The 125,609-nt window shown below is 41.3% G+C and overlaps 1 protein-coding gene across 6 annotated transcripts; it reads left to right on the top strand.

The window, feature by feature from the left end:
• The first annotated feature begins 15,123 nt into the window (after nt 1-15,123).
• Nucleotides 15,124-97,983, top strand: nrg2a (neuregulin 2a). Of its 6 annotated transcripts, none has more exons than XM_060936282.1 (11): nt 15,124-15,954; nt 28,603-28,765; nt 29,172-29,290; nt 62,057-62,177; nt 73,612-73,670; nt 80,048-80,071; nt 86,455-86,557; nt 86,719-86,854; nt 86,934-87,061; nt 90,994-91,215; nt 95,057-97,983. In XM_060936282.1, exons 1-11 carry the CDS (start codon nt 15,849-15,851, stop codon nt 95,703-95,705), a joined length of 1,830 nt encoding a protein of 609 aa, XP_060792265.1. In that variant the 5' UTR covers nt 15,124-15,848; the 3' UTR covers nt 95,706-97,983. The 6 variants fall into 6 exon arrangements, with proteins under 6 accessions (XP_060792265.1, XP_060792269.1, XP_060792267.1 ...); XM_060936284.1 differs by having other exon boundaries at nt 15,125-15,954; nt 86,731-86,854; XM_060936286.1 differs by lacking the exon at nt 80,048-80,071.
• Nucleotides 97,984-125,609: the final 27,626 nt, after the last annotated feature.

Below are 125,609 nucleotides of genomic sequence, written 5' to 3' on the forward strand. Positions count from 1 at the left end.
CAATTCGTGAACATGTCGTGAACTACTCGTGAACTCGACGTGAGCTGTTTGTGAATTATTCGTGGCAGTTCGTGACAGTCGTGGCATGGCGCGCACTTCCACGCACTGGCACGCATCCTCCCGCATCGTCCGGACGAGTTCACGATGAGATCACGAACAGTTTGCGCATAGTTCACGACCCGGTCGCGAAATTTTGTCGTGACCAAAATTTTGAACATTTCAAAATTCTCGTCCCGACATGGCATGCAGTCACGACGGGTTTACGCACACTTCACGCCAGTTTACGACTAGTTTGCGCACTGGCACGACTCGAGTCGTGCCAATGCGTGCCACGGAATCGTGCAAGTGTCAGCCTAGCCTTAAGCTCCATATTTGCATAAGTATAAAGTATGAATGCATGAAAATAAAAACCTGCCCCTCGCAGGTACTATACCAAAGCGCCATGTTGAGAGAGTAAAGACAGTAAAGTGGTGTTTGGCAGCATTAGTCATAATTCTCATTAAACATGATCCCTCTCTGTGAATATTCAGCAGAGTCCGTTCATTAAAGGCTATGTTTACATGCAAGGATTTGCAGCAGTCTGAAAGAATTCATTCCAGTCACAAAGAGACATGCGATCTCACTGCTTTCTCTCCAGCTCTCCCATGCACCATGCCCTGAGAACTGCACTCACATCTAAACAACCAGATGGCTGTTTAAAACCATTATATCTACCAAGATAAACTCTCATCCTTGTAAAATGGCAGCAGTGTGTTGGGGCAGCCTGTGTGATGATATGCAGGTTTAGGAAAATCCGAGGTCGAGGATGAGGAGGAGGGAAATGGAGGGAGAGGACGAGGCACTTATCTTCTTCCATCTGGGAGGAAGTCTTGGGTAGGGGGGTGGGGGTTCCCAGAGCTGGAGATGAGGCCTGGGAGAGTGGCACTCATTCAGAGTATATAAGCCCAGCATTTCTAAGGAAGTGGGTCAACACAGTTTTATCATTATTATTTTTAATTTATTTATTTACAACCCCAATTCCAAAAAAGTTGGGACAAAGTACAAATTGTAAATAAAAACGGAATGCAATAATTTACAAATCTCAAAAACTGACATTGTATTCACAATAGAACATAGACAACATATCAAATGTCGAAAGTGAGACATTTTGAAATTTCATGCCAAATATTGGCTCATTTGAAATTTCATGATAGCAACACATCCCAAAAAAGTTGGGACAGGGGCAATAAGAGGCTGGAAAAGTTAAAGGTACAAAAAAGGAACAGCTGGAGGACCAAATTGCAACTCGTTAGGTCAATTGGCAATAGGTCATTAACATGACTGGGTATAAAAAAGAGCATCTTGGAGTGGCAGCGGCTCTCAGAAGTAAAGATGGGAAGAGGATCACCAATCCCCCTAATTCTGCGCCGACAAATAGTGGAGCAATATCAGAAAGGAGTTCAACAGTGTAAAATTGCAAAGAGTTTGAACATATCATCATCTACAGTGCATAATATCATCAAAAGATTCAGAGAATCTGGAAGAATCCCTGTGCATAAGGGTCAAGGCCGGAAAACCATACTGGGTGCCCGTGATCTTCGGGCCCTTAGACGGCACTGCATCACATACAGGCATGCTTCTGTATTGGAAATCACAAAATGGGCTCAGGAATATTTCCAGAGAACATTATCTGTGAACGCAATTCACCGTGCCATCCGCCGCTGCCAGCTAAAACTCTATAGTTCAAAGAAGAAGCCGTATCTAAACATGATCCAGAAGCGCAGACGTCTTCTCTGGGCCAAGGCTCATTTAAAATGGACTGTGGCAAAGTGGAAAACTGTTCTGTGGTCAGACGAATCAAAATTTGAAGTTCTTTATGGAAATCAGGGACGCCGTGTCATTCAGACTAAAGAGGAGAAGGACGACCCAAGTTGTTATCAGTGCTCAGTTCAGAAGCCTGCATCTCTGATGGTATGGGGTTGCATTAGTGCGTGTGGCATGGGCAGCTTACACATCTGGAAAGACACCATCAATGCTGAAAGGTATATCCAGGTTCTAGAGCAACATATGCTCCCATCCAGACGACGTCTCTTTCAGGGAAGACCTTGCATTTTCCAACATGACAATACCAAACCACATACTGCATCAATTACAGCATCATGGCTGCGTAGAAGAAGGGTCCGGGTACTGAACTGGCCAGCCTGCAGTCCAGATCTTTCACCCATAGAAAACATTTGGCGCATCATAAAACGAAAGATATGACAAAAAAGACCTAAGACAGTTGAGCAACTAGAATCCTACATTAGACAAGAATGGGTTAACATTCCTATCCCTAAACTTGAGCAACTTGTCTCCTCAGTCCCCAGACGTTTACAGACTGTTGTAAAGAGAAAAGGGGATGTCTCACAGTGGTAAACATGGCCTTGTCCCAACTTTTTTGAGATGTGTTGTTGTCATGAAATTTAAAGTCACCTAATTTTTTTCTTTAAATGATACATTTTCTCAGTTTAAACATTTGATATGTCATCTATGTTCTAGATAGATCTATCACTAGAGTGCGGGGACAGGGAACACATGCTATTTTTCAGTGTTTTTGGTAGTTTTTGTTAATCTTTACAATTATATATCTTAAATTTGAAATCAGATCAATGTGCAGGACATTCTGCATAATAAGGAAATGTATTTTAAAGTACATTTTTATATGCATTTATACATATAATTTTCTAGGGACGGAAATGGCACCGATTCAGTGGAATGGCTCGTGTGTTGTTGTCATGAAATTTAAAATCACCTAATTTTTCTCTTTAAATGATACATTTTCTCAGTTTAAACATTTGATTTGTCATCTATGTTCTATTTTGAATAAAATATGGAATTTTGAAACTTCCACCTCATTGCATTCCGTTTTTATTTACAATTTGTACTTTGTCCCAACTTTTTTGGAATCGGGGTTGTATTCATTTTACTCTTAATGTCAAGCATCTTCAGCCTGCTGATCACACGCAACAAGTGCCTATGGTATTAGCTGCTAACATGCAACACATGCTTTTCAATGGAGGACAGGAGGCACCACTGAATACTGTTTTTTATATATATATATATATATATATATATATATATATATATATATATATATATATATAAAACAGTATTCAGTGGTGCCTCCTGTCCTCCATTGAAAAGCATGTGTTGCATGTTAGCAGCTAATACCATACATTTTATATATACAGTATATAAAATACTTTTTCTCTGTTCATCTTTCTTCTGCACTATTGAGTATTTTTCCACTCACCTGTGTTTCCGGCTATTGAGTGCTTCTCCACTCATTTTTCTTCTGTACTCCTTAGTACTGTTCCACTCATCTTTCTTCTGTACTATCTAGTACTGTTCCGCTCATCTTTCTTCTGTACTATTGAGTATTTTTCCACTCACCTTTCCTTCCTACTACTGAGTACTTCTCCACTCATCTTTTTTTCTGTACTATTGACAACTTTTCCACTCATCTTTCTTCTGTACTATTGAGTAATTTTCCACTCATCTTTCTCCTGTACTATTGAGTACTTTTCCATTCATCTTTCTTCCATACTATTTAGTACTTTTCCACTCATCTTTTTTCTGTATTATTTCATACTTTTCTACTCATTTTTCATCTGTACTATTGAGTACTTTTCCACTCATCTTTCTTCTGTATTAGCTAGTACTGTTCCACTCATCTTTCTTCCGTACTATTGAGTACTGTTCCACTCATCTTTGTTCCATACTATTGAGTATTTTCCACTCACCTTTCTTTCCTACTATTGTGTACTTTTCCACTCACTTTTCTTCTGTACTATCTAGTACTGTTCCACTCATCTTTCTTTTCTACTACTGAGTACTGTTCCACTCACCTTTCTTCCATACAATTGCGTATTTTTCCACTCACCTTTTTTTCCTACTTTTGAGTACTTCTCCACTCATCTTTTTTACGTACTATCGAGTACTGTTCCACTCATCTTTCTTCTATACTATTGAGTACTGTTTCACTCATCTTTCTTCCGTACTATTTAATACTGTTTTACTCATCTTTCTTTTGTAGTATTGAGTACTTTTCCACTCCTCTTTCTTCTGTGCTATCTAGTACTATTCCGCTCATCTTTCTTCTGTACTATTGAGTAATTTGCCACTCATCTTTCTTCTGTACTATCTAGTACTGTTCCACTCATCTTTCTTCCATACTATTGAGTATTTTTCCACTCACCTTTCTTTCCTACTATTGAGTACTTCTCCACTCATCTTTTTTCTGAACTATTTAGTACTTTTTCACTCATCTTTCTTCCGTACTATTTAGTACTTTTCCACTCACCTTTCTTTCCTACTACTGAGTACTTCTCCACTCATCTTTCTTCCACACTATTGAGTACTGTTTCACTAATCTTTCTTCCGTACTATTTAATACTGTTTTACTCATCTTTCTTTTGTACTATTGAGTACTTTTCCACTCATCTTTCTTCTGTGCTATCTAGTACTATTCCACTCATCTTGCTTCTGTACTATTAAGTAATTTGCCACTCATCTTTCTTCTGTACTATCTCATACTGTTCCACTCATCTTTCTTTTCTACTATTGAGTAATGTTCCACTCATCTTTCTTCCATACTATTGAGTATTTTTCCACTCACCTTTCTTTCCTGCTATTGAGTACTTTTCCACTCATCTTTTTTCTGAACTATTTAGTACTTTTCCACTCATCTTTCTTCCGTACTATTTAGTACTTTTCCACTCATTATTCTTCCATACTATTGAGTACTGTTCCACTCATCTTTCTTCTGTACTATCTAGTACTGTTCCACTCATCTTTCTTTTCTACTATCGAGTACTATTCCACTCATCTTTCTTCCATACTATTGAGGATTTTTCCACTCACCTTTCTTTCCTACTATTGAGTACTTCTCCATTCATCTTTTTTCTGTACTATTGAGTACTGCTCCACTCATCTTTCTTCCCTACTATTGAGTAATTTTCCACTAATCCTTCTTCTGTACTATGTAGTACTGTTCCACTTATATTTCTTCAGTACTATCTAGTACTGTTCAACTCATCTTTCTTCTGTATTATTTCGTACTTTTACATTCATCTTTCTTCCATACTATGGAGTATTTTTCCACTCACCTTTCTTTCCTACTATTGAGTACTTCTCCACTCATCTTTCTTCCGTACTATTGAGTACTGTTTCACTAATCCTTCTTCTGTACTATTTAATACTGTTTTACTCATCTTTCTTTTGTACTATTGAGTACTTTTCCACTCATCTTTCTTCTGTACTATTGAGTACTGTTCCGCTCATCTTTCTTCTGTACTATTGAGTACTGTTCTGCTCATCTTTCTTCTGTACTTTTGAGTAAATTTCCACTCATCTTTCTCCTGTACTATTGAGTACTTCTCCACTCATCTTTCTTCCGTACTATTTAATACTGTTTTACTCATCTTTCTTTTGTACTATTGAGTAATTTTCCACTCATCTTTCTTCTGTACTATTAAGTACTGTTCCTCTCATCTTTGTTCCATACTATTGAGTGTTTTCCACTCACCTTTCTTTCCTACTATTGTGTACTTTTCCACTCAATTTTCTTCTGTACTATCTAGTACTGTTCCACTCATCTTTCTTTTCTACTATTGAGTACTGTTCCACTCACCTTTCTTCCATACAATTGCGTATTTTTCCACTCCTCTTTCTTTCCTACTTTTGAGTACTTCTCCACTCATCTTTGTTCCATACTATTGAGTACTGTTCCACTCATCTTTGTTCCATACTATTGAGTATTTTCCACTCACCTTTCTTTCCTACTATTGTGTACTTTTCCACTCAATTTTCTTCTGTACTATCTAGTACTGTTCCACTCATCTTTCTTTTCTACTATTGAGTACTGTTCCATTCACCTTTCTTCCATACAATTGCGTATTTTTCCACTCACCTTTCTTTCCTACTTTTGAGTACTTCTCCACTCATCATTTTCTGTACTATTGAGTACTGTTCCACTCATCTTTCTTGCATACTATTGAGTACTATTTCACTCATCTTTCTTCCGTACTTTTTAATACTGTTTTAATCATCTTTCTTTTGTACTATTGAGTACTTTTCCACTCATCTTTTTTCTATACTATCGAGTACTGTTCCACTCATCTTTCTTCCGTACTTTTTAATACTGTTTTAATCATCTTTCTTTTGTACTATTGAGTACTTCTCCACTCATCTTTCTTCTATACTATTGAGTACTGTTTCACTCATCTTTCTTCCGTACTATTTAATACTGTTTTACTCATCTTTCTTTTGTACTATTGAGTACTTTTCCACTCCTCTTTCTTCTGTGCTATCTAGTACTATTCCACTTATCTTTCTTCTGTACTATTAAGTAATTTGCCACTCATCTTTCTTCTGTACTATCTCATACTGTTCCACTCATCTTTCTTTTCTACTATTGAGTAAAGTTCCACTCATCTTTCTTCCATACTATTGAGTATTTTTCCACTCACCTTTCTTTCCTACTATTGTGTACTTTTCCACTCATCTTTTTTCTGAACTATTTAGTACTTTTCCACTCATCTTTCTTCTGTACTATTTAGTACTTTTCCACTCATTATTCTTCCATACCATTGGGTACTGTTCCACTCATCTTTCTTCTGTACTATCTAGTACTGTTCCACTCATCTTTCTTTTCTACTATCGAGTACTATTCCACTCATCTTTCTTCCATACTATTGAGGATTTTTCCACTCACCTTTCTTTCCTACTATTGAGTACTTCTCCATTCATCTTTTTTCTGTACTATTGAGTACTGTTCCACTCATCTTTCTTCCCTACTATTGAGTACTTTTCCACTAATCCTTCTTCTGTACTATGTAGTACTGTTCCACTTATATTTCTTCTGTACTATCTAGTACTGTTCAACTCATCTTTATTCTGTATTATTTCGTACTTTTACATTCATCTTTCTTCCATACTATGGAGTATTTTTCCACTCACCTCTCTTTCCTACTATTGAGTACTTCTCCACTCATCTTTCTTCTGTACTATTGAGTACTGTTTCTCTCATATTTCTTCCGTACTATTTAATACTGTTTTACTCATCTTTCTTTTGTACTATTGAGTACTTTTCCACTCATCTTTCTTCTGTACTATTGAGTACTGTTCCGCTCATCTTTCTTCTGTACTATTGAGTACTGTTCTGCTCATCTTTCTTCTGTACTATGTAGTACTGTTCCACTCACCTTTCTTTCCTACTATTGAGTACTTCTCCACATCTTTTTTCTGTACTATTTATCACTTTTCCACTCACCTTTCTTCCATACAATTGAGTATTTTTCCACTCATCCTTCTTCTGTACTATCTAGTACTGTTCAACTCATTTTTCTTCCGTATTATTTTGTACTTTTACACTCATCTTTCTTCTGTCCTACTGAGTATTTTTCCACTCATCTTTCTTTCCTACTATTGAGTACTTCTCCACTCATCTTTCTTCCATACTATTGAGTACTGTTTCACTAATCTTTCTTCCGTACTATTTAATACTGTTTTACTCATCTTTCTTTTGTACTATTGAGTACTTTTCCACTCATCTTTCTTCTGTACTATTGAATACTGTTCCGCTAATCTTTCTTCTGTACTATTGAGTACTGTTCTGCTCATCTTTCTTCTGTACTATTTAGCACTTTTCCACTCATCTTTCTTCCATACTATTGAGTACTGTTCCACTCATCTTTCTTCTGTACTATGTAGTACTGTTCCACTCACCTTTCTTTCCTACTATTGAGTACTTCTCCACTCATCTTTTTTCTGTACTATTTATCACTTTTCCACTCACCTTTCTTCCATACAATTGAGTATTTTTCCACTCATCCTTCTTCTGTACTATCTAGTACTGTTCAACTCATTTTTCTTCTGTATTATTTCGTACTTTTACACTCATCTTTCTTCTGTCCTACTGAGTATTTTTCCACTCATCTTTCTTTCCTACTATTGAGTACTTCTCCACTCATCTTTTTTCCTGTACTATTTATTAGTTTGTTGTTTCATTGTTTACAATTCCACGCTCCTGCCTCCTCCTGGTGTAGAGAGTGATATAATTCATATAGATACAGAACATACATACATGCCAGAGTTTCAGAGATATCTTTTTCTGTCTTTTTCCTAGAATGGAAGGTGATTACCTTCAGGCAATAGTCCTCTAACATCAGCTTGTTCTGTCATGGCCCTCAGAGCGAGGGAGCTTTTCATCATGGAAAATGAAGCAGGCACGCCCTGTTGTTGCTCCCATGTTATGATTCTGCAATTAAGCATGCCAGCCTATTGCAACACAGCTCTGTTTATCACAACATTTCTCCTTTTTCCCCCTGTGTCCTTGTCTCTGCCAGTTTCCTTCTACATCTTCCAACTTGTTCACACACATCTGTGCACTTCTATAACTGGGACTCCTCAATATGCATGAATGAACTCAGTGACTTTTTTTTTTTTTTAAATCTCACCTACCGTACTACATATAAACGCACGCACGCACGCACACACACACTCGTGCACGCACGTGTGCACTTACACTCGATGGTGCCAAAGCTAAGAGCATAAGCAGATAACAAGCCATGTCTTGCTTGGCAGTGTGGGAATGGTGTTCTCTGACCCACACCCGGAGTTGTGCAGATCTGTCATTACTACTGACAGATTTGCTTACTGCAAGGAAGCTGATGGATACATTTACACTTGCACAGAAATATACTTTCACACACTAAACACCTGCCGCACACAGTTTAGCTACAGCGTGGCCTTTGAAGTTATCAGACTAAAGTATTCTGCTGAGTGTCCTGACCTGCTGGGACATGACCCTCCTCCACACACACATACACACCTTCTAGTGGTAACACTGAAGACTAGACAGAATAGAGCTGGAAAAGGGCCCATGACAGGCACCCGATACCACATAATCATGACTCATAAGAAACTATGGAATCCTGTACTGTTCCTCAACAGCTTTCCTTCCCTCTTTTCATGTTTTTCTTTTCTAGTTTCTGTCTCTGTATAGGTGTTGGTCTGGAACCAGACCATTCTGGTTGCACTTAGATTTACAGAATGACATCATGCTGTTAGATGCTGTTAGAAGAGACACTGTAATCGGCAAATCTTCAGCACACAGGCACATTTTGTTGGAGGTATGTTAAGGAAGCCCTTATGCAGAGACCGTTATGGTCCTCTATCTTGTGTTCTTATCTGAATGGGGATTCTTTGCTTAAGAGTACAGCAATAGTGGGGACAGTCAGAGGGATTTAAGCCTGTGGCCCTCAGGCCAACAGCTATTTTGTGATTATCTGGATCAAGCACTTGCCTCATGGGCTGCAGGTGTGTAAATGAGATGCAGATTCTAATAAGTACAACCCATTTTATATTCAATACAAGGCTTGTGCAAGATCTTGTTTAAAAGACTTCTCTATAATTAATTGTTTTTAAATATTTATAATAATAATAATGTTGGTACGGTGGTGTAGTGGTTAGTGCTGTTGCCTCACAGCAAGAAGGTCCAGGTTCGAGCCCCATGGCCGACGAGGGCCTTTCTGTGTGGAATTTGCATGTTCTCCCCGTGTCCGCGTGGGTTTCCTCCGGGTGCCCCGGTTTCCCCCACAGTCCAAAGACATGCAAGTTAGGTTAACTGGTGACTCTAAATTGACCGTAGGTGTGAATGTGAGTGTGAATGGTTGTCTTTGTCTCTGTGTCAGCCCTGTGATGACCTGGCGACTTGTCCAGGGTGTACCCCGCCTTTCGCCCATAGTCAGCTGGGATAGGCTCCAGCTTGCCTGCGAACCTGTAGAACAGGATAAAGCAGCTAGAGATAATGAGATGTGATGAGATATAATAATAATACTAATAATAATAATATTTCTAAAAGCCAATAAAATATTGGCTTGTTAAAATAAATGTACACAGAACTAGAGTTTGTTTGAGGTTTTAGACAAACTGATTGTGTCGACAATTTGGACAGGCTGAATTATTTCCTTTCTGCTTCTTTCATTCCCTGTATGCTATTTTCTACTTCCTTCCTTTCCTTTCTTCTCCTTACCCGTCCTCTCTTTTCCCTTCCGCTCCTTTCTGCTTATTTCATTCTCTTTATTCTACTTTCTGCTCTTTTCTTTTCCTTTCCTTCACGGTCAGAAATAAGGGTACAGTAGGAGTCCCATTTCTGTCCCCCAAGGTACAATCTACACTAATGTACCACCTAGGGCTCATTATTGGACCTCAAGGTAACTCAGATATATTCCATTCAGCTAGCATGATTATTGAATGAGTCGAAGGCAAGTAGCTGAATGGACTATATCTGATATACCATGAAAAAAACCCAGCCATTATTATTATTATTATTATTATTATTATTATTATTGCAACCCTGATTCCAAAAAAGTTGGGACAAAGTACAAATTGTAAATAAAAACAGAATGCAATAATTTACAAATCTCAAAAACTGATATTGTATTCACAATAGAACATAGACAACATATCAAATGTCGAAAGTGAGAGATTTTGAAATTTCATGCCAAATATTGGCTCATTTGAAATTTCATGACAGCAACACATCTCAAAAAAGTTGGGACAGGGGCAATAAGAGGCTGGAAAAGTTAAAGGTACAAAAAAGGAACAGCTGGAGGACCAAATTGCAACTCATTAGGTCAATTGGCAATAGGTCATTAACATGACTGGGTATAAAAAGAGCATCTTGGAGTGGCAGCGGCTCTCAGAAGTAAAGATGGGAAGAGGATCACCAATCCCCCTAATTCTGCACCGACAAATAGTGGAGCAATATCAGAAAGGAGTTCGACAGTGTAAACTTGGCAAGAGTTTGAACATATCATCATCTACAGTGCATAATATCATCAAAAGATTCAGAGAATCTGGAAGAATCTCTGTGCGTAAGGGTCAAGGCTGGAAAACCATACTGGGTGCCCGTGATCTTCGGGCCCTTAGACGGCACTGCATCACATACAGGCATGCTTCTGTATTGGAAATCACAAAATGGGCTCAGGAATATTTCCAGAGAACATTATCTGTGAACACAATTCACCGTGCCATCCGCCATTGCCAGCTAAAACTTTATAGTTCAAAGAAGAAGCCGTATCTAAACATGATCCAGAAGCACAGACGTTTACAGATAGGCCAAGGCTCATTTAAAATGGACTGTGGCAAAGTGGAAAACTGTTCTGTGGTCAGACGAATCAAAATTTGAAGTTCTTTATGGAAATCAGGGACGCCGTGTCATTCGGACTAAAGAGGAGAAGGACGACCCAAGTTGTTATCAGCGCTCAGTTCAGAAGCCTGCATCTCTGATGGTATGGGGTTGCATTAGTGCATGTGGCATGGGCAGCTTACACATCTGGAAAGACACCATCAATGCTGAAAGGTATATCCAGGTTCTAGAGCAACATATGCTCCCATCCAGACGACATCTCTTTCAGGGAAGACCTTGCATTTTCCAACATAGTAATGCCAAACCACATACTGCATCAATTACAGCATCATGGCTGCGTAGAAGAAGGGTCCGGGTACTGAACTGGCCAGCCTGCAGTCCAGATCTTTCACCCATAGAAAACATTTGGCGCATCATAAAACGGAAGATACGACAAAAAAGACCTAAGACAGTTGAGCAACTAGAATCCTACATTAGACAAGAATGGGTTAACATTCCTATCCCTAAACTTGAGCAACTTGTCTCCTCAGTCCCCAGACGTTTACAGACTGTTGTAAAGAGAAAAGGGGATGTCTCACAGTGGTAAACATGGCCTTGTCCCAACTTTTTTGAGATGTGTTGTCATGAAATTTAAAATCACCTAATTTTTCTCTTTAAATGATACATTTTCTCAGTTTAAACATTTGATATGTCATCTATGTTCTATTCTGAATAAAATATGGAATTTTGAAACTTCCACATCATTGTATTCCATTTTTATTTACAATTTGTACTTTGTCCCAACTTTTTTGGAATCGAGGTTGTATTATTATACATACACATTACTTTCTGGTGTTCAATGCATCTTTCTCTTTCAAAATTCTCTCAAAATCTTCCATATTAACAACGCAAACCTGATGGCCATGTTTGTTTACAAATTGTCACAATCACTTGCTAGTGCAGAAGTTTTACGTCTCTGATGTGTAATGTCATGTTGTCTTGACAACCATGCAGTATTGTAAACCATATTCAATGCCCATTCTGCATTGGGTAGAGTGACGTTATACACACAGGATAAGCAGTGCTTTAAGTGGAAACAAATAAGTGCCAGTACTCCCCATATTCACCTGTTAGCATACAAGTCAGGCGGTCGATATCAGCCGATCATCAATAATACATTCTGAATTTCTACAGTAAATAAAAGATCCGAAGACAATGCCAATTTTCACAAAATTAATTTATTAAACAAACTACTTCAATCAGAGAAGGCATTTTGTTGTCTCTTGCTCTTGAACTGGCACTCAGTATTCCCTGTGGACGCATACAGCAGAGACAGACACGGATAGGAGAGGGGGTCCAACTCCATTTCGACTCTCATTCTCTATGTGCCCTTTTGTAGCCATGCCAACATTACTGTCCTGTTTTTGTTTCTTTGTTTTTCCTGTTTGTTGTTGCCAGTTTCTCTGTGAACAAGAGAGTGAGTGTCATGTAGTCCCGCGAGCGTTGAGAGAGGCGAGCGTCGCGTAGTGCACCCTGGGTAATGTAGTTTAAATGTCATAATGAATTGCCAAGAGACACTCTGATATAGAGAGGACAGGAAAGGATACTGTGAGCTTGTGAGAAGTCCTGGTACGCCGTAAAAAGTCCTGGTACGCCAACGGTTAAAATCTAGAAGTGGTAGTACTGTGTACCGATGTGTTCCGGCCCACTTAAAGCACTGAAGATAAATATGCTTATAATATTGCATGCTTTCAAACCAAATGAACGAAACCCACTAGAAGGGAATAGAACATGTTTTTATTTTATTGAAAAAGTGTCCTGTATGTATAACAATTCATTTTATTTTCTGAGAGTTTCTTTCTTTCTTTCTTTCTTTCTTTCTTTCTTTCTTTCTTTCTTTCTTTCTTTCTTTCTTCTCATCTCATTATCTCTAGCCGCTTTATCCTGTTCTACAGGGTCGCAGGCGAGCTGGAGCCTATCCCAGCTGACTACGGGCGAAAGGCGGGGTACACCCTGGACAAGTCGCCAGGTCATCACAGGGCTGACACATAGACACAGACAACCATTCACACCTACGGTCAATTTAGAGTCACCAGTTAACCTAACCTGCATGTCTTTGGACTGTGGGGGAAACCGGAGCACCCGGAGGAAACCCACGCGGACACGGGGAGAACATGCAAACTCCGCACAGAAAGGCCCTCGCCGGCCACGGGGCTCGAACCCGGACCTTCTTGCTGTGAGGCGATAGCGCTAACCACTGCACCACTGTGCCGCCCTTCTTTCTTTCTTAGTTATTATTATTATTATATTATTATTAATATTATATAGTCCTATGCACTTTATATCCAGTGTTGCCAGTTTATTAGGAGCACCTTCCTGCTCATAGGTCACTCGCTGCTTGTATCATGTCGACACACTTTGCAGGTATACACTTACAGCCATGTAGCCACCAGTGGCTTTTCAGAATTTTGCCAGCCCCCTCTACCTTGTACATTAATGAGAACATGACCATATGTTTGTGTTGGTGATGAACTGCAGTGTTGCTGGAAACATCTCAGTCCCAGTGCTGGGCTGGGAAGAGTCTACCATGTCACAATATCCAGTTAATGAATATCCAGTTTCACGAGATTTTCAAATGCAAATGTCTTCAACAATACTTTTCCTTCGGCATTCTTGTTGTTTCCTGGAACATTAAATCATCAGAAATACACACACACACATACACATTGCTTCAGGTCTGAGATCATATCTTCTGTACATGTGATCACATTGAGACACTTGATCATGAGAATAATGTAATAGTTTCATCCATTTCCATAATTAAAGGGGAACTGGAGTCATTTTTAAACTTGCTTTATTTCTTAATTAACGTGTTATTCAATTACGTTTTCAGTTTTAGTAACCTTATATCGTGAATCGTATTGGCAATTAATTGCAATTAAATATTATACTTATTGGCCTATTCGGTTTTTAGCCATGATAATGTAGTTCGTTTGGTCCACGGCAGGCGTCGCTTATCCGCGCGATCTTGACGAAACTTGTATGAGACTTCAAAACGTGAAGTGTCAGCCAGGTGTCAGTGCTGCCATTTTTAAAACTATTTTCCAAACGAAATATTGCACAAAAACGAGTTTAAATGACGATTACTGCCTACTTTTTTCAAACTTTCCTGATTGCTATCGAAACAAACAAAACTTCCGGCTTGATTACGTCAGCATTCGAAAGAGGGCGCGCGCGGCTTCTGACCACGTTGGCAGATCTTGGTCACTTTGATTTCCGCTGTACGTTTTACTTCCGTCCTACGATGTCTCGCACAGGTCTCAACGAATCTCGTTTACGGCCATTGCTTTGATATGGACTGATATATTACAGAGCATATGTCAAACACTCATAACTTGCTATAGCAGTGACAAAATAGCGATCAAAAATGCACTCCTATATTTAATAAAATGAGAAATAGAATTTATCATAAAAATTTGCCTTCAGTTCTCCTTTAAGTTGGCTATTATTATTATTATTATTATTATTATTATTATTATTATTATTATTATCTATTATGGCTATGGATATCCCATAAATATCAGAGACACTGAAACTTCAAAGTCGTTTGTTTGTTTGTTTGTTTGTTTGTTTGTTTGTTTGTTTGTTTTCAATCTTGGTTAGTCCATCTTTTACGCAATGCATTTTCCTAAAAGGATATCTTTAATTTTTTACTTCAGATTAACACTTCTGTACTTTATACAAACACTGACCTTGACTGTGTGTGTGTGTGTGTGTGTGTGTGTGTGTGTGTGTGTAAGGAAGCAGTCAACTGAACTCAGCTCTGTGCATGTGTAAGATTTCTCTCCAGAGACTGCTCACAACGGGACACGCTGGGACTCGCTTACAGTAGAGGGTGGGAGACAACACAAAGCAAAGCGTGGGGGAAGGAGGAAGGAGAAATAAATTGAAGGAGTGAGGAAGGCGTTCAAAGAAGGAGACGTGGACCTGTCCGGTCACACAGGCTTTTATATTATCGTTGCTTATCTGGACTGGAGATCTAAACAGGCCTCCTAGATGCTCAGTGTGGCTTTGCTAACTGTCATAAAAGGAGAGCTCATTTTCTTCGAAGCTGGTTTGATCAGGGGTGTGAGGGGTGTTTGCTTAGGAAGAAGTACCGGAACATGTACCCAAAATCCAGTGGGCGTTCTGTAGCTCTGTGACCTCTGACCTGAGGCCATGGTGGAGGCCCAGAAGAGCAGGTGAGCAGGAGTAGCAGGAATGGTCTGATCTTTGCAGGGTTCCCTCTCTTCTGAGCGACAGCCCCTGGACTCATCATGCTCATCTGAAGCTTTCAGTCAAGGAACAGTTAATTGTCTGACAGCTATGGGAAATGCCTCCCTTGCTCCCTCCTTCTCCTTCTATCCCTCCCCTTGTCCTTCTCTTTCCTTTATTCATGCTCTCCCGCCCTTTCCCCTCTCTCTCTCTCTCTCTCTCTCTCCCCACTGTCTTCTCTTGCCTGTATTCTCTCTCTCTCTGTCACAAGTAGGTGTTTCCCTGCGTGATGAGACCGAGTGTATATAGGGCACGAGCGCTCAGGCAAGTTCAGAGTCTTAAGCACGCCTGCCACACGCTCCCTCCTTAGGACTATTCCTGGTTCTCATTGCTGCCCAAGTCCCCCACCTCCCGAGTGGATTTACACTTTTTTGACACTATCATGTCAGAAGGAAGAAGGGAAGAAGGAGAAGAAAGGAAGAAGGAGAGGAAAGGGAGGAAAAAGGGGGAAAAGGAGCGCAAGGGAAAAAACAGTGATTTCACTCAAGGTAAAGAAAGACGCAACACGCAAAGGTGTGAGTGTGTGGACGTATGCATGTTCGTACGTGTGCTGCTAGCAAGGGAGGGGTGTGAGACTCAAGGGGAAAATCTCACACCTCATCTTGTCAAAGCTTGCTGCCTGCTTTTGTCACACAGGAGGACTTCCTAAATGGCACCGAGTAGTGGCACATCTGGATTACTTGGCCTACGTTTGTAACTTTGCATGAATGTGTGTTTTCTGTATGAGCTTCAATCTGAGTGCCTTGATATCTGGGACCTCCTTGATCCCCCTCAACTGTGGTGCTTTGCCAAGTTGCTTTATGACTTTCACAGTTGATTCTTGTGCTTGGTATCTTAATTAGCGCTTGTGTTGCTGAGCCTGTGTGAACTTCCTCTTGTGCTTGCAAGCCACTTGGCAAGAGCCACTACTGATTCATTCCCATGCTGTATCTGAAGGAGGCTGCACTGCTGCGTATCTGCAGCTCGTACTGCAGTTAAGCCTTAAACTATAGATATACACTTACAGGGTCACTGCGATTAGTGTTTGAATGAACACTAAAGCTCCTGGACAGCTAATAGATTCCAACGTGCTCGTGCGGTCTCTCTCAACGTCTTTCTGGGGTTGTACAAGCCTCAGCTTGTCACTGCAGTCTGACCTCGGGGTCATGCAGGAAGAGAAATTCTCAACCCTAATTTCCAATCATGTACTCTGTGACACTCACTAAAGGATCTTCTGTGTAGGACAGAATTTTTGGACAGGACCGAGTTGCTACACTGTGAAATGCTCTGATTAAAGATCAGGCTGCATGGATTTGACAAGGAAAAAAAAAGTTTAATCATGTCAATGCCGTAATCTATCAACACACCCACTAGAATGTCGCTGTGATTAGTCAAAATGCTTGCACAAGAAAATTTTGTTTCGAGACAAATCATATACACTGAATCCTTTTATAATTCCAGTATTGCCGTAACGATTAACAAAACAAAATATATCTATTGCGCAACCCCATACCTATATACATCTACTGAGGTGAAGCACACAGCGAGCGAGGCAGCAGGTCCCTCAGGAAGGCATCATTAGCGCTCTGAGCATTTACTTTGATCCGAGATACCAATCAGAAAGACACTACATAGTATTGTCTCCTGCCGTTCCCTTCCTCCCCTACCACCCATTCATCTCCCGGCTCGTTCATGGCTCGACTCTTCTCCCCACATGGGAGGCATCCTTTTGCTCTGTCACCCTGAGGCTGTGCTTCGCGTGACCTCATTGATCAAATGCTTTTATTATTCGGTGCACTTCTCCTGTTATTTCCTCCTTAAATGTTGTTCACTGTATTGCTTTACACGCAACTGTAATTTAACACAAGGGTGTGTGAGGACCCACTTTTAGTAACTGTGCAGCTTTCTCTCCTGGATCTGTCTTCACGCAATGCTAATCTCCTCTGCTTTGTCTACTGGAAACAAAGCAAAGTCAGGAAGAAAAGAATGGCTGGGAGACTCGGCTTTTCCTTGGAGGTTAAGGTTAACCCTGTCACATGCGTTGCTTCTTTGCGTCACATTTTTCCATGCTGCTAAATTTAACTCGCTTGATGTCAAAGTCACAAGTAGGAAATCACGGTGATTGACTGACTCGTTTAGCCCTCAAACCTAGAGACGAAAAAAGGCATGTTGGGAAAAACCTGTGACAGCCATGGCCTAAATAAGAGGTTTGATGTGTGCTGTTGTGATCAGGATCTGCAGCAGACTTGCAGATTGTGGAATTTTGTGATATCTGTCGTAATCTTTTTGTCTCCTTTCCTTCTTAGTTCTTGAAGTGCAGCGCTGAAGTATCATTCGAAATACACTCGATGTGTAATTGCTGTTCTGGTATTCATTACGTATTGCATTCCCAGCTTACCTGGTGAAGGGATCCGTCATTCTGTCGCCCTTCCTGATGCTTCTTTGCTTTTTTTGTTAAATGGTTACACAGATAATTGACATGAATGGTCGAAATTGTAGATGAGCCATAATTGTTAAGGGCCTATAAAGCCTACTGAATCATGACCGTCTTTTTGGATATCATAAATAATCAATGACTTGATGTTAAATACTTGAGTTGATGGGAAATACGTATTACCTGAAAGCAAGAACAGAATCGCAGATGTACAAGATGCTAATAATGGCTAAATAACGAATCTGATCAGCAGTTTGCGACAGTAATATGCCTAATTTGCCTTGGTTTCTTTTATTCACTTAATTTATTGTTTATTCCAGGTTATATTTTATTATTCTATCCACATTCACTGGATATGAGCAATTGCATGCTCTGATTGGCTACTCTACTACTAGGATATCAGCTCATATACCATGAGTAGAGTAAAACAAAATGGTGGAGCGTCTTGCTGAACAAACTAAGGATAAAATAAAAACTCTAGTTGAAAACAAAACCCAAAAAAATGCAAAAAAAGCAACAAAATATAGAATAAAAGTATTTGATGCTAAGAATGTATCTTTTTTAAATTCAAGAATTATTATTATAGCATTTTTCACAAATCACGACTGTCATTTCACCGGTTTGTTTACATTCTAAGCAGAAATGATTTTGTTGGACATTTTGTATAAAGTTGTTATTTACCAAATTTGCAAAAAAAATAAAAAAAATGCCCTTGTTTCTCAAAATCCAGTGAATGTGGATAGAATAAAACAGTTATTCCACTCAATCTCGTCATACATGGCTTACAGCAGCTCATGTACGACTCGATTTCGTGGAATAACTGTTAATTATTTAAATATGATCAAAATACGACATACATTAAAGACTTAACTATGTAAGTACTTTGTCCAAACTTTGCTGGCACATAATTCATAACCCACCAACATTCTTGCTAGTTATATTTAGCTTATTACAGCATTTACAGCTTTTTTTTTCTCTATCGTACCCATCTGGGCGAAATTTAGCAATGTGTGTAAGAATGTGTAAAGAATGCCGACTCAAAAGTAGTTAGAGGTCTCCAAGGTACTGGAAAGCATGAGGGCATTTATTGAATTAACACTATTGAATTATGTGGCTTCCGGTGATTTTCCTCTCATAGCTTTGGAATGCCAACATTACGGCAAGATGGTAAAGGAAGCATGTCTGTGATGGTCTTAATCTGTTGTTGTTTTCAGCGTCTACCCCATTGACACTGACATGCTGTATGTGAAGCAATCCAGGCTAGCTTACGTCACTGAATGAGACTTTGCCATGCCAAAAAAACCAGAACCTCGAACATTTCTAAACAAAAAGTACACTCGTAATATCGTTCTACGAATGAACCAGTACAGCCATGTTATACTGTAAATATTCACACCTATAAACTGATTTGAATCAGGGAGTCTTATTAATTCATGAGTAAAAGCAATAGTGTAAGTGGTATTTTGTAAAATATAAGATATAAAATTTAACATTCAGCACTTTTCTCCCATTGTTTAACGCATGCTGACCAAGTGACACTATTTTTACTTTAAGCATATGCTCACTTTAGTTGAATACACATCTCATCTCATCTCATTATCTCTAGCCGCTTTATCCTTCTACAGGGTCGCAGGCAAGCTGGAGCCTATCCCAGCTGACTACGGGCGAAAGGCGGGGTACACCCTGCACAAGTCGCCAGGTCATCACCAGTGTTGGGCACGCTACTTTTAAAAAGTAATTAGTTATAGTTACTAGTTACTTTTCCCAAAAAGTAACTGAGTTAGTAACGAAGTTACTTTGTCATAAAAGTAACTAATTAGCAGGGAAAGTAATTATTCCGTTACATTTTGTGTTACCCCCCCCCCCCAAAAAAAAATCAAATTCAATTAGTGTAATCATAATAAAAGTGAATGTTAAATGTGTTTAATGACTGAAATGGACACTTAACAGAACCAATTAGTAACGTTATCTACACTATATTAATATTTTTGTGGGACAATGTGAGATAAGACATCTATCAAATTCTACACTATATTAATTCTATATAATACACTATATATATAATAATATATACAGTAATAATAATAATACACTATATTAATTAAATCTACACTATATTAATATTTTTGTGGGACAATGTGAGATAAGACATCTATCAAATTTAATATATTTTTGTAGTTATTAAAATTATGTTACTAATTACTGGCCACTGACGAGGACAAACGCTTTGTTCCTCAACATAATGTGCATTGCACGTAGACATTTTTGCCTTTTATTTCAAGTAATGAAAAGTAATGCTGTATTTCCAGTGTGAAAGCGCAGTGCTGGGCTGACCGCTCGCCATCGCTGTGTCTTCCGATTGAAAGTGTGCACAGTAGTGCAGTAGGCGGAGCCTACCTACGTATGTTGTCCAAATCTACTCTGATTGGCTTACTATGCCGTTGTCTCGCATCTCCCCGCCCCACACTAAAGCAGAGTAAAGAAAGGCTGAACAAGCAGCGTGCCAGATGAGAACAGCTTTAATGAAGTAACGCATAGTATTTTATTGTAAGTAACGGGAACGGCGTTATAACGATGTAAAAAGTAATTAGTTAGATTACTCGTTACTAAAAAAAGTAACGCCGTTAGTAATGCCGTTTATTTCTAACGCCGTTATTCCCATCACTGGTCATCACAGGGCTGACACATAGACACAGACAACCATTCACACTCACATTCACACCTACGGTCAATTGAGGCCAAGTTTACATTAGACCGTATCTGTCTCGTTTTCTTCGCGGATGCACTGTCCGTTTACATTAAAACGCCTGGAAACGCCGGGAAACGGGAATCCGCCAGGGTCCACATATTCAATCCAGATCGTGTCTGGTCCGGTGCTGTGTAAACATTGAGAATACGCAGATATGCGGATACGCTGTGCTGAGCTCTAGCTGGCGTCGTCATTGGACAACGTCACTGTGACATCCACCTTCCTGATTCGCTGGCGTTGGTCATGTGACGCGACTGCTGAAAAACGGCGCGGACTTCCGCCTTGTATCACCTTTCATTAAAGAGTATAAAAGTATGAAAATACTGCAAATACTGATGCAAATACTGCCCATTGTGTAGTTATGATTGTCTTTAGGCTTGCTATCCTTCCACTTGCAAGTGGTAAGTGACTTGCGCACAGCGGCTCAGTCCCGAATCACTGCTCGTGCACTTCACTCGCGCGCTCTGTGAGCTGCGCAGGGCCGGAGTGCGCACCCTCCAGAGGGCACTCGCTGTTCAGGGCGGAGTGATTTGGAGCGCAGCCGCTGAGGAGGAAGCGATGAGCCGCACTGACACATTTCAACTTACGTGCCGAATTAGTCATGTGATTAGCGTATCCGTGTATTGGCGTTGCTGTGTGCACACGAATCGTGTATTGGCGTTGCTGTGTGCACGCTAATCGTTTTTAAAAACGTTAATCTGATGATCCGCTGATACGGTCTAATGTAAACCCCACCTTAGAGTCACCAGTTAACCTAACCTGCATGTCTTTGGACTGTGGGGGAAACTGGAGCACCCGGAGGAAACCCACACGGACAACATGCAAACTCCGCACAGAAAGGCCCTCGCCGGCCACGGGGCTTGAACCCGGACCTTCTTGCTGTGAGGCGACAGCGCTAACCACTACACCACCATGCCGCCTTGAATGCACATATGTAATCTAAAATAAAACTACATATTTGGGGTGCAGATTGCTTATACTGGATTAATACATTTCCCAAATCATATATAAATGTAATGGGAGTTATGATCATGATTCATAGCTATGTATCTTTACTGACAGTAAATAGTTTGAATTATTTGAAAGTATTTTTTGAGAACAATCAATGTACAGCAGACATGATTTTTGGTTTGGTTTGCATTTTTATCCCCTTCGGACATAATGTGGACAATTGTACACATGAAGTTCCATAGCATTTTCCCTCGTGTCCGAAGGGGTTAAGAACCACAGATTGGCCCTAAGTGCATGTCACATTGCAAAATTACAGCGCATCATAATTCTTCAGGCATTCACTGATGACTCGAAGCAGCAAAAGTGATGGGCAGTTGCTTTCTGCAGATCTTATAGCCTCCGTATATTTTTCCTTGTTTGAAAGGAAAAATTGCTTGGTCTGTTTGCTCAAATCTGCAACACTAGAGCGATCTTGTTCTCAGCTTTCACTTGCTTCATTTCTTTTTCTCAGAACGCCTCATCAAAAAGTACATCAGCGCACGTTCTCCAAATGCAACAGCGAGCTTGTTGTAGAAGAGTTCTTGCACACAGCAGAAATTGGCAGCACTTAATGAACATGAAGTGCTGTAAGGCTTTGCATTCCCCCCCGCCATTCCTAAGGTGATTTAGAGAGTTGAGACTGAATCTTGGCACCATCCCTGAGGCTATGCATTTCAGAGTCATTTTTAAATTATGGGCAGGGCCACAGAGAATGTCATGTGTCTGTTGTGTAAAGAGGCTGGTGGATATGTAACCTGTGAGCTGCTTCATCCTGTTGATCTACAGCACACATGTAGGACACACATGTACCAGCGTCAGTGCCTTGGTACACATCGAGGAAGCAGATTCAGGAGTAAAAGCTATTAAGAAACATTTTAGTAATTAGTAGATGTTTATGATCACATTTGAGTCTTTCCTTCCAATCAGTGTTCCTATTTATTTGTTGAGGTTTTATTCTGTACTTACACTATGATTTATTCTATCCACATTCACTGCATATGAGCAATCGCACGCTCTGATTGGCTACTCTACTAATGGGATATCAGCTCATATACCACGAGTAGAGGAAAACAAAACTCAGCATGTTGCTGAACCAACCGAGGACGAAATAAAAACTCTACTCGAAAACAAAACCCGAAAAAATACAAAGCAACAAAATATGGAATAAAAGTATTTGATGGTAATAACATATCTTTTTTATTTTTCAAGAATTATTATTATCGAATTTTTCACAAATTGCTACTGTCATTTCACCAGTTTGTTTACATTCTAAGCAGAAATGATTTTGTCAGATGTTTTGTATAAAGTTTTTATTTATCAAATTTGCAAAAAATAAAAATGCCCTGTTTCTCAAAATCCAGTGAATGTGGATAGAATAAAACATTTATTCCATTCAATTGAGTCGTACATGGCTTATAGCTAACTTGGCACTACGCACCTCGTCGACTATCAGCTCATGTACGACTCGATTTCGTGGAATGACTGCTATATATGTGGTTTCTAGACTCTACCGGTATATAGTGCACTATATGGTCAATAGGAGGCAGTTTATGATTCACCCTATTTCCATAATACCGGTATCTTCTCTGTTTTATCTTCATTGTATCAAGTTGATAGGTTAGTTAGGAAGTTTGGCTGAATTATGACAACTGTATAGTCATATGTAACTCAAGTTGGCCTAGTGGTTAGCGTGTCCGCCTCTCGACCGAAATATTGCGAGTTCCGTTTGCAGTCGGGTCATACCATAGACTATCGTAAAAATGGTACCTACTGCCATCTGGCGAGGCACGCTGCAATACAGATGTGAGTCAGGAGTCAAACTCTCGCGGCTACCAGAGGACTAGTCCCCCCCACTGTAACCCTAACTATGCAACAGGAAATTGTTATAAACAATTTCATTTAATTCCTTCATAACGATTGGGACGGAACTTCATTACAGACTCTCTTCTTCTTAATATTATTATTATATAAAAGGGCTGTGTCTTGCTAAAGACTTCAAACATATTGATAAAACCTATGAAGACAGACAAAACAGGACCACAAGGTTCAGTAAGCAGTAAATCGAACCAATTTCAGGTTCATTGCCAAGAGCAGAGTTAGACTACACCCGCTGACGAATGATTTCACTGAAGGTTTATCGAATCATCGATTGCCGAGCTTAACTAATACATCGTTTCTTACACCAAGCTTACACTCGCTGCTTAATAGCAAAAAAGAAAAGCAGAAATTAAATATCAATAATACAAATGAAATTCCAGCCCAGTTCGTTCTGCATTATCTTTGGTTTTCTAGTATTTCAGTATGTTAGTGGTTAAGGTTCTTTGCAAAGAACTACAATGTTGTGAGTTCAGATCCCAGTGTTGGAGTTTTGTGCATGACCTTTAACCCTCAACTGTTCAGCTGCATACTTAGGTTGTATCTTTACATCGTATCTCAATTCTAAGTCAAAAAAAAGGGGGGGGGTACACCCTGGACAAGTCACCAGATCATCACAGGACTGACACAAACAACAATTCACACTCATGGTCAATTTAGAGCCACCAATTAGCCTAACCTGCATGTCTTTGGGAGAACCAGAGCCCCCAGAGGAAGCCACACAGACAACATGCAAACTCCACACAGAAAGGCCCCCATCGGCCACTGGGCTCGAACCCAGGACCTTCTTGCTGTGAGACGACAGCACCAGAGTTGTGTTAAATTCCGTTAGACAACATTTCTGCTGCTGCTCCTGTGTGTGTGTGTGTGTGTGTGTGTGTGTGTGTGGTGGCAGTAATGCTGAAAGACTCTTTCGATTGTACCTGTAGTGTACAGGTGATAGCAAGAATACTGACATGTTTTCCTGTACTGAGACGAGAACAGAAAGCCTAGTCACTTGAAACTCACTTCAAATGGAAAGGCAGTTGTTGAATCCAGTCAATAAACATGTAACACTTTCATAAACTGTTTAAACATATCTGTAAATGAAGCTCTTTATCTGAAATATTGAAATAAACACAGAAGTGTCTCGGTTTGTTCCTCACTGTCGATGCCACAAAATTTGTAAGTAGAAAAAGAACCATATTGGTAAGATGTTTTCACCTGTCTGTCTGTCTGTCTGTCTGTCTGTCTGTAAAAATAAGCAAGATTTTACATCAGTGACTTTATTGCTCTTTTTCCCATTCAGGGAGACATGTTAAAAATCCCATTCATACTAATTGTACTAGTGATACAGATGTGGTAGTTTGAGATTAGGTTAAAAACATCTGAGTATTCCTTTAAAGCGCACCAGGTATTGATCTATGACTTAACTAAAGCCAGACCCGTTTTACTATCATACTGTATCCGTCTTTCATTATGCTGAAGAAAACCACAAGCCATTGTGCGTCCATCAGATTCTCAGAAGTGTTAAAAAGCTGAGCTGTTAGCTTTGCTTTTGGCTTTTTTCAACAGGCGTAGGCTTTGGAGGTTTAAAATGCCACTGTGAACCTGAGAAGGAATAATACCTTCACCACATTCACAACATTGGCACCAATTAAAAAAAAAAAATCTGACACCACGTTGTATTATAGTATGTCAGGCTTCATTAGATTCAACACAATATCAGGAATGCAATCCTTTCAATGAACAAAATTTAGTAACACAAATTAAAGGCCTGCGTGTACTGGGACGGAGAAATGGGCCAGGCATGCTAAAAATAGGCTGACTGCTGATTGTTTCATACTTCGTTTACACGTAGCCGGGTATTTATGAAAACGGGTATCTTCTCCTCCCCGTACTAGAAAATAATTCCGTTTATTTATATATCCGTGCTCAAAAACAGCCAGGGAAGGCTGTCAAAAACATGTCAAACAAATAGAAAGCCAACCGGAGATCTGAAAGCCAAGGATGAGGGACCGTCAGATCACAATGCTAAAACTCCGTTTCCCCCATAACACGGAGAAAACTCCGTTTTCCACTATTTACATGCAGGCATGAAAACGGAGTTTTCACAAATCTCCACTTTGCCCGGAGTTTTCGAAAACAGCCGTTTTCAGTGACTGAAACCTCCGTTTACGTATAAATGATGGGTGCAACCGCATAAATAAATATGGGCAATTCCATGTAAATGTCAACCTCACCATGCAAAAATAAAGCAACATGTAATACATCAAAACCACTCCCAGAGATATCACCTAGGCCTGTATTTTACAGATGTGAATAAGTTGAACCAATTTGTAACCAACCTAATATGTCACTGTCAGTCTTTCTTTCTTATAATGTAAAACCCAAGCTAAAATCAACTTTGATCATGTACAATTCTGTATTATTGCCACAAGCCACAGAAATGTATGCTAAAATCCACAAAACAGCAAAACAATAGCCATCCTAAATATCATTTAAGAACTTTGATAGTTTTAGCTGATATTTAGAGAGTTTTTCAAAGGGTTATGGTGGTTAAATTGCTGATTTTCTAAACATATGCCATGTCTATTTCAGACGCGTCACATCCATAACGGAATTTCGTCACATCCATAACGCTGACTTTTCCTTCCGAAACTCTGCATGAAATACAAAATATTTTAAACAAAGGTTTTTTAATATTCACCTTGGACCCCTCTATCAAATGGATATCTCCATTTCGACATTAGGTTTACGATTTCACAGAGTTTGATAAAAATGTACAGTCACCCAAGAAAAGTGATACTTTTTCTGTCACATCCATAACGCATCTTTTATTGGCATTTTCTGGCATGCCCTAGATGTACTATGGGAATTGTTCTTGTTCTATCACTTCTCCAGTATGGTACAGCCTTAAAATATGCAACACCTGTTTAAATACTGGGAGACAATAAAACATGCACTGGGTCATTTGTTGCCATTTTGAGTTCAAGTGTCACGTCCATAATGCTGGAATTGCCCATATCCGTTTTTATAGATACCCGGCTACGTGTAAACGGGGTCTCAGTGTTTCAGATCTAGCATCTAAATTGAAGTCATTACTAAGGGACACTATGTTGTTTATTTTCTGTGCTATGTTTGCTTTGAAGCCTTCAACTGTGAGTGGACACGGGTTTATATGATAGTTACAAATGACAGAGGATTTTTCTTTTTGAATCGCCTGGCGGAAAAGTTAGCAAGTTTTTCTCCTTCAAATTAGCTAGATTGCTAGCTTAGTCATATAACTAACTTTAATTACAGTCAACTGATATTACACTTAATCCAAAGAACATAAATCCAAAGGAAGGAATTTCCACAGCCACTTTACTGCCTTCTAATCCTGAGGGAGTGATTAGCATTTTCTGCTGTTAGCAACGTCAATACTGCTGGTCTTCCTCTGCTTTTTCCGTATTAGCCTGCTCTTCATCTGTCCTGTTACACAGTCATTCACTGACTGGACAGGTCCCATCTGAATGTCCCGTGTGGATGCCGAACTGACTGATGTTCTGTCCTCGCCCTACTTTGTGTCTGACCACTGGTTAGCCTCCTCTTTTTGGCTTGTGTATGTGCGTATTATCACCAAGCTGTAATGTTTGGTGTTGGTTTGAGTTCTCCCAGCTGCCTTACTGTTTCTCTTTCATGTAATAGCTTCAGACATGTTGAAGGCCAGAGTCTACTCCCTGTTTACAATTAATGTGAAAAGTATTAGTATAATCAATCAGGATTTTCTTCTCCCTTAGACTGGGCAGTGTGGTTCTTATCACTGAGTCTTTTAAGTGTTTAGTTTCAGTGATGGGGAGTGCGGGTCCTTGCTTGCTGTAATCAGCAAATTCATTTAGACAAGAAAAATAAGAAAAATTAACCATCATGATATTTAATATAGTCATTGCTTGGGAAAATGATATTTAGGAAATTGGACACTGTGTCTGAAGGATCCGCCCTTTTCTTACCACCTACTCTACTCAGCTCCTGGTCCAAGTGCTGGTCCTCTCCTGCTTGGACTACTGTAACACTCTCTTTGCTGTCCTTCCAGCTTCTACCATCAGATCTCTGTAGCTCATCCAGAACGCTGCAGCTCGCCTGGTCTACAACCTCCCTCGTTCTTACCATGTTACCCCTCTGCTTGCCGACCTGCACTGGCGACCTATTGCAGCTTGCATCAAATTTAAGACATTGGTACTAGCTTACCAGGGTCTCAAAGGGTTAGGGTCAGCATACCTCCAGAGTCTATTCCGTCCCTATACATAACCAGATCCCTACACTCTGCTACTACTGGTCGCCTGGACCCTCCTCCTTTCTGCTTCTGCACATCCCGCTCAAGACTGCTGTCTGTCCTGGCTCCCTGTTGGTGGAATGACCTTCCCATTGAGGTCAGAACTGTCGACTCCTTGACCACCTTCAAGCACAGACTGAAGACTCACCTCTTCAGGCTGCACCTCTCCCCTTCTTCCCTGCCCACTGTGTAACTGCATTTTGGTCTTGACCAACCCAGGCTGTGTATGGTCTAGCCTGGGGTTAGCTGTTTTGAGTTCTTCAGTTATACTTTATATGGTTGGTTTGTTTCCTTGGCTGTTTGAGTATTGGGATTTCAACAGCATATTACACTAGGTATTGCTGTCATTTGTTCAGTTGGCACTAGAACTTTCTTGTCTAGAAGTTCAGCACTTTGTGTACCTGACTTTTGCACTCGCTGTATGTCCCTCTGGATAAGAGCGTATGCTAAATGCCATGTAATGTAATGTAATATATATATTCTAATGTATGGTCTTTACCTTGTATATGCCTTTTGTTATGTACATTTTAATGCCCTCTATAACCAAAATCATAGGAAGTGCTGCATAGGAATTCATGGACTACTGTTGAATGTAATGATTGTAGTGGGAGAAAAAAATACAAGCTAAAACAAAAACAGCTGCATGCTGACAGTTTGTCTGGTGAAATCTTCTGGCCAAACGAGAAGTCTGGCTCACCTGACGTCAACGTTTCCGTGTTGCCATATGTAATAAATGATCCATGGAAGAACATGCTTGTACGAATATCAAACAAAAAAAGTGTAATCTGACACATTTACCTTCGTTCTCTTTCTAGGAGCTCCTACAATAAAGCCTTTGAGGAGGCAAGTGCTGGTGGCAGAAGGAGCCCGGATAACAGTGAAGTGTGAGGCGTCGGGAAAACCTCCCCTGTCCTATAAGTGGTACAAAGACGGCACCATTCTGAAAAAGAGCAAACAAGTCAGGATCAGAGCCAGGAAGTAAGTGTATAATTAAGTGTGTGATCAGATTTCAAAATTTACACAGGAATCACAGAGCGAAAGTACCTTGATTCGTTTGGGGGTATGGAACAAGAAACCCCCTTTTATTTGTAAGAACATAAACCATATCTCAGGTTACAAAGCAAAGAGCTGGGGTTCTTCCTTATAAAGCATTTCACATCATAACACATTATGGGTCATGTTTGCTGCTAAATTTACTGTTGGCTGGCTTGCAGCCATATAGGAGCCATGTGTAATATAATGCTGCACATTATAATCCTTTTGAATCTCTGTTTAACAGCATCCAATCTGCTGTTGCTAGGTTTGAATTGACGTCTGTGTTGTTTGGTTTAGCCGATCCTGAGTCATAGTAAAGTCCCATGACTCTTCTATCTCTATGTCACAGGAAAAACTCCAAGGTCCAGATTGCTAGTGCTCGGCTGGAGGACTCTGGGAATTACATGTGTGTAGTGGAGAACGACAGCGGCAGTAGCAACAGCACAAGCACCGTTCATGTCCAAAGCAGTAAGTAACAAGTTAAGCCATGGCTTGCTTTAATTAAATGATCCAATTCTGTCATTTTTTTTCAATCAGTTCGTTGAGTGCTGCAGAGTTCCTAAGGGCAATGGGTTTCACTGCTGTTACAGAAACACTGATAATGCATCCCCAATCCAGCTGCTGATATCATCAGTTATGTGTTTTAATACTTTGTACTCCCAAACTTTGCACTGTCAAAGAAACAGTATCATTGTTTTCGACTTTCTCTGTGTGAATGGGCTTTTAAGGGATTTATTTTTAAAAATGTCTTTTTCAGCCTCTTGAGCTAAAATTTTGAAAGGCATTTCTCCAAAGAGAAAGCTTCACAAATGCCACATCACCAGAGCTTTGCTAACATGCCAAGACGCTGGCCTCAGGGTACCATTCAGCTGACCACTTCACTTTGATAAAGCAACTCGCTAGCCATTGAGTTGAGCATCTAGATAGGTACTGGACAGTTTTCAGTAGTTCTTTTATCCACAGAATACCAAACAAGCAGATTTCAAATCTTGTCAAGAGGGACAATATTTTCTTAATAGTAGGCCAGGCTAAAATCTTGGAAATAACCGACCATCCAAAAGAGTTATAGTTATAAATTCTTCACTTATCACCTTCTGTCTGTGGACTTGATTATGTGGTCAGCGTGGTCTTTGCTCTATTTCCTACATTTCCACCGTATGCTCTGTTGCAATGTTGCAACAAAAGGTGTGCAAATTCTGCAACATTGCCTGGAGCAGGACACTTTGATTTATTGATGGAGATTTCCATAATTCTGATTAGCAATGGAATGCTTTGATTCCTCCTATTCTGTGGTTAGATCAACGATAGGGTGAAAACTTTGAAAGGCAGGTATAAACAGAATTTTTTATTTTACAGACCTGGTTTTTGGTCAAGAGTATACCACCTTTTACTTTTAATCTAGTCCATTTTTTATGCTGTCTGGCTTTTTTATGTTCTGCTTTTCCCTTACTCTTGCTGGACTACTTTATTCACCTGGACTTGCTGCTTTGTCGCATTGGATATATTTACAAATGAATACTCTTTTTCTGGATTACTTTTCTGATTATTTTTGTTTTTCACTATACTTTTCTTCTGGATTATTTTTTTTCGCCTGGGCTTGTTGTTACCCCATCCTCCTGGACTATTTGATGGGTTTCATAATAAATGCTCTGACTGATGTATCCTGAAACTAACTCTTCTACCTGTCAGCTATGAGCGCTCTCCTGTGAACCTGGCGCCATGTCGGTCTATGTGCTGGTGAGTAATTGTGTACTCTCTCATTAGTTGTGCACTGTCAGTATTGCTAAGCCTTTCATCCTAACCCTGATTTTACTGGTTGGGCTGCTAACGTTGGCTAACACATTTGCACTATGAGGGTTTGACGTAAATCTCCTACTGAGCTTATGGAGGGTGTACTGTCTTTTTTTTTTTTTTGGACAAGGCTACCTGGTAATCACATTCTCTCGTTGTAGTTCTAAGATTGGCTGTAATATGTGTATTTCTGTGTCTGTGAGTGACTGTATTTCAGCAAATCAATTGTGGCCACCATTTTCACCCAAAGCTCTTAAAGTATTCCTCTTTCCAACTTCATAATTACAACACCCATGCTTAGTTTTCCCAACTTATGGCTGGTGTCAGTTCCTCTGTATTGCCCTTTGTCTTTGGTATGTGTCTTGCTCTACCAGATGCCGCCTGACTGTTTATTGCTTTGCCAGCAGTGTTACCCCTATAGTCTGGTCAGGCAAGCAGTCCAAAAATCAGTGGCGACAACCCAAGTTATTGATTTCTCTATCCCTTTAGGAAGATGGACATTCATAATCATGTCAGAAATCATATGTCAGTGCAGAATGGCAAACTTTACATTGGGGGAAACCATGGTCAAATGGTTAGAGAAACCAAAAGGTTGCTGGTTTGATTCCCTGGACTAGTAGGAATGGCTGAAGTGCTCTTGAGCAAGGCACCTACCCTGCTCCCCAGGCTGTGCTGGATATGTTGTACATCGCTCTGGATAAGAACGTCTGATAAATACCTGTAATGTAAATTGCTATTTCATAACTGACAGTGTTCTCTTGTTTATTGAGGGGACTAAAACATCGAAGTTTGATTCTTACTTTTCTACACACTCAATGACCCACTTTGTATCCAGTTATTCAGCCTGATCCCTGATCCCTAATCTCTTCAGCAGTAAGTCCCTTGAATTTGATACATTGAACCTGGTAGACTTGAACTCTGTAATTAAGGGCTTATTTCCAATTTCATTTATATCCAAACTACTCCAAATATCTAAACAACCAATTAGCCACTCAACTACTGTTCTGCTCTGCCACAAGCAGGCTTTCCAGAGATTCCTGTCCATGCCATGGAACTGTAGCAGCTCTACAAAGAGTGACTAATGGACCACTTGTCTTCCCTGATTATGGTGTCCTCAATAATCATATTTTGTTAGACTTTAGTACAACTCTTTTATATAACAAGTCATGGCATTCTTCTGCCTTGTCTCTTCTTATTAGCATTTATATTCCATCTCTGAAGTAGATTCCATGTTCCGTAGATTCACATCTATCTACAAATGCTCTTTGTCCCATAAGGCTCAGCTCTTTTACTGGTGTACTGGTGGATTGATGGTTTGCAATAGGAGCATTAGGAAATTAAATGTGCATTAGAACTGGGATCCTGAGGAACCAAGGGACTCAACAAAAAGTCATGGGAGCCGACATTGAGTACTGTCAGACGCAGGCAGCCAGATATGAAGCTTGTGTGCAAAGAAATGCTGTGTTCATTAACATGAAAGTACATAGAGTGCTCATGTGGCACTGCATGATATATTTTCTGACATTAATTCATCAGTAATGTCTTTATCCTGGTCAGTGTCATGGTGGTTTCAGTTACAAATGTGTTTATATTTTGACATGAACACATGTTAGGGTGGCAAGTTGGTGTAGTGGTTAGCACTGTCGCCTCACAGCAAGAAGGTCCTGGGTTCGAGCCCAGCAACCGATGAGGGCCTTTCTGTGCGGAGTTTGCATGTTCTCCCCGTGTCCGCGTGGGTTTCCTCCAGGTGCTCCGGTTTCCCCCACAGTCCAAAGACATGCAGGTTAGGCTAACTGGTGACTCTAAATTGACTGTAGGTGTGAATGTGAGTGTGAATGGTTGTTTGTCTCTATGTGTCAGTCCTGCGATGATCTGGCGACTTGTCCAGGGTGTACCCCGCCTCTCGCCCATAGTCAGCTGGGATAGGCTCCAGCTTTCCTGAGACCCTGTAGAACAGGATAAGTGGCTACAGATAATGGATGGATGGATTAAAGGGGAACTGAAGGCAAATTTTTTATTATCAAAATTCTATTTATCTCATTTTATGAACTGTAGGAATACATTTTTGATAGCTATTTTGTCACTGCTATAGCAAGTTATGAGTGTTTGAAATATGCTATGTAATATCAGCCCATATGTCAAACCAATGGCCGTAAACGAGAGTCGCTGAGACCTGTGCGAGGCTTTGTAGGACGGAAGTAAAATGTACAGTGGAAATCAAAGTGACCGACATCTGCCAATGTTGTCAAAAGACACGCGCGCCCTCTTTCGAATGCTGACGTAATCAAGCCGGAAGTTTTCCCTGTGTCTGAAATCGCTCCCTACTCACTATATAGGGCACTATATAGTGGGGATGCCATTTTGTAGTGCTGCTCGAAACCTTAGTGAGGATTATTTACACCCTATATAGTGCACTCAAAGTATCCCACAATGCATTATGAAAAGTAGTGTACAACCGATGGTCACTTACCAAAGCAATATATTCCATCATGCATTGCGGTCACACTGAAAGAAATCAAATTAAAAGTCTCAAATATGAATTAATAAAAGAAGAAAGTATTCAGCCTTGATTTAAAAAAAACTGAAAGACGCAGGTACTTTGTATTGATTAATGTGGGACATACACTCAGTATAATATGTATTTATCACAAAAATACATGCATGTATTGATTATTTTGAAAACCCACCAGTTGCCTGAAAGTGCTTTTTTTTTTTATTTCACCAATAGTTTGAAGTCGTATGGAATAATCTCCATCACTGACGAAGCTGGAAAATCTCGAACTTAATCTAAATTGGAATGATATGGCGATCTGGCCGCTGTGTAAACAGTTTTCAAAATGGAGGCGCTGACACTTCATGTTTGAAGTCTCGCACAAGTCTCGTGAAGATCACGCAGATAAGCGACGCCTGCCGTGGACCAAATGAACTACATTCAGCATGGCTAAAAACCAAAAAGGCTGATAAGTGTAATATAATATGCCAATACGAGTCACGATATAAGGTTAATAAAACCGAAAACGTAATTGAATAACACGTTAATTAAGAAATAAAGTAAGTTTAAAAATGACTTCAGTTTCCCTTTTAACATATGTTTGTGGGAGCGGATGGGATTAGTCAGGAGTGTCTACAGGATTGATTGAAATTCTTTCAGAAGCGGGTGGGAATGGAATTAAAAAAACGTTTCACGGAAATCTTCTTTTCCACAAGACAAAAGTGGATTCTATGGAATCCACTTTTGATTATTCAGTGCCATCGTTCTCATAATGGGCTATTTGATCAAGCTGAGAGATTTCCTTTTTTCCCCCCAACACTGCAACATCTTTTTCTTCGAGCTTGTTTTCTTCTAGCCTTTGTTTTTGGTGCTTTTTTGTGTTCATTCATTCATTCATTCATTCATTCATTCATTTATTTATTTATTGGGGGGGTTGTTTGTCGTTGTTTTTTTTTGGGGGGGGGGGTTGTATGTAAAGTGACGTTGAGTGTGGGAAAGATGTGACACTAGTTACTGTAAAATTATGTTTATTAGGACCCATAGGGTTTTGTCTGCTGCTTTTCACTGTTTTTGTGCAGGAGCTCTTTGAACAAGACAGAACTTATTTCTGTTTGAAAATAACAGTTTAGCTGCCACATTGATTTTGATGGAGTCATCCATTGGGCGCACCCACTGATAAATTATTTCCTCAAGGATGAATTAGTCTTGTATTAGTTTTTATTAAGCTCTCTAAATTGTGAGGCCTGGTTCCTCTGGGGCTGCCAATAGCACCTGATGCATCTTGTGCTGCTTTTCTACTGGAGACAGGTTTAAAGAGACATGCTGTCAGATTTTTGCTATCTAGGAGTTGCTGCAAATTATGTTGTAAATTGGTGCATATCAGTGGCAAACTGTTACTATTAGAGCTGGAACTTCAGCTCAGCCAAAACTTATTAAAAAAATTATTTTAAAAAAATATACTGTATTAATGAATATTACCCATGCAGGATTCACAAGGCCAGCTTACCCCTTTCCAGACATCCCAAGCATGATAATGTCCACAGGTGTGTTACACTAATTCATGCCCCATCAGAAACAATAGTGGAACCATTAACAGAACCCAACAAATTAACATATTTTACAATAGTAGGATTTGGGGAAGTTCACAAAAAAAAAACCTTTCTTCATATGAAATTATGACATTGCTACATATGTGTGGAAGAAGAGTCTGGAGATAGAAATCTTAGTTTCTTGGTTGTTAACCTGTGCTACTTGCTCTCAATAGCACTGGTTTGACTGCTTTATTAGTATTCGCTAACATTACTGATGAACGCTACACCAGCTGGAAGGTGAGTTCACTGCTGCTCTGACGGCACCAACTCGCGGTTAAGCCTTCGAGGAGACTTAGGGCGATGCATTTTTAGTCCCTCCCACTCATCTCATCGAAAGGCGGGGTACACCCTGGGCAAGTCGCCAGTTCATCACAGGGCTGACACATAGACACAGACAACCATTCACACTCACATTCACACCTACGGTCAATTTAGAGGCTGTCCACACGGCAACGGATTCAGGTGAATCTGATAAAATTGTTTATCATTTCGGCCTGGCGTCCACACGGCATCGGCGTTTTGGGTGCCCCAAAACGAGAACGGGTTCCAGAATGGAAAAATCTGGCAACGGCGCTGTTGCGAAGTCATCTGGATGAGTAGAACGGATTTGTTTACGATGACATCACAACCACATGACTAGAACAAGCAGCACTCTTGCTGTTTTGTATGAACCACTGCATTGCATTCACTTTTGTATACAGCTTTTCTTTTAAATAAACAAGTAACTGAACCATTTCTTGAATTTCTTTTTTTTATTGGATAAGACTGCTTTTCAAAATGTTCACACACACAATATAAAAAGTTATATAAATTATATAAAAATGCTTTTCAAAATGTTCACACACAATAAGAAAATTAAGTTATATAAAACTATGCACACTAATAAAACTAATTTGTACACACAGAAGGCACGATTTCCTCGCGTAGCCGCAGCCATCTTCTTCTTGTTGTTGTGTGCTTGTTCCTGTGAGTGCTTCACGCCGGGTAGAAGAAGGGGTTTATGCGCATGCGTCCTACTTCTTCTATTGTTCTGGTGTCTCCGATGGGACCGTCTTACAGCACACGTAGAGGTGTGGCATGTGTATTGCATCGTTTTCAGCAAGCGTTGCGTTGCCATATGTACCTGATATTTTACTGATCCGTTGCCCATATGGACGCGATATTTTTTTTAATAAAATCTCGTTGCCGTTGTCGTGTGGATGTAGCCTTAGAGTCACCAGTTAACCTAACCTGCATGTCTTTGGACTGTGGGGGAAACCGGAGCACCCAGAGGAAACCCACGCGGACCCACAGCGCTAACCACTACACCACCGTGCTGCCTCGTCCCTCCCACTGTAAATCAAAATCTGATTGGTTAATTCATCTGTCACTTTCTACATAAACATACACTACCATGGCCTTCTGTCCCGGCAATGAAGTCCTAACCAATGAGTGAGCAGCTCTAAACTCTTCTCAGCCTAGAGCAGGGGTCACCAAACTTTTTTCTCTGGGGGCCACATTGTCATTCCTGACTGTGATGGGGGGCCGGGGTCGGGTCAGCTATGTCACATAGAATTGTATGACCCAGACAAATATGACCACCAGCAGGCCTCATTGTGTAGTAGAGATTACTAGCCTGGCACGGCCATCCCCACTACTATATCCATACTACTATATCCACACTTGATTCCTGGCACATATTTGTTTATCTTTACTAGTGGTTTGCAAAAGTAGTAATCAAGTCTTCACACTTTGTTTTAATTTGAAATACCACTGATATTCCATTTATTTATTTTCTAATAAAAATAATATCAAAGCTGTCAAGGTAAGAAACATCTGCCTATTTGAGGTGATTGACACTGGCAAAGGTGAGTGGAAAATTATAAATTGTAGGTAGGCCTGTTGATATTATTAATAATATAAATAATAATTGTATGCAGCACTTAATAAAGGTCAAATAAATAGGCCTATAAAATAAATACATTTAAAAAAAACAGTGAAATTATAATAATATGAGCAATAGATCAATAGATCACAGCAGTTGTGCTGTGTCCTGCACGTCATTGCTCTCATCCATGGCCAAAGCAAAAAACTCGAATTCTGACGCTTTCTCATTCAGCTGGTCATACACGCTGTCCCCCAAATCTTCGGTTCGCCTGGTCATAGTAGGTGCGGAGAGACTCGCTGCGTTGAGCGCATCCTTCTTGTTGGGACACACCTCCTCGGCCACAGCAAGCATGCATACTTTAACAAAGTCCCCATCAGTAAACGGCTTTCCATGGGTAGCTAGTAGGTGAGCTGCCTTATAGCTAGCTCGGACAGCAGCCTGGTTGATCTGGGTTTGGCGAAGGAATACATTCTGTTGTGCAGCCAGTCCGCATTTCATCCTCCGAATCCTGTCTTCTCTTGTTTGCCCTCACAAACTAGCATACTCTTTGTGGCGGGTTTCGTAGTGACGACGCAGATTATATTCTTTGAAAACCAACACACTTTCTTTACATGCAAGATAAACTGCACGGTCCTTACACTGAACGAAAAAATAATCGGTGTTCCACTGTTCTTTAAAAACTCTGCACTCTCTGTCAGCTTTTCGCTGACCGCTAGCCATTTTGCTGTCCTGAACACTGACAGTTCTCTGCGCGTGCGCTGCCTGTCACTGCTTGATCGCGAGCATATGACGAAAATTCGGAAAATATGAATAGTTCATTTTATAACTAAATATCAATTTTAATTGATAAAATCAACAAAATACAAGATGCAGACATGTTATTATTTGCCAAAAAGCAATTTAAAAAAATAGGCCATGACCACTTTTGGGGATTGCCTCATAGGGCCGGTTCAGGTGATGGGGGGCAGAGGGGCTGGGGGGCCGGTCAAAGGGGGGTGGCGGGCCGGATCTGGCCCGCGGGCCGTAGTTTGGTGACCCCTGGCCTAGAGACAACAAACAAAAAAAAAATCTCATTGGATAACTCTATTTTAATGTTTTCAGGACAGTAACCCTTTCATTTCTGAAGCAAATTTGATAGAAAATGAGGCCGAATTAGAAGAGAATAATTGTAACGAAATTATGAAAGAAATTGAAGAATGAAAGAAATTAAATATAACATTTGAAATGCTGATATGTTTGGGCCTTTTCTCAAGGCCTATAGTAGAAAGCCCTGACGGTTCCCCTCTGATGCATATGTTATGAGGTTACATTTTTTGCAGTGGCCTAATAGTAAAATGCCAGCTCTATAGTTTTCACAGTAGATATACTATTCCAGCAGTTATACCAACTAACAAATGTTACTAACATGATTAAAAGCGACTCTATACTAATACTTATACTACTTGTCCAAATACATTGTTCAATTTATTCTTATTTTACCACTCAGCCACAAGTCATACCCTGACTAAACAGTCTTTTCCCACCTAGTTACAGGTTGTATAATGGAAATAGATGAAGAGACCAGGTGCATATGTAGGTGGACAACCACTTGGGTGTTATTTTCAGGCATCCCTTTCAAAAAACATATTGTGACAACTGTTGCCTTTGCAGCTTCTCTCACCATTCTAAAGATTCATTGCTCTTTGTTTCCATCTCATGCCTTGCATGTGTGTTTCCACATGAATGTAAGACCAGCTCAAGGCCATTCTTTATGCACCATTGTTTCTAAATAGATGATATCAGTGGCTGGAGTGGGGCATTTGTTTCCTGTGTGGTATCAGGATACTTCTAGGTCATGCTAAAGCCAAAAGTCTTGATGGAGAACGAATCAAGGTAATGAGCTGAAACTTGTATTTCAGTTAAAGCAGTACTTGAGCCTCCATGATGATTGCAAATTTAAAAAAAAATGTCACTGAATAATCATTAACTAAAGGTAACATATAATATACACCGATCAGCCATAACATTATGAAAACTGACAGGTGAAGTGAATGATATTGATTATCTCATTACAATGGCACTTAATGCTGGCTAAAACAGAAGGGTGTCAACATTAACTTTTTCAGCTACAGTAGCTCTTCTGTGGGATTGGACCATATGGGCTAGCCTTCTGCCCCATGTGAATCAATGAGCCTTTGACACCCATGACCCTGTCACCAGTTCACCGGTTGTCCTTCCTTGGACCACTTTTGGTAGGTACGAACCACTGTATACCGGGAACACCCCACAAGATGTGCCATTTTGGAGATGTTCAGACCCAGTCATCTCACCATCACAATTTGGCTTTTGTCAAAGTTGCTCAGATCCTTTTTTCAAAGTTGCCCATTTTTCCTGCTTCCAACACATCAACTTTGAGAACTAACTGTTCTCTTGCTGCCTAATATATCCCATCCCTGACAGGTGCCATTGTAATGAGATAATCAATATTATTCACTTCACCTGTCAGTGGTCATAATGTTGTTATGGCTGATCAGTGTATAGTGTTAAATGTTGATGAATGTTACAAAAAAAAAAGCTAATTGTTTGCTTGATCAAAACTGTTCATGGATAAGATGGAGTGCTGAAATTTCTAGAGCCATTTATGAGCTGGGTTGATTTTGTATAACAAAGTACATGTGGTGTTTATTATGTTATTATGTCTTATCGTAGAAGCCTGGATGGTTGCCCTCACAGTGAGATTTAATAGGCTGGGAAGTGTTGAAGGCCATGCTTCTTGCCATAACAGAGGCAGAAAATCCAAAGTGGTGAAGATATTCACGAATGAGCGATTTTCAACACGAGAAGATAAACTTCATATCTTCACGCCACCATATAATGTTCCTTATATTATATGGACACATCCAAAAAAAAAAAAAAACCCACACAAATCAATCAGAAGAATTTTGATTTTGAACTGGTTCACCATTTTGACAACGCAAGTCAAGTCAGCGGAAAAACACTGGGAGTGACGTCATCGGAGTGAAATATCGGGAATTATTATACATACAGGACACTTTTTCGATGGAATAAAAACGTGTTGTATTCCCTTCTAGCGGGTTTCATTCATTCGGTTTGATAGCATGCAATATTGTTAGCATGTCGCTTATCCTATGTGTATTACATCACTCTACACAATGGAGAACAGGCATTGAATATGGTTTACGATATTGCATGGTTGTCAAGACAACATGACATCACACATCGGAGTTGATGTGAATATTTAATGAGAGAGTTTTCTGCTGCGCATGTGCAGACGTATGTCTTTGTTCGCCGGTGGCGCCCGCAGTAAACTATCACGATGAATTGAAAATGCCATAAGATATGTATTGCACATAAAACTTCTGCACTAGAACGTGACTGTGACAATTTGTAAGCAAACATGGCTGCCAGGTTTACTTCGTTAAATATGGAAGATTTTGAGAATTTTGAAAGAGAAAGACGTGAATGTATAATAATAATAATATTGGCTGCCTGTATTTCATGGTATATCAGATATAGTCCCTTCAGCTAGCATGATATTCAACTCGTCTTTGACTCATTCAATATCATGCTAGCTCAATGGAAGATATCTAATATACCACTCAACACCAGCCAATATTATTTAAATGTAACTCTGATCCATGATGCATTTTGTACAAGAAGTGTATGAGTTTTTCAACACAGTGTATTTTCTATAAGTTTTTCAACACGAGAAGATAAACTTCATATCTTGAAGCGAATGTGTGATGTTCTTTTTATTATATAGACACATTCACAAACAAAAAAAATACCCAAATTTATCAAAACAATTCATCGATTTCCTCGTGAGTGACATATAGAGATTTATGTCACAGTTTTGGTTCTCCATGTCCCGGATGTAGCTCGTATGAAAAATACGAGTGGTGTATTTCCCAGTAAATATATATCTCATCTCATCTCATTATCTCTAGCCACTTTATCCTGTTCTACAGGGTCGCAGGCAAGCTGGAGCCTATCCCAGCCGACTATGGGAGAGAGGTGGGGTACACCCTGGACAAGTCGCCAGGTCATCACAGGGATGACACATAGAGGCTGTCCACACGGCAACGGATTCGGGTGAATCTGATAAAATTGTTTATCGTTTCGGCCTGGCGTCCACACAGCACCGGCGTTTTGGGTGCCCCAAAACGAGAACGGGTTCCAGAGTGGAAAAATCTGGCAACGGCGCCGTTGCAAATTCGTCTGGATGAGTACAACAGATTTGTTTACGATGATGTCACAACCACATGACTAGAACAAGCAGCACTCTCGCTGTTTTGTATGAACCACTGCATTGCATTCACTTTTGTATACAGCTTTTCTTTTAAATAAACAAGTAACTGAACCATTTCTTGAATTTCTTTTTTTTATTGGATAAGACTGCTTTTCAAAATGTTCACACACAATATAAAAAGTTATATAAATTATATAAAAATGCTTTTCAAAATGTTCACACACAATAAGAAAATTAAGTTATATAAAACTATGCACACTAATAAAACTAATTTGTACACACAGAAGGCACGATTTCCTCGCGTAGTCGCAGCCATCTTCTTGTTGTTGTTGTGTGCTTGTTCCTGTGAGTGCTTCACGCCGGGTAGAAGAAGGGGTTTATGCGCATGCGTCCTACTTCTTCTATTGTTCTGGTGTCTCCGATGGGACCGTCTTACAGCGCACGTAGAGGTGTGGCATGTGTATTGCATCGTTTTCAGCAAGCGTTGCATTGCCATATGTACCTGATATTTTACTGATCCGTTGCCCGTGTGGACGCGATATTTTTTTTAATAAAATCTCGTTGCCGTTGTCGTGTGGATGTAGCCATAGACACAGACAACCATTCACACTCACATTCACACCTACGGTCAATTTAGAATCACCAGTTAACCTAACCTGCATGTCTTTGGACTGTGGAGGAATCTGGAGCACCCGGAGGAAACCCACGCGGACACGGGGAGAACATGCAAACTCCGCACAGAAAGGCCCTCGTCAGCCATGGGGCTCAAACCCGGACCTTCTTGCTGTGAGGCGACAGCGCTAACCACTACACCACCGTGCCGCCCATATATATAAGTGCATAGTTGGCTGCTTTTCACCACTGAGGTTACCGCAGGTATCTTTTTCCCTATTGCTGGGTTTCACATGACATCACATCCACCTCATTAGTTATTCAAAACTTTAGCTGGTGGTCGCCCAAAGCTCAGTTGACAAAGCGTTTGTACAGAGAAGGTGCATTGCTCGCATGAAAAATGCCTTACGCTTGCGTTGTTTTAGGTTCTTTGAATCGATCAAACCGTGAAACTGATAAAAGTTTCTTCAGGGTTCCCTGTGAACTAATAAAAAAGGGTGAACAAACACAGGATTTCACAAAAAGACGTTGAGAAAGGTGGCTTTTGAACCTCTCAGTGAAATCGAAGGGAGGCGGGTCGAAGCATGCTCGAGTTTGCAGTGATCACTTGGTGAAAGGTTTGTATTTCCCTCTCAGCTATGTCCTTAGTGTTTTCCAAGTACTTTTCTTGCTGTGTGTCGTTATTTTATGGTACTTTTTTTTTTAGTTATGAAGCACTAAAGTCCCCAGCTGCTTCTTTGTTTACTCCTCACAAAATCCATATGCATGAAAGTCGCGACAAAATTCTTACCCAGCCATACAGTTACAATGCGCCATGATCACTTCCTCGTCTTGTTTAACTAAGATCCAGGTCCTTAAGGCTACGTTTACATTAGACCGTATCTGTCTCGTTTTCTTCGCGGATGCACTGTCCGTTTACATTAAACCGCCTGGAAACGCCGGGAAACGGGAATCCGCCAGCGTCCACGTATTCAATCCAGATCGTGTCAGCTCCGGTGCTGTGTAAACATTCAGAATATGCGGATACGCTGTGCTGAGCTCTAGCTGGCGTCTCATTGGACAACGTCACTGTGACATCCACCTTCCTTATTCGCTGGCGTTGGTCATGTGACGCGACTGCTGAAAAACGGCGCGGACTTCGGCCTTGTATCACCTTTCATTAAAGAGTATAAAAGTATGAAAATACTGCAAATACTGATGCAAATACTGCCCATTGTGTAGTTATGATTGTCTTTAGGCTTGCCATCCTTCCACTTGCAAGTAGTAAGTGATATGCGCTGGGATCACACACACACAGCGGCTCAGTCCTGAATCGTGGCTTGTGCACTTCACTCGCGCGCTCTGTGAGCTGCGCAAGGCCGGAGTGCGCACCCTCCAGAGGGCACTCGCTGTTCAGGGCGGAGTGATTTGGAGCGCAGGATGCCTGCGGAGCCGAGCGTATCCGTGTATTGGCGTTGCTGTGTGCACGCAAATCGTGTATTGGTGTTGCTGTGTGCACACTAATCGTTTTAAAAACGTTAATCTGATGATCCGCTGATACGGTCTAATGTAAACATGGGCTAAAGGGGTTTCTGATGATCTTTGTGAATGATTTACCTGAGAGATAAGAGCCAACACAATTGAGAATCAAGCGAACTGTTTATTAACACTTCAACTTGCAGCGCTTCATTGTAAAGACGCGAATGAAAAGCTTTAAAAAAATCCCATATTTACACGGGCAAAAGCAATATAGGATTCATTCGGACGCAACTTGATACCGAGGCCCTTTACCCAGCCACATACAAAAAAGTTGTTAACCTCCATACTCTTCCACACTTTCATCTGTTTTGCGGTGTAGAGGGATGTCCGCAACACCAGATAGTTCGAGATGTCGGGGAACTCGACTGAAGGGTCGTTTTCGAGATCGTATGACAAATCCTTCTTTCCCAGACTGTACAGTAGGGGTCGATTCCATTGCACATAGCAATCTTCTGAATATATCTAAAGCGAGCAGTGGCTTCTACCATAGATTACAAGCATACTCTGATAAGTTATCGCTAGTTGTTTGCACTACGGCAGCCATTTAGACCACCAGCTATTTCACTTCCGGTAAAACCGCTAAGAAAAGTCACATGACTGAAATCCAGCAATACCAAGTTGACAGTGTGTAAGCGGCACCCTTCCTGATTCTCTTAAGGCCAATTTATGCTGACAATGCAGTCCTCGCAGATAGCGTCGCAGATGGCGTCTGCGTAGCCCCCCCTTCGCAGATGCTCTGCGTGAACCTCCCAAAAATTGTGACCACCGCAGAAGCCTCGCAGACAGCGTCGCAGACAAGAGGGCTCTGATTGGTCCACTCTACATCCGCTGTACACGCACTTCCGCTTCCCTACTTTCCCGGTTTGGTTTGTTTTCACTACCGCCATTTTTAAAAACATGAGCGAAGATGGAGCAGCACGAAGAGCGGTTGATTGAGGAAGTGAGGAAGTACGTACATCTATACGACTCCAGTTCTAGTCATTATAAGTAACCGGAGGATAAACACTCCACTAACCACACCCACCAACTACTCCTAGCGATTTCGCGACTTCGTGCCCCCTTGCGTTGTGGCGGTGAATAACATCGCACACGCCTATTACTCCCCGCTCAACAATAAATTACAACTGTCTGCGAAAAGCTGTCTGCGAAAGCTTTGTTGCAAGAGCATGCAGAGGCCCTTAGAAGTCTTGTGCATGGAATTGCTCCACAGTTACTCCAAGCATGTGCGTGTGAACAAACAGGAATATATGTCTGTGTAGGTGCACTTAAGTAATTTGAACCAAGACCAGAATTCCTAGAATGCCTGTGGTGTGTTGATGAAGGAGTGTGATGCCTTCAGGCTTGGATACACCCACATATACACTACCGTTCAAAAGTTTGGGGTCACCCAGACAATTTTGTGTTTTCCATGAAAAGTCACACTTTTATTTACCACCATTAGTTGTAAAATGAATAGAAAATATAGTCAAGACATTTTTCTGGCCATTTTGAGCATTTAATCGACCCCACAAATGTGATGCTCCAGAAACTCAATCTGCTCAAAGGAAGGTCAGTTTTATAGCTTCTCTAAAGAGCTCAACTGTTTTCAGCTGTGCTAACATGATTGTACAAGGGTTTTCTAATCATCCATTAGCCTTCTGAGGCAATGAGCAAACACATTGTACCATTAGAACACTGGAGTGATAGTTGCTGGAAATGGGCCTCTATACACCTATGGAGATATTGCACCAAAAACCAGACATTTGCAGCTAGAATAGTCATTTAGCACATTAGCAATGTATAGAGTGGATTTCTGATTAGTTTAAATTGATCTTCATTGAAAAGAACAGTGCTTTTCTTTCAAAAATAAGGACATTTCAAAGTGACCCCAAACTTTTGAACGGTAGTGTACATGAACATATAGCAATCGAAATGAGATCCACCATCAAGGCAGTCAAACACTCCCAGCCTTCTCCTTAGGTGACATTAGATCACTGTAATACAACAGTCCAGGAAATACCTTGAACTTGACAGTGTTTCATAAAATGTATAAAATGTTATTCCCAGCCTGGTGAAGCGTGAGGAGGGTGCCGAAGCTGAGGAACTCTCTTATCGTTTCCATCGCTGTGCTGTTCTGCAACACAGCAGGAGGAGAGAGACCTTAATTTATTCGGCGTGCTGACTCGGTTGATTTCCATCCTAAGGTCATCAGTGAAATGGCTACTGCTGTGAAAGGCTGCAGTGCTGCGAGGCTGCTGCAGCAGCATGGAGCCGCAGTGCTATCTGTGTATATGTGCGCACGCCTGCCCAACAGGGGAGTGGGCAAAACAACAAAGACGAAGAGAGGGAAATACAGAGGATGAGACCCAGCTGCTTTGCAGAGTAACTTGCCCCAAACTTATTTTGTAATGCAACGGTAGATTCTTGGCTTGAGCCAATCAGATAGACAGTTGCATGCAGCCTTGAGACAATCACCTGGCTGAATTTTTGTCAGCGTTTGCGCTGGTAGTAACAGGAAATCGATCACTATCTTTAAAGAGAACATTCGTGATTGTTCATGTTCAGGAGACACGAATGTTAAAATTATATTAAGCGAAATCCTGCAAAGTGGATTTTGTAAACGTGAAATGAAAGTATGATAAAGGCCAGCATGAGTATCTTCTCATTCATTTGCTCATTCATTCACTGGGTGTTTGAGTCCTTTCACTTGAATTAGTCAACGTTTCTCCAGAATCCAGAACCTTAACCGTTTCTTACTTACTAGACTGGTATAATCTTACACATGAACTCAGTGTATGATGTATTTGTGTAGGCTGTAGGCATGTTCATTCTTGTGTCACACCCTTTACTAATAAAGTTTTTCATAGAAGTGGCTTCATCTGGTGGATTGCGAGTCACCCTTACTGATTTTCAGTTTTGCACGTGCACACACACACACACCTTAAGGGTTTTTCCAAAAGATAAAGGTGATTACACTCATTAATAACAATGGTCAATGCTAACCGTGTGAACGTCTGAGTAAAGGTTGGCTAAAGCTATCCAGGGAAAGAAAGACAGAGAGAGATCTCGGGGCTACAGTTAATGAAGACAAGCAGCCACCATTGTCTTGCTTCCCCCCAGGGGCAGTCTGGCCTCATGGCTGCCTCTGAATACTGGTCGGAGTCATCGAGGAGTCATTGCTCATTACCATAACCATCCACCCCCTGCTGCATGGTGGTCCTGCACGTGTGTGTTTAAGGTGATTTCAAGATGTGTTCAGAGCATAGGTCACTAAAAGAATGAAATCTGACAATGGGTGAGGTCTCAGGGGAATGTGCACTCCAGTAGAGAGCAAACATGGGTCAGTCAAGACGTAGCCTGGAAAGACATCCATATTTGTAGGTATGCCTTCATATTTAGCTTGATCCCCAACATCGCTCCATACCATACTCCTGCAATGCTTATTTAAAGCTAGACGGCCTTTTGATTTCATAAAATCGGTGAAATTTAGTTCCCTCTGAAATTTGGTCATTGTGATATATGTTTATTTCTGTAATATCTCACAAAATATCAGGCCATTCTGTGGCTGGAAAGTTATTTAATTTGAGGGGATTAAAGCAAATAATGTGCATGAAATCACTCACTTCGTGCAGTCAGGCAGACACAGGAAGTCTGTGTGCACATGCGCAGGTTTATCTTCTTTTTCTTCTTCTTTTGGGTTTTATGGCAGCTGGCATCCACAATGTTGCATTACTGCCATCTACAGGTTTACCTTGACCGTGCACTGACAGTTACATCATTCTGTCGCTAAACGAACAGCTGATCACACCGAGGTGCTCGCTGACCGCCAATATTTATTAGTTTGGTCCTGCGTTTCCTTTCCTTCATATATAACATAACGTCTTTTCTTCTCACTTTCCATTACTGTAGTCGGTCTTTCACGTTTCATTCGCACACTCACATCCTCCATTTTTCTCTACTGTTTCAAATTTGTATCCCATAATGCCTTGCACGGACAGGGAAAGCCCACCACGTGATGCATGACGTAGTATCTTGAATCGGGTCATGGTGAAGCAGGAAAAAATAGCAAAGAATTTAGGGTCACATGGCCTTAAACTCATTAATTGTTCTATTTAAAAAAAAAAAACTAATAAAATTGGAAGTCAGCCCTGTGATGATCTGGCGACTTGTCCAGGGTGTACCCTACCTCTCACCCATAGTCAGCTGAGATAGACTCCAGCTTGCCCACAACTCTGCACAGGATAAGCGGTTATGGATAATGAATGGATGGATGGATGGAAAATTGGAAGTCTGTGATTCAAATTCAGTAGCTTTTGGTCCACTAAACAAAAATAACTGGGTGTTGGGGAAAAATCTTTTTATGACCTACACTTGAAAAATCTGAAAGGCAGTCTACCTTTAAAATGAATGGTAGCGCAATGTGAAACCGGACCTTTGTCAGCATTTTATAGTCATAAGTTCACATTCCAGCAGCAAAATCATCCTCCATAAACATATTATCACTGACCCTGTTCAAAATTTGCCTCCAAGGCCATCACATTGTATTGTAGGGTATGCAAAGACATGAGGTTTCAAAATACCCGCATCAAATGAATGCAACCTGTTCTAAGTTGTCTGATGGAATATTGAGGCCATGATGCTGCCCTTAGAAAAACAGATCAGAATGTATATTATAACCTATTTAATCCCGAATGTAATTGATCAGTATAGTCATGGTTGGTTCTTCTGTTTTGCATTGGAGCTATGATGCTTAATGCTGCTAACATGTAAGGGAGGTTTGTCGCCTTCAAGCAAACTGCATGCCAAAACCATACCAGATGGTTCAAACCAAGTTGGATGGCTTATGTGGGTTCTGACATAGCTACCAAAATAAAATAAAATAAAACCAAGTTTCAAAGCTAAAAATAGTGGTAGTGTGTGGCTGGAATTAGTTTGGTGTAAGCATCAGATTTGTAAATTCAACATAATTCAGATTATAACATGGTCCAATTTTTTTTGAATTTTAATACAGTCTACGTACATATATTCTTGCCATTATTTCGATATTCAATCTGTATGATCCTGAAGACTAGAAGATTCCATCACTTGTTAGTTAGATTGGTCTTGGAATTCTAGTACAACTAAATCAGCAAACTTCAAACATCCAATGAGTACATAAGGGGGAAAATGTGTAAATATATAATCAGCTATAAACCACTTCCTAATGCAGCGTTTAGAGAGTGCTTTGGCATGAGCTCCATGCTGCAGGGAAATGACATTATGGTACGTGTGATGTACTTTTAATTTTGCCGTAGGATGGGTCATGTGTTGTAATAGAGAGCAGCGAGCACATAGCTGCCTTTGCAGCACAGTACTCGTTTGAAATTAGTTTTGGTCAAAAGTCTTGTCCCTAGGGGGCGCTGCCCCACTCAGAAAGCAAGAGAGTGAGAGCGTGACATGAGAGGAATGTGTTGATGGAAAATGCAGCTGGGTGGCTGATTGTTCCAACCTCATCAGTCATGCTGGGGCCCACCAGCAGCTCTCTCTCTCTCTCATGCACTCGTTCAGATACTTGCACTCCTGTGAAGTAGCTCACAAATGCTTCTCTGCACACAACACCTGGCTGTATGATGAAAGGTAATCCATTTCTGTGAACTTCCCAAGCCCAAACCATTACTTGGCTTTAATGCAGGTTTTAACCTCAGAGTCACAAACCAAGTGCCAAACGTTTAGGCTCTTTCTCTTGTGCCAGTCATCTTTGCCACATCTTTTCTTCAAGCCCTTGTCTTTTATCTTGTAGAATAACAACACCTCATTTCTGTTAAAATGTCTTCTTTATCTGGGATCAAACTCGTAATGCTAGAAATGTTCTTGGGTGATTTGCTGTGGTTAGGTGGCATGTGGTTAGGCCCTAAAGAAGCAAATCAGATCAAATGTGAATAAAAATTGCCTGGCAAAAATCCAAGTCATTGGACGCGAGACTGCAAAAAAAAAATTAATTAGCTTCTGGTAGTGGTTAATTTGCTTTGCAGTGAGTTAATGTAGGTGAACTTTAACCTTTACTTTGTGAACCTTGAAAGCGACAAGTGGGTGGACTGTGGTCTCATTCTGGGGGAGGGGGAAATCTGCAAAAGTTTGGTGACTGCTGATCAACTTTGACCATTGTTTCATTTGAACAGATTCATAAAGACATTAACGATTGTATGGAACCCAGATATGCCATACTACCCACCTCGTTTCAGAATCTCCTGGTTAAGCTTGGCTTGCATGTTGAGAGGCACGTGAATGTGTGCATGTCCCTGTGAGTCAGCAAGTGTTTTGGATTATGATCCCGGAGTTCCTACATACTGAGACTGCTGGACGCTGTGAGGCTTATTTAACCTTTAACCCAGGGGTCAGATTCTTTGTGCTAGTTGTCTGGGAGGGTAAGGTGCACTCCACTTTGCAGTCTTGAACACATAAGAAGAGCGTATAAATTTTCATGCTACTTAGAAAATGTCACTCCTATTCCAACACCATCTTCTGTTTCCTTCTTACTGTCTATCCACAGTGGTCCTGGTGGTCTTGCCCAGGCTGAATTCATTACTTGATTAAGGATACTGGGGGGTGAGCTCTGTTTTCCCCATCAGGCTGAATGCCACAGGAGCCGTGACAATCAGAGCAGCTGTGAAAGGGCTGTAGACTGGTGCCTTGGTGGATGGGTGGGGTAAGATTTGGCTTTCCCTAGGGCAGCCAGCTCACCCCAGCACCCTGACGCCACCATTTCACGCCCCTTGCTGTTCAAGGGTGGCCGTCTGCTTATGCAAGTCTGTCTGGGGGGGATGGAGATCTGACGCCAGAGACATGCCATCACTCCACAACAGTGTGAGTGTATGAGTGCTTGTGTGAGTCCATGTTGGTGGAGCAGTGTAGAAAATAACAGACAAGGAAACAGCAATGGGATTTTTTTTTTTTGGATTGCTTAGCTGACATGGAGCTACTTCTGTGACATCCCTTGGAGAAAAACACTAGCTGGGTGGCAACCTGTAGGATTTGGAAGCCCCAAATGGACCCAGATGTATCTTTATATCCTTTGCCCGTGTTGCTGGTGTCATTTTGTGAGGGGCAGAGAGTGGCTGTTGTTCCTGGGATTGGGGTTGAGGCTAGCTCTGGGACTGAGGATCAAAGGAGTCTGGGGCTCCAGCGTTACCCCCTGTCCCATACTGCCCATCAGTGCTGGCACAGGTGTGGCTACAGGAGGCCATGCCAAGGGAGAGCATTGCTTCTGATACCCACTGTGTTGCTTTTGTTGCTGGGCCTGGGCTCCTACCTGCTCCTTCTGAACCATGTTCTGATCCCTAGTGGAAAGCCTGACCTGCTGGACCTCCTCAGAAGTGAGGATGAAGATGTTGAAGAGGAGAGAGAGCTTACAGAGAACACTACTCTGCCATGGGTGCTTATCATGCCTACTGGCATGACTGATACTCCTCCCAGCAGGTTCTCCATACAGGAGACCATGGCAGTGTCTGTGTTGGCACCTGGAACAACCTTGTCCTTGGCATCCTCCAGCCCCACACCCAGCAGCACCCCACCCCCTCTGGGTAAGTGCCCAACTCCTCTGCTTGCTTTTATATTTTTCCTATTGTGCAATAACATGCAATATCATTGTTTGAATTCTCTCTGTGACGTCTCTGAAATGATTGTGAGAGGACAAGACCAGGCACACCAGCTATGCAGCAGGAAAAAGGGCAAAGGGAGAGAAAAATAAAAGCGTGTTAATCAAAAGTGAAAGACAGGACGAGGTCCACCCAAAGTCCTTTTTGGGGGGATTATATGGTCCCTATTGTTTCTTTCTCTGATAACAGAGGCGTTTTATTGTTGAGGTCCATGGCTCCTGAAAGAGGCTTTTTTAGAGTATTACCACTGATAATGTTTTGTTTACGACTCTTGCAAATTATTCAGAAAGGTATTTGGCCTCCTTCCGTTTCTCACGTATGTCTCCGGGCCTCGTGTGCTTCCTTTGACCATGTTTTGTCTTTCTGTAGAGGATTATGCAGAATCAAGCAGTGTGTACATGTAAATAGTGCACTGAGCTGCTGTGATGACTGAAGGGTTCTTGCAACAAGGCTTTCGCAGATAGCTTTTCGCAGACAGTTGTAATTTATCGTTGAGCGGGGAGTAATAGGCGTGCACGATGTTATTCACCGCCACAACGCAAGGGGGCGCGAAATCGCTAGGAGTAGTTGGTGGGTGTGGTTAGTGGAGTGTTTATAATGACTAGAACTGGAGTCGTATAGATGTACGTACTTCCTCACTTCCTTGATCAACCACTCTTCGTGCTGCTCCATCTTCGCTCGTTTTTTTAAAAATGGCGGTCGTGAAAACAAAACAAACCGGAAAAGTAGGGAAGCGGAAGTGCGTGTACAGCGGATGTAGAGTGGACCAATCAGAGCCGTCTTGTCTGCGACGCTGTCTGCGGTGGTCACAATTTTTGGGAGGTGCGCGCAGAGCGTCTGCGAAGGGGGGCTTCGCAGACGCCATCTGCGAGGACTGGGTTGTCAGTATAAATTGGCCTTGAAAGGTCAGAGGTCAATCTCTGATTTAACATTTTAATAGTAGGGTTTTTTTTTCTTTTTGTACAGTTGTTGTCCCACATGATTAAACCGTTTTATCACCTTTTTATTTCTTTGCAAATCACTTATGATCAGTATGATCAATAAGTCTAACTAGGTTAGCTGGAAAACATTAGCTGAATTTCCCTTGTCCTCTTGATTTACAACAAACGCATCAAAGCCCCAATTAAGGAATTGTTCTGGCCAGCTGGTTTAGAACACAGCAAAACATAGAGCTTCTGGGTTGTGTGTGTGTGGGGTGCGCATGTGTGTGAGACTGTTTCATCAATAGGAGCTTTAAAGATTAAAGAGACTTTGTGTATGATTTAAAGTGATTTTGTGTTCCTAGTACCGTTAATGCACCTTTTATTTGGAATGAACTGTATAATTTTTCTTGGGATTTTTCTAAATGATAGCTGTTATAACAAGTGTTTGAGCTGGAGGTTTTTTTTTTGTGTGTGTGTGTGTGTGTGATGCTTTTGAAATTTTTATGGATTTCGTTTTACATGCTGTTGTGTAGTTTTATGTGACAGGGCCCTCATGGGGAAAGCTTTGGCTCTGAGTTGTTATCTTGCCTGCATAAACAATTATTTTAAATTACCGATATTGATTAGAACCATGTGTCATCTCTAGATATTTATTTGAGGAGTGAGGTCTGCAAACAATTTCTGTAAAAAGGAAAAATTACAGTGCATCCTATGCGGCATAGTTATACGATTCTGGGGCATTTTGTTCTGGCTTTTGCTTTTGGATTCCTTTAAACTCTTAGGAATATTACAACCAGAGGTGACGGCAAGGCATTAAAACAAATGATAGGCATCTGTTTTCACAGATAATTTTGCTGCCAAAAAAAAAAAAAAAAGTTCCAACAAGAGGCTTCTATTTAGCTATATGCCATATGTGGGTACTGTGTGAGTTACTGTCTTTGGTGAATACATGAAATGGCAGACAGTCGCCAAGTCATAGCTCTCCTAGAGATAACGAAACAAACATGGTTTTTACATCACCGTGGAATGTTCAGTTTCTCCAACGGCATTGTGCACTCGTATATTTGTTCCATGGCACACCTTTGAAACATTTCTGAACAAGATATTTCTCATATCTCAGGTGTTGAATTTAAGTTTTGTGATTTACTATCCACTTGTATTGTGGAGCTCACACTATTTCCATAAATCCAGTCATTTTACGATGGAAAGCAAATGCACGAGCCTATTCATCACCATATAAACTCATCTATCTGTGTGAACTAAAGCAGCCTGGTGTCTAATCAGATGGAGCCCTCTGGTCTATGAAAACAATTGCTCCAAGACTGATCTTATGAATTAGATTAGCTTTTCTCTGTGGTAGGCCACATGTGTTAGTTTATGGATCGTGATGTAGTGGGGTATGTTGCAAGATGTTTAATGGAGAAGACCTCTCTGAAGGATTCTGGAAGGGCAAGATGTTTCAAATAATGAAAACCACACAAGTTCAAACTAACTTTTTGACTCCGTGATTGAAGGTCTTTGTTGCAACTCTAATGAAACAGACCCACAGACATTTCAAGACTCACTGGGAGAAAGGCTGCTGGTACAAGGGCCTGGTACTTTGCCACTGGCAAAGCATTTCTGTAACATAATTCCTCGTGTGTTGCATTTTTTAGCATGCTTCTCAAAATGCTAAAGCACAAATCATTCCTTTCTGTTCCAATCTGTATGCAAATTGCATTGATATTCCATAAGCTTGAAAAAAAAACTAAATCAAATTGTGAAGACTTATTCAATCCCTAGTGAGCATGTGCATGGTGCACATGACTCCAAAAGAAGAAATAAAGCATTCTGAGCATTAGGGGCCTCTTTTTTTCAATTTTACGACTTTCCTAGAACCCTTTGGCTATCATGGAAAAATAGAAATGTTTATGAAGCTTTCCAGATGGCCTAGATTTGTCTCCCCACCCTACCTCTGAATTCCCTTTTAAGTTCCTTGGCCATGGAGGAATTATCAAACTCAGGAGCTAAGATCACCAGCCAAATTGGAGACGGTAGAAGCAACAACCTTGTCAGGGGCCCAAGAACCCTTAACACTTTTTACCTTATTTCTCTGAGGGAATCTGTTACAGTTCTGTGTAGTATTTCCCATTCAGAAAGGGTTAGAAGTGGAACCACTTGAAGAGGTGATCAGCCCTGAACTACTACTACTACTAGTGTAAGTCAACCTTCACCATCAAGCAAGTTTGACTTGTTGATAACAATGCTTGCACCAAATGCAAGAACGAAACATAAAAGAACGAAATGTAACTTCTTCAGTGATTTACGGGTTGGAGTTCCTGAGCTCTACATGATCTGAGGAAAATTAGCAAGACTGACCAGGTGAAAGTGACCTTGCTGGAGTGGAATGCGTTGTTGCCGGAGATCAGGGTAATGCAACAGTATAACAAGCAAGAAACTGTAAGAGGAAAAAATCAGAGCTTCGTGTCAGCTAATAGTCCAAGAGAGCTGACTGCTGCTCAGGCTGGAGGACTTTGGAAGCAGATTCAACACTCAGAAGACTTGCTGATTAGTGACAACAAATGGTATTTTGGATAGCAAGCATCTCATTTTCACCCCTTCGTCATCTGGATGGAGTCAGGAACCTACCATGGGAAAGGCCTTCAACTATTAAGTATCCATGTAGTGCACAGTGGAAGGCTTTAGTTTATTATTTGCTTTTGAGTACCAACACTGAAGGATACCGTACAGTTTCAGAAATAGGGGTACAGTCGGAGTCCATTTCTGTCACCCAAGGAACAATCTACACTAATGTACCCCTAGGGTTCATTTTTAGACCTCAAGGTATTGATGTGTACCTTTTTTAAGGCCAAAAAGGTACATGCATGTTCCCAAACAGTATATAAAGGGTACAAATAAGTACTTTAGAGGGAACTGCCCCAGTGACAAGCCGTTGTACAGTAGGTACAGTACTGTACTTTATTTTCTGAGTGTGTATATATCCCCCTATTTCATTCAGTGTGTAGAGTGAGTTTATTTGCCTATATTGGCGTGTCCTCCCAACCTCCACTCTGTCACACTCTCGTTTTTCCTGTGGCACATGCTTTCTCAGCAGGTATTTACAGCATGCTCCCAGATGTCCAACAGCGAGTTGATGAAAATAACAGATACATCGAGGAATACTGTAGTTATGTAATTGGCACAGCTCCGTAACTGAAAGGAGGGAAATCTGTCCACAGGATCCACAGGCATGAGCATGTCAACACTGTAATGAACCGCTAACATGCTGGCTTTGTGGAGGAAACGTGCTCTCTGTAAAGTTCAATATGTGTAAAAACCTGGAATCATGAATAGTTGAACTATTTCAGGTAGAAGGTCTTTAGACATTCTATTAGAAAAGAGCAGACATATTGAATGATGGGTGTAGTCGAGTCGTTGAGTAATTCTGTGTTCTTAAGTCTCTGTTTCCGCAGGCCCAAAAATGTACTTGTTGTTTCCTAACTGCTGTTTTCATTTCAGCCAGGATGCAAACCACCTTGTTTTGAAATATCTCTTTCAGGCATTTTTTAAAACTTAAAATCAGGACATCAAAAAATTGGAAATTCATTTTTTTTAGGAATAGGCTCACTAAAAAATGTTTCATCTTCTTGGATGCCTTCAAACCAACCCCAGTTGAAGGCAACATCAATGTATCCTCGATGCTTCCTATTACCCATAAATCTGTGTGGCTGCTCCCTCAAGCAATGGAAAAAAACCCTTAAAAAACAGATGGTGGACCCACTTCAGAGAAAAGTGATTTTGTATACAAATATAAGATTTGGGGCTTTTTAGCTCATCTGGTCGGAGGCCAGGCCAGATGAGCTTATGCGATCACGCATTGTCTATCATCATCTAGCCACAATTTACAAAAATTGCTACTCCTCCTACAGGATTGATTAGATTTCAATCAAACTCACATACAACATTCTCCAGGTGGGTGTGCATAAAAGTTGTCAAGATGGTGGGGCCACCTGTCATGTTTATAATTTTATGGGCGTCTGAAATTTTTGGGTGACTCGTCATGTTAAACGCTACTTTTCATAAACTGTTAGGATGTTTTCACTGAAACTCACCCAGAAGACTCTAAAGACATATTCCAACAAGAGTTGTTCACCAGGTGGCGTCACCTACCATGGATGAGGCTACAGAGGGATCACGTGCAATTTCACGAAAATCACTGCTATTCCTACAGGAGTGATCAGATTTTGATGAAACTTGTATAGAATGTTCCCCAGGTTGGTATGTGTAAAAATTGTCAAGGCAGTGGCGCCACCTGTCATATTTAACATTTTATGGGTGTTTGAAAATTTTGGGTCACTCATCCCACCAAACTCGACTGTTCATAAACTGCTAGGATGTTTTTCACTGAAAGTCACCCAGAAGAATCTAAAGACATATTCCAACAAGAGTTGTTCACCAGGTGGTGCCACCTGCCATGGATGCGGCTACACAGGGGTCGTATGCAATTTCACAAAAATCGCTACTCCTTCAACATGATTGATCAGATTTCAAACTCGCACAACAACAGTGGCTGGTATGACCTACAGCCTCATTGAGGCCATTTTTTTTTTCTTCACTTGGACTTTTTGAAAAGTTACAGAAAAATAAACATTGTATTATCTTATAACCCTGATACTGTAACCAAATTGATTTGTGAAGCATCTGTTAACCGAATTCTTTGATTTAGTTACACGGTGTGCTGACGTCAAAAGTTTCAAAAACGAACGCCCTAGAAAGATGCTTTCAGTCGAAAGTTCTGACTCATGAGACACCTGTCTATTATGGAAGTGAGTCAACAAGGCAGCAATCATCTGTTTGGAATGCAGCCAGAGTCAGTGATTAGCATACAAAATGTTGTTTTTCTTTTATTATATGATGTGTTACCATTTTTGGCCCATCCATCCTTTGGCTCTATGTGACATAAAAGAATGCAGTATTTCCCAACATAACCCCATATTAGTGGTCTGGCTCTTGGAAATTAGAGATAGCAAGGAATAAAAGAAACGTCTTCTCTCTAGGGCTCTAGCAGAGGGACCTAGTAGGCTGAGTGATCCTTCTCTTAAGAGCTCGCTGAAGCAATGTGTCTCACAGGAAGTCTGTTGTATATCGGGTCTAGTCTGACCACAGAGGACCTTGGGGTGACTCACTCCATATAGGGAGGATGGAGGAGAACACACCACTCGGCAGCTCCTTTTGGCTTATAGCCAGCTCTTGTCTGCTCCCTGCATGTGTATAGTACAAGCCTTGAGAGTACTGTTATTACAATGTGCCTCTGCTGTTGCTCTGCACGGTTTTTCATGCCACACTGTGCACTAAAGAGATAATAAGGTGACGAAGAAAAGGCAAGGAAAAACAGACAGATGGTGACTGGTTGTGTCAGAACTGTAGCTCTGTGATGCGATAGATAAAATCAGGATCTCTTCTGGTCTAAAATATGTTTTGTTCGTTGAATATTCGACTCATCAGCATGCCTGAACAGAACTCAAATATGCAAGAAATATGATTTACACAATTTAATGGAGGCTTTGAGCTCCTGTGGTTTCAGACACTGTATGAAACATTGTTATCTTGACAAATGTACCTAAAACCAAATGTTGCAGACATGGGCATAGCAACTTTTTTTTTTTGTCAGAACGTTTGACACATGCCTCCTAATTAAACCTGGAGCTTATGTAACATAATACAAACTTCAGTGGCAGAATTCATATTTACATATTTATATGAATTACACATTAATACACTTCACTTCTTACAGCCTCTGAAGCAGTTTGCTTGCACTTTGTCAAAAATGTCTTGATTCTCTGGAACCTTTACGATGCTTTTTTTTTTTTTTTTTTTTAAGCTATGTCTTACACATATATTCTATCCACATTTACTGGATATGAGCAATCGTGTGCTCTGATTGGCTACTCTACTACTAGGATATCAGCTCATATACCGTGAGTAGAGAAAAACAAAATGGCAGAGCGTGTTGCTGAACCAACTGAGGATGAAATAAAAACTCTACTTGAAAGCAATTTTAAAAAAATACAAAAAAGCAACAGAATATGGAATAAAAGTATTTGATGGTAAGAATTGATCTTTTTTATTTTTTTCAAGAATTATAGAATTTTTCACAAATTGCTACGGTCATTTCGCCGGTTTGTTTACGTTCTAAGCAGAAATTATTTGGTCGGATGTTTTGTAAGTTTTTATTTATCGAATTTGCAATAAATAAAAATGCTCTGTTTCTCAAAATGCAGTGAATATGGATAGAATAAAACAGTTATTCCACTCAATCTCATCGTACATAGCTTAAAGCCAACTTGGTGCTATGCGCCTCATCGGCTATCCGCTCATGTACGACTCGATTTCGTTGAATAACTTAAATATTACATATAGATATTATTGATATGACTGATCTGATATTTAATAATACCAATCTGGCAATCTTGTGAGCGATAGCTCACTGCAACATGTCTAAATAGTGGGTTAGAATGGATGCCTGTCTAATCAACTGAACTAGTTAGCTTCTGAGCTGCAGTACCAGTCAAATAATAACCAGTCAACGGGTGTATATAGTAATTTCATAAGATAGGAACAGTTGCTACACCATAAGGACAAGGGATGTACACTAGCGTTAACACGTGCTGAGTTTCCTCCTTCATTGTCAGTGCCATGGTCCAAATGAGTCAGATGTGTACTGTTTGTTGTGAGACCATGATGAGCTCCTCCTGGCAGGAGGCTAGTCATTTCTCCAGTGCGAGTACAACCCTACCATTTGGTTTATTCATTTCAAGAGAGATGAAGAAGAAAGAAAACCAGTGCATTTTGTTCTTCACTGGATTTCTGAGTGACTTTCTGGCTGCCTTGCCTCAGGCTACATTGCGCTGAGCACAGTTCCTGTGCTGAACATTCTGGGCTGTTGCTCATTTTCACACATTCATTTGCCACAAGTCTTTTTTTTTTTTTTTAAAGGAAAAATTCAAGTGGATTAATGTCTGGAGCTTTGTGAAGAATTAATATTTGACAGTTTTCACAGTAAATAAAAAAATTCTGCCGTCTCAGATAAACGGACGGACTTTTATTAGCTTTTCTTTTTGGGAATGTTTCCCTTAAGAACCATAAAAGAAAAATGAAACTAGAGACCTGTGTTTGGCACGTATCTGGATGTTTCATATTATTCATTATCAAGACGCATCACCTTTCTCAAGTACAAGCAAAGAGTGTCAGTTACTGGGATTTTTTTGTTGCTTTCTGGATAGAAAAAAGAAAACTTTGATCTTGATAAAAGTGTGTGCATGTGCATACTTGTCCTATTTGTTTTGCAAGTCTGTATCACTGTGGCTAGTGGTCATGACACTTTCGGTAATTGTTATAGTATAGTTTCACACCATGTTCACACTCATTTAGGAGACTATGCAGCTGCAATGAATACTTGGCTTGTTGCTCGTTGGAGAATATGTTCCCTGTACACTTTGTCCTTCAACTAGAGATTTGGAGATTGTCTGTCTGATCCTGCCCCAACACAATAATTGATAATAGCACTGGTACGTGCCAAAAGGAAATGACTTCCACTGTCAGTCATTACTTGTTTCTTGTTTCAGTTCGATAGTCAATAAACATGCACACTTGCACCCCATGAGAGCAGCGTTTGGATGAAAGACATAGACAGATATATAAACTTCAGTCATGTACTTGTAACAAAATCCTTGCCAAAGTATCTATCCAACCAGTCTTTTGTTGTCCTGCTTACTGGATCGTACTGATTATTTTCCCATCTCGAAGCTTCATAGCAAGAAGGGATTTGTGTTCTAGTTTCTGTATTAGTCTAATTGTAATATGCAGAGTTATTAGTATTTACGATATGTAGTAGGCATGCTACTCCAGCTGTTCCAGCTCTCCTCTACATCATCAATCATAGTGGCAGCTGCTACAACTACTTATGAAGTGAAACACAAGCTTTCAGTGTTTAAATTTGCTAATGACTCCTTTTAAGCATGTACATGAAGATTTTCCAGGAATTAAAGGTGCTGTTTGGAACATTAAAGCAAGACGGCCTTTCGATTTCATAAAATCGGTGAAATTTAGTTCCCTCTGAAATTTGGTCATTGTGATTATATGTTTATTTCTGTAATATCTCACAAAATATCAGGCCATTCTGTGGCTGGAAAGTTATTTAATTTGAAGGGATTGGAGCAAATAATGTGCATGAAATCGCTTGCTTCGCACAGTCAAGCAGACAGAGGAAGTCCGTGTGCACATGCGCAGGTTTCCCACCTTCTTCTTTTGGGTTTTACAGCAGCTGGCATCCAGTGTTGCATTACTGCCATCTACAGGTTTACCTTGACCGTGCACTGATAGTTACATCATTCTGTCGCTAATGGCCCTTTTCCACTACCCTTTTTCAGCTCGCTTCAGCTCACTTCAGCCCGACATGGCTCGCGTTTCGACTACCAAAAACCAGCACGACTCAGCTCGCTTCAGCCCTGCTTAGCCCCTAAAACTCGCACGGTTTTGGAGTGGGGCTGAAGCGAGCCAAAGCGAGCCGAGTGGGGCTAGGGGTGTGAGCAGACACTCCCCTGTGCACTGATTAGTGAGGAGGAGTGTCCTCACATGCCCACACACGCCCCGCGAGCACGCTGGGATCTGTAAACACCGCAAACCCGGAAGGAGAAGAATTACGAGAATTTCTGAAGCCTTATGCGCCTCGCCTCATCTATACGCTCTTGCCAGTATCTGTTGGTGTTGTCGGTGACAACAAGCCACAGCACCAAGACCAGCAACACTAACGACTCCATGTCCTCCATGTTTATTGTTTACTATTCGGGTCATGAGACTCCCGCTTAAAAGCTCACCGATGTCACTGTTTGCGCTGCTTAACGACATCACGTGACGTCCACCCACTTTCGCTAACTCCACCCAATGTGTCCACCCACTTCCAGCCAGCACGGTTCAGCGCGGTTGTAGTCGAAATGCAACTCCAACAGCCCCGCTCAGCCCGACTCAGCACGGCACGGCTCAGCCCGACTCAGCCACGTTTGTAGTGGAAAAGCGGCATAAATGAACTGCTGATCACACCGAGGTGCTCGCTGACCGCCGATATTTATTAGTTTGGTCCTGCATTTTTCCTTTTCTTCTCACTTTTATTTTTGTAGTCGGTCTTTCACGTTTCATTCGCACACTTGCGTCCTCCATTTTTCTTTCTTGTTTCAAATTTGTACCCCACAATGCCTTGCGTGAATGAGGAAAGCCCACCACATCATGCATGATGTAGTGTCTTGAATTGGGTCATGGTGAAGCAGGGGAAAAAATAGCAGAGAATTTAGGGCCACATGGCCCTAAAGTCATCAATTGCTCTATTTAAAAAAAAAAAAAAAAACTAATACAATTGGAAGTCTGTGATTCGAATTCAGTAGCTTTCGGTCCACTAAACAAAAATAACTGGTTGTAGGGGAAAATTATTTTTATGACCTACGCTTGAAAAATCTGAAAGGTCGTCTACCTTCATGATGTTTTAAAAAGCAGTGAATTATCATATGAGCAAAGATGTTTAAGATCACGCTCCTTATTTGCAATATTATCTTGCAGTGGATTTGACCAGTTTCTTCATTTCAAAGCTTTGTTTCAATTTTTCCTGCCCAGAAACGGTCCATCAACTAGAGCTTATAAAGTGTACGTTGTTTTAACCATGGGGTGGATTTGATGGGAGAGAAGGGGATTGCTTTTATTGCAATTGGCATTCACTTTATGTGCAGCAGTACCTCTAAAAATGACATGCTGCTTCTTTAAGATGAGATCTGGAGCGAAGATTTCAGCTCGGGAAACCAAACTGAACTACAGCAACACTAAAGGGATAAAAACTAAACTATATCCATGCTGATTTCTGAAGTGTGCTTGCTGTTTTAGTGACTACTTACTGTGTAAAATAATAATTTAAAAAAAAAAGCCTAGGACGTCTTGTAATGTCTAACCATATGACCGAGGGTTTCCCAATCAGAGAGGGTTCCAAGTAGAACCCTTTTAAGTATATATAGAGAAGATCCAAAGTGAATACTGTATTGTGTGTAATGTTAATCTTCTTTCTAAGCAAATAGAACTGAATGTATGTCTTGTACTCCAGCGTGAAGAGCTGCTCGAATACAGCAAGACATTAAGCCATTCACGAATACTAAATCAACTAAGGCACATGGAGTGTTCCTGTATTATCTCTTCTGGAAATGTTTATCTTTTCACATTGAACATCTTGAGACGCCATCAGGGCTGTGGAGATGGAGAGGAGATTTGTGACAGCCACTAAGAGGTCATTGTTGTGAAGTGAATGGCTGCTTTTATTATGCTGTTTAGATAGGCTGCTTAACGGGATAAGATGGCCATTATGCACAGCTAACACGACCCACATGATCTAATGAATGTTATCTTTTCAGATAGCCCACTGGGTCAAAAGGCTGCTTATTTTATTTCCCTCAAAAATGATGACTTTCTCAGCACAGACGTCTGTCGGAGCACTTTGCCGAGACCTGCCCGTGCAGTCGCACTGGTGTTGTGATGCTAACGTGATAATTGTTTGTCTCTCCTCAGTAACCACAGCGTTACCTCCAGGCTCAGGCCACGAAAGAAAATGCAACGAGACAGAAAAGGGATACTGTGTGAACAATGGCGAGTGTTACTTCATCCATGGTATAAATCAGCTCTCCTGCAAGTGAGTTCCTCTCCCTTCTACTTTCCCACAGTTAATTTATGAAGCCTGACATGTTTGTGTATAGCCAAGGATGAACCACAGCGTTCAATCTTCATGATTCTCTGCACATCACCTTCTGTATTTCTTCACTTCAGACGTTCTCATCTTCGATTGTAAATGAATGCTAATTAGTCTTTTTTGATTCAGTTTTATCATTTGATGTCTTTTTTTTTGTTGTTGTTGTATAAATCTGCTTCATTTAGAATGGAATCCATAACACAATACAGGATAAAGCGGCTAGAGATAATGAGATGAGACACACGAACTTTTTTTTTTTTTAGATTTTTTTAGATGGTATCACAGAGGGTGATTTAAGAAGTACTCATTCAGTTCATTGCTTTGCTTGAGTACACAACCTCTTCAGCACAAGCCAAATGGTATCCATCAAATACATTTTGTCCTATTTACCCAAGCCGCCCCACTCATCCCTCCATCCCTCCCTTTCTCTCCATCGTGGGTCTTCAGCAGTACCCCTTGATCCTCTGTTGCTCTCAAGCTTGAGAGCCAACAGTTTGACTCATTGGTGCAGATGTTGAGGACTGTGATTTCTCTCTCTCTCTCGCTCTCTGTGATGTACTTGGCAAAGTGAAGACACTCCTCTCACCCTACACATTTAGTGTTCTGGAGAGAAATGTATCAGACCTCTCCAAAATGCCATGTCACACTGGTTTAGAGCTGGTGCAAATATTTACAAGAGGCTGAGGCCTCTCAGAAGGTAAATAGGGTCGTTGCTTACATTTCAATTTCAACGGTAAAAACATGCAGGCGGCTTTCGTACAGGTGCTTTTTGGAAATCTGTGGACGATTTGTTATGGGCTGAAATAACATTTCGGCCCTTATTATAAAAACAATCTTCTGCTGCCTAAGGGCATCTTAGGACAGTAGCTGTACATGGGGTTGTTTGGAACAGATCCAGGAGCCTGTTTGTACAGGAGTGCAAATGTAAACATTACAGTATATAGTGTATTCTACATGGGGCGACAGAACAGGTTGCTGAAGCGCTGTTGCTGTTTTCGAAGCACTACTTAAACTAGCTGACATCGATGTGACCTTTTACAAGTTCACAAATTTCACGATTTAATTAGTATTTGAAATTTTTACAAGCTTTTACATATTTACAGGCAAAAAATAAAATGCACATCTAATTTTAGTCACATTTTTCCTTTGGGTTCAAATGACCCTCATTTCATGATGTTGGAAAAAGGTATCGAGAAAAGAGGCACATGCGTGATTATTATGAGTAAGTTTGGATTTGCTAGATATCAAATGAAATAATAACAATGAAGTATATGCTTTGAAGGGAGTATAAAAGTGAGCAAGATGGCTACAGCATCCTGGACTGTATGATAAATACAGAGCTTGACATCAAGAAGAATACGTTGCTGTGAGTAAACACAGTACCAGTCAAAAGTTTGGACACGCCTTCTAATTCAGTGTTTTTTCTTTATTTTTATTCATTAAAAGTCACTTCATGTCTTCAAGTAGTAATGGATGTCGTTTCTCTTTACTCAGTTGAGCGGTTTTTGATATAATACTGTATGGATTAGGGGCGGCACGGTGGTGTAGTGGTTAGCGCTGTCGCCTCACAGCAAGAAGGTTCTGGGTTCGAGCCCCGTGGCCGGCGAGGGCCTTTCTGTGCGGAGTTTGCATGTTGTCCGCGTGGGTTTCCTCCGGGTGCTCCGGTTTCCCCCACAGTTCATGCAGGTTAGGTTAACTGGTGACTCCAAATTGACCGTAGGTGTGAATGTGAGTGTGAATGGTTGTCTGTGTCTATGTGTCAGCCCTGTGATGACCTGGCGACTTGTCCAGGGTGTACCCCGCCTTTCGCCCGTAGTCAGCTGGGATAGGCTCCAGCTTGCCTGCGACCCTGTAGAACAGGATAAAGCGGCTAGAGATAATGAGATGAGATGAGACTGTTTGATCTCAAATGCATTAAGAAGGTAAGAAACAAGTCCACTTATTAACTTTTGACAAGGCACATCTGTTAATTGAAAAGCATTCCAGGTGAATGTTGTTGGTAAAGATAATGCCAATAGTGTGTTAAGACGTCATCAAGGTAAAAACTGGCTACTTTGAAAAATCTAAAATATGAAACATTTTGGCTTTTTAGCACTTTTTTGTTTACCACATAATTCTGTATAAAGGCAGCACAGTGTTGTAGTGGTTAGCACTGTCGCCTCACAGCAAGAAGGTTCTGGGTTCGAGCCCGGTGGCTGATGGGGGGGCCTTTCTGTGTGGAGTTTGCATGTTCTCCCCGTGTCCGTGTGGGTTTCCTCTGGGTGCTCCGGTTTCCCCCACAGTCCAAAGACGTGCAGGTTAGGCTAATTGGTGGCTCTAAATTGACCGTAGGTGTGAATGTGAGTGTGAATGGTTGTTTGTCTCTATGGCCAAGTTTACATTAGACCGTATCTGTCTCGTTTTCTTCGTGGATGCACTGTCCGTTTACATTAAACCGCCTGGAAACGCCGGGAAACGGGAATCCGCCAGGGTCCACGTATTCAATCCAGATCGTGTCTGGTCCGGTGCTGTGTAAACATTGAGAATACGTGGATACGCTGTGCTGAGCTCTAGCTGGCGTCGTCATTGGACAACGTCACTGTGCCATCCACCTTCCTGATTCGCTGGCGTTGGTCATGTGACGCGACTGCTGAAAAACGGCGCGGACTTCCGCCTTGTATCGCCTTTCATTAAAGAGTATAAAAGTATGAAAATACTGCAAATACTGATGCAAATACTGCCCATTGTGTAGTTATGATTGTCTTTAGGCTTGCCATCCTTCCACTTGCAAGTGGTAAGTGATATGCACTGGGATCACACACACAGCGGCTCAGTCCCGAATCACAGCTTGTGCACTACACTCGCGCGCTCTGTGAGCTGCGCAAGGCCGGAGTGCGCACCCTCCAGAGGGCACTCGCTGTTCAGGGCGGAGTGATTTGGAGCGCAGGATGCCTGCGGAGCCGAGCGTATCCGTGTATTGGTGTTGCTGTGTGCACGCAAATCGTGTATTGGTGTTGCTGTGTGCACACTAATCGTTTTAAAAACGTTAATCTGATGATCCGCTGATACGGTCTAATGTAAACATGGGCTATGTGTCAGCCCTGCGATGATCTGGTGACTTGTCCAGGGTGTACCCCGCCTCTTGCCCATAGTCAGCTGGGATAGGCTTCAGCTTGGCTACGATCATCCATCCCTGCACGGGATAAGCAGTTATGGATAATGGATGGATGGATAATTCCATATGTGTTCCGCATGTTATTTCATGGTTTTGATGTCTTCAGTATTGTTGTACAATGTAGAAAATACAAAATACAGAAAAACCTATGAATAACTAGAGTAGGGATGTACAAACTTTTGACTGGTACTGTTAAAAAAACAAAACAGAACAGTAATAGTTAAAGGTAAAATTCATATTGTAAAAATGCCTCTTTGTGAACTTCCATGATTAAGAAAACAGAAGTTTTCACCTTCTGGGGTTTAAAAGGCAGTGCAGTGATATTTGTGTGTGTGTGTTGGCTGCTGGAATACTGCTCAGCAAGCAAGCATTGAGGACACGGCTGCAACAGCCATTCAGTATGCTGTGTACAAATTGGAGGGAGCAATAACTCAATTGCTGCAGCTAATTCACTCACGGGGGAGTTACAGGTCCAGAAAAGTCAGATAATGCAGTCAAGGCCTGCAGGGAATTGTTGCCCCAAAGCCATCTTGTTCAATATAGGCCGGGCTTGTGTGGGTATTACTCACTGGCTGAACAAGTCCAGCAGACAGCCTGCCTCATATTTATGCCCTGGCTCTTTCACTTTGAAATATAAAGTTACACATAGACATACACACATGCATCTGCAGAGGGAAGCAGGGAGTAACGGATGATCCCGGCCATAATTATTTGCCCACTGTGAAGGTGCAGAGGTGTATTTCATGGTGTGGCGTGTTGAGCCTGCCACACATGGACAGTGTTGTCACACGGCGTGGAGATAAGGAGAGGACACAAGCCAGCAAGCAAAGAGATTTATGGTCCGGCACACGGAGATCTATTACACAACCTGTCTAATCTGAATGGAGCACTTTTTCTGGGTCTTCGACGATAAATCGGTAGCAGGCACAACGGCTGTTAGTTAGCAAGCAAACAGTGAATTGATTTGACCAATCTATCATGTTTTATTGCGTTTATTATAAAATATGATCATGGATGATACACGTAATGTTTTAAAATGCTGCAATTGGAATATGGATGGTGTATAAAATGGATTTTTCCCCCAGTATAAATAATCAAAGTAGACAAAATAACTTATGTTTATGAATAAATTACTTGATTTATTGGATGTTCTATTTTGTTACTCATCATTTTCCTTGCTGTATTTATTTCACATCGTTAAATCCATCACTGCTGGATTTCCTTCATGGTAAACTTATCTGTGAATCAAAATTAGTTGATGGTATCACTTGTGATTGTTGGTTTGTTGTTCTTGTCAACTCCAAGCCAGACATCTCTGCCCCAGCAAGCACCTTTTTTGAGGTCATCAGCTTGTTTGCAGTAATATTAGCTAGCGTTAGCTGTTTACACATAATACAGACATCAATACCGGCCATTTTAGAATGCTAGAACAAGTTAGATTGTCTAAGATTGTTAGACAGCTGAGACTGAGCCAGCTCCCATGCAACCCTGATGGATAAGTGGTGTAAACGATGGATGGAAGTTAGCTAGCTATAACAAATACTAGCTAGCTAATGTTAGATAGATTTACTTTATTAATCCCAAGCTGGGCAATTGTTACAGCAGCAAGTTATCAGATATGCAAAAAGAAAAAGACACACTGTACAACATAAAATAGAATAAAAATAAATAAATAAAATCCCAAGAACAAGCCAACTATACAATATACAGATAAAAACGTAACGATAAAAATATATATAGATCTATGTGTATGTGCTTTGGACAGGTGAATGTGCACTTCATGCAATTCATGTTACTGTCTGGTTATGAGTTTAGCTTGACTTGGTAATAAAAAGGTCCATGATGGAAATACCCCCATGACTGAAAAATTTATGGAGGTTTGTCTACTTTAGTCCTAACAGCAAAGTTAAGCATGTGTGCTGGCTGAATGATTAAAGGATATGACTGAATTAGAGCAAGAAAGTCAGACACAGGACACAGATGTCGCAGTGCTCTCTGAGTTAGGACGGACTACTGCTCGTTTCTGGGTCAGGACACTGGCCCCAACTCACTTTCCTCAGTGTTAAAGTGACCCAGAGTCAGCCAGCAAACTATGCCAGACCTTGTTTCTCTCTCTTAGCTCCTGGATGAAGCCCATACGTTACCGAGTGATGTCTGATATGTCTGTTTCCACCACTGGATATAGGCTTTTATTCTATACACATTCACTGGATATGAGCAATCACACGCTCTGATTGGCTACTCTCATGGATTAAAGTTTTCCGTCGCTACGACGGATTTCCGTCAACTGGGCGCGCTAAAGGTCAATAATGAGAGTGATGCAGATCCGAGGAAAAAAGGGGGGTAGGCCCATAGGTCTGACACTGATGTGATTTAGAACTTCACCAAGCTGCTGTGATTGCCTGTTGTTGAACCCTTTCTTGTGCCATGTTTGAGTATATGTAAAGGAATAAGTTGTTGCGCTAGATAGGTCTAAATAAATAAATACAGCCTACGCTACTGTCTAGTCCTGGGGAGGCTCGGCGTAGGCAGCGAGCCGTGGTGCTCGGCTTGAGTTTCGTTTCTATCGGCGGCTCCTGCCCGACTTTGCACGCTCGTAACTCGGCCAGGGGAGGTCCCAGCCTCTCCAAACTTGGCAGCCAGCGACCTCTGCCCTCTCCCCAACGAACCAGCGCTGCCAGGGCGGGCCAGCCCCGCGCCTTGGGACGCGATTCACCCTGAGGCGAGCCGCGACGCTCCGCATCAGTTTCCTTTTAACGGCGGCTCCACTGATGAAACAATCTGGCTGTCCTACTATTAGGCAACTACTTGCCTACTACTAATACTAGGCCTATTGTAGTAATAATAATAATGATATTTGCCTATTGAAAAAGGTGATCAGGTGAAAAATCTAAACAGCCCTGTTGAAGCCGCAGCAAGACCTTTGCTATTAAGCCTTTTGTAGGTTAAACAGGCTTCGGCAGACAATGTTCTGGAAAGGCTGTGTTTTTCTTTGGTTTGATTAGGCTACGATTTAATCTTTAAACATTTATGGTTTCAGCAGTTCGCTTAAACATTGGAGGCTGCAGAGTCGGGCTGCAAGATTTCCCGACACTTGTTTAAGATGCCAAACTTCATAGTAAGGAGAAAATAATTCCACAGTATTTAGTGCCTCATCAGTCTCAAAAATTAATAATGAAGGACCAATGCGAATTAAGTGCCAAAAAAACATCTCGTAGGCCTATATTTTACGTTTTCAAAAAAGTCCGGAATTGGATGTCGGTCAGTGGAGTGTAATGAAGTGTCTCATTCACTAAGCACAAAAGGTCGGAAAACAGTGGAGAAAACAGCTATTGCTTAAATAGGCTACTAATGGTTTACATTAGTAATTTAATGTATGTGACAAATTCATTGATTAAATAGATAAAGAAGCCAATACTCCGAAGCTCAAAATTCAGGAAAGTGGCTCCGGTGTCGCAAGTGCACAAGAACAGTTATTTGAAAGTTAACCTAATGAATTTGTGCATGCGCGTGCAATTTCATGAAGAACCGGGACAATTGGCATTTGGTGAAAGATTCACACCTATGACTCATTATATTCGCGCGCGCCCTCTCGCCCACTGTTGCTTCGTTTTCCCGATTTACACGTGTGTCTGAAGATGGAGTTTTCAGAAATCTCCACTCTGCCCAGAGTTTGCAAAAGTAGCTGTTTTCAGTGACTGAAACCTCCGTATAGGTGTGAATGAGAGGTGCAACCAAATAAATAAATATGCGTCTTTTTTATCCGGCTACATGTAGGCTATCACTGCGCAAAGCCTCTAATGTTGAAATGGTAGTAATATTTGTTAAAATAATAGTAGGCTAATTTCCACATTAATTGGTAAAATGGCCCAAGGGATGTGATGGGGGATGGCCGTTTTATAAGGGGGATGATTTGAGATTTTTATTTCAGAAGGGGGATGCCCCCCCCCCCCCCCCCCCCCCCACACACACACACACACACCCTCAACTCGAGTACTGCGTATAAGGCCATATTTCACCGGACTTAGGCCCTTTGATTTCCATCACTAGAGCGCGTCAAATTACTTTCGGTTTTGCCAGCATGGACGCGCTTCTTTTAAATGAAGGCACAGATGTGTCAGACATCGACAAAACAGTAAAGAATAAGTGGAGATGGGCTTGGCTAAATGAAATGGGCGATAATGGCAAGCTCCTGCTGCTGTGCCAAGGAAAAAGAAACAAAAACAGGCATCAGGTGTTGCCAAACTAGATGCCTTTGGCTTCACTGCGAAGAAGCAGAAAAAGTGAACTTTCACTTTTCTTGTTTCCTAGCTTTATTTCAACAGATTTTCTTATTTTTCTTTCTGTTCCACTCTTGAAAGCATGATTCAAGTTCGACTGCACTTGCACTTTTCTCTTAACCACTGTTGTGCATTACTAAAGTATTGTTGAAATAAATTTGCACTTTGTGCTGAAAACTTGATGTTTCATCATGAATAGCCAGTAATGACAATGGTCAAGTCTTGCCTTAGCTTTAGTCATTGTTAAAATTATGTAAATGTACTATAAGTAGGGGCCTAGGGGATAATGGACAACACGGCGTTTAAAATTTGATGCATCGCTGACGTGGTAGGGGCCAACGACATGGAGCTTTTTTTTTTCAGTCAGATGATTTTTTTTTTTTTTTTTTGCTTTAATCCATGCAACTACTAGGATATTAGCTAATATCCCGTGAATAGAGAAAAACAAAATGGCGGAGCACATCAAATCAGATATATCACTTTATCAAGTATTTAAAAGAAACAAATAGCTAAAAGAATATAGTCTGTCTCTCCCCCCAGTATCTCCTGATTCACACTCCAGCCCAGCTGGTGGCAGTAATGCACCTTTAAGTTGATTTGCCAAAAAAAATCATGAAAGAAGAAAATGAAAATGGCGGAGCGTGTTGCTGAACCAACCAAGGACGAAAAAAAACCTCTACTCGAAAACAAAACCCCCAAAATTAAAAAAGCAACAAAATATGGAATAAAAGTATTTGATGGTAGGAACGTATCTTTTATTTTCCAAGATTTATTATAATAGTATTTTTCACAAATTGCTACTGTCATTTCACCAGCTTATTTACATTCTAAGCAGAAATTATTTTGTTGGACGTTTTGTACAAAATTTTTATTTATCGAATTTGCAAAAAATAAAAATGCTCCATTTCTCAAAATCCAGGGAATGTGGATAGAATAAAAGTTATTCTATTCAGTCTCATCGTACATGGCAGTAGCTCATGTATGACTCGATTTCGTGGAAGAACTGTTTATTTATATATATATATATATATATATATATATATATATATATATATATATATATATATATATATATATATGGCAAATATAGTCATGGAATAACTGTTATATAAATGGAATATATGGCAATGTAAATTTGATTCATTGTATGGGGACACACATCTGTATATCATGAAGATAGACGAATCATGGTTCAGAGGTTCAGGACGGAGTGAGATATAGAAGCCCTGCTAGTATGCGATGAAAGGAAAAAGGAATGACATTTGGCGTAGGTTTCTGATGAAGTGGACAGGCATCTGTGTAAATACCAGGATCCCGAGAAGTTGCTGGGCAAGCAGACTCACTAGAACTTGGGCAAACAGAATATTTACACAGATCTGATATGGACCACCTCGGCAAGATTAATGTGTCATCTGAACATCTTGTTCTGGTTTGAAGAAGAAGAGGCAGAAGATAGGGGAGCACAGCTGCTCCATGAACTCAGGCCAGGTGTGTATGTGTGTGTGTTCCTTGTTTAATATTAACAGTCCAAGCTCTTAGCATACCAGATGGTGACATGGCTCTAGAACAACTAAGAGAAGAACTTAAGGTCCTATCTTCAGCCTTTTTCACACTTTATAAAAAAAAAACTTTCCTTAAAGGCTTTGCATGTAGGTTACATGTGTCGTGTCTCATCTCACTTCAGAGAGCACTGAGTCAGTTAATAAAAGGGTCCTGGGAGAGGGAGCTGTACGGTAAGTTGATCTGCAGCCTCCTCCATGCTGAGCAAGTTGAGAGAAGGAGGCTCGGCAGATCGAGTGATGATTAAAGGAAACATGCTTGCCCTTTTTTTCTTTCTCCTGCACATTAAGGACGTATTCATCAGTGCTGACTGAGTTAGCAAAATTAGCCCTGTGAAAAACATTAGCCAAACATGAGTAATGCTCATCATGCACTGATGAGCATTAATCTGTTTACCAGAACAACACCAATACAAATAATTGGCTAGTCAAATGCATGAATGGAAATCATGTCTGAATCACAGCTCGGTGTTTGACACGAGCACACATTGGCTCACAACTAGCTTTTAACTCTTGCCAACAAATACTGACATACTGTATATTTCCAAATTTTACATTCTCTTCATTACCATCAGGGCTTGAAATGAACCCCTTTCTTTCAAACCAGCCACTGTTCATGTCGTTAATTATTTCCTGAATCCATAAGCCTGGTATTTTGCACATTGATACTCAAGTTTTAAATTTGTTGTTCCAAGATCCAGAATGTAATTTGCAGATACAAGAGCTTCAGTTCATGATCAAACATCAGGATGATAGAATAAAATGCAATCTTGTTAAATTTGACCGTGGCATGGATGTTGGTGCCAGACCAGATGAGGGTTGTTGTGTGGGTTTTTTTTTTTTTTTTGGGGGGGGGTTCTAAATCATCAACTGTTTAGTTTTGGTGATCCTGTACCAACTGCAGGCTCAGATTCTCGTTCTTGCCTGATGTGGTCTTCGGCTGATATAGCCCATCCACTTCAGAGTTTGATGTGTTAGTATTTCTGAGATGCTTTTCTGCTCATGACAGTTTCAAAGAGTGGTTATTCGCTCATTCAGCCAACATTCAATGAGTTTATGCCATCATGTGTTGTCCATCGTCCGTCCGGCATCGTCCACATTTCACGAAAATTGCTTCTTCTCTCTTAGTTGCAATGAATAATGAAGATATGGAGTAATTAAGCTCTAATGAGCAGTTTCCACACACATTTGTTCTTCAATTCTTCACCGATTTTGATTCTTTCTGGCATGAAGGTAGGGGTACCTAGACTGCATATAACTTCTACCCAGATTTGCTGAATTACAATCATCAATGAAGTTATTGCCTAATTAAGCCTTAATGAGCAGTTCAACAAAAATCGCTTCTTCTCGATCAATTCCTCGCCATTTTGGATTCTTTCTGGCAAATAGGTCAGTATTCCTAGGGTGTATATAGCTTCTATATATAGCTTGCAACATTTATTGTGCAAGGTGGCCCACTTTAAATCATTCCTTCTGGACTAGACAGGGCCGGAGTGAGTTACGCCGTCATTGACGGTCTCGTTTCAGTTACTGTAGCCACTCATTGGACATTTTTTTTACTTTTTGCACCATTATGTGTGAACTTTTGTTGGGTGAAATACTGGTACCGACAACGATGTCACATTTAACATCACTGAGATCACGTTTTCCACATTTTGATGTTTGATATGAGCAATAATTGAATCTCTTTACCTGCATCTGCATGACTTTATGGGTTGTGTTGCTGCCACATGATTGGCTGACAGGAAAATTGAATAAATGAGTGAGGTGACTGGTGAGAGTTATTTTTATGAACAGTAAGAATTCCACCACCATGAACATGAAGAGTAAGTTAATGGTATTACTAATGAGTGCCAAACCTACCAGCATTTGGCAGATAACACACCTTCATTTCAAACCCTGATTACCATACATAGTGAACTAATAATAGCCAAGGTATTGATTCAGTGTGCAAGTTCAACCATTTGAAGTCCAGAATGCAGAATATATGTGTGTTATGATGTCAAATTGTCCCCCTTTCCTCCCCCAGATGTCCGAGTGGATACTTCGGGCCACGGTGCTTGCAGCCGGAGCCCCTGCGGCTGCGCATGCCCAAACCTAGTGAAAGTATGTTGACTTGAGAAGCGCAGCTTCACACAGAGGACCGGTGTCCTGCTGTCACCACTTTTGTGTCCCTCCTGTCCTGTGTGCCAGAGGTGCTGACAGTGGGATGCTTTGGCCTCTGCGGTCCATAGTGCTGATCTTGTTCTAATTTCATGTTTTCTCTGCTTTCTTCTCTCTTTCTTTTTTTTTTGCTCCTCTTTCTATTGCATTTCTTTTCTCTTTGTTTTATTCCTTTTTTCTGTCCCTTTTCTCCTTTCTGTGGTTTTGTTTCCTTCCATCAGGTGTCCAAATGACTTTACTGGTGATCGCTGTCAAACCTACGTTATGGCCAGTTTCTACCGTATGTCCATTTCTTCTTCTGTCTGTCAGTGCTGCATGCTGGAGCTGCTGTATTATGAGCTCCTTGTTACTCTGTAATGGTGGATGCTCTGCTACTTGTTCTAACAGACGCAACCAGTTATGTTATCCCATTCGGTGACCAGTTGACCCTCCATGCATCATGTTTTACTGATGGATTTCCCATTTAATAAAATGAATCATCATATCATTAGTTAACATCATAAATCATACGCATGGTACTTAGTATGACTGCATGTGTTTCATTAAAGGAGAATCATATTCTTTCATGCTAAGCCATTATTAGATTACTAATCACCATTAAAAGTGGTCTCTTGATTTTTTTTTTCCCCCCATAGCTGTATATAAATAACCAAGAAATTGCATCATAAAATACATTAAAGCAAATAACAAGTACTAACTATCTATAAATACCTGTATAACATTCTGTGTGGGATCAAGTTGTAAAAAATATATCAGATATATAAGTAACTGGGCAGCTTATGCATAATATATAGGTATTACAGGTCAGCTTTGACCTTGATTAAATAAATACTCCACCATTTTTTTTTCTTCCAAGCCAATCTTTTATCTAGTGCTTTTGTAAGGTACAGTATATACAATTATCCCTAACGAAACTGTTCTTATGTAATATTATTTAACTTTCTGTTTACTTGCACTTTCCCAAAAGTGTTATCCAAGTGCAGTGATGTGAAGACTGACGCACATGTTTACTTTGATCAGGAATTTCGGAAAAGTAATCCCATCTGTGAAAAGAATTATTAAAACAATACAGCGTATGTTTTAAAAGTAATCAAATTTTGAGGTGGTGGCAAGCCATGGCCTAATGGTTAGAGAAGCAGCTTTGGGACCAAAAGGTCGCTGGTTTGATTCCCTGGACCAGCAGGAATGGCTGAAGTGTCCATGAGCAAGGCACCTAACCCCTAACTGCTCCCCAGGCTGCTCTGGGTATGTTGTATGTCGCTCTAGATAAGAGCGTCTGCTAAATGCCTGTAATGTAATGTAATGGTGTGATCTACTGTAGCATGAGTCACTGATGCCACTCATGAGCCTTTTTATCTCTCTCTTAAAGTTACCAAAAATGATTATCATCTCGTATAGTACTATACAAGTACACAGATTTCAAATCTGGTCATAAAGTCCCTGTGTACTACTGTCCATGATGTGCTATTATAATAAGCACCTTCTGACCAATCAGATTTGAGAATCTGGGATGTTTTGCATTAATGTTGCATTAATTGATGGAATTTATCACCGAAGATGCCCCTTAAAGGAGAACTGAAGTCATTTTTAAACTTGCTTTATTTCTTAACGTGTTTATTCAATTACGTTTTGGGTTTTAGTAACCTTATATCATGACTCGTATTGGCAACTAATTGCAATTAAATATTATACTTATCGGCCTATTCGGTTTTTAGCCATGTTGAATTTACTTCGTATGGTCCACGGCAGGCGTCGCTTATCCGCGTGATCTTCACAAGACTTGTGAGAGACTTCAAAACATGAAGTGTCAGCCAGGTGTCAGTGCCGCCATTTTGAAAACTGTTTTCCAAACAAAATATTGCACCAAAACAAGTTTAAATGACTATTATTGCCTACTTTTTTTCCTGATTGCTATTAAAACAAACAAAACTTCCGGCTTGATTACGTCAGCGTTCGAAAGAGGGCGCGTGCGTCTTTTGACAACGTTGGCAGACGTCGGTCACTTTGATTTCCGCTGTACGTTTTACTTCCGTCCTACGATGTCTCGCACAAGTCTCAACGAATCTCGTTTACAGCCAATGCTTTGACATATGGACTGATATATTACAGAGTGTATTTCAGACACTCATAACTTGCTATAGCAGTGACAAAATAGCTATCAAAAATGCATTTCTATATTTAATAAAATGAGAAATAGAATTTTGATAATACAAAATTTGCCTTCAGTTCTCCTTTAAGTGAGTTTTGAGTAAACAGATAGATGGAGATTCCTCAATGAATTGTTTGCCTGTGTTGTAAAGAAGACATTGTGGTAGAACTAACAATAGCTCGTTAACAGCGTGCAGGATTGGACATTTTTTCAGACAGCCGCCCACAGTGCAAACCAAAAACAGAACATCATAATCCTCAGCATTGAAGAAGAATACTTGTCAATCAAATGTGCATGACTAGAACTCAAGTATAATCATGTCCTAGTGCTCAACCATCATCTTGTTCATACTTGAATACTAAACCAAAATGGTCTTATTAGTTCAAGCAAACATGCCACTGTTGTTATGGCTATGCCATTCATACGCGAAGAATTCCGTCGAAGAATTTTGAATTGGTGTTTTGAACATCCAGTCGTCATCATCATTTGAAACACTGATCTTTCAAGGACGGTCAGGTATAGAGGTTTTTCACCTGACATCACAGGGTCATGTGACGCCCCGGTGTCCCCATTTTGAAGGTCAAGCTAGCTAATGTCAGCAACATAGTAGCTGGTATGTTACTGTAGCAATGTTTACGTTCAGTCATTTGGATGACTGTTAAAACCTTTCACTCAAGTTTTTCCTTTACTGTATTTATTAGTTTACTGAGCTAGTGTACTCAGGCAGGCTGGGAGCGAGCGCGCTAGCTTGGGCAGGCTGGGAGCGAGCGCGCTAGCTTGGGCAGGCTGGGAGCGAGCGCGCTAGCTTGGGCAGGCTGGGAGCGAGCGCGCTAGCTTGGGCAGGCTGGGAGCGAGCGCGCTAGCTTGGGCAGGCTGGGAGCGAGCGCGCTAGCTTGGGCAGGCTGGGAGCGAGCGCGCTAGCTTGGGCAGGCCCGGGAGCTAGTGCGCTCGCTCCCAGCCTGCCCGGGAGCTAGTGCGCTAGCTCCGTAAACTAGTAAATACAGTAAAGGAAAAACTTGAGACTGAAAGGTTTTAACAGTCATCCAAATGACTAAACATAAACATTGCTACAGTAACATACTAGCTACTATGTTGTTGACATTGGCTAGTGCTAACAGCTAGCTGCTAGTACACTGCTACAACTACACCGACCCTAATAATACAGTTCTTGGTCATTGCCTGGTAACAGCAAATTTATAACGGGCCATGTCTCAACAGACTAAGAAGTTATTTCAATGACATTTAATAACATTTTGTTTATCCTGAGGACCGAAAGTAAATGAAAATGTGAACAAACCTTAGCTGTAATAAGATGGCGACCACCGGCTCCAGGGACGACCCACTGATGTAGGCATGTTACCCAGCCTGACACAAAATATCTGTAGGCATCCAAACTCTTATACGCTTTCAGATCAATACCTGTGTATGGCGATGGGTTTTTAACGACATAGGTATACAGATCATGTGGGCCGAAGTCAGGTAAAGACGAGGGCTTCGTGTACTTCCGTATGTCAGTGAACAATCCTGGTGGAAGCAGGTAAACGTCGTTCTCTAAGCCTGCTAACCTCAATTTTTGCAAATACCTCTCCCTCTGCTCGCCCTGTAAATGCCCTACGTCGCTGGATAGTGAAGGTGTTTTCTGCATCTCGCTCCTTTTTCTGTTTTTCGTTTGTCGCCTTCCTCGCATTCAAACTGATTCGAGCCATGACCTCCAAAATGGCAGCCTCACATGACTTGGTCACATGGGTGAAAAACCTCTATAGTGGATTTAAAAGCGCAAAATAACCAAGCTTTCATACCATTCCACTGTGTAAGGCAACCTCATTTATTTGGAGTACACCATTCCCATTGGCATTCCTTTTATTCATACAATCTTCCCTCCAGGAGAAAATCTCACACAAACCCTATTACCCCCCCCCCCTTCCCCCTCCAGTTCCTAGGCCATCCCCCTAATTACAGAGACAGTAAATGGCATCTCTTCCCTGGGGAAACATGCTTTTACCCCACTGTGCATCTCTATCCCTTCCTTACATGTCCATCAACTGTGGAATTATTCCCCGAAGAAGGCGGAGCAGAGGGAGAACTTGGCTTTGACAGTTCATGGCTGTGGGCTGTTGGCTCTTACACGAGGCTGCTGTTCATACAGAACCAAGGCTTTATGCTCTCATCAGCATTGCTATGCTGGCACTGTTTACCGCTCAACATGACCCTGGTGTTAACACATGTTTATTTGCAAGAGGACAGCAGATAAATCACGTCAGGATGGATGTAAACAAACCTGTGAGGATGAGCTTACGGAACTGTACCTGGTTGAAAAACAGATTTCCTCTCCAAATAAAAGAATAAAGGAGGTATAATCTATGGAACGACATCCAAGGAGGCACTCAAAAAGGCACACAGTGAATAGTATAATTTGACATGGGGTTTATTAATGCGTCATATTATGTCTTGACGTGGGATTTGTAACAGCAGAATGGTTACCTTTGTTAAGGTCACCTATCAAGTCTTTGCACGTTAGTTTTTGTTAGTTCATGCTCCATCAAAAGCCAGGTCTTTCTTTCTGTGCACTGTTTGGGAGGTCTAGAGCAGAGAATCTTGTGTTGAAACGGTGAGAGACATCTTCAATGCCACAGTGGCATCCTGCACCTGAAACATCTCCAGTACAGGCCTTCAGGGGGGTGAAGGAGATCACTGGTGGTGTTGATGCAGTCAGATCGAAATTGCTGTGTAATGTGTATGGCAGCATTAGGAAACCTTGGAGATGGGGAAAGAGGCTCCTTGCTCTTCACCAAGCACCAATGAGACAAAATCACTTCTCTGGAAAGCTCACCATCTTGTACAGTATTTCCTGTCAGAAACGATGCTTCTATATGAAGAACATGAGCATGGAATTCCTCCTCTGGAACATCTGCATCACTACAATGGACATGATTCATTATTCCAGGCTGCTGAATAGAAAAATCAAGACACCTTGTGGAATCTTGATTGGCCTCAATCAAATGAGGAGAAACATGTAGTCAGGATGGTATTGGTCCATACATTGGTCTAGTTGTTCTCATAAAAGCTGTAGAAATTTACAGCAGCCTACGTTCATCCATCCTGAGAAAGTGGACAAATTAACTCCTCCTCCAGCCACCCGGTGGGACGGGACATTAGAAACGGGTGCAGGTTTCTCAGACACATCTGTCAACGTCCAATCAATTCCCAAGATCCCAAAATAGGAAGGCATGACAATCATGGACTCATTCAATGTATGGATGTGAACTCAACTGCTGCAACAGTGCTGTGCAATACTGTACTTTGCAATACAATGCTTTATAGTAGGTTTAATTAAACATTCACATGCAATGAATTTGGATTATACTATGACCACAGAAAAATGCTTGTTTCTGATTGGCTGACAGATATTCTTACATTGGGACACTGCTAACATTTGAACTTGAAATGAGAACAATTTGGAAGAAATTTCACCTAATTTCTTGGAAATTTAAATTGGATTCCAGTGAGGTGGAATGGTATGATAAGTTCAGAGGAAGCTTACCAATGTTAACCAGTAACCAGTATCACATTTTTTTGGTTAAAATGTCTGCGTACAACTTCACAATTTTAAGCAAGACTACATTAAATAAATTATAACAGTGCAGTGGCAACAAGTTTTGAAACCAGGTTTTATAATCCTGGTAAACATAACGTAAATCCTAGCTGTTTTGATGATGCTTAAGATTAAACTCTAAGCAACAAACTGAAACCCAAATATTTCTGAGAACGTGGATATGCACTGAACTATGCACGTCATTTAACTGCATGTTCTTATTAATTGGTAACGGTTCTAAATATTTGCCATAATTAACAATTAACACCTAACTCTTAAAAAAAAAAAATCAGCCAAAATGTTCATGTCTATACGTAAATGTATGTAATATCTGTAATTGTGCACCAGAAGGTAAGATTGTTATGATGTTATAAAATTTCTTTATAAAAAATATCTTAATGAAAAATGCATTCCTGAATTCTTCTTGAATTTAAATACAATTTAATTTCTCTGTCATGAATATGACTTTAACCATTAATCATGCATAAAATAACAAATTAATCTTACAGTTCCTCCTACAGTAACATAATAGACCTTTAAAAAAAAAACTAACCAGACTGCACTTAGAAAATGTCTAATCCACCCAAACGGATAATTTGCCAAACCCAACTACGCACCTGACTGTAAGGTGATTTGTCAATTCCCTCTATTTCCTACCTGTTAATCTAGAAGTGCTTTCTAGCCTATAGGGAAGCGCATGGCATGCCTGCATGCTCCAGCCTGCTCGAACAGCTTGCTGTTGACACAATACTCTGGTGCTTCTAAGTGCACTCAGCTACAACATTGTTCCTCTCTTACTGCCTGACTCGCCCTTCTCACGCCACTCACGCAATGCACATGTGTTGGAATATTCGTCTCTTAAACTTTGTTCTGTTGTGTTTTTCTCCCTCTACCTGTCACCTTCCTGTCATGGCAGAGTCTCTTGGGATTGAATTTATGGGTATGGACCAGTTCTTTCTTCCTGATTCTCTTCTTAAGTAGATCTGTGTAGATCCGGCTGTGTTCACCAGACTTCCATCGCGTTCTTTCCGATGGACTCTAAAGCGGTTGAACATGTTGATTAACAGATCGATCTGTCTGTTGGCACTTGTTGTGTAGTAATATAACCCCTTTTTTCTCGTGTCAGCATGAGTCAGTATCTGCAGCCCTCGTTCTGTTGGGGAAGCATGAAGGGGATTGTTATGGCTCTTTTAGGAAGACTCAGTTGGGACATTTTACTGTTCTAAATTAAATTAAAGTCAGTTTTGTTCATGCATGAAAAAAGTACTGGACCAACATCAGGAGACTGAAGATACTTTCCTGTAACCGTAATGTACGTGGTCACTGTAGATGATCATTTTGACACATTTCTCTCCACTGGGAAAAGAACGGAAAACCTGTTTAGTGCAAACTCCCTTATGTTTATTTGTTGTTGAATTCAGTCCAGAAGAGTAAAGTCTTGAGTTGAAGCTTTGTATCACTGGGGTAGGTCCTGCGTACTTGTGTATTCCCTCCAGTTTTTGGTATCCATTAGGAGTGTAACACATTACCACTGATTTAAAACAGATAGTAGGCCTAAACCTACTAATACTGCCAAACACTGGAACAAACCCACAGATAGAAATGCTAGCACTATCAGCATTATCTGAAATTCTGCCTCTGACAGTTCCTCAACCTCAGCTACATCACTCAGGTTGGGCTCGACTAAAGTTGCGTGATTGCGTTTTTAATCCCATTCGAACAGTTATTAATTTTGTTTGTACTTGCCCACTAACAAATGTAGTCAGTTGTCTTTCCCACAATACAAAAAGTCAAAGTCCCTCCTGTGCCAGAATCTGGTCTTCCCAGGCAGTCTCCCATCCCAGTATTAACCAGGCACATTGGAAGGCACTGATCACCGCTTCTAGCCCTTGGCCTCTCGCCTATACAGCTAGGGTTACAGTGGGGGGCTAGTCCTTTGGTAACCACAAGAGTTTGACTCCCCACTTGCATCTGCATTGCAGTGTACCTTGCCAGACAGCAGTAAGTACCATTTTTATGATGGTCTTTGGTATGACCCAACCACGAGTAGAACTCGCAATCTCCCGGTCAAGAGGCGGACATGCTAACCACTAGGCCACCTCCCAGTTTCCCACAAAACTGTATAAACAAACTAATAGCCTGAATTAAACCAACATAACCCTGACCAGGATGAAGCCATTGGCTAAAGGTTAGAGAAGCAGCTTTGGGACCAAAGGGTCGCAGGTTCGATTCACAGGACCAGCAGGAATTGCTGAAGTGCCCTTGAGCTAGGCATCTAACCCCCAACTGCTCCCCAGGCTGCTCTGGGTGTGTTGTATGTCACTCTGGATAAGAGCATCTCCTAAATAAACACCTCTAATGTAATGTAATAGATCTAGTCTCGGACAGATGTCTGAATAGTGAGCCTCCTGTTCGTATCCATATCTGTTTAGAACACATCTTACCTATTCATTTCGACATACCTACGCTGTGTCTCAATTCATATACTTATGTACACTTCCAAGTACTATGCACACTATGTATTTACTTGCGTAGTGCATTAATTTTGACAGGATAGTGTTCTTTTAAATCGAACATCGCAAGTTGGGCACTTACAGGAAATGACAATCTCAACATCTGACCGCGATTGTCACGTAACCCACCAAAAAATATTTACCAGCTATTTTTGCTTACCTCTTAAAAATGAACACATTTTTAGCTGAGCTCCTGCGCAGGCCAAAGGCCCGTGCAAGTGGAGCCCCATAAGCATGGAGTGTGGATACATAAAGAAACCCATCGAGTTGTTTTCTGATGGTTTCGGTCCTGTGCGTGCCTGCCACTATACTAGTGTTAGGGCCTCTGCATGCTCTTGCGACAAGGCTTTCGCAGATAGGTTTTCGCAGACAGTTGTAATTTATCGTTGAGCGGGGAGTAATAGGCGTGCGCGATGTTATTCACCGCCACAACGCAAGGGGGCGCGAAGTCACGAAATCGCTAGGAGTAGTTGGTGGGTGTGGTTAGTGGAGTGTTTATCCTCCGGTTACTTATGACTAGAACTGGAGTCGTATAGATGTACGTACTTCCTCACTTCCTCGATCAACCGCTCTTCGTGCTGCTCCATCTTCACTCGTGTTTTTAAAAATGGCGGTCGTGAAAACAAACCAAACCGGGAAAGTAGGGAAGCAGAAGTGCGTGTACAGCGGATGTAGAGTGGACCAATCAGAGCCCTCTTGTCTGCGACGCTGTCTGCGAGGCTTCAGCGGTGGTCACAATTTTTGGGAGGTGCGCGCAGAGCGTCTGCGAAGGTGGGGGGGCTACGCAGATGCTATCTGCGACGCCGTCTGCGAGGACTGGGTTGTCAGCATAAATTGGCCTTTAGTAATTACCAGTGGTAAACACCACCTAGTGGCCAGTGTTAGTAATTACCATTCCTAAACACTGCCTAGTGGCCAGTGTTAGTAATTGCCAGTCATACACACCGCCTAGTGGCCAGCGTTAGTAATTACCAGTCATATACACCGCCTAGTGGCCAGTGTTATAGCCAGTAAAAAAAATAAAACAAAAGAGGCTGGCTATGGTATAAGAAAATTCTACAACTCGGAAACAGATGGGAGCTCCGCGTTTGGGCAGTGCCTAAATCTATATATTAATTTTCCTTGCTTTTGTGCATAGATATTTCATGCAAATTACATTTCAGTTGCCATCAACAACATGCCCCCTCTCCTCCAATTGGCTGAAATAGGTTGGTGGTCCCTCCCCTTCTGTTACATAGCCAAGAGGGCAACCATTGAGACATTGCACACTCAATATTTTGACCGTTTTGAGTACACCATCCGGGTACACATAGTGGACTACACGTCAATGTATTTCCGAATGTGAACATACTTATGCACTCAAAATATCAAGTGTAAGTACAGAAGTATGCGAATTGATACGCACCGCAAATTAGTATCAGTGCTACCTCTTCTGTGTTTACAGTCTACATTGGTAAACACACAACCTATCTACGAAAGGACAACATTTATGAATACTTTTAAATAAGATATTCATGAAAACATTCTACAAAAAGTGTTTATACCAACAACTGCCCTTTGAATTTTGTTTAAATTGACTTACAAGTAAACACAGAAATTTTCCATTCTTTTTGCAGTGCAGTTAAATATGTAGAAGTTACTGTCACTTTAAGGTTTTCCTAGAAATCTGGCTTTAAAAAAAAAAAAGTACTCATTTCAATAAAAACAAGTCATAAATAAAACATTTTTGGAGCTAGTAACCCAAGTTTGTTTCTCCTCTATTTGGAGGCTTGTGCGTAAGTTTTAAGTTGACCACCTGCAACCTTTTGATCGGTCTGTTCTGAAGTTAGTATGACACAGGGGATTTGCGTAAACCTCGACAGCCTGTTATTTACCTCTTAGTAAACAAGAAGCTATCTTCAAGTGTATTTGTTTGTGTAGTAGTGCTAAGAGTGTAATTACAATCCACCTGGTTAGTTCAGACCCAAGCTGCATCACCCGCTAGTCATCCCCGCTCACGCACGTACGCTCATCAAAGCCTCCCTAGTGTGATTATCCTTTCAGATGTCAAGCTTTTTAAATGACCGGCTTGTTTACCAAACACCAGATGAAATCCTGCCGGCTGAATTACGCCTGCATCCTTTGCTGTTTTGATGTGGAACTGGATGTTGGGTCATGGCAGGGGACACAGGAGAATGAAAGGTCAGGGTAATGGAAAAGTTTTCCAGCTCTCATGATGTTACAAGCTGATCTAAGTCAGCAAGCAACAATGGTGGTGAACAACCCCGAAAATACGCAAAGCGTATTTCGATTGCTCATAAAAAATGTGGACGAGTGCTGCAGATAATAGCCTGTTCTTCTTTCTTGGGGCATAATTGTCGGATTTCCGACAATATATGTGCTTTCCGTTCTTTCATGATCAGAGGTTTTGTATCTTCTGTAACTTTCTCTGCCCTCTACCCTCATGTTTTCCTGTCTTTGTGCCTTTTTTCATTGCTGTCTCCCCGCAAGTCATCTTATGCTTCATTCGAAACTTGGACACCGTCTCTGTTCTCATTTTGCTGCTCCTGGTTTTGTTTTTGGGCATTCAAATTTACTGTCTTGTAAATAGCATGCCAGACTCCATTTGTGCACTAGTTACGTTGTTGTTGTTTATATGTTCTTTTATAGATTTGCCTGCTTTCTTTTACCAAAGCTACTTGTTTCTCTTGGAAATGACCTGTTCAATGATGTGCATAAACTCCTGCTTGAGTAGTGAATCAGTTTAGAAGTTAAAAAAGGAGTGTATACATTCGGCTCTATCTCTCGATCACAAAGCCCCATTTAGGAAAAAAAAAATACTGTGTGTATATAACCTCACAGGTTGTGTCTGTTATTTTCACTCCGCAGTCAAGGTTGCCAGATTGGATTAACTCTTGACGGTGTAGAACGATGGATTTAAAACAGAGCCTAGACAGCAATTTGACCAAATTACTATAAGCTTAATTCTGTTTTCCATTGAATATGGTAAGACATTAGTCTATTAGTCTTTAAAACTCCTGGTGTGTCATGTGACAGACCACATATGATCCATCACAGCTGGATCGTATCATTATTCATTATTACAAGTGTTCCTTTGCTGTGAATCCTCTTCTGATAAAATCCATGTGGTCGTTGAAAGGAAGACTTCCAAGGGAAACATAAAAGGCTGTTTATTTGTGTCTTGTTCCTTTGGGTTTGTTTTTTTTTCTTTTCTGATTTGATCATTCGGCATGCTTTCAGGAGAGTTTTTGTTCTCCTCAATTTGAACTGTTGATGATGTTTATTTGCTGCCATAGTAAAAAACTGTGATTAACCTCATCACTGAGAGCCCCAACCTGCACCCCTGATTGCACATGGTCCATTATATAATCTCAGGTAGCACAGCCTGCATTGCACAGTCCTCTGTATTTATGCTGGTGGATCTTCACTGGTCCTCCAGCATAAAGCAGGCTGTGCTATGAATTCATCTGAAATGCAATGCCCTCCAGTGGACGGAAACATCCATGGAATCAGGGAGGCAGGTTCATCAGGGCCTGCAGGGATTCCCTTTTAGCACAGTGTGATCCATCCTCACATCTATGGTGGTAATGTGCATATGGCTCACCCAAGCATTTTCCACTGCTGAGCTGGCCCATTAGAGAGAAGAGAGGAAGGTTCAGGCATGTCCCATAGCTGTAATTAACTCTTATCCTCATGTGGGCTAATGAGTGTACGGATCTGGACTCCACTGCAGAACCTGAGTCATGCTCTGTGCCCATAGTACCTACACACACCTGGGCATTGTTGTAGTAATGGGAAACAGGAGGCGATTAGAGCAAGGTCTAGATCACACTTTTTATGAGAATTTCACTGGTGCGTTTTAAACTCTAACCATTTCCATTACTCCAGTAAAAATGCTGTTCCTGATTGGACGTTTAATTTGGTTTATTTTTTCATGACATGACGGGTATTTATTAGACGCTCTTATCCAGAGCAACATACAACATACCCAGAGCAGCAGTTGGGGGTTAGGTGCCATGCTCAAGGGCACTTCAGCCATTTGTGCTGGCTCAGGGAATCGAACCAGCAACCTTTTGGTCCAAAAGCTGCTTCTCTAACAATTAGGCCATTGGCAAGCCCCGTGAGTATGTTTTATATAAATGTTTATATGCTCTAAACCAAGCTATAATTATGATTTTAAAGTGAGCTCATGATCAAAAATATTTTTATATAACCAGGCCTTTATATGTACAGTAGTTTCTCCCTTTGGAGTCTTTTCAAGCTTCTTTTCACATTTTTATAGCCTGGAAATAAACTCCGCCCCAACCAGATACATAAGAGCTGCTCAACTCTGCCCAGTTTCTATAAAAGGCGACTCATGAGGCGTAGACGGTTTTAAGAGTGTGACGTTGAGTGCAGGAAAGAGTAATCACTGCTTTTTGGAAAAAAAAATACATAACTAAGTTATTCCATGAAATCGAGTCATACATGAGCTGATTTAGTTTTTCTCTACTCGCGGTATATGAGCTGATATCCTAGTAGTAGAGTAGCCAATCAGAGTGTATAGTTGCTCATATCCAGTGAATGTGGATAGAATAAAAGCAGATATTCTGAGGCAAACCTAAGAATCGTGATCATGATGCGTATCATGTATTGAGTATTGTGATATGATATTTTTTGCCATATCACCCACCCCTCCCAATGAGGCATGATTTCCCAGAGCAGTAGTGGAAAATGTTTAGGAGGATGTGAGGAGGTTGATCTGACATGCTGAAGATGAGACAGTGATGATGATATGTTTGTGTATGTGGGTGTGTCTGGCGTGGTACAGAGGCAGAGGAGCTCTATCAGAAGCGAGTCCTGACAATCACAGGCATCTGCGTGGCTCTGTTGGTGGTGGGCATCGTGTGCGTGGTGGCCTACTGCAAAACCAAGTAAGTACACAGCAGAGCACTTTTTACACGATTACTCTGCCTTAAGTTTAATTGGGTTCAGTGCCTTTCATAGTGTAGCTGTGCTTAGCACTTTGGAGTGTGTGATGTGGTGAATGTGACTCTGGGTCAGTGTCCGAAAGAGTGACGCTGCCTCACTATAGCCTCCCCCCTAGGAAACAGAGGAAGAAGATGCACAGTCACCTGAGGCAGAACATGTGTCTGGATCACCCCAATCGCAGCCTGGCCAACGGGCCCAACCACCCCGGCCCTGGCCCTGAGGAGATCCCAATGGTGGATGTAGGTCCTACAAACACATTCTGTCATGGCTTCAATTATTTCTAGAACACAAGTGTTTGAAAGTGTGTATCTTTTATAGTATATCTCAAAGAATGTCCCAGCCACTGAGAGAGTGATGAGAAGCGAAGCGGAGGCGTCGTTTGCTGGCAGCCATCATTCTTCCAGATCCCACAATTCCTCCACCCGAGCCCACTCCTCCACACACAGGTATCACAGCAGTGTGTGTGGTTTTGTGTGCATCATTTTAATCATTATTATTGCAGTATTTATCTTCACGTTACTCATATTATACAAGCTAACAAACAGACATTGTTGATTATCTTCTGTAAGCATTCTGACAAATCACAGATTCAAGATCCGTTTTGAGTTTTATTTACTCATGGCAGGAACGTGAGCCAAAAAAATTGAATCATTTGTTTTATTATCTTCCGAATCACATTCTAAGAACATAATCTACTCAATATGTTCAGACAAGTCACTCTGTTCATCATGAACTGGACTCGTGCTAAAATAAAGGTCTGTTTGAGCATTAGAAGAACAACAGAGAGGATTTTGAAGAAACCTTCATTTGTCATATATATATTACAGTACATTCTAGCAAAAAATTTTTCTCTGCATTTAACACACATACAGAGCAGTGGAGGGTTAGGTGCCTTGCTCAAGGGCACTTCAGCCACTGTTCATTCACTCCCCCCACCCGCGCATTTTTTTTTTTTTTTTTCTGCTGGTTCAGGGAATCAACCTGGCGACCTTTTAGTCCCAGACCTGCTTCTTTAACCTTTAGGCCATTCCTGCGCCAAATGTAGCTCTACCAACATTCTTTTCTCTTCCCCTGCTAAGGGTCTGACATGCAATTACAGCCTGGAGTCATCCTTCACACTCGCAGTATTTCAGTGTTTTTCACTGCTGCATGGCATGACCGTTTCATGTCTTTCCTACAGCTAATTAATCATGCTTTAACTGTGATCACTGTTTTGAATTCCTCAGATAATTAGTTATTCCACGTAATTGAGTCGTTCATGAGCTGATAGCCGATGAGGCGTGTAGCATTGCATTGGCTATAAGCCTTGTATGACGAGATTGAGTGGAATTACTGTTTTATTCTATCCACATTCACTGCATTTTGAGAAACAGTGTTTTTGGGTTGGTTTTTTTTGCAAATTCGATAAATAAAACCTTTATACAAAATGTCCGACAAAATAATTTCTGCTTAGAATGTAAACAAACCGGCGCAATGACAGTAGCAATTTGTGAAAAATGCTATAATAATAATTCTTGAAAAATAAAAAAAGAAATGTTCTTACTAGTGCTGTCAAGTGATTAAAATATTTAATCGCGATTAATGTCGCGACTGTCATAGTTAACTCGCGATTAATCGCAATTTAATCGCACATTTTTGTCACATGAAAAACCATTGTAATTCTCTTATCAGCATAAAAAAGTGAATGGGCTTGCTCACCGTTCGAACTACGGGGGTACTCGGGGGATCCGAGATCCCCTGAAACAGACATGAGATCCCTTGAAAACCTGATTTGGGAAATGTTGGGGGGTCTCTAAAATATTGGCAAAATGATGTTTATTGACATAGCAATCGTGTGTAACGGGAAGCATTTGCATATCCGAAGTGAGTGCGCATTGGAGAGCCGCGCTCTGAGACAAGCGCAAGCACCCCCCCCAAGGGAAAAAAAAAGGGACCCCCCTAAAATATCGGCATAGTTCGAACACTGGTTGTACCAATGTTTTTTTTTTTTATTGCAGAGCATAACACGTCTTGTCACAGCCACCGCAAAGTCGGGCTGGAGCCGCCGATGGGAAAACGAAACCTAAGCCGAGCGCCATGGCTTTTCGGGGGAGGGCAGAGGGGCGTGGCATTACAGTCTAGCTGCTATCGTTTTTCTAAGCAAAGTCTCTGTTCCAAGTTCCTGGCAGTTTCAAAAGCTTATGAAAAACCTACATCATGTCACAGAGCGTTAATCTCGCGATAAAAAAATTATCGCCGTTAAAATTGAGTCAAGTTAACGCGTTAATAACGCGACATTTTTGACAGCACTAGTTCTTACCATCAAATTTATTCCCTTTTTTTTTTTTTTGCTTTATTGTATTTCGAGTCAAGTTTTTATTTCGTCCTCGGTTGGTTCAGCAACACACTGCCATTTTGTTTTTCTTTACTCACAGTATATCAGCTGATAGCCTAGTAGTAGAGTAGCCAATCAGAGCACACGATTGCTCATATCCAATGAATGTGGACAGAATACTCATCTTCGGCAAATCAGATTCCAGTTTTTATTCACTCTGTTTTATTAAATCACAAACTTGCCATTCACGTTTTCTGTTGATTTTATAATAAAGTAGTTAATACAGATACACTACCGTTCAAAAGTTTGGGGTCACCCAGACAATTTTGTTTTCCATGAAAAGTCACACTTTTATTTACCACCATAAGCTGTAAAATGAATAGAAAATATAGTCAAGACAATTTTCTGGCCATTTTGAGCATTTAATCGACCCCACAAATGTGATGCTCCAGAAACTCAATCTGCTCAAAGGAAGGTCAGTTTTATAGCTTCTCTAAAGAGCTAAACTGTTTTCAGCTGTGCTAACATGATTGTACAAGGGTTTTCTAATCATCCATTAGCCTTCTGAGGCAATGAGCAAACACATTGTACCATTAGAACACTGGAGTGAGAGTTGCTGGAAATGGGCCTCTATACACCTATGGAGATATTGCACCAAAAACCAGACATTTGCAGCTAGAATAGTCATTTAGCACATTAGCAATGTATAGAGTGTATTTCTGATTAGTTTAAAGTGATCTTCATTGAAAAGAACAGTACTTTTCTTTCAAAAATAAGGACATTTCAAAGTGACCCCAAACTTTTGAACGGTAGTGTAAATAATTGTAGTATAATTTTTAACATTATACATCAACCCTGCTGCAGTCTCAGATCTGATTGTTCAGAAGCTTTGATGAAGCTGTTTTCGATAACAGCAGCTCTGAAAATGGCGCCAGCAGTAATTCAAATCACAAGTTTATATTAATGCATTTGCTTTAATAATGTGAAATTAGCCATTATTATTCCTTTGAAAGGACTCTCCAGTGTTAGAGCTTTGTTTTCCAATACCAGCGATTCGTCAGGGTAGTTCCAGATTCTCTGCAACATGACAAGCTAAGGTTTTTTTTTTTTTTTTCTTTTATTAATTTTAAAAGAGAAAAATGAGAGGCTGGTGATGGACCAGTGGTTTATAGTTATTGTAATGTAAGTGATGAGAGGAGCTAACTTGTTTTGGCAAATTTCGACAGAATAAGAGGAATAAAACACTTTGAGATGTGCGTTTATAGAAAGCAATTTTTTTTTGTGGTGTTCAGTCACTTCAGGCTGCACCACACCATCCAGGTGTTGATTATTTTCCTATAATAGCAAGCCCTGTCCTGTTTAATTGTTTATTTATTGAGCAGTGAGTTCCCACAGTTGCTTCCCTGTTTCAGTCCAGTTTCATTTATTACTGAATCAAGATGGTATTTAGCATGGACATGGATTTAGAAAGGGCGGCATGGTGGTGTCATGGTTAACACTGTCGCCTCACAGCAAGAAGGTTCTGGGTTCGAGCCCAGTAGCCGACAAGGGCCTTTCTGTGTGGAGTTTTCATGTTCCCCCCGGTGTCTGCGTGGGTTTCCTCCGGGTGCTCCAGTTTCCCCCACAGTTCAAAGACATGCAGGTTAGGCTAATTGGTGGCTCTAAATTGACCGTAGGTGTGAAATGTGAATGGTTGTTTGTCTCTGTGTGTCAGCCCTGCGACGATCTGGTGACTTGTGCAGGGTGTACCCCGCCTCTCACCCATAGTCAGCTGGGATAGGCTCCAGCTTGCCCTGCACAGGATAAGCGGTTACAGATAATGGATGGATGGATTTAGAAATGTAAACCTCCATAGAGCACGCACACACCTAGAAACACGTTTGTACACCCATTCATAAATAGAAATTCCAAAACACTGTAAAAGCTGCTCATATAATCATGATGTATCTAGCTACATTTCCTAAACTGTCACATTCTTGTATGTATCTGATGGCTAAAAGTAAATAATATTTTCAGTTCATCAGTCTGTGTCTTTCTTTCTGTCACTGGCTTCCTGTGTGTCAGACATGACGAGAAGACGTGGAGCCTGGAGCGGACGGACAGCGTGCTGTCAGACTGTCCTTCGGGCGTGGTCTCGTCCTCTGTGGGCACCAGTAAGTGCAGCAGTCCAGCATGTATGGAAGCACGAGCGCGTCGTGCCACTCACTGCGGCTTACCCGAGTCCCGCCGGCCACCGCTGCGCTATGGAGACTCCTTCGACTCGCTCGACTCACCACACAGCGACAGGTGACACTTGACACTGAAATTGTAGCACTTTAATAAAAATACTGCTAACATAATTCACACAATAGAGCACATTGCTATATTGTGTACACTGAAAGATGTGTAGCACCACAGGGTGAGGTGGTGCAGGTCAAGCTGAACCAAGATGCACCATATACACATTAGGGAGCGACGCTAGAACACGGCCAGCTGTATTTACAGTTATCTCTTGCCTGCTAGCCACCCCCGCCATCAAGTAACAGCCAAAACAGGAGGATTTATACCGTAAGGGGTTCATTAAGTCAACAAGAGCTGAACAACACATTATCTCATGGGTTTTTTTCAAAACCTCCAGTGAATCACTGACTGACTGTTCCTCTTCTTCCCTTCTTTCCAAATTAGACAACAAAGATCACATGATAAGGCCATTCAAGAAAAACAGAGTTGCTCGTACTCTCTGTACATGGAAAAAAATGACTTGATGCCAAGCAAATTGGCAGGTTTGGTGTGAAAGCGGGCAGCGTAGTCCTCACACGTGTTGTGGGTAGAGTGTAAAACCACACTACAGTGGCCCATCGCCACAGCGCTCATTATTGATGGGAGTATTTACATCTGCTCTCGAGTCCCTCAGCTGCTGTAATCTTCCTAGAGTTAAAGCAAAGATGGGAGGACCTGTTTACAATGTGGTGTAACAAACATCAGACGAGTTTAAACACTGCAAAGTTTATAGTGTGCAACAAGCACACACACAACACACTAAAAGCCAAAGGCTCATCTGTAAATAACGCTTGTGTTTTGGCAGAGGCACGTCTCCTGTGTGCTCTTCAGGAAAATATTTGACTCACAATGGATTAAACCAGTACTCGATTTGAGGGGGGTAAATTTATCAAAGTTTCTCCTTTGATTGGACAGTTGTGTACTTCATCGGTCAGATTTTAGTTTCTCCTTCAAAGGCAGGGCAAGACGGGTCTACTTAGGAACGTATATTTTTCAGTGACGCTGTTCATCCGAGTTCATAATCAAGGAGATTGTTTTATCTTATTATGACTTGTTGCATTAAAGATGTAGAAGAAGAAGCCTTTGTCACAAGCACACTCAAGCACAGTGAAATTCGCCCTCTGCATTTAACCCATCTGAAGCGGTGAACACACGCATGCACACACAAGTGAGCAATGAGCACACACACATACCCAGAACAGTGGGCAGCTATGCTACAGCACCTGGGGAGCAGTTGGGGGTTAGGTGCCTTGCTCAAGGGCACTTCAGCCTAAGGCTGCCTCATGTTACCCTAACTGCATATCTTTTAACTGGGGAGGGGGGAGAAACTAGTCTGGTTAACACCAGACCATATCACAAGTGAAATATGGTCTGGAATCCGCCTATTGAATTTCTCGTAGGGGAGGTGTGGTTTACGATTGTCAACGGCCGTTTATTGGACGTTGCGAATGTCTATCATTTGGCGTATACGTAGCCCATGGCCAATCATGGCAGTTGTACCCGGTGACGTAGTTAGAGCAACGAAGAGGCGAAGAAGAGAAGGAAAGAGAAAGAGAAGGCAAAACAAAAATAGGAAAACAATGGTACCGAACGATTACTGCCGTTTGTGCAAGACAAATATGAGAGAAGCTGGTTTGGTTAGTTTGGTTCGTATCGCTCGCCACCATGTTAAATGTGATCCGTAAACAGTCCCAAATAAACTACAAGCTTCCGTTTGTCAAGTAGTACGCGTCACCGTCTTTCCACCCCTCCCCACTCTCTGATTGGCTCCCTAACTCAGGCGAGCCTTTAGACCATAGTTTCCATGCTGTCTTTTCAGATCGGAACGATTGTGCAAAGCAGCATGGGATTTCCCAGGCTAGGGGGAAACTGGAGCACCCAGAGGAAACCCACGCAGTCATTCGGCATTAGATGAACAACATGAAAATTTCATGGGCAAAAGCAGACGACTCCATTTTTCTTGTTTTCTGGAAATAAATAAATATATATATATTCTTTTTTTTTTTTTTTGAGGTTTTTTTCCCCCCTGATTTAGTTCTTGTCCCCATCTCATCTAAGTGTGATCTTAACTGATATGCAATTGTCATGATCTGAAAAAATTAAATGTTATAAAATTAGAACTTTGAAAAACAACTGGATTGGGTTCCTCTTTATACCCAACCTGTGATAGTCACCTGTTCATCAAGGTGTATCATTAAGGTTTTCTATGTTTCTTCCATGGGCACAGCCGTGATGGATGATTTCACTAGCTTCAGAACACTTCTCCTTCTTCCTCTTCTACCTGCTCCCGTTAGGAGTCACCACAGCGGATCATCCTATGATCCGCATAGTTGATTTGGCATAAGTTTTTAACACCAGGTGCCCAACCAGCCCCAATCTATCCAGGCTTGGAACCGGCACTAAGTATTCACTGGCTTGTGCAACCCCAGTGGCTGGGGATTTTTACCTAATCTGCATGTCTTTGAACTGTGGGAGGAAACCCAAGTACTGACCTGAACCGTATGCAGGCACGGGGAGAACATGCAAACTCCACACAGAAAGGCCCATGTCAGCTATGAGGTTTGAACCCAGAACCTTCTTGTGACAGTGCTCACCACTGCAGCATCGTGCTGCCTACATTAGCTTCAGAGCACTGATTTGCTGAAATGGAGTTATCGGCTTTTTGAAAAACGGGACATGGTAGATGTCGGTTTCTGAATCAAAACCACAAAAATAGCTGGATTTTACAATGAAGATTTCTGGTTTTGCATGGGGAAAAAAACCTGCTGAACATAGACGCCACCACCACGGATCTACTGATGGTTCAGTTTTTTCCAGGTTGGTGCTTGTCAGCTTTTGTGCTTGAACACTTCACATGTACGTTTAAGCCAGTGTTTCTCAACCACTAGTGGGCCGTGAAGCGCCATCTAGTGGGCTGTGAATTTTTTTTCTAGTTGAAGCTAATTTTTTGTCCGGTACAACTGCTGGATTGCATCCGACACATCTGCCTCATTAGATATGCAAGACATAAAATGGTGGTCAGCTAAGCTGACTGTTCACGAAGTGTTACTATCACTAGGGCACCTTGCTAGTCATTAGAATGCCTTATGCCAGGGGCGTCGTGGCTCAGGTGGATAAGGCACCATACCATAAATCCGGGGACCCGGGTTCGATTCTGGCCCAAGGTCATTTCCCGATCCCTCCCCGTCTCTCTCTCCCGCTCATTTCCTGTCTCTACACTGTCCTATCCAATAAAGGTGCAAAAAGCCCAAAAAAAATATCTTTAAAAAAAAAAAAAGAATGCCTTATGCTTGCTTTGTTGGCTTCTGGTACATCCATACAGTTTTAAACACAATATATACAATTACAAAAAATAAAAGTTTGTTTTTATTGCATTTATTTAATTCCTGGGCTTCCATCTGTAACAGGGAGTGATGTTGCATCCCATTAATACACCTTACAATAGATTATTAGATTATAATAGATGAGCCAAAATAACTGGGGAGCTTTTTAACGGGCCCCGACTCATGACCAGTATGAATAGGTGGGCCATAAAGTAGAAAAGGCTGAGAACCCCTGCATTAAGCTACACCAATAAAACCCACCTTTTTTGGGTAAAATGTCTGAATGCTGGTGCAAGAGGGAGAGCTTTGTGAATTAATAATTTTAGATAAGCAGTTAGGCATGCCTCCTTCTCTTGATTGGTTGGTATGCGTGAGGCTTACGGCATTTGTTTGTTTTTCCCCATCTCTCCCCTTTAATAAAGTTATTGGTAACTTAAGTTGGCCAGCTAGATTACTAGCCGGGGCTTTTATATGAGTCAGTAGTTGTACCTTGTATGTTCAGAATATCTTTGCTCACTCAATCATCTCTCTCTATCTTCTTTCAGGTATGTGTCAGCCCTGACCACACCGGCACGCTTGTCTCCAGTGGACTTCCATTACTCACTGCCTCCACAGGTGCCTACCTTCCAGATCACGTCTCCCAATGCCAGCCATGCCATGTCTTTGCCGCCAGCCGCCCGCGCTCCCTACCCACCCGAGGAGGACCAGCCGTTGCTTCGCTGCTACCAGCTGCCTCTGCACGAGGCGCAGCGCCATGAGCCCTACCAGCAGCGGATACAACAGCAGCGGGCACGCTCCTACCTGCAGGACAGTGCAGGCAGCCTGCCCTCCAGTCCATACCGGCTGGCCCAGGACATCGGCGAGTATGAGAGCACGCAGGAGTACCCGCCCTCACTGGAGCAACCAAAGAGAAGCAGTGGACGCTGGCACAGGTCCAGACTGAACGGGCACGTGGCACCGCAGGGCTACCAGCCGTCCCGGGACTTGGGCTCGCGCAGCTGCCTGTCGGACAGTGAGTCAGAGGAGGGGGAGGAGGGCGAGAGCACGCCCTTCCTCAGCATGCAGAACATAAACACACCCGAGCCCTCAGCCATCTACAGGCCTGTGCTGCCCACACACACACGGACTTCCCACACACAGAGCAGACACACGCAGCAGCACGCGCGCTCCAAACCGGACAGCGCTGCCCACTAAAGACACAGTCCACCTACCCACCCGCAAAATCTGTATACCTATAGACCTGCACCTATAAAAAATATTTTTTATTTTATATAACTAACAGATATTCTAAACAAATGAAATATTTATTTTCATTTTAGCAAAAAAAGTTGTCTACTAGTTAACAGCAAAGACTTTTTTTTATAGGGAAAACTCTATTTATATGTACATTTTGATTTACAGCATAAGAGACGTGCCAATTTTTTCACAACTTAAAGAAATAGAATAATATTGTGGTGCCTTTTGCTGTATGCCGATGCCAGAGGGCCAGTGGAGTTTTTGTAGCCTTTCTTATAAGGACGCCTCATTTTTTATACGCACTCTTTCTTTTTTTGGCCTTTTGTTTTCCTTATCCTTGTGTTCTTTTGGGAGCTGACCCAACCATTTGAGCAGTGACATTTCCTCCCCTTTCACATCATGCAATATAAACCGCTCTTAAGGTGTATGTTTACAAGAATATAATTCACATGTTTTAATGATTATGTTGCTTTCCTAACAGGAACTTAATGACAAATGCAACTGGGACAGGGGCTATTTTTTTTTCCCAATGAAACGGAAGGAAAGTATGTGGTGTGCATTCAGATGTCCAACTGAGTGTGTGTACATGTGCTGCACACCAATGTAAAGCGTGTGTGAGCAGAAGGAAGGAGATGTCTAATTTTCCAGACTAGTGTCCACTTATCAGACTTCTCACTACTGAATCAAGAGTCACGAGCTTGTTTTGATCTGAGAGGTAGAACCCCATCCATCTGTAGCAGATATGGAGCTTTGGTTGGTGGTTAAGTCATTGAAGAGCCTCAGCACTCCAATCCTTTCCTCCCAAACAGTCCTGTTCTACTCTCTCTCATTCCGTCCTTCTAGCGAGGCTGATGTAGAGTTGTTTAATGAGTCCATTGAAGAATTTTAGAGGTAATGGCTAAAACAGAACATCACACATTTCTTCCATTTAAGAGAAACGTGGAAAAATAGGAAAAATGTCCTTCATAATTTTTTTTTTTCCAAGAATGAAAGAGAGAGGTGAACAGCCACGTAGTGTCTCAGGACAACCCCTCCTCACCCTTCCTCCCTCCGTCACAGGACTGAAGTAAAAGAACCATTCGCAGGCTTATGAATGTATAAGCTCCCTCTTCCATCCCCATACATGCTGGGAATCTCATCACAACACACACACACACACACACGACATGACAAATAGCTGTGAAACTTCCTTGGGGCCATAAAAATATGCCAAAATATGCAAGCTTTATATTTTACCTTTTGTTTTCTGAACAAACCATAATGCATTGTAAGAAAACTGTGATGCTTGATTTGAGTTCGGTGTGCTTGAGTTGAGCTCCCCTTAATTCTAATCAATCAGACCACCAAACCATGACACATTTACACACAAGGGCCATCTCGGAGTCCAGACGAGACCAAACCGGACAGCTCTAGTCCTGCATGAGTCCGTCGTTCAGGATGCTCATAACGTCGATCATCTAGAAGTTCCTGAACACTTACTCACGCTAAAATTGGCCATGATGTCCCTGGAATGTAAATACAAAGATTTCAATGTCAAATTTGAAGGAACACGCCGTTGGCATAGATAATTCAGGAAATCTAGATAAGGGAGGAATGTATTGATGTAGTTGTGATTAGATAAGTAAAGGGGAAAAAAAATTAAAAAACTAGATCCTAAAATGTTTCTCTTGCTCTGTTGTGGTGGCACAAAGAGATAGAGATAATACTAAAAGCTAAATATATTAATATAATTTTTTTCTTGCACTTCGATGACCAGAGTTAATCTTCTGTTTATTCCCTGCCCTGGCGTTTTGAATCCTGTTTGTATGTTTGAGAAATGCAGAACCAGACAGTGCTTCTCTAGTTAGTTTTAAATGTGATATCCCTTTCCTCCTCCTCCTACAAAAGGTCCCACTAGACTCTGACAGTTTATGTTCCTACTGTTTCTTCCTTTTGCGTTTCCTCCTCGCTTGAGAAGTTTGAACACCTCTCCTCTGCATGTCCTTGTGGTCAAGGTTAAATGGGTGCATGGTAAAAAGCAGCAGATGATTTTATTTCTCTCCAAGTCAGTGAAAGTGTATTTCATTTAATATTCAGCAATAAAAAAAAAAAGGAGAATCCCCCCCCCCATGTCAATTCTTGGAATATGCTAGAAAAAAAAGTGAAATACATGCCAGGTTGTCTTAGATTGTAAAATAAAAAATGAATCCACGTCTTCACATTGAAAAAAAATAATAAATCCTTCGTATCATTTCAACTTGTGCACATATATGTGCAACCCTGCTGTGTGTGATTTGTCCATGAGGTACTTTTACAACTACAGATTTTACAAGGCTGTAAAGATCACCAGTGTTCTGGTGGTAGGAGGAAAATGGGAAGATGAGCCTGTGCTAGCATTATAATTTCCACTTAATGGCCTTTTTTTTTTTTTTTAAATCTCACCTACATCTCCAATACAGTGTTCACATATGCACAAATTTCATGAACATGTTTTGTCAGAATTGTCCTTTTTTCTTGGAAAAATGGGATAGAAGACCCTTGAGTCAAACAAATTCGTATTAATCATGAGCATGTGAAAGAGATTACTTTACATTTATCAACGTTTTAATGGCCGCAAGAGAGTGTGTGGGAGATCCAGACAGATTTCGATGGAAACAGACACGGGAGGTCAGAAAGTGTGTATGAGGGAGGGTATGTAGCTCCAGCTGTGCACATCTGAGCTGTTGTGTCAAAGAGACAAGTCTTCCTGTCTTTGGAGACACTTGCCAAATCATATATCTGGCTCCTATCATTGGTCACACTTTCCTTTTTCCTCAGTGATTAACCTGATTTCAGGGATTTTTTGTTGTTTTGTTTTGTTTTTTGTCCTCTTTGGGCAATTCTGATGAGCCTAAACATGAACCAGATGCCTAATGTTCTCAGCTGCCAAAGCAAGAGTTTAAACAAACTGGTCTACCCTGGGTTTTGGAGAAATAAGATGCGCAACAAGGCCATGTGATTTGAATTTTGGACTGATGAATTATTGGCCTCATTACATATTTTGTCATGGATCTGGAGGCACTATTTAAAAATGTAACAGTGGGAATGATATTTTCTCATGCAACAACAAACTATCGATGTTTTGAACAAAACGTGAAAGCAAATGCTGGGTAAACATCACATTCTGGGTTAACAAGTGTTGAAATTAAGTTCTGTTTAATCACACAATATTTGCAAAGCGTATACTATATGTATAATGACTATCAGGGAGGTGAGATTTTCCCCTGCAGTATGATTATAGGCTGTCACATAAATCCAGCATCATAGGGAAAAAAGTATGAAACAAAAGCTTTCATTTACAGACCTGTTCGATATATCTACCATTTTTCTCAATACACAATTCTAATAAGTAAACTAGGTACCCTATGGGTACATGTGGCTACTGCTTATAAATAAAATTGTTTTCTGATGCCATGTCCATACAGTAAATATGTGTGTGTAAAAAAAAAAAAATATATATATATATATATATATATATTTTTTTTTTTTTTTCTCTCTATGAGGCAGTAGCCACAAAATTGAAGTGTAATCCAAAATTGAACACTTTAAAAATCACAGAAGTAAAACAAGAAGACTGAGTCATCTATATCCCCTGCCCTTTATACCGACTATATACACCAAGTTTCAAGATATTATTTGCCACATTTTTCAAGTTCTGCTGCAGGAAACCAACCCTACCTCTTTACACTGACCTCAGCAGCCCATGGCATAAGCTCACCAGACCTTTGGTCCAGGTGAACTAAAAAAATTTTTTCACCTTTCTTAGTATTGAAAGGCACATATACGTTACTTAATCAACACATATACCAACTTTCAAGACCCTACCATTCAAAGTTCTGCCCTGGAAACAAAACCTACCCCAAAGACTAACCTGAGAGACTAAGTCTGAAATTGTTTCCATGGAACCATGAAAAATTAAAATTTCATAAATTTCTTAGTATGAAAAGTCACATCTACGTCACCTTGTTAACATGTATACCAAGTTTCAAATCCGTATCATGAATAGTTTTGGAAAAATGCTCCGGAAATGAACTTAGAAACTAAGTCAAAATCTATTTTTGATGTAAAAATTTGAAAAATACTTTTTTGCAAAAATCCAAAATAGCAAAAGGCACCAGTTCACATGTTGCTTGATATGTATACAAAGTTTCATGAAGATATCTTCAGTAGTTTTAAAGATATGGCCTGGTCTGGACTGGACGGACGGATGGATGGAACCCGTTTCTATATCCCCCGCCAAACTTCATTTGGGCGGGGGATAATATACCAAGTGTCTGTACTTTATATTATTCTACTCTTACCTCTTAGTTTTCGAAACTGAAACCTCTGAACCGAGGCTGACATACACACGCTGTCGCCATGACCGAAACTTTTATTTCCCAGAAAAGGCCCGGCGCTAGAGCTCAGTGGTCTCAATACTCTTTTCGACAACTTCCTGCAACAACTTGGAAAGTGCATCACATCTACATCATACATGGGACCACTGGCTGAAGAAGGCAAGGAAAGGGGGACGACCTGGAGTATATTTTAAAATAGGAACGCACTTTCCCTCGGTAATAAGCATAAACATCTCATCTCATTATCTCTAGCCGCTTTATCCTGTTCTACAGGGTCGCAGGCAAGCTGGAGCCTATCCCAGCTGACTACGGGCGAAAGGCGGGGTACACCCTGGACAAGTCACCAGGTCATCACAGGGCTGACACATAGACACAGACAACCATTCACACTCTCATTCACACCTACGGTCAATTTAGAGTCACCAGTTAACCTAACCTGCATGTCTTTGGACTGTGGGGGAAACCGGAGCACCCGGAGGAAACCCACGCGGACAACATGCAAACTCCGCACAGAAAGGCCCTCGCCGGCCACGGGGCTCAAACCCAGACCTTCTTGCTGTGAGGTGACAGCACTAACCACTACACCACCGTGCCGCCAGCATAAACATGTCTGAGAGCAATTTCTTTAGTCCATTTATTTCGAATGGTGAACCGAATTGTATACACTCACCGGCCATTTTGATAGGAACCCCTGGATGTGCATGCACAGTGCGCTATTGTTACACTCATTCTTACATTCTTACAACACGATGACAAAAATTATTTGGACTTGTTCTTACTTGCACAGATATATGCACATTCACTGGATATGAGCAATTGTGCACTGATAGTCTAGTAGTAGAGTAGCCAATCAACTCATATACCATGAGGAGACAAAAACAAAATGGCGGAGAGTTTTGCTGAACCAACCGAGGACGAAATAAAAACTCTACTTGAAAACAAAACCCCAAAAATACAAAAAAAGAAAAGCAACAAAATATGGAATGAAAGTATTTGATGGTAAGAACGTATCTTTTTTATTTTTCAAGAATTATTATTATAGCATTTTTCACAAATTGCTATTGTTGTTTCGCTGATTTGTCTCGTCTCGTCGTCTTCCGCTTATCCGGGACCGGGTCGCGGAGGCAGCAGTCTAAGCATGGAAGCCCAAACTTCCCTTTCCCCAGACACCTCGGCCAGCTCCTCAGGAAGAACACCGAGGCGTTCCCAGGCCAGCCGAGAGACATAGTCCCTCCAGCGTGTCCTGGGTCTTCCCCGGGGCCTCTTCCCAGGGGGACATGCCTGGAACACCTCCCCAGGGAGGCGTCCAGGAGGCATCCGAAAAAGATGCCCGAGCCACCTCAGCTGATTCCTCTCGATGTGGAGGAGCAGTGGCTCTACTCCGAGCTCCTCCCGAGTGACTGTGCTTCTCACCCTATCTCTAAGGGAGCGCCCAGCCACCCTGCGAAGGAAACTCATTTCGGCCGCTTGTATCCGCGATCTTGTTCTTTCGGTCATTACCCAAAGCTCATGACCATAGGTGAGAGTCGGAACGTAGATCGACCGGTAAATTGAGAGCTTCGCCTTTTGGCTCAGCTCCTTCTTCACCACGACGGACCGGTAAAGCGACCGCATCACTGCGGAGGCTGCACCGATCCGCCTGTCGATCTCACGCTCCATCCTTCCCTCACTCGTGAACAAGATCCCGAGATACTTAAACTCCTCCACTTGAGGCAGGACTTCTCCACCAACCTGGAGAGGGCAAGCCACCCTTTTCCGGTCGAGAACCATGGCCTCGGACTTGGAGGTGCTGATTCTCACCCCAGCTGCTTCACACTCGACTGCAAACCGCCCCAGTGCATGCTGAAGGTCCTGGTTTGAAGAAGCCAACAGGACAATATCATCCGCAAAAAGCAGAGATGGAATCCTGTGGTTCCCAAACAGGATTCCTTCCGGCCCCTGGCTGCGCCTAGAAATTCTGTCCATAAAAATTATGAACAGAACCGGTGACAAAGGGCAGCCCTGCCGGAGTCCAACATGCACTGGGAACAGGTCTGACTTACTGCCAGCAATGCGAACCAGACTCCTGCTCCGTTCGTACAGGGACCGGACAGCCCTTAGCAAAGAGCCCCGAACCCCATACTCCCGAAGCACCCCCCACAGAATACCACCGGGGACACAGTCGAATGCCTTCTCCAGATCCACAAAGCACATGTGGACTGGTTGGGCAAACTCCCATGAACCCTCGAGCACCCTATGAAGGGTATAGAGCTGGTCCAGTGTTCCGCGACCAGGATGAAAACCGCATTGTTCCTCCTGGATCCGAGGTTCGACTATTGGTTGAATTCTCCTCTCCAGTACCCTGGAGTAAACCTTCCCTGGGAGGCTGAGAAGTGTGATTCCCCTATAATTGGAGCACACTCTCCGGTCCCCTTTCTTAAAAAGAGGGACCACCACCCCAGTCTGCCACTCCAGAGGCACTGTCCCCGACCGCCACGCGATGTTGCAGAGGCGTGTCAACCAAGACAGCCCCACAACATCCAGAGACTTGAGATACTCAGGGCGGATCTCATCCACCCCCGGTGCCTTGCCACCGAGGAGCTTGCAAACCACCTCAGTGACTTCGGCTTGGGTAATGGACGAGTCCACCTCTGAGTCATCAGCCTCAGTCTCCTCAGTGGAAGACATGATGGTGGGATTGAGGAGATCCTCAAAGTATTCCTTCCACCGCCCGACGATGTCCCCAGTCGAGGTCAACAGCTCCCCACCCGCACTGTAAACAGTGTTGGCAGAGTACTGCTTCCCCCTCCTGAGGCGCCGGACGGTTTGCCAGAATTTCTTCGAGGCCGACCGATAGTCCTTCTCCATGGCCTCCCCGAACTCCTCCCAGTTCCGAGTTTTTGCCTCCGCAACTGCCCGAGCTGCAGCACGCCCAGCCTGCCGATACCTGTCAGCTGCCTCAGGAGTCCCAGAGGTCAACATGGCCTGATAGGACTCCTCCTTCAGCTTGACGGCATCCCTTACTTCCGGTGTCCACCACCGGGTTCGGGGATTGCCACCACGACAGGCACCGGAGACCTTGCGGCCACAGCTCCGAACACCTGCGTCCACAATGGAGGTAGAGAACATGGTCCACTCAGACTCAATGTCCCCCGCCTCCCTCGGAAGCTGGGAAAAGCTCTCCTGGAGGTGGGAGTTAAAGACCTCCCCAACAGAGCGCTCGGCCAGACGTTCCCAGCAGACCCTCACCATACGTTTGGGCCTGCCAGGTCTGTCCAGCTTCCTCCTCCACCAGCGGATCCAACTCACCACCAGGTGGTGATCAGTTGACAGCTCAGCCCCTCTCTTCACCCAAGTGTCCAAGACATAGGGCCGGAGATCAAATGAAACGACTACAAAGTCGATCATCGATCTCCGACCTAAGGTGTCCTGGTGCCACGTGCACTTATGGACACCCCTATGCTCGAACATGGTGTTCGTTATGGACAAACCGTGACTAGCACAGAAGTCCAATAACAAAACACCACTCGGGTTCAGATCGGGGAGGCCGTTCCTCCCAACCACGCCCCTCCAGGTGTCACTGTCGTCGCCCACATGAGCATTGAAGTCCCCCAGTAGCACAATGGAGTCCCCAGTCTGAGCACCCCTCAGTACCTCTCCCAGGGACTCCAAGAAGGCCGGATACTCTATACTGCTATTTGGCCCGTAGGCACAAACAACAGCAAGAGCCCTCTCCCCAATCCGAAGGCGCAGAGAGGCGACCCTCTCGTTCACTGGGGTAAACTCCAACACATGGCGGCTGAGCTGGGGAGCTATAAGCAAGCCCACACCAGCCCGCCGCCGCTCACCACGGGCGACTCCAGAGAAGTGGAAAGTCCAGCCCCTCTCGAGGAGCTGGGTTCCAGAGCCCAAGCTGTGCATGGAGGTGAGCCCGACTATCTCTAGCCGGTACCTCTCAACCTCCCGCACAAGCTCAGGCTCTTTCCCCCCCCAGCGAAGTGACATTCCATGTCCCAACAGCCAGCCGCTGTGTCCGGGGATCAGGTCGTCGAGGCCCCTGCCTTCGACTGCCACCCAATCCACACTGCACCAATCCCCTACTGCTACCTCTGTGGGTGGTGAACCCACAGGAGGTCGGGCCCACATCACCTCTTCGGGCTGAGCCCGGCCGGGCCCCATGGGCAAAGGCCCGGCCACCAAGCGCTCGCATACGAGCCCCAACCCCGGGCCTGGCTCCAGGGTGGGGCCCCGGCTGCGTCATACCGGGCGACGTCACGGTCCTTGATTTTTTTCTCCATAGGGGTTTTTGGTGAACTGCTCTTGGTCTGGCCTGTCACCTAGGACCTGTCTGCCTTGGGAAACCCTGACAGGGGCATAAGCCCCCAACAACATAGCTCCTAGGATCATTCAAGCACACAAACCCCTCCACCACAATAAGGTGACAGTTCTAGGAGGGGTCGCTGATTTGTTTACATTCTAAATGGAATTTATTTTGTCGGACGTTTTGTATAAAGTTTTTATTTATTGAATTTGGAAAAAATAAAAATGCTCCATTTCTCAAAATCCAGTGACTGTGGATAGAATAAAACAGTTATTCCACTCAGTCTTGTTGTACATGGCTTATAGCCAATTCGGCATAACACACTTTGTCGGCTATCAGCTCATGTACAACACGATTTCGTGGAATAACAGTTAAATATATAAATATATAAAAATATACAATAACTCTATGATGCTGGACTTATGGGACACCCTGTATAACATAAACTTTCCAGAAACTGACATAAGACTGCAGGCTTCTTGGGACTCTTGTCTGAAATATCAGCTATGTATCAGCAAACCAACAATTGAATCAATCTGGCATCCACTGTTCTGCCAACGTTCTGAACTGTGTTACAGCTTGCAAATCACTACATCCATTACATTCTGGGTAGCATCAAATAGAATGTGAAAAACAAGCTATCAGAGTCTTTGACGTCTGCTATTATTTCTGAATAGAAGCCTGGGGGATGCCAAAAACGTCAAATTTGATATTTGGCAGTGTTCATGAGCCTGTTGGGAATTTTTTTTAAATACATCTAATGATTTTTGAGCTGTTTGGGTCATGAATTATTGGCATCCCCAGCATGGTGCTATTCTTAGTGACTACATAAAATGGTGTGATCATAGAGATAAATTGTATATCATGGAGTCAGAGTAACATATCAAACTTTTCTTAAATATCATTCCTCTTTTTTTAAGACTTTAATTCTAAAGCAAAGGTGCAGGAAACCCAGTCCTCAGCATGCTAACTGGAACACCAGACTCCAAATGATCACAAATGTTTAAGCCATTTGTACAGAACATACACAACATGACATAGTATCATGTGTGACTTGATCTAATATGTTTGAGTTGAAAATTAGTCACACCTCTGTCTGTTCACAAGAAATAGTCTAAACATATTATAACCAACTCTTCACACTGCCCTGCTACCAAAACGTCAGCCTTTTGGTAAATTTATCACTTGACCACACAGCTTTTATTTACAGACCTGCTCAATAACCATCCATCCATCCATCCATTATCTGTAGCCGCTTATCCTGTGCAGGGTTGCAGGCAATCTGGAGCCTATCCCAGTTGACTATGGGTGAGAGGCAGGGTACACCCTGGACAAGTCACCAGGTCATCACAGGGCTGACACATAGAGACAAACTCACATTCACACCTACGGTCAATTTAGAGCCACCAATTAGCCTAATCTGCATATCTTTGGACTGTCGGGGAAACCGGAGCACCCAAAGGAAACCCACACAGACACAGGGAGAACATGCAAACTCCACACAGAAAGGTCCTCGTTGGCCGCTGGGCTCAAACCCAGGACCTTCTTGCTGTGAGGCGACAATGCTAGCCACTACACCACCATGCCACCCCTGCTCAATATAGCCACCATTTTTCTCAATACACAACTGCAATGAGTAGAATTATTTGGACTTGTTCTTACTTGCACAGATTACACACACACACACAAAGTATAAATTAATTTAAAGAAATGAAACCAAAATAAATCAAGGTGGAAATGATAAGGGTGACAGAATCACATTGTGAATGAAAACAAACAGTAAGCGAGTTTGGCACTGTCGTAAAATTCCCGCAAAATATTTTATGACATTTGTGATGGTTAATATGTTCCACACAAAAGAAAAATACAATGAATGTTCAACTGAAATGAAGATTCACTACAGATATTTATTTTATTGAGGTGTTTGATTGCCATTTCTCCCATTTCAAAGTCTAATAATCTGTAATTAGATATTACAACTTGGTTATTTTTACACATGCACCTGCTGTACTCAGCTTCCATGGAATTTCATAAACAATAGCACAGCCGGATCACTGAGGGGACCAAACTAGTTTTGTTGGAATTTTATTGATGTAACTCTTGTATAATTACTATAAAAATGGTGATTTTCAACTTGTTCCATCGGACAGGCAGATGCGGATTTGACTTACCTGGACCAAATATTTGGTTGCCCCGGACAGTCGGACTACTATTAATCTTGAGCCCTTCACCACACAGGATCCTGAGCTCTGAATCAAACCCTCAGTGTTGAGGCTATAAGGCTGTAACTCTACCATTGCACCAGCTACTTTCATTCAAGATTTTGTCTGATGTACTGTATAGTATGTATCCATGATAACGCCTTTAATGAGAATGATAAGTTGTGATCTCAAGAAAACAACTTTCTTTATCATACGATCACAAGAAAAATAAGAAAGAATGTATGGCCTTTCTGGACTTCCATATGCACCACCTGCTTCAGTTTAGTTAAAGTCTAGCAAGAGATGTGTTTAGCATGAAGAGAGCTATATGCTAATTCTAGCTAATGTTAGATTTAAAAAAAAAATTCTACAACCACTAGTTTTACTAACAAATTAAATAACCAAAATTGAACATTCTCAAGAATATTGGAATGTTTTCCTCATTCCTTGAATTCTCCCACAGTGTGATTGCACAAGAGTAGTTAAAACTGTCATGTTTTTAAAAGCCATATGCTGCACCAATAACGTGAAACAAAGCTTAGTGGTAATGTGATACGATCAAGTTGATAATTGGTGGATGAAATGTAGCCTAAGCTCTGCTATTGTTGTCAGGGCAAGTAGTCTAAACACGCTAAGAGGTGACAGTGTCTGGTTTTAGTTTGTGAAAGTATTTTTTTAAAAGACTTTTTTTTACCTTTATTGGATAGGACAGCGTAGAGACAGGAAATGAGCTGGAGAGAGATCGGGAAATGACCTCGGGTCGGAATCAAACCCGGGTCCCCGGATTTATGGTATGGCGCCTTAGTCAACTGAGCCACGGCACCCCTGTGAAAGTATTTTTAACCTAATGTTCTGTAAACTTGGGTACCACAGTGGTTGCTGCCTCCAAGGGCCCCAAATCAGTCCTGTGTTCAAGTGGGTCCGGATTAGTGATCCTAAATTTGTGTGAATGTATGTGCATGGTGCCCTGCAATGGGATGGACTGGTGACCCAACCAGGATGCCTCCCATCCAGTGTTCCTGCGATCCACCGTGACCTCAACAAGGATAAAGCAGTTACAGAATATGAATGAACCCTATTTAAGCTTATCGTGAGTCCATGAGAGACTATGAATATATCAAGGCTCCAGCTCTAAAATTAAAATAAATAATATTACTGATGGAAAACTTGCCATTAAGCACTGAGTACAGTTTTATGAGCTTTCATGGTGTAAGCTGCCTTTCATTCTGTGTTAACTTGATGCTGCTCTTAGCTTAATGAATAACTGCTTGAACAACTGATTTTACAAGAAAGGTTTTCAGCTAGATGGATGCCATGTGTATGGCACCATTCCAGAAACTGAGGTATGACTGCAGACTTCTTGGGACTCTTGTGTGAAATACCAGATATGTATCAGTGAAGCAACAACTGAATCAATCTGGCACCCACTGTTCTGCCAACGTTCTGAACTGTGTTACAACTTGCAAATCGCTACATCCATTACATTCTGGGTAACATCAAATAGAATGTGAAAAACAAGCTATCAGAGTCTTTGACGTCTGCTATTATTTCTGAGTAGAAGGCTGGGGGATGCCAAAAATGTCAACTCTGATATTTGGCAGTGTTCGTAAGCCTGCTGGAATTTTTTTAAAATACATCTAATGATTTTTGAGCTGTTTGGGTCATGAATTATTGGCATGCCCAGCATGGTGTCATTGTTCGTGATGACATCAAGTGGTGTGATCACAGAGACAAATTGTATATCATAGAGTCAGAGTAACATATCAAACTTTTCTTAAATATCATTCCTCTTTTCTTAAGACTTTAATTCTAAAGCAAAGGTGCAGGAAACCCAGTCTTAAGCATGCTAACTGGAACACCAGACTCCAAATGATCACAAATGTTTAAGCTGTTTGTATAGAACATACAGAACATGATGTACTGCAGTATCGTGTGTAATTTGATCTAATATGTTTGAGATGAAGATTAGTCACACCTCTGCCTGCTCGCAAGAAATAGCCCAAACATTTTATAACCAACTCTTCACATTGCCCTGCTACCAAAACCTCAGCTTTTTGGTAAATTTATCACTTGGCTACACTCTTCTCCAGCAACCGACCACCCAGGGGTTCACAAAACATATCGGCTTCTCCAAGCCAGGTACTAGTGGAGTTCCATGACCACAGATCACAGATTTCTTGCTATGGAGAGTTCCTCGGAACCTTGCAGCAAAAATCTGCAACGTGTCACTGTATGGAATGTAATTTATTTACAATACTACACCAGCCATCAGACAGACAGAGAACAGAATGTTAGGCTCACATCTGGTTTATCTTTGCCAACTTGTCCAAAGGCAAGAGGTTATACTGGGTACAGAACAAAGAATTTTCGTGTGAAGTAGACAGGCTGAAAGATTCAATGTTAGCTGTTGATTTGTCTCAGATGGTGGTGTAGTGGTTGGCACTGTCACCTCATGGCAAAAAGGTTCTGGGCTTGAGCCCAGTGGCCAGCGAGGACCTTTCTGTGTGGAGTTTGCATGTTCTCTCCGTGTCTGTGTGGGTTTCCTCCAGGTGCTCTGGGTTTCCCACAGTCCAAAGACATGCAGTTAGGTTAACTGGCTAATCTAAATTGCCCGTAGGTGTGAATGGTTGTTTCCCAAGCCTGGAAATGGGAGGGTTGTGGCAGGAAGGGCATCCAGCATAAAACTATGCTCCAATTAATATGACATGTGGCTCAATTGGGGTCACTGCCATGTGGACCCTCCCACATAAGTGGGACAAGCTGGAAGAAGTGAGTGAGCAAATTGGTGGGGGGATGCCCTTCATCAAAAGGTGAATTGTATTAATCAACAACGGTGAGGTTACACTCATCGTCCTGGCCATTCAACATTCTACTTTCACTATACAGAATCGATCAACACACATTACGCACATTAATTCAGTCATGCTCAGTCTATGTGAAAGCCAAGAACCCTGCCATGGGGAAAGCTCCTGTCAGGTGGAAAGCTTCTCTTGCCAGTTCTGCCTACCACCTTCAAGACTACGAAGTTGTTCAATCACATATTCAGCTATTTCAGACTTCCAGAGGCAATATTTTTTCTAATCGGGGCCTCTGTTTGCATGCCGGTTGAGGAGCTACATTATGGAGAATTTTAGAGTTCTGATGAGCTTAATATCAGGATACCATCCCCAAGCTAATAGTCAGGTGGAGAAGACCGTCTCATCTCATCATCTCTAGCCGCTTTATCCTTCTACAGGGTCGCAGGCAAGCTGGAGCCTATCCCAGCTGACTACGGGCGAAAGGCGGGGTACACCCTGGACAAGTCGCCAGGTCATCACAGGGCTGACACATAGACACAGACAACCATTCACACTCACATTCACACCTACGGTCAATTTAGAGTCTCCAGTTAACCTAACCTGCATGTCTTTGGACTGTGGGGGAAACCAGAGCAAACCCACACAGACACAGGGAGAACATGCAAACTCCACACAGAAAGGCCCTCGCCGGCCCCAGGGCTCGAACCCAGGACCTTCTTGCTGTGAGGCAACAGCGCTAACCACTACGCCACCGTGCTGCCCTGGAGAAGACCAATATGGAAATAAACCATTTACTCTGCATGTTCTGTGCTAACAATCAGAGGGAATGATCCCATTTTTTGCCATGAGCTATGTATGCTAGAACTCTTCAGGGTACTCAAACACCAAACTGATCAACTTCCGATGTGTGCTTGGCTACCAGTCACCTGTTCCCATAGAACACAGCTACTATCAGTGCTTCTGCCAATGATGACTGGTTCCATCAGAGCAAGCAGGAGTGGAAGCGTGCACATCAGCAACTAAAACATGTGGACTAGCAAACCCAGAGAATTGGGAACAAACACTGAAAAAAACCCATGTCCATGAATCCTGAGTTCTAGAGCACTTGGTCTGGCGTTGTCTTACCGTTTTGGATTTGCCCTTGTCTACCATGTGATTTTCAATAAACACACTGCACTTGCGGGGCGGCACGGTGGTGTAGTGGTTAGCGCTGTTGCCTCACAGCAAGAAGGTCCTGGGTTCGAGCCCCGGGGCCGGCGAGGGCCTTTCTGTGAGGAGTTTGCATGTTCTCCCCGTGTCCGCGTGGGTTTCCTCCGGGTGCTCCGGTTTCCCCCACAGTCCAAAGACATGCAGGTTAGGTTAACTGGTGACTCTAAAATTGACCGTAGGTGTGAATGTGAGTGTGAATGGTTGTCTGTGTCTATGTGTCAGCCCTGTGATGACCTGGCGACTTGTCCAGGGTGTACCCCGCCTTTCGCCCGTAGTCAGCTGGGATAGGCTCCAGCTTGCCTGCGACCCTGTAGAAGGATAAAGCGGCTAGAGATAATGAATGAATGAATGAACACTGCACTTGCATTTAGATCTAGTCTCATACCTGATGGAGATGACATTTTATAAACCTTTCATAAAGAAATTCCAAAGACCTTCCAAATTTTATGAGAAAGCAGGGTGAGATAATATTTCTATGTAAACAAAAATGAGAAATTATTGTCAACTAGATACCATCTACCCAAGGCTGATCAAGGCTGAATGAACCATCAAGGCTGAATGAAAAACAATGGAAGTATAGCAGGAAATGCATATTTAGGAGGAACAAAATCACGAGTGCGGAAAATGCAGAGACATGAAGCTACAAGAACTTTTTGCATAACATGACCATGTATTTCTTTCATAAAGAAATTCCAAAACCCTCCCAAACTTTAGGAGAGCTACATCAGGAAGCTAGGTGAGATAATATTTCCATGAGTGAGATGCAAAGAAAAATGAGAAATTACCGTCAACTAGATATCATCTGTCCAAGGCCGATCAAGGCTAAATGAAAAACAATGGAAGTTTAACTGGAAATGTACACTACCTTTCAAAAGTTTGGGGTCACTTTGAAATTTCCTTATTTTTGAAAGAAAAGCACTGTTCTTTTCAATGAAGATCACTTTAAACTAATCAGAAATACACTCTATACATTGCTAATGTGGTAAATGACTATTCTAGCTGCAAATGTCTGGTTTTTGGTGCAATATCTCCATAGGTGTATAGAGGCCCATTTCCAGCAACTATCACTCCAGTGTTCTAATGGTACAATGTGTTTGCTCATTGCCTCAGAAGGCTAATGAATGATTAGAAAACCCTTGTACAATCATGTTAGCACAGCTGAAAACAGTTTAGCTCTTTAGAGAAGCTATAAAACTGACCTTCCTTTGAGCAGATTGAGTTTCTGGAGCATCACATTTGTGGGGTCGATTAAATGCTCAAAAAATGCCAGAAAAATGTCTTGACTATATTTTCTATTCATTTTATAACTTATGGTGGTAAATAAAAGTGTGACTTTTCATGGAAAACACAAAATTGTCTGGGTGACCCCAAACTTTTGAACGGTAGTGTATATTTAGGAGGAACAAAATCATGAGTGGGGAAAATGCAGGGACGTGAGGCCACAATAACTTTTTGCATAACGTGACCATGCATGTTGTACTGACGTGCCAAATAAAGAATCACGGATCCCAGGAATGCATGAGGCAGAACGATCATTTGCTAACATCTGAAAATAACTGAACTTTGCAACAAGCCATATCATCTTCAGATCCTGTAACACACTGATGTGAGATAGACTGTCTGTTATTTGGTGAAGAAATGCATTCTGCAAAATTGCCCTTGTGCAGCATATCTCTATTTTCCCATGGACCCCAAAAGGTTTCGAGCCAGGTTTCACCCGGAGCAAACCTTTGCTCCCACAGTTGGACACTTCAAGGCTTTTGGAAACACTTCTCTCTCACCTGGCACTAGCAAGCCCACTAATTACACACCCAACCCTCTCCTCCTGTACACACACCCATCTTAAGTCTCCTTGATTGAAAGCCAGGCCTGTTCTCCTGGCAGTCACAAATACCTAGATATATGACAGGCAGATATTGAAAATCCGTGCCTATTAAACATCAAATTAATAAAATACAGTTACTGCCAGGTCATTCTACTCCAGATGTTTTATAACATGAATGAACTCTTCATGGTAAACATCAAAGGCACACCGAAGTACATGTTACTCATGCATGGTTTGGGGACGGATATGTAGCTGGCATAATCACTACCTCACTGTCTTCAGCATCCATCTCTGGACATGCCCGCACAGTCTTGGTTTACACAGTGTACTTCAGAAATGTATCCCTGAGTTATTTATGTCTGCTTCATGGCAGGAATGTGTCGGAGGCTTTGCGGGAGTGCAGCATAGAGGGCGTATGAAATGCAGCAAGCAGAGCCAACAGCCTTATGCGTCCCCAATGAGCTTACGTGTCCATCAATCATGCTATAACCGGAGGTCATCATCTCACAATGGCTCACTCCTGCTGGCCAAACCCTATCTATTATGTCTTGTTAGCATGTGAAATACCTAAATGTAGAATAAATCATGGTATACTGCACTGGAGGGACTGATATTTCATTTCAGAAAGACTAACAACAGTGACGATTAAGGACCTCTCCCAACCACTGCTGTAGAAAAAAAAATGTTTTGAAATATGCCATATTCCCCCTAAGATCCTCAGTCTGCCCCCAAACTGTCTCAGCCTGACACATTTGGCATGTTCGATACCAACAAGACTAAAATAACCAGCAGAAAGAGGCACGTTGATGTCATTTTATAAACAATGCAGAAGGACAAACAAGCATGTACATAATCACTGACAGTTGGGCTATTTCTCCCGAATCAACATGCACAATAATATTTATGATGGTGTTTGAAAAAGTAATAACAGAGTCAGGCATTGGTCCATGTGGGCCTGTTTGTAAAACCATGATTGAAATGGTATTGATTTTGGAACATTAGGCAGCACTATTGCATTACATTCATTTATTGGAGTGGTACTCAGAGAGTAATGCTGAAGAACAGCAGCAGGCACTGATGAAGGGAGTTAGAAAATAATCCTTTCAGGCAGGCCTGGAATTTTGTCATTTTAGGGGCACGGCCACTTGGCCTTTTGTGCTGTCAATTTTTTGAGGGCACGAAGGCCAAAAGCCAGGGCACCAAGGTCATAAAATAAAACAATGATTTTAAGTTCACGTCTATAATGAATTTAATTTAAGGACTAATGACTCTTCTGAGGAAGATTGGAGTCTCAGTCGAAACTATCAAGCAGGTAAAGAAACATCTCCTACACTATTATGTCTGAAGATAAGAAAATATTGAACACATCTAAACTTATCAATCCATCACTCACTTCAAAAATTGTAAAACTTATTAAACCTATATCCTCCCATAATTTTTGTTCAATTGACACCGAATGTGCAAGAGCATCTTCAGACTGTACTACTATGCAGATTTTTGATTAATCAAAATTGAGCCTGGAGTACATCAAAATGTTTGACTGTAAATGGAACATATACTAGCATGTATATGAAAATGAATAAAAGTAAATGTTAATGTTGTAATGATGCCAAAAACAATGAGATAAAATCTCTTGCGATGGTGATCTCGTCAAGATGGCAGCAGTTACACTTTGGTTAAACAGCAAAAAGAAACATACAATACTAGTAACAAAACAATGCTAACTGCATAGATTAAAAAAGTGGCTATGAACAGACAACAGCACATACAGTTAGGTCCATAAATATTTGGACAGAGACAACATTTTTCTAATTTTGGTTCTGTACATTACCACAATGAATTTTGAACAAAATAATTCAGATGCAGTTGAAGTTCAGACTTTCAGCTTTAATTCAGTGGGTTGAACAAAATGATTGCATAAAAATGCGAGGAACTAAAGCATTTTTTAAACACAATCCCTTTATTTCAGGGGTTCAAAAGTAATTGGACAAATTAAATAATTGTAAATAAAATGTTCATTTCTAATACTTGGTTGAAAATCCTTTGTTGGCAATGACTGCCTGAAGTCTTGAACTCATGGACATCAACAGACGCTGTGTTTCCTCCTTTTTAATGCTCTGCCAGGCCTTTACTGCAGCGGTTTTCAGTTGCTGTTTGTTTGTGGGCCTTTCTGTCTGAAGTTTAGTCTTTAACAAGTGAAATGCATGCTCAATTGGGTTGAGATCAGGTGACTGATTTGGCCATTCAAGAATATTCCACTTCTTTGCTTTAATAAACTCCTGGGTTGCTTTGGCTTTATGTTTTGGGTCATTGTCCATCTGTATTATGAAACGCCGACCAATCAGTTTGGCTGCATTTGGCTGGATTTGAGCACACAGTATGTCTCTGAATACCTCAGAATTCATCTGGCTGCTTCTGTCCTGTGTCACATCATCAATAAACACTAGTGACCCAGTGCCACTGGCAGCCATGCATGCCCAAGCCATCACACTGCCTCCACCGTGTTTTACAGATGATGTGGTATGCTTTGGATCATGAGCTGTACCACGCCTTCGCCATACTTTTTTCTTTCCATCATTCTGGTAGAGGTTGATCTTGGTTTCATCTGTCCAAAGAATGTTTTTCCAGAACTGTGCTGGCTTTTTTAGATGTTTTTTAGCAAAGTCCAATCTAGCCTTTTTATTCTTGAGGCATATGAGTGGCTTGCACCATGCAGTGAACCCTCTGTATTTACTTTCATGCAGTCTTCTCTTTATGGTAGATTTGGATATTGATACGCCTACCTCCTGGAGAGTGTTGTTCATTTGGTTGGCTGTTGTGAAGGGGTTTCTCTTCACCATGGAAATTATTCTGCGATCAGCCACTACTGTTGTCTTCTGTGAGTGTCCAGGTCTTTTTGCATTGATGAGTTCACCAGTGCTTTCTTTCTTTCTCAGGATGTACCAAACTGTAGATTTTGCCACTCCTAATATTGTAGCAATTTCTCGAATGGGTTTTTTCTGTTTTCACAGCTTAAGGATGGCTTGTTTCACCTGCATGGAGAGCTCCTTTGACCGCATGTTTTCTTCACAGCAAAATCTTCCAAATGCAAGCACTACACCTCAAATCAACTCCAGGCCTTTTATCTGCTTAATTAAGAATGACATAACGAAGGAATTGCCCACACCTGCCCATGAAATAGCCTTTGAGTCAATTGTCCAATTATTTTTGGTCCCTTTAAAAACAGGGTGGCACATGTTAAGGAGCTGAAACTCCTAAACCCTTCATCCAATTTTAATGTGGATACCCTCAAATGAAAGCTGAAAGTCTAGACTTTATGTCCATGTCCATTATATAACTATAACTTGAATATGTTTCAGTAAACAGGTAAAAAAAACAAAATTTGTGTCAGTATCCAAATATATATGGACCTAACTGTATCACGTATCATATTACGGCAGGAACAAGCAGTGGTAACATCCATGACCTTACGCTTAAAGCTCGACAAAGGAAAAACTTGACAGCAAGCTAATTAGCATTTGTTACCAGCTACAGTCGGTACTCGGCATGTTAAAAGTGGGTCAACGTTGTAACGACATAACATTACTGTACAAGCAATGCTTATTTAACGGTAACAAACTTAAGCCCTATATGTTGAAATTCCTATCTTATTCGTTCGTTAATTTATCACACAGTCTTACCTCAGTCAACTTCTTCCCTCCTTCTGTGAAAATTCAACGTCTGAGACACGGACGCAAGTGGGCGGGGGATGCGTTTGATTAAGTCTCCTGGTTGGCTGGTGATAGATTGGTGTCATTATAGCACGTCGGAGCGGTTCATGCCAGGCTCGAGTCCGATCCACCACTGATGAGTTGCCCAATAAGAATCCAGAATGTCATCAAAAGACGTTATTTTTTTCTCAATAGATGCAGGTGATGTTAAAGCCTATTGGCAGTCACGAGGCAGACTACAAAACCGCAAGGCATCAAGGCCACTGTGGCCTTACGGCAGATATTTTTTTCCAAGGGCACAAGGCCAAATTGAGAGGGTACGAGGACCATGGCCCTCGTGGCCCTCGTGAAATTCCTGCCCTGCTTTCAGGAATCTTCAGTCCAACCAGGTAGAGTTGGATCTATTTCCTGCCAGAGGTGACCACATTTTGGGCTAGAATATCCTGAATATCAGTGTGCATTAAAACTTGGAACCTGTGGAACTCAGTAAAACTTGTCACAAGAGCAGATGGTCAGATATAAGTCTGGAGTGACAAAGTAATGCCATGATGAATAACATGGGAGCTTTTTGGATGGTGAGGTGCTTCAAATTTCAATGACAACTTTATCCTGATCTGCTTTATCTTACTCAGGGTTTTGCTTCATGATAGTTTTGGAAATAGAACCATCTGAATTTACTGGAAAGTACTACAGGCAGTAGTCCTTTAGGAGCGGGCAAGATTCCTTCAGGGATTTAAAAAACAGAAATCCTCATGTTTTGACCCTGAAGAATCCTCCATCAATAATCCTTGTCATCACGGAGATGAGATAGTGTGCTTCTTTACTAGCTCAGCAAACTCATTCCTTGATTGTGTAAGTCTTTTAGCTTACTCAATTGATATTCCAAGCAGTTTTGATATTTTGATCCATGGATCTCAATAATGGCTCCTGATTGGTTTGGCAAACTTTTTTTTTGTAATAGATGTATTCTCAGCTCTACAGACATGATCAATATTGTGCATCAATGAAGCTGCTCACAGTTTGAGTACCAACAATCTTCCTGATTTGCTTGTTGCTGTACACGTAGTGAGGCGAGGTGGCCAAGTGGTTAGAGCGCTTGACTACCAAGCGAACGGTCCCCGGTTCGAGCCTCGCCTTGGACGGTGATCTGGGGCTCGCCTCCTGTCCACCCAGCAGTGAATAGGGACCTGGTGGAAACACTGGGGAAGTTAAAGGCGGCGAGGAAAGGAACTGGCCACCATGCCGACGGCCTAGACAGAGTGTGCTCTCTAACAGGCACTCCCCAACGTATGTACAAAAAATTTATATGGGACTCTTTGACTTTGTACATGTAGCTATAATCTGCATCAGAAACTTCGTTTTCCTCTAGTATATTATTTCACTTCCAACCACTTCTCACCATGCTTCTCAAACACTGGGTCCAACATACTTAAAGATTCTTCTTCTGTTCATCAGACTTGTTTTTATGATGGCTTTGATTTAACAGCTTTATATATATATATATATATATATATATATATATATATATATATGTGTGTGTGTGGTTAGCGCTGTTGCCTCACAGCAAGAAGGTCCGGGTTCGAGCCCCATGGCCAACGAGGGCCTTTCTGTGCGGAGTTTGCATGTTCTCCCTGTGTCCGCTGTAGATGTGAGTGTGAATGGTTGTCTGTGTCTATGTGTCAGCCCTGTGATGACCTGGCGACTTGTCCAGGGTGTACCCCGCCTTTTGCCCGTAGTCAGCTGGGATAGGCTCCAGCTTGCCTGCGACCCTGTAGAACAGGATAAAGCGGCTACAGATAATGAGATGAGGATGATATATATACTAGTATATATATATATATATATATATATATATATATATATATATATAAATATATATATATATATATATATATATATATATATATATACACACACACACATATGTCCTTTACCTGATTTTGCAAGTCAACAATCATCTGTATTTTCTGTATTGAGAGAGGTTTATTATTATTATTATTATTATTATTATTATTATTATTATTATTATTATTATCCAATCAGCCAATAATTGGGGCAGCAGCGCAATGCATAAAAATTTACTAAATGAGTGCATGATTGTTTTGTTAATACTGAAATATTGAGGTGGAATATTTTTATTTTTCCTTCTTTCTACCCTGTACCTGAAATTTCATTCCTTGTTCTCAGCTAACCATGAAGTGTAAGCCTACATTCTGTCCAAGCTCGCTAAATGCTAATTAATGCTAACTCGTGCTAATCCTAACTTACTAAAAAAAAAAATAAAAATACAGTGCAGGCCAAAATCAGTCACAAAACAGACCAGGCAACCAGGATTTCTTCCCGATCTCCCAACAGCCAGCCCAGATCTGTCTTCATCACTAGAGTCTCCAAGACAAGAAGAACTAATCTTGAAATGCTTGGAATGGCCAACCACAAGCACATGGTAGGACCAAACTTGGCTTCAGTTTATTTAAACAGTGCATGTTTTCTCGTGCTAATAGGACAGGTACCAGAACTTTAGGAGAGGAGTATTAACTGGAGACAGATCCATGTGTTTAAGTGTGTTTGGATTAGCAGGGTTTTTGTTATTGGAACTGTAAGTAGTTGTGCGTGATCTTTATTTTCATGATGGGTGCCAAGAATTCAAAAGTTGCTTATATGAGGTTTGCATTGTTATAATGAAAAGTGTGTGGGGTGTTTTGTGCCAATAACAGGCGTCAAAATGAAAAATACAAAAAAAAAAAAAGGCTGCCGGAGCTGAACTTTAACTACAACTAAACAACATAAAGATGACTCAAGTCATATAATAGTAATAACGTAATTGGAACCAAGGAAAGCACCCATGAAAGAGGTATATACTGATGGCATTTGAGGCATATAAGAGCTGTAAATAAGAGAAAGCATTTGACCTACAGTGGTGCTTGAAAGTTTGTGAACCCTTTAGAATTTTCTATATTTCTGCATAACCATGACGTAAAACATCATCAGATTTTCACACAAGTCCTAAAAGTAGATAAAGAGAACCCAGTTAAACAAATGAGACAAAAATATTATACTTGGTCATTTATTTATTGAGGAAAATGATCCAATATTACATGTCTGTGAGTGGCAAAAGTATTTGAACCTTTTGGATTAGCAGTTAATTTGAAGGTGAAATTAGAGTCAGGTGTTTTCAATCAGTGGGATGACAATCAAGTGTGAGTGGGCACCCTGTTTTATTTAAAGAACAGGGATCTATCAAAGTCTGATCTTCACAACACATGTTTGTGAAAGTGGATCATGGCACGAACAAAGGAGATTTCTGAGGACCTCAGAAAAAGTGTTGTTGATGGTCATCAGGCGGGAAAAGGTTACAAAACCATCTCTAAAGAGTTTGGACTCCACCAATCCACAGTCAGACAGATTGTTTACAAATGATGGAAATTCAAGATCATTGTTACCCTCCCCAGGAGTGGTCGACCAACAAAGATCACTCCAAGAGCAAGGCGTGTAATAGTCGGCAAGGTCACAAAGGACCCCAGGGTAACTTTTCTAAGCAACTGAAGGCCTTTCTCACAGTGGCTAATGTTAATGTTCATGAGTCCACCATCAGGAGAACACTGAACAACAATGGTGTGCATGGCAGGGTTGCAAGGAGAAAGCCACTGCTCTCCAAAAAGAAAATTGCTGCTCGTCTGCAGTTTGCTAAAGATCACGTGGACAAGCCAGAAGGCTATTGGAAAAATGTTTTGTGGACGGATGAGACCAAAATAGAACTTTTTGGTTTAAATAAGAAGCATTATGTTTGGAGAAAAGAAAACACTGCTTTCCAGCATAAGAACCTTATCCCATCTGTGAAACATGGTGGTAGTATCATGGTTTGGGCCCGTTTTGCTGCATCTGGGCCAGGACGGCTTGCCATCATTGATGGAACAATGAATTCTGAATTATACCAGTGAATTCTAAAGGAAAATGTCAGGACATCTGTCCATGAACTGAATCTCGAGAGAAGGTGGGTCATGCAGCAAGACAACGACCCTAAGCACACAAGTCGTTCTACCAAAGAATGGTTAAAGAATAAAGTTAATGTTTTGGAATGGCCAAGTCAAAGTCCTGACCTTAATCCAATTGAAATGTTGTGGAAGGACCTGAAGCGAGCAGTTCATGTGAGGAAACCCACCAACGTCCCAGAGTTGAAGCTGTTCTGTATGGAGGAATGGGCTAAAATTCCTCCAAGCCGGTGTGCAGGACTGATCAACAGTTACCGGAAATGTTTAGTTGCAGTTATTGTTGCACAAGGGGGTCACACCAGATACTGAAAGCAAAGGTTCACATACTTTTGCCACTCACAGATATGTAATATTGGATCATTTTCCTCAATAAATTAATGACCAAGTATAATATTTTTGCCTCATTTGTTTAACTTGGATTCCTTTATCCACTTTTAGGACTTGTGAAAATCTGATGATGTTTTAGGTCATGGTTATGCAGAAATATAGAAAATTCTAAAGGGTTCACAAACTTTCAAGCACCACTGTACATATACCTCTGTAATATCTCAAGAATGTTGTACACATGTTGAAGCTCGGCTTTTCCTGCTGTTTTCCTCAGAGGGAAGTATAACTTTCACTCCACTAGGGCTTTGGTACCTAAATAAATCCACATGCACTTGTGTCCATACACATCCTGATCCCTTTGTCAGAACTTTAATACTGTAAATGTATTTAAATCCTTTAACCTATTCAACCCAGTTATTCATCCTAAAGCATATTATTCTGTAACTCAGAGTGAGTATGTTACTATAGTGAAACTAATACAAAAAGTAAACTGTATGCCTAAAACTTTCGCTGATATGTGCTTTTTAAACATCCCACTCCAGATTTAGTCATCCTTCTGCTGTTATAATAACCTCCACGTTTCTGGGAAGACTTTCAAGATTTTGGAGTGAGGCTCTGGGGATTTGCTCATTCAGCCACAAAAGTGTTCGTGAGATCGGGCATTGATGCAATCATCGTTCCGGTTAATCCCAAAGTTGTTCACTGGGAAGGGTGGTCAGGTCAGGTGATGGTCAGGTGTCTGTATACTTTTGGCCATATAGTCTATGTAATATGGATCTAACCAAGTATGAATATATTCTTCAGAATGAATCATAATGTGGTCAAAAATGACAAGTCGAAAGCAGCATAAATCCAGATACTGCTTTACACCCTGCGTATGTAAGTCTTAACTTGACTATGTATCCTGGGTTGAGGAATTAATTCTGCTTTTTTTGTTGTTTTTAAAATTAGTACTCTGACTTGATCATGTTTAGGCCTTGTGTGAAAAAAACACAACTATCTTCATAATTCCCTGCTCCATTTGTCTTTGTATCACCATCAACAGCAGAGTATGAAAAAACTAAGCAGGAATGAATCATATACTGAAAGTTGTAAACAGTCATATGACCAGCACTTGCAGTTGAACACTGACCCCTTTTTAAAAAAAAAAAAAAAGAAAAAAACAGGAATAAACTGACATTACTCACTCATGGTCATGTGAGCGTGGATCGGTCATTCCAGTTCAGACTTTATCTGGTGCCATCTGTAATTCCTTGCACGCACTTGCCAGGATATATGCACCAAGAGGGGCATAAAGATATGAGACAACAACAAACAAATAAAAAGCTATAAAAAGATGTTGATGCTTCAACATGAAGTAAACAAAAACATTTCAATCGAGTAGAAATTATTTAGGAAAATTGCCTCAGAGTTATTTTAGTATCTTTTGATGTCCACTGAGTTGTTTGTATTCATCAGGCCAAGAAGTAACAATGCTTACTTTGTGCTTTGCTTTCGTTTTTAAATAACTATTTCAATTGAGATTTTCTTTCACCTCACAAGTTCACTTTTACTCAACACATATTAAAAGATAAATCTCTACTTTCTATTCAAACGTTACATCACCACATTTATCTATAATCATAGATTTATTTGTAAAGTCACAAGTTGACCTTTTAGCATTAGGAGTCGAAAATAGCTAACGGATAGTTAAATTTTATCACACGACAGCGAGAATGAGGTTTGATATCCATCACAGTAATCTGTCTCCTGCTATGTACACTATGTATTCCTCATGGCAGGTTTTATAGACCATGAGCATTTAGCTAGGTCATATTGTCAGAGATATTATAATGCTAGCTTATTTGATTAGGAGTAAAGCTGTTGTTAGTCCGCCTTAGCTAACTAATGTTTTCGCAAGTTGTGTGGTTCACTGGTGAAAGAGGCGCTAATTTGGCATCAAAAGTCAGTATGTAATTTAAAGCAGATGCTGTATATTTTTGTGAATCTTGAATGTACTTTTTTTTAGTAAATGTTATAATTTATACCTTTGTATGTTAGCTTGAGAGGAGAATTTAGAGGTCGTGCGACTTTTGTTACAACTGGTATTATTTTCACTTGTAATTTCTCACGTAATTTTCAGACATTAATTTGTCACAGCTATGGCATCTGATTTTACTTTCAGATGTGATTTCTTATGATTATTTTAATTTTCTGACAATTTTTCCTGTCTAGGTTGCTTTTTTATGTTTAGATGTGATTTAAGAAGAAGAAGAAGAAGAAGCCTTTATTTTTGTCACTTGTACACTCAAGCGTAGTGAAATTCATCCTCTGCATTTTATCCATCTAAAGCAGTGAACACACAAGTGAGCAATGGGCACACACATATACCCAGAGCAGTGGGCAACAACACCCAGGTTCCTTGCTCAAGGGCACTTCAGACGTGATACAAAGGGAGGGGAAGGTGCTGTTCATTCACTCAAATCCCCTCATATTTTTGCTGCCGGTCCCAGGAATCAAACCAGTGACCCTTTGGGCCCAAGGCTGCTTCTCTAACCTACAGTACAGGCCCTTGCTCAGACTATTCATTCAGTTTTTAGATCACATAACATGGTGCATAACATCCCTTAAAAAAAGAAGTTTATTCAAGTGTGCTTCTAGTATACTTCTTTTAAACTAAAAATAAGAGAGTATGCTTTCAGTTTACTTTTTATTTACTTAGAGATATACTTAATAAAGTTATACGTAAGTATACTTGGCTTATACTGAAAAGTATATCGAAAAGTCTAAGTATATTAAGCTTATACTTACACTTTTGATCAAGATATACTTAACAAAAATGTAATAAAGTATTAAAATATTTGTGCCTTATGTTTAAGTGTACTTGCCCTGTAGTTGTGCTTATCCTTTTGATAGTAGCCTGCAAAATATTTCTTTTTCACACATACTGTATTGACTTCTTTGTGATATATGGCAGCATGTTTGAAATCCCATCTTTTAAACCTACATGTACCATAAGTTTATGGTCAGCTCTGGGGTGGAATAGCTTCAGAGTAAACAGTGTTGGAACTTAAACTTATCTTTTATGTACATAGTGTTATTCACCCACAAAGAGACAGATAAACATTTCTCTTATTTTATTTGCCAACAAATTTGAAAACAAAGGTGAGAACATTGTGACAGACTTGAATCATACTGGCTGTCATTATACACCATCACCAAAATGCATATGAATTTTTACAATTTCATAAAAAAAAAGGTCAAATTTCATCAAAGGTTGTTTTTTTTTTTCTCCTGAGTGGGATAATTAAATTATTTAGTTATTTATTTATTTATTTACTTTTCTTTAGAGCTTGGATGCCAATTTCAGTTGTCATTGCCATGCTTTTATACTTTGGCATTTTATACAATGTTGCTTTAAATTTAGATTTTTAAAGAAAATGAATATGTTCTTAATCCTGAGTATCTGTTGTTATTTTGTGAATTCTTACCTTTATAACTTCATTGTAACTTAAAGTGCAAAACACTTAAGTTGTCTACTGGTAGTGTGCATAAGGTAAGGGTTAGGGCTAAAAAAACTAATAGTATACCTAGAAGGGTAACTGCAGTATACTTCAAAACTAAAAAGTGGACTAGATGTATATAACCAGCAGTGTTGTTTTCGATGACGATGACGAAATTATTTCGTTAACGCACCTTTTTTTATGACTAAAATGAGACAGTGACGAGCTAAACATAACTCTTTGATCACGAAAATATGACGAGACGTATCTGTTGTTTTCGTTGACGAGACGAGACGAGACGAAAATGTTAGTGGGTTGGCTATAGGACTATCAAAATGCATGGTGTTTCCTCCAACAGTGCGTGCAATCTGTCTGCCAAATGCTGAAAATATCAGCAATGCACCTGCATCCTGGCCTTGTTTGGTCACACCCACCACCAGGCATGTCCGGGCACAGTGCACACCGGGGCAGCCACACACAGTTCATGGACCATGGCATCGGCAACGCCAGCACAAGGGCTTGGTGGGCAGAAAAGACGTGATGATTTATGGACATACTTTACACATAATCCAGCAGATAATAAAATGGAATGCCTTGTAGTGGGAGACAGAGGTACACGCTGTGGCTATAAACTACGTGGCAAGAATACGACCAACCTCAAGAGGCATCTAAAGGCTCACCATGCTTCTATTTCTGCAATGGTAAATTAACGTTACAAGAAGTCCTTAACAGATCATGTATACGTTTGCTAGCTTTGGTTAATGTCACTCAACAATCGGTCTGTGATTAATTTCCTAGGAAGTTTTCCAAAACACCGTGACCTGGCGAAAATGAATGGGACCGCTAGCTTCATGCTAAAGTTGGCTTGGTTAAGCTAACTTAAATTCAATTAACATGTCATGAATAAAACTTGTCCTGCAGGGATTATTGGTGGGACAGCAACTGAATGCTTTGTCATATATTGACCCATATTTGAGTTACTGTGAAACATATTGGGGGGGGGGGGGGGGATGTAGCTTTTCAGACCTGTTGCTGTGCCTTAATATGTCTAAATGAGCAGCAGCACACCTGGCTACTCGAACGTTAGCAGCATGTTTAGCCATCATATTTACATTAACAGACAGCGTGGTCATCTTCTAGTTGTGTGTTCATCATGACATGTTTGTGCTCTATCAGCGCATTGCGACATGTTAAATGGAGGCAGAAACATGAGTCTGTGAACAATGGAGTATACACACTAGACAGCGTTTATGTAGAGAGCATACACACTAGACAGCGTTTATGTAGAGAGTATGCACACTAGACAGCGTTTATGTAGAGAGCATACGCACTAGACAGCGTTTGTGTAGAGAGCATACGCACTAGACAGGGTTTATGTAGAGAGCATGCACACGAGAGAGCGTTTATGTAGAGAGCATGCACACTAGACAGCGTTTATGTAGAGAGTATGTTATGCACAACCTGTCAACCTCGAGTACAATTTCCTATCTCTGTATTGGCCTAATTTAATGTTTAAAGTAATTATTTTTTCGACTAAAATGAATGATTAAAACTGGACTAAAACCTTTTTAGTTTTCGTCGACTAAAACTAGACCAAAACTATCAAGGATAGAATTGACTAAAATGTGACTAAAACTAATAAGCATTTCATCCAAAAGACTAAAAC

This window comes from Neoarius graeffei, chromosome 12, assembly GCF_027579695.1.
Source record: "Neoarius graeffei isolate fNeoGra1 chromosome 12, fNeoGra1.pri, whole genome shotgun sequence".
Classification (NCBI taxonomy): domain Eukaryota; kingdom Metazoa; phylum Chordata; class Actinopteri; order Siluriformes; family Ariidae; genus Neoarius; species Neoarius graeffei.

Excerpts from the sequence above, each read along its gene's own strand:
- nrg2a (XM_060936282.1), top strand. The coding sequence starts at position 15,849 with ATGTCAGAAGGAAGAAGGGAAGAAGGAGAAGAAAGGAAGAAGGAGAGG. Across the intron at positions 62,178-73,611 it reads ATAAATCAGCTCTCCTGCAA|GTGTCCAAATGACTTTACTG; the intron begins GTGAGTTCCTCT and ends TCCTTCCATCAG. Across the intron at positions 86,558-86,718 it reads GTGGCCTACTGCAAAACCAA|CCTCCCCCCTAGGAAACAGA; the intron begins GTAAGTACACAG and ends GCCTCACTATAG.